This window comes from Macrobrachium rosenbergii, chromosome 49 (assembly GCF_040412425.1).
Source record: "Macrobrachium rosenbergii isolate ZJJX-2024 chromosome 49, ASM4041242v1, whole genome shotgun sequence".
Classification (NCBI taxonomy): domain Eukaryota; kingdom Metazoa; phylum Arthropoda; class Malacostraca; order Decapoda; family Palaemonidae; genus Macrobrachium; species Macrobrachium rosenbergii.
Window position 1 is genome coordinate 26373606 of NC_089789.1, and position 120000 is coordinate 26493605.

The following is a 120000-nucleotide window of genomic DNA, read 5'->3' on the forward strand; positions in this document are numbered from 1 at the left end:
GCAAAATTATCAATAAAATATAAATTGAATCCTCGGCTATCTCACGAGAAAACAGTTGCTCGTTTGATTTTAGTCTTCAATGGCCGATCTCGCTCTACGCCTCCTCGACAAATAAAAAAAAATTAATTTATTTTGTATGCATTGCGAAATATACTTGTGGAATGTAATCTTTCGATATTACATAAGCATATATATATATTTCTTCCTTATTAATTCTTTAGCTCGCTTTAAATTACAAATATAATTTTATTTTGTTTACTGTGGAGCGCAGTACTTGTGCTGATGATTATAATTTTCAGCTCTGTAAAAAGTTTTACTCTGCTCATTCTGATGAGTAAATTGTAGGTTACAACTTACTCATCAAGAAAGTTGTCGAACACGTTAGTGTAAAATCCGTAGAGTTTATCTCCGCTCACCTGCGCGTTTCAAAATGTTTTGAAGTACTGTACCTTTAGAACGATTAATGTGAAGAGGAGAACTTTCCTTGTTTAGGCAAAGAAAGAAAGAGAGAGAGAGAGAGAGAGAGAGAGATCACAAAAAGTGTTGACCTCAAAATTTTGCTAATTGCAAAGTTAAGGTTTCCGGATGTGAATATTTTATGTAGTCATGTACTTGTTGACATTTAGGGGTCATGTTAACCTGGCTTCGTTGCAACGAACGATCATCACCAGGGCACTTCCTTACTCTACCTCAGACTCAAGACACGCACACTCACTCACTCACAAACAATATGCACATACACCCGGGATGGGGGAAATACACTTATCCATTATCCTAAGCCGTGATTTAGTTATATATCATTTAATATCGTATTCACTGCACATTAGGAATAACTTCCATCCGATGGGAATCATACCTGAAAAATGCATCTGGACCGTGGTTGAGAACAGCGGAATCTTCTGATCTTCAAATGTTTAAGTTAGGGACAAATCCATTACTGCTTTCTTGTTTAAGTCCCCTGAGTTCAGTTGTATCGGTTTTATTTTCGTTTCCCTCATATTTATCACCTTTTCCTACAGCTTGCCTCTCTCTCTCTCTCTCTCTCTCTCTCTCTCTCTCTCTCTCTCTGTGCAGCCGGATTTTCCTCTGGAGGCCATTCGGGTTTATAGTCTGTCGATCCTGTCCATCAGGGCTTTTCAGCTGAAGATTTACCTAAAGAAAAAATGAAAGAAAGAAATAGTAGACTTTACCCATTCGTCTTGAATTCTGGCATGACCAGATTTACTTAATTACAATCCCTTGGGCGCACATTAGTCCCATAACATGTGATCCAAAATCAAATTATATTTGTGGCTTGATATTCGTGATTGTCGAAAAAGTCACTCGTGTATAAGGGAATTAGCGACAAAAATTCATATATTTCGAAAGGAAGAAGAAACTTAAGATGAAGAATTAACCCTAATACACCTTTATCTCGGTGCCTCATTTAATCGCCTACCCATACATCCGTTCACCCAGTAGTTCATTCATTTACTTGGTAATCTATTCACTGACTCACCCAAACCTTTACTTACCAGTTTCTTTTCCTGACTACCAAACAGCTCGGCTATTCATTGACACCGGGTTGAACTTTAAGTGACCGTGAAGCTTCGTACGAGAGATACCGTAAACTAAATCTGGACTGGTCTACTTTCAATCCTGAGATATCTCACAAGGGATCAATTATTTACCGATATCTCGGTATTCTTAGGCTAATCAGTACTGGCTGACTACACCCAAAAACAGATAATATTAATTTTAGATTGTTGGGAACTATTTCAATTTTATTAATCATATTGACGTATACTACAACTAATAGATTCACCTGTTTAAACAATAACACGAAAGACAAATTAAAAATAGATCACTACAAATGATACCATCTACTCAAAAATTTTATCAAGTGTAGATGGATTTTCTGCACAATGGTCTCGGACTTTTCAGGAAGTCGCTCTAAGATAGAAGTAAAAAATGCCACGCAGTTTCTTCGGCGCAATCGAGTTTTCCGTACAGCGTATAATAAAAAATAGATTATCTTTCGGTGGTCTCGGTATAATGCTGTATGAGCCGCTGGCCCATGAAACTTTAATCACGGCCCGGTGGTGGCCTGTCCTATATCGTTGCCCGTCGCACGATTATGGCTAAATTTAACCTTAAATAAAATAAAAATTACTGAGGCTAGAGGGCTGCAATTTGGTATGCTTGGTGACTGGAGGGTGGATGATCAACATACCAATTTGCAGCCCTCTAGCCTCGGTAGTTTTTAAGGTCTGACGGAGAACAGAAAAAGTGCGGACGGACAGACAAAGTCATCTCAATAGATTTCTTTTACAGAAAACTAAAAAGGCTGGCAACTAACTTTTAAGGCATTCGAGAAGAAATTGAACACTGACATATTTATCTATTAAAAACAGTTGTTACACAGAGTTATGAACACATAAATGGAGGTACGTCAGCTGGACGAAATTAGGCCGACAGGATAAACCTGGATAATAATATAATGATAATAAAAGCGAAAGTGTTAATGAAAGCTCTAATATTCATTCAGGTTTCTTGTCTTGTCCTTTTTGCATGGAAAGCCTGTGTGACTAAGCCTAGTGTATATATATATATATATATATATATATATATATATATATATATATATATATATATATATATATATATATATATATATATATATATATATATATATTATATATATATATATATAATATATATATATATATATATATATATATATATAATATATATATATATATATATATATATATATATATATATATATATATATATATAATATATAAATAATATGTATAAAGACAAAATCACGAAGGAAGAGAAACAATGGGTGCTGCAAGGCCTTTCGACTTATCGTCCTTTACTTAGCTAAGTAAAGGACGGTAAGTCTAATGGCCTTGCAGCACTCCGTTGTTTCTTTCCTTCGTGGATTTTGTCTTTATTTATATATTCATCACGTTCCATATGTTCGTGATTCAATTATACACACACACACACACACATAAATATATATATATGTATATATATATATTTGTTGTGTTTATGTATTTTTAATTTTTGAGGACTTTATATATATCATATATATATATATGTATTTTTAATTTTTATGACTTTATATATATAAAAACTAAGTCATAAAAAGTGAAAATAGACAGACACCAGTCGCACATTCTTCTACACGCATGTAAAAGAATTCCTCGGTAACATATGTAGTTTACCAGACTTACGACAACATTTGTGACCAGAAAAAATATTCTTGATGAATTTCTTGTTATAATATCTGCCAAAGAGAATGATATACTATTCGACGCTGTTATATTTCCTCCATCTTTTTCCGTGTGATATCCTCTTCTACGTCCTCATAAGTACAATGAACTAAGCAAAGGAAAACATAGTAATTTTTAACTGATCTTTCTAAAGAGGGCATTATTTTCCAACCGTTATCTGATAAGGGTACAAAGGTTTTAGAAGATTTGAGCTGGTTCTTATGTACAGATTCATTGTTACCTGAAGATCCGGTCACGCTGTCCTAATTTACAGTATTCTAAAAAAATAAATTCTAAAGTACTTGGTCTCTCCTCTATTTCTCCGAATATACATCATTAATGTGCGGGCATCATTAGTACTATTATGGCACCATCGAATCTTACCGAACATGGTGTGCGCAAAAGTTATGCCAGTCTCTTCTCGTACCCCACCACCTTTCTTCACCATCTAACCATCCCTCTCTAGGGACTCTGGTTTGGCTCTGACTTCCCACGTCATTTAGTTTGAGGATCCTTCTACAGGATCACCTAAGGATTGCTGCTGTTACCACTCATGCTCCCTTTACGAGTACACGATCAAGTTCGGGCGCCATCCAGACCTGTCTAGGCTGATCGCCAGCACCTGATGAAGTTCACCTATTTTGGTTACAAGATTCCCTTTGACTCTTGACTGTCCATGTCGTCATTCTCATCAAATTCATCGTGCATTTATGTGAATACAATTCTCCGATGCATTTTCCTTGTACAATGACGTTCTTTTTCCTTTTTTCAAAATTTAATTATGATTTATATACATTATTTCCTGGAATTAGTCTATTACACGTTCTTCTGTTCTACATTACGCTTTTGGCTTCAGTGGCGTAATTAATCATTTATTTTTCAGTTAATGTCTTCCATTCGTAATCTGGAAGAATAAGGTATTGATACCCTCTGTTTATATAATACCAGTTCCATATGAGACGATGATAATGTTGATTTAAATGTCATCATCATCATCATGGCAATCTTCATGAACCGAACATGTATTCATGCTTGTCTGAAACAATCCAGTAATTTCCTAATTTGTGATGTTTATGAATTATAATAAAGCGCTGATACATGGCACGAGCAGACTTGCCTTCACATTTCCATCTTTAGGCAGGCGCAGAATGAAAGAGTCATCTCTTTCTATCTCGTTTATATTACTTTGAATTTGTTCAGGAGCTGTACACGTGCCATAAGAATATTGTGAAGGAAAATATCTATATGCTGTGTGTGAGAGAGAGAGAGAGAGAGAGAGAGAGAGAGAGAGAGAGAGAGAGAGAGAGAGAGAGAGAGAATGTGGCAAACGAACGGATCGAGAATGCAGCGAAGATAGGAAAATGTGCCCCAGATTTAGAATATCTTGATGAATTAGCTGATAATTAACTGAATCACAGGTGAAACAGGCCACTGCAGCTGTCAATCATCAGAATGACTGACAGATAAGAAGGTCCACTGAAAATGGGTCTATAACTCATTTTTCAGCCATGTTGCTTTATTTATTGCAGCTTTTATCACCTGTCGGTTTCGGATGAATAATAGTTGCAGTAATCTCTTTCACCTCTGATGTTGTTCATCACCACTCATTTAATTTAATCAACTTATCAAGACATTTCATACTGGAGGTGCATTTGACATCTTCAATGATTCTTGGATCTATTCATTCGACAAGTTTTTTTTAGTTATATAAACCCTACCGTTCCACTTTAAGTTAACAGATTTTCAGATTTTTTACCGGCGGCCTAACTTCGTCAAAGTTCATTCTTCTGCCTTCAATCACGGAACTGAGTGCCTGATAATCAGGTGAGTGTGGTGGGTTGTGACTAGGCGGGAGAAGGGCATAGGCCTTTAACAAACCTCATCCTTACAGTTTTGTTGCTATGGCTACAATTTTCATTGTTTGATCAAGATTCTTATGTACCAGCGGGGTCTGGCTTTTCGAGTTGGTCATCTATCCAAGCACTGAGCAGTAAATGCTGTAATACACGGACTGTTATGAAAAGGTCAGGTTGTGTATCGTTCTTTTGGTTGTCCTTTTTTCACTCGGTCATTTCTAACATGTCAGTTTTCTTCCATGTGAAGTTTAAGCGATATCCTACTAATGCTGCGTTTTGTCTGTCAAGCGTTCTATCCTCTGGACGCTTGAATAAAAAGCAGTTGAACGAGGCTGATGATTATCATTATACTATGAAACTAGCAATAATAATGTTTGCTCTCAACTTACTAAGAATAATCATAGTATATCATTGGATTTAGAGAATAAAGTGTCTTATGTTAGTTTGTTGAACCTGCAGCAGTCGAAAGAATTTGAAGACCTATAATTCATCCAAGGTCTATCTCCAGTGTTTGTAAAGGAGAGGGAAAAACAACTCTTGGTGAAGTTGGGAGCCTTGTCCTTTTGTACACTCTTCCGCTACCTTGTGTCTTGCATCAAAACCTCTGTTACACGATCTATCGTTAGTAAATAACGGCACGTAAAATTCGTGCCATTATTTATCCGAATTTACTTACCTGATAACTCTGACTTCTTGTGAAGTAGACTTGTGTAAGCGGTCCTATTGGTTGAAATTGCTCTAGAAGGCGGGGCCAATAGAACTTCTCTTGCCGTGATTGGTTACCTGTTGACGTCAGAGGAAGGTGTGTCTTGGGCACTATAAAGGTGGTTGTGTTCCAGAAATTAATTGAGTTGTAGTCAGGCTGGCTCGAGTCTCCTACGTTTGTTAGTGTACTTTATTCTTCAACTTTCAAAACCGACAAAGATGTGTGGTAAGTGGCATTTAACAGATAAATTTCTATTTTTTCTAAGCAATGGATAAATTTCGAACAAATCTTAGCATAAGACTTCAGAGGAAAATATATATTTTGTTTCATAAAGTAAGGATCAATACAGGAGAATATAAATTATATACAATCTCCAGTTATTAAATACATAAATGTAATGGTAAACTTACACATTAAGTAAATTGCAATCAACTTTTAGTGTTGACGTGTCAACAAACGATTTATTTTGTATTTTAATATAGTTTCTAGCAGAGACAGAAGTGTGGAAAATATTTTTTTGATAAAGGAAAAAACACAGTACAATGAAATGTTGCGTACAGCAAACAACAAAATACCTAAGGTAACTCTCTAAGAGACATTCTTTTTGCTACATTACTAATTTTTGAAACGTAGAATTATTAGTGAAGCACATCTGTCGTCTGTTTATTTTGGTTTGCGTGCGTCTGTGTGTGACAGTTCTGTGAGTAAAACAACTTTCCTCGGTGACGTGGCTGTCGGTGTTCTGTTGGAGGCTGTTATAACTGGGAATTTGCTCCCACTTTGAAATGTGTGGTGAGTTTCTTCATAAAACCCAATTATTAAATTAAGATACATGTGTGACATCGTGTTGTTTAGGCTGCCGGTAGTCAACTTAGGATCTGTGAAAGAAGTCAAGTTTAATTACCCAAACTTTGATGACCGTACCAGTATAGCTTGTTCATACAGTTTCCTGTAAAACTTGGCTTCAGACTCGTATTTTCTCATGAATTGCATCATCTGGAAAATATATATCGTGATTGATAAATAGGAGTAGGCTAGCTCAGGCCAGTGCAGATAATCCACAACTACCTAACCTAACGTGGGACTCCTAGACCAGAGTAGCCTGGATATTTTATAACATCACAACTATAGTAGTCTTGCATGCTAGTTTGTAGTCGGTTCCTTTACAATTTGCAACATACGTAGCGTGGCCTACGCTGCCATGGACCTTAGGGTAAGTTTTTGAGACATTTTAACCTTTACTGTAGGCTACCGTACTCGAGTCACTGGTATAATTGCAGCCTGTAAGATAAGTCCAGTGTACCATCACTGTTAGCTAACACTTGTTTTTGTCTTTGTCTTGCCAATCAATGTCACTCAAAAAAAAAATAACACGAGGGAAGCTACAGTATATTTCAGTGATGCTGAAATACACAAAGGCAAGAAAAATGTGAAAAATATTTGAACGTCCAGGATGTCACCACAAAGGTAGAAGGAAATTTTCACCCTAAGCATCCCCCTTTCCCCTTCCAAATGGAAGAGGTATCCATTGTTATCTGAAATACATTTATCATACTTTTGCATTGGATGCTGTTTTCAGTAGTATCAGGGAAATTTGGGTATGCCTCCTATGATCCTTTCCTGAAATTAACTCCTAACCTTGTGCAACCTCACATAGCATAGAAAACCATGTGCTCAAGAGAAATATTCATGAGACCAGACCTGTTGTGAGGAGAGGGATGTTGTAATCCACAAGATGAGGCATCACAGTTATTTCTGGAACCAAATTGCAATCCCATAAGTGTTCTGGTGAGGAAGAAATCAGATAAAATTACAGGTTTGATTTTCTTTCTCTAAGTAGATGTGTTTAAGATGCCACTACTAGGGTAGAGGCAAATTGACCTATCCCCCATAAAAAATTTTATTTATAATTTGTACATTCTAATCTTGAATAAGATGCACTGCCCAACTAAGGTTGGAAGGGCTGTGTTACCCTAGGACCACATCCTGGAATTGTACCCTAACCTAACCTTGTATAGAATCTGACGCTCTAAAGTACTAATGCGTCCTAACCTACTTTGACTGGTGGGATGGTTTGTTGTGGTCCTTAAGAGAAAAGTTTATACTTGTGCATCACACCATTAAATTTATAAATTATAGGAAAATTCTAGTTCTCTGTCACCAAAATTGTAAAGTCCTTGAAGTCGTTGTGTAAATGGAGCACAAATGCTAAAAGATGCATCAAAATGTGCAGAAGATGCAAAAAAAGACAGGTATACAGTGAATGGTTGGGTAATATTGAGTCTTGGAATATATCTGGTTTGTTCTCACATTTACAAGGGAACTGTATAGTTGGGGATAGGTAGGCTGTTGTATAGACTGGTATCACACATTCTTCTGAAGTTCAGAAATTAAAAAGTGAATAGTGATCTCAAATTTTTTAGTTTTTACATTTCAACTTTTTGAACTGTAAAAGGAATAGACCTGTGAGCTGTCATGCATTTCTGTTTCAATATTGGGTAATTTTTTTTTTTTTTAAGATTCTTGGAAAGAAAATATAAATTGAAATATTGTTGAAAACACTTTAGTGAGTGCACTGACTTAACCTGAGGCTTCATAAGAAATAATGCAAGGCACTCCAATTGTATGACAAACTCTTATAAGGCATGTCTTGGAACAAATGAATATTTTGTCCTGAAACTGGCAATTGATGTGTAAACAAGAGCTGAAGTTTGGTAACGATCATCAGTATTAATATTGATAGATATGACTTCATTATGGGATAATTCTGTCTCAAAGAGGTTTGTGACCGTAATCAAAATCATTCACTGACTTCATTATTATTATACAAAACTTAGATATTTCAACGAAATATCTCTTACCCATTAATATTCAAAATTCACCTGACAAATGCTAACAGCCTGTAGAAAAATGTAAATATTGTACTAATGACTCAGCAAATTATGGTTGAAAAATTAAGAAATAATACTGAAATAATCAAAGCTACAAAGAAATAAAACCCCACTTCATAAGTATGCATATTGTATGAGTCTTTGAAGCCTTGCAAAAATTAATGGTTAATGTTGCAAGTGCCCATGTATGTGTTGTGTAGAGAAGTATATGTCCTTTACATGTGAAAGATTTTGCTGTTTAATAAAAATCTTATTCACTTTATCCAGGTTAGCACAGTACTCTTTTTTTTTGACATGAAAATTTTATGTTGCCAAGGTAACAAAATATTTTACCATCTTATTTAAGCCCTTCTGTTACAAGATGGTTCTCTTAAACATTCTTCACCATTTGCATGTCTTGTACATTTTTGCCATTGAAAATCCCATCTATTTATATTTTGTATTCTCCAGCCCATGCTGTGGTACCACCAGATGCAAAGGCACTTTTCTGGATAGACTTGTTTTGCCTTTTTCCTTCATGTCACTTTAAGCCTTGGAATTACAGTACAGTACTATGTTAATTTTCAGTCTTATACTGTACTGTATTTTTCAGCCAACTTCCAAATTTAAAACCTAAGATCTCTTCCTCTGATTTAAATGTTAACATCAAGTCATCTGCCTTGTAGCAGCTCCCTGGGGCATCCCTTTCAGCATGCCTTTGTAGCTTCTTCAATTGGTATGATGAGCCATAAAGGAATCTGTATTGATCCTTTGTGGACCCCAACAGTTATCTCATAGTACTCTGGTATTCTTTCCAGTGTCTCCACTCGAGACCTTGTGCTTTAGTGTAGTAAAATCATTATCTTACTGAGAACTGTATTTCTGGTACCTCTTCTTTTTTAAATCTGATCAAATTGCTAGTCTTGGTATTTTTACCAATATCTCTTTATCCTAGATGATAATAATGGTAATGCATTATTTAGAGCAATGGTTTTGTGATATTTCTAGTAAAATTTCCATTTTGATGGTGAAAATTATCAAACAAATTTATGAAATCACCACATTTCTTGGGATGGTCTGAAGTAATGATTCTCTGTCCATGATTGAGCTTCTGGTACATGGAGTGTTTGTGCTCTATTGCCTTAGGTAGTTTCTTCGGGAATCAGTTCTACTTATAGTAGTTGTAACTGGTTTGCCATAGAGCATGGCAATATAGAAATAAAGATTTATCCTTGCACCAGGTGCTTTCTTGGTCAATTCTTTCCTTATGAGTGCCTCTAGGAGCCTTTTGTTGTCATGAAGAAGTAATCTCTGGTAACTCATCATCGATTTCTCTTAATTGAAATTATTCTGTAAAGCTGTAGACTTAAGAAAGGAATGCATGACTCACCCTTATATTATACACAGGTAATCTTCTTGGATAAGACCAAGTGAAGAATGGAAAGTTTCTACGTCTTTATACCTCATATACAGTAGTTCATAGCTCACGTGGCTTTTAAACTGGAATTAAAATGTTCCAATTTTGAAGGTGCGTTTTCATTCAATGAAGTAGCAAGAGCAAGTTTTCCTAGAGGTTATTCTGTAGGTCATTAAATTAGGACGTGATTTTATGCTGTGCCAAAAGCCTGCTTTTAGTTGTAAAATCGTATTCAAATTCGGAATCTGGCGGAATTAGAGGTGTTAGTCAAGCTCGTGTTAGCATGATTTTATATTTTTTATGTATTTTATTTAAGCAACGAGAGATATTAATGGTTTGGTTTCATAGGCTTTAGATTTTCGTAGGTATATTCATAATTTACGTCGTTATCATAACTGTCATAATGATGAAAGTTGACTTTGACTTGGGTGAAAGTCGAACGTTGCTCTCCTCATGGGGTTATTGCCCGTGGCCATCACTTTCTCTCTCTCTCTCTCTCTCTCTCTCTGGTAGGTATAAAGTTTTGTTGGTCCTAGCTGGCGAATCTGTAAAACATGTCTAACGAGTTTTACTGGTTCCTGAAAGTGGCTCACCGTCTGTGGGGTTTGCGGATTTAAAATCAGAACACGATTTAGGAAAATGAAATAGATTGCTGAGTGAGGATGTTCAGTTAATCTGCCTTTTTTTGCAAAACATTCAGATATTCAGGCAATTAATTATATTGTTACTGAGATGCTGTTGGACTGTGTTCCATCTCGAGTAAAGACCCAACCTACGTAGGCTATGGTTAAGAAATGGCAATCATACCTTTTAGAAACACCTTGGCGGTTAGTCTCTCTCTCTCTCTCTGTTAGTTGCTTCTCAGGTTTTCAGTTTTTCCTTTATGTTCATCTGGCCACCTTGAATCGTAAAGTTTCATCAGGACAAGGTTCGGCTGGAGAGATTGAGAACAGTTGGGTGAAAGTGACTATCACGTCCGCTGTAAAAAAAGTTTTTTTTTTTTTTTTTAATTCATCGAGGCCTGTTTGGTTATTGTGTCTTCTTCTCGCATAACTCGCTATTTAGTTTTGGTTGAGAGGCATTACTATCTCCAGTGGACCAACAACCAGGAGTCAAATGTAGTGCTGACGTCTAACTAGGAATCGGTTTTTGCGCCACTGATGCGGAAAACTGAAAATGATTCAAGGAACACCTTATTCTGTAATATTATTTTCATTTAAAGGAAGCTCTTTTTGAAGCCGAAGTTTTCCCATGATGTGCGTTCTTTATCTGTCCTGAAAACGTTGATTGCATTGCTCCTCAAACAAATGCGCCAAACGAAAAATGAAATGATCACATAATACAACCACTGACTGCGTTTCCAAAAGAATATAACTATCGGCTACTTTACCAAAAGAATACAACCAGTGATCGCATTACGAAAAGCATAAGAAATTGAAAACTGTCGTATCGGACACAACAAATTTATGGGATGTAGAAACTAAATTTTAAAATCTTTACTGTAATATTGGAATGAGGCGCGGTAATATCAGTGGGAGTACTTTAGTAATCTGATATAAACATTACGAAATAGGTGTGAAAAGGCCAAGCTTTCAGCAGTGATCCGGTTAAAACATAATCTAGGCTTTGATAAAGGGCTACACACCCAAATTTCTCTCTTCCTTATCGCCACTTTACGGTGGATACATGATAGGAGAATGCCTCTCCCACCTTGCTGTTAAATACAATCTTCGTGAAGCGTTTAATTTTGATTACACTTTCTAATTCTTTTTATTTATTTCTTAATGTATGTTTCTTTTCAGCATCCTGCGTGGATTTGGTGAAATGGTAGCTATATATATATATATATATATATATATATATATATATATATATATATATATATATATAGAGATATATATATAGATATATAGAGAGAGAGAGAGAGAGAGAGAGAGAGAGAGAGAGAGAGAGAGAGAGAGAATATAATTATTCATTTGGGGGATTTAGTTGTAAAATATTTAATATGTTTTCACCTATGGGTACTTAGTTTCGGGTACAGACTGTAGCTTAACCTGATGTTGACTAACAGCATTTACTGTATGCTAATACTTCTCTGGTGGTACGTGATTCACGTCCAAGATACTGTGTATGTATATATATATATGTATGTATATATATATATATATATATATATATATATATATATATATATATATATATATACATATGTATTATGTATATGATGTTATTCCCTGACTTTCATTCTAATCTTGGCAATTACATATGTATCATTTGGAATTTTTACTCCTCCTGTAAACAGAATAAACACCCTTTCGTATCAATATGTACTACTTGATACCTTGCTGTGTGTCGAATAAAGTCTATGGAGGTTTCACGGTAAAAAATGAGCTCAAGCAAGTTATTATTACTATTATATTATTAATGCATTATTAGCCAAGCTACAACCTTTGTTGGATAAGCCGGAATCTTGCAAACCCAAGAGCCCCAGTGGGGAAAGCAGCCCAGTACAGAGAAAGAAATACAGAAGTAAAGAATAAACTATGTAAGAAAGATAAAGAAAAATGAGAATACTTTCACATGATTATGAAGATTAATCTTTAAATTGGTCAGACTTGGAAGAAAACTAGGAAAATTGAAAACCTGTAATTTTATAAGTTCTTGTGGAAAACTAGGAAAATTGAAATCGTGTAATTTTGTAAGTTCTTGTGGTTTCAACAGTCAGAGGATTTTATATAGCAGCTTAAATGAAGAATAAAAAAATAGCGTGACACTCTCCCAATGGTCTTGGAAATCTAATCTAATCTAGGCCAGATTCCTAGATTTACTGCATCTTGGGAATCTATCGCTATGTATTCACACGGTTTTGACATTCTTCTCAATTTTATAAGCCGAGAAGTTGGAAGTCTGATATTCGCATGGGACGGGAGCTTACGTAAAGGTGAAACGTATCTGTTGTCTCAACCAGGGACTGTAGACAATCAACTTTGTTCGCGTGTGTTTGTGTATGCGGGGTTGGGGCGGGGTAGGCGGTTGTTGCGGGTAGGAGGGTGGGAACATGTTTCGTTGAAAAATCAGCCACTTGCAGTTCTTATCGTTTTGGACTTATGACGTAGGACATGACACTAAATCTAGTTTCTGTCCCAAAATGTTAATTTGTCGTGTCCAGAAAGTTGGACCTCATGATGCTTAAACATAAATGCGGCAAGTATACATTGCACTCTCTCTCTCTCTCTCTCTCTCCCTCCCTCCTCTCCTAACCCCAGAAAACCCCTTCTCTAAGCAGGGTTATCACATAACATGTGGAGGAAAGGTGAATAATGGCAAAGTGCTATTTCAGGGTGCATTTTCATTTACTGTTTTGCTCATATTGTTCACCGTCAGATGAAGCTTTCGCGAAAATTTCAGGTTGCAGATAATTCTTCGTATCCTGTCCCCCCCACCCCTCCCCACAACGAAAGAAATGCGCAACAAGATTTTATGTAAGTTCCTGGGTTATCGATGTTGAAACTGGTGTTTGGCGACGTGTAGACATAGTAGCTAACATATAGCATTTCTGCTTCCTTTTTTATCTATACATTTTGGCATGTTTTATTGTCATTGTAATGTAATTTGCTTTTTTATAAGAATTTATATATATATATATATATATATATATATATATATATATATATATTTACTAACAGAACCTCACTGAAACTGGATGATACCTAGCTGAGATGTTTATTCAATAAAAGTAACTTTTATTGAGTAAATATCTCCGTTAGGTACCATCCAACTTCAGTGAGGCCCTGTCAGTAATTGTATGAATGCACAGATAATTGTGTAAGTGATAGAGTTAATATATATATATATATAAAATATATATATATATACAGTATATATATATATACAAATATAATTATATTTATAAGTAAATATATATACGCGCGCACACACAAACACACACACACACACACACACATACACATATATATATATATATATATATGTTACTGTGTTGTGTATAGAGATAAATATCTGGGTGTGAAAAAGTAATTACTTTTTTGTGTACCTCTTACTCTAGTATCAGTTAGGCTAATTACTGGAGAAGGGATAGAACCATACGGTACTTCTTAATGCCAAGGTTGTTTACTGCCTCTCTCTCTCTCTCTCTCTCTCTCTCTCTCTCTCTCTCTCTCTCTCTTCTCTCTCTCATTGTTATTCGGCTGTGTGCTGTATTCATATTTGGCAACGCGTCCTCTAGTGTTTACCCTTTTTTGGGTAGGTATTTGATATTGTGGATTGATATTTGTGTCTCCTCTTTTTCCTTTTCCTGTATATGAGCATATTCAGTTTTTGGTGTACTTCTTGTTTTTTCGGTAATCTAGAGCATTTATTAGCAGAATCATCTGCAAGTACTTTAACAAATGGGCGTGTATGATTTATAATTTGTCTTCGGTTCTACATTACTTTCCTTTCTCTGCCAGCATTTTATGGCTCCGGGGTGCAAGGTTTTCCGTGAGTACTTTATCGAAGCACTGTAGTTTTAATCATTAGTTATGGTCCGCAGAGGAAGCGAGTGCCATTATCCAAGGAAAACGAGTCGGTTGTGTTTGGTGATCACTGACGAGACACGTGACTACTTCTTCTTCTTCTTCTCCAACAGGGAAGAAGTCGAGTCTCTGACGTGGACGCCCTTTCGTGTAGTGAATGTTTTTCTCTAGACACTTGTGGTTAAGCAGACTCGTATTTTGGAGTGTACAATGCTGGCTTGCGACGTGCAGAGGGAATATATATATATATATATATATATATATATATATATATATATATATATATATAGATAGATAGATAGATAGATAGATAGAGAGATAGATAGATAGATAGATAGATTTTTAGATAGATAGAGAGAGAGAGAGAGATTTTTTATCTTTTATATTAGAAAAATACATTTTACAGTTCATTTTACTATTCAACGAGAGAGAGATAGGGCATGTTGCTGACGCGTGTTCAAGGTCACAAAATTAATGAAAAAGTAGGAAGCTTTGGAAGTAGAGTAAGAGGCCTGGTCAGTTGTCTAGTAGGCAGATCATCGTCCGCATTCATTATAGATCAGATAGATATTCTTATCAAGACGACAGTTTAATGTCTTGAAAGCTTTACTAGATTTTATTAAACAGTCCTCAGTTTGTTACCCTGCTAATTTTTTCGTCATTGCTTGCTTGTGCAGAATCCGTATTCAAAGTGAATTTGGTTCTATCTTCTCTCTTTCTTGAATGTCAGTAAAGAGGGAAAAAATCGAAATTAATCAGAGCAAGCTTAAACAAGAAAGGCTCGATTGTGACCAGTCTCATTAAACGAAAAATAACTGCGCAAGTGAATTTGTTATCTGGACCCCGTGGAATCCCTGAGACCGTGGACAACTTCCTCAAGGTGATCCTCTTCCTCAGTTCAAGAGCTTCGTTTTTGCTCTGCATTGTGGAGTTTCTGGTTCTGAGATGATAAGTCAGTTCTGTGAAATTCATACCTTTTGGAGATCTTCATTGGTAGTGGTTAACTTCGTGATCTTGATATAGACTAAACTTTTTTGATAAACTAGACTGACTCTCTCTCTCTCTCTCTCTCTCTCTCTCTCTCTCTCTCTCTCTCTCTCTCTCTCTCTCTCTCCTTGTATGTCTGCCTGTCTAGTGTTGTTCAACCAACCAGTTTCTCCAAGGTCTTTAAACGGTTTCTTCAACCACACCCATCTCATGATAAAGAAACCAGGCGCCTGCCACGTCTGGGGAATGTTTCTAGACTCAAAATCATTTTGATTTCCATATTTATTTTCATTCCCTCATATATACTGAACGGCATTGCAGACCTCTTTATCACTGGTAGCCTATTCTTCATTTTTCGTACTTAAGTCTGAATACAGTAGGTCACATGTTACATAAGCAAGTATATGGAACAGTCTTCAGTAAACTAAGATACTGAAAAATGTTCATGAAAGTGAGATTCCATGATGTGTCCAGCGCTCTTGTACGGAGACAGACAGGTACACAGACAAACGCACACATATTAAGGAAAACTGTAGATAGACAAACGCACGCACAGATATATTAAGAAGAATTGTCGACAGAGAAACGCACACACAGATATATTAAAAAATTGTTTGGGCATTAACTTTATTCTTAAAGGAACTCAAAAAAAGAAAGAATCATTTGCGTATGGCTAGCTCGAAGTGACTACGTCTTTGAATTTAGCCAAAAACATAGCGTCAGTCCAACCTGCAGCGGCCATTTGACAAAGATATTATTATGATAGATCATGTATCGAAAACTGGTTTTATAAAATTTCCACCTATAAAGATAATTATATTCAGTGCAGCTTGAGCTTTTGCACTTTGTAAAATGACTCCTCAGTTAAAGGTTGGCACTTTGTGAGTGTTCGGTTAAAAACAAATTAGTTAAAGGGTTGGGTCTTAAAACCGATGAATAAAATTGAAAGGGGTAGTTATTAAAAAAAAGGTATAAATAGTAGTAGCAAGATAGTCTTCTCTTTCGGAGTCTTAATGATCTTGCGAAATCCGTTATCTTGAATCCACGCGTTGTATTGTTGGATAGCTCCATGGCGCCTACGTCGAGATTGTATTTGTGAAAGTAGAGGATCCGTAGGAGTGTGTGGGGGTTTAGGCCTAGTAATGTCGTCGTTAGTTGCTAGTTGTCTATTCAAAAGCTGCCTCAATAGTGAATGATTACACCTTAGGTTACCGCTCTATGAACAGTATCCGAGCTATGATATATGTAATTCCGTTCTCCTTTTAAATTCCAAATCAATTCTGTGGTCAAGATCTTATTCATTGGACTAGCCACAGCACCGTTTTAGATGCCAGTAAAGCTGCCTCTTGTATGTTTCAGAAGTCACAATTAAAAAAGTTACCTATCTATTCCACAAGCATAATTTTTGAAACGTTAACGTGAGACTTATATGGAATTCCGTTTTGCCTTCGTCGGCTCCACTTTTTAGTTCAGTTCATCGTCGTTTGATTGGGGCTACGGAACTTAAAAGTAATGTCGATCTTGCTCTTTTTCTGTAGCTAGATGTAGGGAAACATTTGGTAGATATTTAGGATTTTTTGGTGTTCAGTGATCATACTTCCACTTTAGTTTTCATACTTTCTTGTCAGTATTCATACTTCGCATAATTTTTATGACTACATCACAACCGTGATCTTGAAAAAACCGGTTCGCCGAGTGGACACGTATGTAGAGGAATCCTCATCTGTTCATTTGTTGCACCTGTTCATATTCTGGTTAGAACAGGTGTAGCAGCAGGTGTCCGTAAAGTTTTATCAATAGACCGGTCTTTAGTGTGTGTGTTTAATGTATTTTGTGGTCGTAAGTTTGTTATACAATATATATATATATATATATATATATATATATATATATATATATATTATATATATATATATATATATATATATATATATATATATATATATATATATGATGTATTTGTATATGATTTTTAGTAATAAAACTCAAGTGATATTGTCAAGGCTTTCATCCTCATCCAACATCATATATATATATATATATATATATATGTATATATATATATATATATATATATATATATATATATATATATATATATATATGATGTATTTGTACTATGATTTTTAGCAATAAAACTCAAGCACCAAAGGCCTCATATTGTCAAGGCTTTCATCCTCATCCAACTAGAATAGCCGTCGTTTGTTAATATATAAACGAATAATATGATAAAAGGACCGGGACCATTAAAAAAACCAAGGAAAGAATGTGTTTGTAACTGAAATCTCTTGAAAGAGGAACCACAAACCAATCTGCTAAATTTATTGCCTGCGGGCCACTGTTACATAGAAATTATTTCACGGCAGATCCACGAGAGTGTAAGGGTATGAAAACTGAACTTGATAATAATAAATCAAAACAACGTGAAAAAGTAGGACACGAAACTTACGCGACAGCAACTAAAATGAAAAAAAGAAAATGGGAGAATTATGATCATATGTTTTGCAGGTGAACTTATCAGTACTCAGGTGTTCTCGACAGCGTTATTATTCCTTCGCAACACAATAAAGTCACAATGCGGATCCTCAACTCCATAATAATGAAGCCGACAAGGCAGCGTGGTCATGATCTATCTGCCTTTTTAGATGATGTCTTTTGCCTTATATTGACTGTTCAGGAGGTGAGGATTCCAAAGACTTATGTCTCCTCCCTTTTCAAGGAACCTTTTACCCAAAGAAGGGATTCTCCAAGAAGTACAAGCCACCTAGTTGTGAGATATTCAGATGTTCTTTTGGGATGAGGCTGTTAGCCCCATGCCCTTCACCACAGTCAAACAGTGACTTAAAAAAAATCCTTAAAATCCAACTGATCCATGGGAAATATCTACGGCATGTTTCCTATGCAGTTTCGAAGTTTCAGTTGCTTTTGTTTCATAGTCTGCTGACTGCAGTATGGACTTCAGTCTGAAATTTCCAAACAGAAGGACGCAATAAAGGCAAGTCTGTTTACGAAACTTGTTACTGAAAACGGAAATGTTTGGTACGACGGAGGGTTAGAGACTGGCATGGGGAGAAGGACGAATCAGAATGTTTTTAGGTGGTCTGACGTTGTGGAGAAAATGGAAGCAGGGGTAACATGAAAAAGCGTAAAATTCGGAAGTGTTTGGGTCTAGATGTTGCGGAAGAAGTGGGGGAACCGAAGGACCCTGGTGCTGGAGGGTCCATACCAGATACAAATTAGTGTGGTGACGCCCTTCTGATGCAGGTTTTGTTGAGGCACAGGAAGAGGATTTTAAAGTTTTCTGCTGAGAGGTTCGTCCTTGATTCAGCGGTTAAAGGATATACCTGGCTGTGAATGTTGTCTTGTTTTTCTCTGAATTCGCTTCCTACTAGCCTAAACTGAACGGCTTATTGATATATATATATATATATATATATATATATATATATATATATATATATATATATATATATATATATATATATCTTTGTATAGATATATATAAATTTATTTATTTTATTATATGCACACGCACACATGTACACACGTGCACACACATATGTATATATATATATATTATATATATATATATATATATATATATATATATATATATATATATATATATATATATATATATATATATATATATATATATATATAATGGTTCTTGGGATTTTGACTTCAACACCTTGGCTACGACGGAAATTTACAGTGTATAATTGCAAAAAAAAAAAAAAATTTTCATAAACCAGAGAGTGAGAGAGCGTGTTTGTGTATCCTTGCGTACGCTCGGTTCGTGACAGGTCTGTTAAGAGATTAAAACCTAGAAGTGAGTCTTCACACTGGAAAGGTTTACAACCTTCCGTTTAATTCGAAGCCAAAGCGCATAATCCTAAATGTTGTGATTGTATGTCCAGAGTATCTGTCAAGGGTAACCAGTCACTTGTTCAGTATCGTCTTCCGGCAAGACCCTGTACGATTTCTAGCCGTCGGTTGACCACAAGAATGCAGCAGAACTTATCCCAATAACCTTTAGTTTGGTCTCCTTGAAAGTTTGTCTTTAATCTTGCCGCCAAAGTGGGTTCATAATCATTAATAATAATCAAATAATAATAATCATACCTACGGTAGTTTAATGGTAACAACTGAGACCGAATCCTTAGCAGTAAAAGATATACTTGGAGGATTATTGTTAAGATAGAGCTATAGCAACCTCATCGCTAAAAAGCTTTCTAAGAATCTGAAGGTTGTCGCCGTCTGGAGTTACCTCCTGAAAGGGTTCAGCTTTTTAGATAATGTTTACAATACTACGTTTCCAAGGTTACCATGTCTCTGAATTACTATTTTACCGCTTATGCCACCTAGTGTTGGTGTGGAGTTAATGCAATTAAAATAACGGACTGTGAAACCAGTGGCTCAGCTTTTTAGAATCTTACACATGGACAAGGGGCCAGGCATAAGCTACAAAAAATTTTTTTATTGCAAATTACATTGCAGTGAACTTTACATTTTGTGCGTAAGTTTTTACAACGTTTGTAGTTCCACCTACTCAAAAACCTTCCAGCCTTCTTTTCGAAAACCTAAGTGGTCATTTTACAATTATTTTTCTCCACGTGTATTTAGAGCAGCCTAAAAACTAGTGGGAGCTGAAGTAGCCTTCAAATTGAAAAAAGTCCAAGCTACTTTGATGATAACCATTGACATGCAGTGCACGCGGAAGATCCATAGCGGGTGAAAGTAACGATTTGAAGATCTGTTTTTGAGACCCATAAAGCTGCATTTTTTCCTGCGGGTCATCTGTTCTCTCATGAATAGGCTCTCGGTGTGGGTACAGTAGATCACAGCCGGATTGCTGGCAACGATGGGGAGCAATACTTGCAAAAATCAAAGTAGGTCGTCAGAAGAACTTGGATAATTTGACCAGGCTGCGTTTTCATATGCCTGGAGATTGGCTCTTTCAACAAGCGCCGTTAATCGATCACTTGAACTTTGGCTCGTACCCTGGTTGCTGTCATTTTTATAGTTTGTTAATGTTTACTTTTCTTTGGTGTAATTCTGAACTCACACTGAAAATATGTTAATCATTTATAAGCTGAAGGGCAGACAGTGCCAAAGTTTTAGTAGCCCTAATTGAACTTTCAGCTAGTGCATCGATATGACTGTTCATTTTTAGTACCCAATTGTTATCATTATTATATTATTATCATTCGAACCACAGAGATCTCTTAACCTCTCGATTTTATAACTTTATGGCATCATGTTAACATTACATTTAACGCATGTATGAGACCATTAGATCATTATCATCGTTATTAAAACGAGGCCGCCGAATCAATTCTAGGCACTCGAAGAGCTTGCTCGAAGGATTTATTTTCAAATGAAAGATGACAACTAGAGCTAGCCAGAGTTAAAGAAGTTGAACAGCCTAAAGATGGGAGAAAACAAAAAGGAACGGAAGGAAAGTAAAAGGCAAAAAGCAGTGCCACTAAAAAAAAATGGCGTACCATCCCTCGTGTGCCACGCAAGAAGCACTGTATGCAATATCCCATTAACGGGACTCCTCTTCTTGCTCCGTTATGTTAACAAGAGCAAGCTCCCATCCAACAACAAAGAGCCATCGGGCTAAAGGTGAACAAAACACGTTCTTGCAAGAGGAAGTCCTTCGAATGGACGGAGCGAAAGGTTCGACTACTTGGCCTTGTTTGGCATTACCATACTCCTGTGTTCCAGGCTGATGTTGGCAGACCTTTTTCCTTGCTGACGTTTGTCATTTTTGTTTTCTTAATTTCCCTGCTGACGTTTATAGAGGTTTTGTGGGAACGGTAGCAGTTGAATGACAAAACCTGCTTGGATGTTTAGGGGCAGTGTTATGAACGTCTGAAGTCTTCCTAAACGCTAGGTTGTATCATCAGTTAACAACGGAATTGATGAGGACAGTACAATAACCTGATAACGTTACACGCTCTCTCTCTCTCTCTGATAAAGAGGGATAATTGCTGACCTGTTTATGCATATTTTCCTTAACACTTGACAGTAGTACTATTAAGTGGAAATCCTTTATCTGAGACCGATATGCAGCAAAAATAACTAGTCTCAAAAATGACACTCAGATTCTTGATAAAGCAAACGAATTCTGATAAACTATGAAAGACTTATCAGATGCTTAAACGACAATATATATATATATATATATATATATATATATATATATATATATAATATATATATATATATATATATATATATATATATATATATATATATATATAATTATATATATATATATATATATATATATATATATATATATATTATATATCCCTATGCTCAGACGTCGATAAATGGAATAAGGCAGTAAAACATAAGAAGAGTAAATCCTTTTAATTGCCGATAAAGTTACTTTCGTCGGAGAGACGAGTTAATTTCAGTGTCGTTTATCTATGAAAACAGTACTTTCAAGTTAACGGTTACATGAAAGGAAGGGAGACTAAGTTTATGTATTCAGGTTAGGCTGTTTTAAGGCAACGAACACTGAACACTGATACACTGATCGTGTAAAATACTGCCGTGTTTATTATTCTTCTTATGGGGTTGATGGATTTTTTCCTTTAGACTTAAGAATTCATCACGTGTTGTGGATCATTTCTTGAAGTTATCAGTAATGATAAGTTTCAGTTGCTCTCTGAATCATTGTGCTCTTCGACCGTGTGTGTTTCTTTGTGAAATCATGTTCTTAATCTTTACAGTTTTATTATATCAAGTGATGCTTTGTTCACTTAAAACACACACTCGCGCGCGCGCGCACACACACGCACACGCGCACACACACACACACACACACACACACACACACACACACACACACACACACACACACACACACACACACACGTCAAGAGAGCAAGCCAAGAGTTGCTTCATAGAAGGGAGATAAAACAAGTGCTAAAATATGGAGTAAAAGTTTAAGTAGAAATAAAATCTGAAGTCAGAACAATTCAAGCAAGACATGAAACATGTTTGTATGTAACTGTGTATGTATGTGAAGGAATGGTGGCTATATGAATATAGAAAGCATAAACAGTGGGATCAACCTTTTTAGTTATATCCTTGGACCTAGTTTATGTCTGTTAATACGTTACCAGTCACTAAAACGAGTTTTTGTTGAAAACACCTTTCGGCGAATCTTTGTTCGTGTTTGTATTAGGTATATAACCCGGTTGTTTTTTTATGCTGCGGAGTATAGTTTTGAAACAACTGTAATTTAGTTTACTATTTGCCACGACTGGTATAACAGCGTTAATGTAGTTTTATACAGATTAATGATAAGATTAATTTGTAATAAGTCCATGCTGAGAGAGAGAGAGAGAGAGAGAGAGAGAGAGAGAGAGAGAGAGAGAGAGAGAGAGATGAAATTGTATCCTGATTCATGTGTCAAGCAGATTGGCATCACTGTAATAATACTCTTGTACTCATGACATTTTCTTTTTGTTTCGCAGGAATCTTCGCTTACTTGAACTATCTGACTCCCAAGAAGAGGGAGGAAATCTTGGAACTTCTTATTCGTGGCCTGGAGAGACTCGAGTACCGCGGCTATGACTCCGCAGGTAAGACTTACCTGAATTACAAAGCCTTTTTTTGTTGTTTTTGGGTTAAGTTGGAGTTGTTCCAGCGCGGGCTCATGCTCGCATGATTTGCCAGTGTAACTGACGTTCCTTTTACCCCTGTTACAGGATATTAATATATTTCTCTCTTCGTAAATGACTACAGTATGAAGGTCGTTTTGCAATTGCATCGTGCTTCTAGTATATCAAGTACATTATGTTACTTGGAATTTCTTCTTCAAGATTTTGTGGCAATTAGTTGTAGAGTTCATAACCTGAGGGTATTCGTTGCATGCAAAAAACTGATATACGGACATGGCATATTATCCCCTTGCATAGTTTAATGGAAATTATTATTGTGTATACGAATATTTATATTACATTTCAACTTTTCGTTTTACTCTATGATTTTGTGGTTTTCCATTTTTTTGTCACAGTCTATTTACTAAGATATACTATTAATTCTTTTGTCATTCCCAATTCCCTTTTACCTAATCTTCAATAGTCAGATGTTACTTGAAAATATGTCTTTCTTTTGTACATTTTCCCCGGTCTTCCTGTTTTCTTGCAAGCGCGGTCCTTCCATGCCATCACAAATATCGCACCAAACACGTTTAAATAATGCTTGCTTGCTCGCTTCTTTCACTTCCAGGTGTAGGTATCGACACCGTAGATGGCGGGGTGACTTTGGTCAAGCAGACGGGCAAGGTCAAGCGCCTCCGAGACAAGATCGAATCCCAGAAGGACTCTCTCGGCTTCGAACAGGAACTCGAGACGCACATTGGCATCGCCCATACCAGGTGGGCAACCCACGGTGTGCCATCGGACATCAACTCTCATCCCCAGAGGTCCAATGAGGCAAATGAGTTCGTCGTCGTCCACAATGGTAAGTTGTCAAGGACGGAAACATACCGTATATGTACACGACTTCACGTGCTTGTGATCCGCGTGCTAGTTTTATTCCCCACTGGGCATGCGCAGGCAAACCTGTAACCGTTCTACCTCCCTCCCCATATCCCGTCGATCCCGACTAAAGTAGTCTCGGCTGAAATAAAAGAATTTCATCTGTTAGTTTTGTGTTTATGGGCCCTTAGGATCATAGGCATAAAGGTTTGTCTTGAAAAAGATATTGTTTTTCATAATGTTGCAGTGCTAAAATAATCTGCAAATTTTGGGGGGGGATAAGTCAAGAGTACTACTAATGTTTTTTTGTTGTGAAATATTTAAACCACCTCAGTTTTTATTTCCAAATCTGGAGATTTATATTTTTGCATTTCGTACATCATTAACGAAAACAAAAGTGCGAATTCCTCAAGATGAAGAGATTTCAGAACTCGGAGAGGGATCACTGATCAGCATCCAGGAAATGCCAGGCTTAACGGTGAAGGGTCTGCGGGTCTGCCTACCTGTTCTTTTCGGGGGGACGATTGGCTGCGGATTAGATTGGGGGGTGGGGAGAAGAGTGGGTAGGAGGGGTTAAAGGTCACCTCGAACTGCTTCCATCTCCAAATACATAACGAGAATGTGATTACGTAGAGAACAGTTATGTTTCCCAAGTGGTTCTTACTGTGAGTCAGGGTGCATAAGTAAACGTCACTTTCATCTCAAATGATTCGCAGCGTTTCAGTCGATGCTCTTCTGTGTCGGTGCCTTTGCGTGTTTAGTGTCAGGGTTATTTGAATTAAACGTTTTGTTTGTAGTGGTAAGTTGCTCTCGTAATTTTAACCCCAAACTAAAACTGCATTGTAATTACTCTTATGACTGTGATTCCGCTACAACCAGAGCTCAGTTTTTATACTCATCTATCTATCTGTCTTTGACCGTGAGGAACTCTGACAAGCAGCATCCCTTACAAAAGAAATGGAACACAGTTAAAACAAACACACTGGCCTTGAGCAAACCACTGTATATATGGATTATTTAGTTTTTTTTTTCTATCCCAAGCGTCGAAGTGTAGTGCGCTAGGTTATGCTTGTTTCCATGTGTCTTTTAGTTTAATTACTACTACTGCTACTACTACTACTACTACTGCTACTACTAATATTATTATATTGTATAATATTTATGTAGAAGGGATAGAAAAAATATGCCCCGAAACTCTGTTCGATTTCTCTCATTTTTCTTTCTCTGTTTTGAAAATGGAGGGGATTAATGATGTTGTAAAGTTGTGAAAACTGCTACAACTGTAAAATTATTGTCATTTCTTCTCAATGTTGTTTATATTCGTCTTCCTGCAGGTATCATCACAAACTACAAAGACGTCAAGCAATTCCTGGTTCAGAAGGGACACAAATTCGAGTCGGACACAGACACCGAGGTCATTGCCAAGTTGATCAAACACATCCACAGTCTTCACCCAACTTATTCCTTCAGGGAATTGGTTGAGCAAGTCATCCAGCAGTTGGTAAGTCTCTCTCTCTCTCTCTCTCTCTCTCTCTCTCTCTCTCTCTCTCTCTCTCTCTCTCTCTCTCTCAACATTTTCCACGGCAATTTATTTTCCCGTACATGACATGAGGATTAATTTATTCTGTTAATCCTGCATGAATATTCATGGGCGTATGGACCGCTGGTCAAGTTCTTTATGAATCACGAGTGCCTTGTACACTACTGATATATATATATATATATATATATATATATATATATATATATATATATATATATATATATATACATATATATATATATATATATATATATATATATATATATATATATATATATACATTGTGCTTGTGTGTGATTAAGAACTAACAATCCGGCTTCAAATCGATTAAAAATCAACAAACAAACAACATTGATACCCCCAGCTTCCCGAAGCCCCACCTGCAGTTGGTAACCGAACAGGCAACCAGAAGTAGTTATGGATCTCTGTCGACCACTTTCACTCTCTCAACTCTTGCTCCAAGCGGGTAGAAACTCCCTTTCACTCCAAATGCGAAGACGCTGGGCCTGAGCAGTTTAGCCTCACGTGTTGTGTATTACCACAGACCAATGTCCCAGACGTTTCCCCGACTCGGTTAAAAGAGTAAATATAAAAATAAAAAGCTATACCACAAGCATCATACAGTTAGTCACACAGTCGCTTAGAATGGAGAAAGTTGTAGCTTTTATTGCCATCGTTTTATTCTCTGAGTTTTAAAAACTGTCACTTAAATCTTTAATGAATCTTTAACAAACAATTTTCCCCTCCCTCTGCATACGCGTACTCTGTCGTATCTTGTCACACTTTTATTTAGTTAAATTTACAGTAGTTTGATAAAAGAAGATAGTCAGACTAACGAGTGTAGGCTAGACAAGGTTGGAGGGCGTTGTGTCTAGGATGCACGCGAGAGTGCCGCCGAGTGATGAAAGCTCATTGATTGAGTCATTTCTGTCGACTGAGGTCGCCACAACTATCGTCATCAACTCGCACAAGACGTAAGTGAATGGTACAAAGTGCCTAAGAGGGTGAGTTGGTGATGACAAGATGCTTATGAACCTTTAGTGGGTTATATGAATTGGCTGCTTTTGTAAAAGCTTATTGCACTAGGATATGCTTTGATTCTACTGTTAAAGGATGAACTCTGCCTGAATACAGCATTTTTTGTCATTGATAACACTGGATTAGAGATTATGTATATATATATATATATATATATATATATATATATATATATATATATATATATATATATATATATATATATATATATTATTATTATTATTCAGAAGATGAGCTCTATTCATATGGAACAAGCCCACAGGAGCGATTGAATACACATATAACTATTTTGTATTCTCAGATATTAGCCACTATTATCATGGAACAAGCCAGAGGAAATTATAATACACATATAATCTGACCTTGTATTCTCAGACCTTAGGTCTAAAAAAATTGATAGATTGTTGAATTTGGAAATTATAATTGGGACAGTGCATCTTATCAGTTATAATTCAAATGTAAGTTATATATATATATAAAAAAATATGATAGATTGTTGAATTTGGTATATATATATTATATGTCATATGGGACATAAGTGTGTATCAGTTATAATTCCTGTGTGTGTGTATATATATATATATATATATATATATATATATATATATATATATATATATATATATATATATATATATATATATATATATATATATATGTGTGTGTGTGTGTGTGTGTATATATATATATATATATATATATATATATATATATATATATATATATATATATATATATATATATATATATATATATATATATATATATATATATGTATATATGTATATATATATATATATATATATATATATATATATATATATATATATATATATATATATGTATATATAAAGGAGTATGAAGATTATGGGATGTTATTTTCAGGGTTTTGATTATATTTTTTCCCCATTTTATTAATATAGGAAGGTGCTTTTGCCTTATGCTTCAAGAGCAAGCATTTCCCTGGCGAGGTTGTAGCAACTCGCCGAGGCTCACCCCTTCTTGTGGGGATCAAGACAAAGACCAAACTTGCTACAGACCACATTCCTGTCCTCTACAGCAAAGGTAAGTCAGTTAATATCCTTGTGAGAATTACTGTATAATATGGTTTTATAATATTGTTTCCTATGCCTCTAACACTTGCAAGGTGAGATTCCTTGAAGTTCATTTTTTTTATTTAGTTTATCAAAGCAATAGGATGAAGTGTTGTCTATTTGCTGCTTTACCGTTCAAGATTTAGTTTTGCTTATTTGAAAACAGCATACTAATCCAAATACAGCTGTAAAACGTTTAAACTGTATTAATCCCTTCTTCTAGATGTTAAAGAAATGACAAATTTATTGGTTAGCAAATATTTTAGAATAAAACTTCATAATTGTTTTATCCATATCAGGTTTTACTGCAGTTCTTAAGTCTGTTTTGCAATTATGGGAATTGTGGAAATTCCAGTTTATAGTAGTTTCACCCTCATTTATTTTTTTTTTTAATTTGGAGGTTTAAGAATTTTGTGCATTCATCTGTTAAGTTCAACTAAATTATTCAGTTATGGTATATAAATCGCAATTTAGAATTTCTCTCATTTAACTGATTGTATTTTGCAGTTGAATCTTGTCCACTACAGTATGAAGCAAATATTTACAGTACATTGTTTTAGTGTAAAAATTGTCTTGCAAAAATACAGAATAAAGATATGATTATGTGACTTATATGTAACTAGAATAAGGATGCTATATTATTGGTTTTGGATTAATTTATGTTTATTAAACATTATGTTAATGACATTAGGATACTGTAATGTTACGGAATACCCCATTGCTTATACTATATTAGTTTTTACACCTGGATCAATGGTTACAGTTATTGTTGTGATTGCACAATGTTTTGGTGTTTTGGCTTTCTTACCTGCAGAAGCACAGACCCCCGGTTACACAGAAAACACATTGATTTTATTTGAAAACCAACTCCAAAGTTTTGCTTCAGTATACTTGCAGTATTTATATACTGTGTAAGTGAAGGGAACAGTCCTCATTTGTATGCGCTAAATTCCATTCCATTAAGCAAAGTGCCTCAGTGCTAAGAACATGTCGACGTTGTGGGTGTTTCATTTAGAATTTGCTGTTAAATGGCACAGAGTAAATCCATGGCTGCTTAAAATATATATATGCTTGTTTTAAAACATCAAATTACAAAGAGCAGGTAGTAGAGACATTTCTGTTTTTAAATAGTAATTTTAATGTTTAGTAAATTTTTTCATAGCAATGTGTACAGCTTAAAATTTTTAGAATTATCAGTCTTATACAAAATGCTGCCTAAAGCATCTATAAGTTGTGTGTGTGTGTGTGTGTGTGTGTGTATGTATGTTTGTGTTTGTAATATATGAATTTTCAGCAGGAAACTATTTTTTGACAGGAGATGGCTCTTAAAACAAGCAAAACAATAGTCACTGTAGCCTTCACTTTTTAACCTCCAAAACAAAAATAGTATTTATAAAGCAAGATGTGTTCTGCAGGGCACCTCGCTCTGTAAATACTACGACCCTTTCACCTCTGTTTTGCAGTCACCACTGCAGTTAACACAATTGGTACCCTTCTCTTCCTCCCAAAACTTTTGAATTATGCTCTTTTCAAAATCCTATCTTCTTTCACCTCAAAATGGTTTGATCCATTTTTTCACAAAATTTATCTGTTGAATTCCTGTCCCTTTCAACCCTCCTTATCTGAAATACAAGTTCTGTTCATGTATTAAACATGAACAGCATCTAACTCTTTTCATGTTGCTGACTTTTAACATCATCACTTTATTTTCATAAAAGAGAGATGGCTTAACATTCACTTCATACATTCCAGCTTTGGCATCCATAGACACCCCTCTTCTCCCACACTTTGCAGAGATCCACCTACCTTTATTGATTCACTTATTCAGTCAATCACTTTTCTCATCTTGCTGTCTTTCATTGCATTTTTCCTCAAGTACATATACAAATCATACCAAGCATTTGATTTACTTTTACATTTAGTTTGGGACAGTTTACAGTAATGTTTGAGAGTAATGTGAAAAAGCTATGTATGACATAAAGAGTTGAATTGTAGAATGGATAAAAAAGGGTAGCAAGATCTCTAGAAAAAGTGGAAAAGATGTATGTTTATGGAAGGAAGTTTCAATTGTGTAGAGGAATTATAGAGCCAATTCTTCATTTTGGAAATGAAGTATGCATGCTGATGGAACCTGTTGGTATGAACTATTTGTGAAGTATGGGAAGAGTCAGAAGATTGAATGAATATGATAAATGACAAAGATGTTTTAAAAACCATAGCATTGGTGAAGAGATGAATTGCAAGAATGGAATATATGATACAGGTGTATTTAAAATGATGTGCAGTGACTACAGGATTTTTCTCAGCTACCCTCTGTCAGGAAAACAGCATTTATGCATATGCAATATGTATATTTGATTATGACAATGTGATAACTTCACAATTAATCAGGTTGTTCACTTTTAAGGTGTTAATACCATAAATTTTGAATTTTCCATACAAGACAAATTTTTGTCTATAGTTTATTAGATGTGTTACAGAGAACTTTTGAGTTGGTTTACTAACTATATGAATGTAACTAACACTTTGGCATTATTTCTCTGCATATTAAGATGTATTCGAGTTCGGAGGGCGTGCACTGGGCACAAGAGATAGAGGCAAGTGTGGATTAGTCACATCTAATTGCATGCTTTTATTCCTGATGTACAGTCTTAGTTTTTATTATATACTCCTTGTCTTTGGTTACCTGTAACAGCTTAGGTGCATTACTGCATGGCTTAATTGTATGCCAGAATGAGCTTGAGATCCTGATATAATTTTGTGCAGTAATATCAGTACAACCATGGTGTTTACTGTTATCAGAAATTTATCTGTCTTTGTTGGAATTTTGGTACCTCCATTTATTTTGAAGTCAAGTAGTTTTTTATCAGTAGTTGAGAAAGCAAATACTGTACATATTATGTAATGTATTGTTTTTCTTCAAAAGTTCTGTCTTCACTTTTGGTATCTTTGTTGTTTAGATGTTAGAAGTGCGGTAGTTACTATTACTGTAGATAGTTTTGGATAAATTTGTACGTAAAATTGTTTTATCCACTTAACAGAATGAATACTGAAGTTTGTTCAGACTGATATTTGTGTCATTAAGAAGGTAGGGTAAGAGGGGGTGGGTTCTCAGTTAGTGGTTTTCAAGTAATTTTTCAGGTGTAAATGCAACACTTTTGTGGACTTATGGGAAGTAAATTGTACTGTATTTATAACTAAAATATTCTTAATGACCTACATTTTGAATAGTAATTTTCCCATTTTTATGTGCAGTGAATGGATCTGACTCATACATTTATTATGAGGTTATTGATGCCAATTTCCTGTAGATAGCAACTGCCTGCATTTTGAAGCACAGCGCAAGAAACAATAATCTTGTTTTAAAGCAGGAAAGGTAATGCAGATGCAGTATAGAAGATTGATGTCACATAAAACTAGTTCTTGATATGATAATTAAAGAATTCCACAAGGGAAACTGATGAAGTACAATATTGTAAAATGTTCACTTTAATCTCATTTTTGGTAGAAGGATGGGCCATACAAATGTAAAAGCCCATAATAAAATATGTATAGATATACATATATTTTTTTAAGTCTGTACAGGGTAGAAGATTAATTTGTTTAGAACAAGTAGAAGATTTATGATAACAGTCAAGCTTGTGGTAGGTTATGCTTATTTAATGGAAAAGTTGATATAGGACAAAGGTGTGTTATTTCTCCAAGTTTGTTTAATATCTGTATGGACGAAGTACTGTAGTAAGAGAAATTAGAGGAGAGAGAGATGATTAGGGGCAGACTTGTGTGGTTGGAAAAGAGGTCAAGAGTGCATGCAATGGGCATTGTGTTATAATGATAGTGTTATTTAGTAACATTGAAGAGAAGCTGCCTAGAACAGTAAAAATAGTGAAATCGTTCGTAAATGGAGAATTTCAAACTGAGCGTTGGCAAGAGTTGTTATGGCCAATGGAATGTCAGTATGCATGGTGGTAAAATGGAAGTGATTGATTTGATGAGGCTCTTGGATGTAAAAAGTGATGGATGAGACCTGTAGTAGGATAAGAGAAAAGCTGAATTAGAGGTCTCTGTTTAAGGCAAGTGAGATCACAGAGGTAGATGCTGTTGAAATGAACAATTTATACATTATATTTGGAGTAGGAAGGGTTGAAAGGGAAAGAAATGAATATACAAAGAATTTGCGATAAAACGGTTAGCATAAGCAAAAACGTAGGCAAGGGATTTGAGGTTGGCAGGTCACATATGAAGATCCAGTAGCCATATATGGGTGAAAGTGTATATAATTGAGAACCTTGGGAGGAAGGAGAGGTAGTAATGGAAGAACCTAAGGATCCTGAAAGCACAGTAGTGCAAAGCATGGTAAAGGCAGGGAAGGGACTTAATGTGCTGCTTAAGAACCGTATGTATAATTATGTAGGTACAGTAAATAGAATGAGGTAATTGCCTCATTTACTCAATACTGTTTATAGTTTTCATTATCATTTATTTTCAGGATTCTTTTTATAGATTCATACATTGCTTATAACCTGAACAGATGGCTATAGTTTCCTATTTCTGAAAGAAGCTGTAGCCTGTAATGCCTGCTGCCTTGTTGAATATGTGATCTTGTTTTTTTATTCATCTCTGACAACCATGGCTGCTTTTAGATCTAGCTATTTTCTAACAAGGACATCCATATGTGCTTTTATTTCTAACTACAGTGTTTTTTTTTTATATTTACCTTCCCATCTCTGATATTTAAGTCATTGAGAAGGGTAGCTTCAACTGTTTACAGTACCTATTTATTGCTTTTTTAATCTTGAAAGTCTAACATTTGAGAGGTCATTGATAGTATTTTATATTGGTTCTGGTGAATCTTGTCTCATTAGATTTATCATACAATACATTTGATAGCCCTCCTGAGTTCGTAGTGAAATAGATGCTCTTGCCAATAATTATCAAAATTATGATAATTTACTTGACCTTTTAGTGTTGATCTTTTTATTTCAGTAATTTAGCTTGATTGGTTAAAAGAAACTTATTTGTTTAATTGTATAACCCACACAGATAAAATTAAGAATTCTTTCAGTGAGAAAGTATCACATTTTATTCTTAGAATAAGAAATTGCTTTAAATCTAAATGAATAAGAATTCCAACCAATAACAAATATTTCCTATGAAGCTATTGAGGACAAGAATCACCTCAGCTCTCAAATGTCTTTTGGCCAGTTTCTCAATCCTGTGACTTCTTTATAGGTTAAAGATTTAGCTTGAAAGCTTGATTGTGATGCTTGATTTATCTAATTTTGTGGTTTGTTTTTCTTGGGTTGTTTGTCCTCCATTCACCTCCATCATTATTTTACCATCTAAGACATGCAAATCTTGACCCTTGTTTTTATTGACAGTTGACGTGAGACTGATTAGTTATTGGACTCTGAAACTGTAATTTGTATTTGTTCAGACTTTTCACTATATGAAAATTGTTGTCAGTGAAGTTCTTTGAAAAATGAAAGACTTAAATTGGAATAAACAACAGAATTAGATTTTGAAAAGTACTCTCTTGTGTAGTCTCCATTACTTCAGGGAACTACTAAACCATTTTTTTTAATTTACCTTCAATCATTTTAGCATAAATTCATTGTACATGTTTAAAGCTATTTATGGGATTTAGGAAGAACTGTTTCAGTGTACTGTACATGCCTGGGTAATGCTGAAGATTTACTGTGAAATTGTTTATGATATAATTTTTTAAGAAATCTGTCAAACTGCTATGAATGTGTGGTTGTGGTAGTTTAGTGGGAACATCTTTCATATTCTTTTACAGTGATGTGGAAATAAGAAGTTTTTTAGCACATTATCTTTCTTTTAGCAGGTGGTTATATGATATTAGACCTTGTTTTTTTCCAGGATTATAATTTTTTCATTTATATTTAGGAATCTGAAGAGGGTACCATGTTGAAAATCTTATAAAGATGGATTCTCCATGTACTGTATACTATACATGTCTCATTTTTCTATTTTGTTTTATCTGTTATGTCTCAGGTTATATTTTCTTTTATGATCTTTGTGTATGAATGGTACAGTATATCCCTTGAGATAATGTGCTGTTTACTCTTTTACTGACCACATTATTATAACATTGCATTAATTATTATTGTATTGCTGTTGTTGTTGTTGCTTGTTATTTATGACTGACTCCATTTTTGAGTGATGTATTAGAAGTTGTATTTATTTTAACACCACTTTTCTTCTCCATTCCGTTCCTGCCCTGCCCTGACCCTCACCATCATTGGCAGACTCCCCCGAGAAGGTGGAACTGAAAGGTAGTTAGTGTTTCTTCTCTGCCACCTCTTTTTCTTTTATCTCCTTTTAGGGTGTAATCATAATCCTATTTCCTCAACCATGGGCATTTGGTTTCTTTTACCTTTTCACCTTGAGCAGTATCCATGATGCTGCCAGTGATTTTTCATTAATACTAATTTGCTTTGTAAGTCGTTGGTATAGTGAATGTATAAGCATTTAACAGCAATGCTTGGGGTCAGATGGTATAGTCAGTACCAAGTAGGGGCTTTCAAGGTTTACTGTTGCTTTCAAAATGAACATTGGGATGTGATTTTAGTGTGCACTACACTTTTCATTCTGCTGGGCTTTGTAGAAGAATTAGGGGGTTAGGTTGCCCTCTCTTTAAGGAATGGTGTTGCAAATCTTGCATCCAAGCCAAAAATAGAAGCCAAGACTTTTTTTAACTATGGAGAAGTTTGGAAAGAAGTTGAAGTATAAAGAAGTTGAAGTATAAATTTCACCACATGTATGTAGCTGAATTGATCCAATAGTAACAAAACTTATCATTTACTTTATTGAAAACAGTTATTCATAAATTACTTCATTCTTAAGCTCTTCTACCCTTCATAGTATTTTTATATATGCATACACAGTTTATTGTAAATAAATTCACCTTTCATTATATGAATTTATTTGAAACTCATATAATGATAGAAATCTGTATTAGATTTAAGTTGTTCAGTTGCTTGTATTAATTGCATTCAACCATTTGTTAAAAGCTGTGGTAATTTTGAAGGTTACACATTCAGGATAGCATGAGCTTCAGGGGAGTGTTGATGTAACCGTCTGTTAGAGGTAAATGATTGTGCCTGTACAGTCAACAATCCTCTTATTTCACACATGCCTAAAACCTTGGCATGTTCAATTAACGATGTGCTCATTACTTTTTTGTTACATAGCAAAGCTTAGGGTAATGTTGGGTGGAACATCCCTTCAAGAGTTAATCTCTTGTCACATTTATTGTGCTAGTCCTCTGCCAGCCTTGTTTCATTGCATAACATGGTGTTGTGAGTACTGTAGTCTTTATCTGCTTTTCCTTGATTTTGTTATGACTCAATGGTCAAGAGACATTGCAGTTCAGTGAATTTTTTATTTCGGTATAATGGGGGTAAAGAGAAACTGTCAAAAAAATTTTTAAGTGTTTTTAACTGTTGTTTACTAAACTTACAATTTAGCTTATATATCAGAAAGTATCCTGTCATGTTTTGATTATTTGTCTTGCAGTTATTAGTAAAAAGCTGCATCTGCTGTGCAAGAGATGCTCATGTTTAGAGCCAAAATTTATTACTACACAGTAACCCCCTCAATTTATCAGGGGCTTTGGGGGTCTGGCCAAGTGGGAAAATCTGATTAATAACAAAGGTCCTGTAATATAGCCTGTACATGAGCATTTAAAATATTTTGTAGCTAACATTAATTTGACATAACTTCTAGCAGAAGCAAAGTTGTAGTATATATATATATATATATATATATATATATATATATATATATATATATATATATATATATATATATATATATATATATATATATATATATATATATATATATATATATATATATATATAATAGCTGAACTCACCCTATAAAGGTAGCTTTGCAGAAAAGCATCATGATCAAATAAGGCCTTTCAGATGTTACCAAGGTTAGTGGCTTGGTAAACTCGTTGGACAATAATAGTATAATGGATATTGAGATAATAATCCTAGTAGTATCCTAGGTGTAATGATGTTATTGGTCCTATACTTGTTACCAATTTGATATTTCCTTGTTGTATATATTACCATACTCATGTGCCAAGGGCAATCGCTTCCCTCAATAGTAATTAAGCCCACTTGAATAGGTTGAAAGGGATTTCTTTTTATACAGTCACATAAAGGCACAAGATCAATTTTGTGATCCATAAACCTTACTGTATACAGTTTTATACTAGGAATGCAATTTTCACTGCACCCTTAATTTGTACTCACCTTTAATGTAGTATAAGTTGGAAATGGTGTTAAATTGTCCTTGGAGTCTCCTTGGTGTCATGGCAAAGTCGCAGTATTAATGACTGCTTTACATGTAAATGCATAACCAACATTTGGTTAGCCATACAGGTCAACAAGGCATCTCTTTGTAAAAAATTATTAGGAGGATGAAGTGGTGACTTATCTGTATTTTGTTGGAGGGTCTAGTGAAGGGTCGTTGTTCTCTTAATTATTCTAAAGAATTGGTATCTTAATTCTTTTATTTGGATATTTCTTCAACAGCTGGCTAATGCCCTTTTGAATAATTGTCAGTTTCAGTGGAGTGTTTCTCTGTTTGGTATTTAGTCATCTAGGTTTCTCTTCAGGATGTAGGATCTTGTTGGGCTATCGAGCTACATAGATTGTTGGCAGGCTGGCATATGTTGGTTTGAAGGAGAAATGTTTCCTGCATTGTATGTGTCAAGTTTCTTCTTCAGGATACATATTAAGGATGATTAATATCCATAGCCATCTTGTGTCAGGGCATGCTTCTGATGGTGGTGGTCGGTGCGTTTCTCGCATGATTACTGATGGCCTCTTCTTGCATCTAGCAGGAGATCCTCCTTGCCAGGTGGATCATCATTCTCTCATTGTAGGAGCTAGGGCATCCACGGACATGGCATTTGTGCTGGTAGAAGACAACTTGCCTTTTGAGATGGCCCTGTAAAGGAGGGGCAGGGTTATTTCTCAGGATTAAATACTTTGTTCTTTTATTTGGGTAATAGCTCACCAAATGAATTTTCTGATGATCACTGGTTATTATTATTATCAATATTATTGAAAATGAGCTTATATTGATAATGGAAAATGCTCAAAAGGCCAGTGACTTGCTGAGCATCCTTCGTCACAATAGAATCGCCATTTATTAAAAAAAAAGGCCATGTTACATGAATATAAACGAACAAAATCATATGAATAACACATAGTACCAACTTTTAGACCCTAGTTGAATGAAAAGCTTCACTTTTCTTGTAAGCTGTAATTCTTCACAATCTAATTACATCATATAAATGCAAAGAAGTTTATTTGTGCCAGTTCTACAAAATTATTTTGAATGGATTACTATCTTTCTTGTTCTATTGTCATGTTGAGAATACTGTACATGTATCCATAATTGCTTTCTGCTCTGTGATTTAGGGAATGACATATGAACCATGTAAAATCAAGTGCTTACCATGGTGCAGAAAGGGCGTAAGTGAAAGGACAATCTTGAATGGTTAATGGCTGTTCTAGATTTCTTAATTTTAGTAGAAACTCTACACTTGCATCATTTGGCCTTTTTAAGAGTCAGTCCTAACTGAACTAAACTACTTGAATATACTGTGTGGAATAGGAAAATTATTTAGAGTTTAGCTTTAGAAAGTGTAATTTTAGCCATTTATACATGTATTTTTCATTTTAAGTGAAGAATACACTCCAAGTTGAAGCATTTTGTTTTCATTGTTTTGTTACTTATATTGAAAATTTTTAGTCTAAATCTGCAGTGGTGTTGCTTTTTCGTAGAGCTTAAAAGATTTGACTACCATGAGAAACTACATTGGTTGTCAGTTTTTACACTGAATAATCTGCATTTGTGTGAAAAAAAATTTTAAAATCTTTCTGAGAGCATCTGATCTGTAACTTGAGAATTGATCATATACCGAGTAGAAGGAAACACCAACATGATAATCTTGCCTTTTGACATACAAAATTCTGCTTATGATGATGGTATTGCTAAAGCATGACATAGAGCTTATTAGTCGTTGTTGTAGTGAGGTCTTATATGTTTGTTATATTTTGCCTAAGGGATGAAGCTTAAATTATGAATGCTCAAGTGCCCTTGAATTTGATAAATATGGCTGGACAAAAATGGTGATTTATGGCAGTGTATGTTTCTTATTGAGAGAAAAATATTATGATGAACTGGTTGATCTTTTAATTTTTATATACAAAGTTTTGAAACTGAAAAGTTATCATTCCATCCAGGTAATATAGTATTTTGTGCATCTGTATTTATCCCCAGGTTAATAAAAGAAATTACTGGTACTGTGCTTTAAAATATGTTAATTATTCCATGATAATTATAAACTGCTATTGGTAAGAGATAACCTTTTTACAGTTCATTTCGCCAAGAGGAGCAATTTTTTGGGATCCCATGAGTGTTCAGGTTATGTATAGCTCTCCTTTTAAAGGAAGCAGCATACATCGTTGTTCTGTTAAAAGTTTTGAATTTAAAGCTTTTATGACTACTGTAGAGTGCTGCACACGGGTGCTGATGATTGAAGGTTGCTAAAAGTATTTTTACTTTTAAAATGATTAGAATAATTTTAAAAATAAAGCAAAATGTCACTCATTCCCTACATGAGGGACAGCAGCTCACATTCCTTGCCAACCTACTGGTGTGCTTTGTCGAACCTTTGTCATGTCCATTTTCTATCTGCATTTTCTCAGTTTTTTCTTTTGCTGCTTTTAAGATAACTTTATTTCTATATGAGAAAAATTCAGGTTGATTTAACTTTATTTGTGAATAATGTAATGATTCAAACTTTCCTCAGTATGCCTTGATTAATTTTGTTGTGGGTTTTGATTCATAGTAAATACTCTATTCTGAATTACCTCATATAATTTTTACAGGTACTGTGTTATATGCTTTTAAAAGCTGGGCTGATTTTTTTTCTTTTTGCTTCTTTCTTGTAGCTTTGTTGTAACTGAGGAAAAATCAGTACTCTTTGTATTATCTTTCTTGTACTGTCTGGTTAAATAAAAGTTGTAATATTGTAGTGTAAATTATAAAAGATACATAACAGTAAACAGTACTGTGAATATTATAATTTTTATATTTTTTGTATAAAGATACACAAATGAACATTTTACCTTTTAATTTTGTAGCTTTCATGTTCTTTTGTTTAAAGAGCGATAAATTGCTGTAAATAAAATATGCTTACAAAAGCAAGTTTGAATAGCTCAAAAAGAGATGTGCAGGACTATTCAAAACCTAATCCATTATGATCCTCTTTACTTCTTCCCAAATCCATACCATCTGCCTCCTTCCACGATCTCTTCCTCCTGCTGCTGTTCCTGATGGTATTTAAGACTTGGAAGGTAATAGATTTAGCCATTTCTCATTTGTTTTTTTTAATGAATTTCTCTTATGTTATTGATATTATTATTTATTGAATCTTTTTGTAGATGAGACCTTGCTGCAATCATAAGTATTGGGTAGGAGAAGTTTCCATTGATTCTACATTTCAGCATTTTACAAAACCACAAATTTTGTTAAGAAATAATTGTCAAATTATGACATATGGTTTTGTAGATTTAATGTAAAACACTCAAGAGCTGAATACTGATAATTTAGTTGTTAGACACCGTAAGGCTGAAAGTTTAATACGCCCACTGTATGACTTTCAGACTATATTGAAGTAATTCTTTATACTGATAAATGAAGATAACAGTTTTAGTTTAAGAGTTAAAGCCATTATAGATTTAATTTGTTCCAACGGGAATACGAACTTACATTTTCATAGATTGTGTACTCAGCGTCATAACACGCCGAGTACTTCATCTATGAAAGTGTAGGTTTGTATCCTAGAAAAAATACAAATTACTTTAAATTTGGTATATTTTTTAACTAATTTTTAATTATGCAAAATGTCATTAATCTGCCATAGACTTGAACATTGCAATTTCTAATTTTAGTATATTATGTCTCCCAAATTCAGCTTATTCAGACCAGTAAGGAATAGAAATTGTCAACACCTCAGGTAGGATGTGAACCATAAAATTGAAAAATCAGTAAATCATTGATGCAGAATACTGTACTGTATAACATAATGCTTGCTAATAACTATATTAGATCATATTAGTTAGAATAATAAAGTGCAACATATTTATATTTCATATTACTATGAGCCTCCACCTTGTCATAACTTTGGAAGGCTCCACACAATTATAAAAACAAGGGAAAGAGTGTTATCAGATATTTTACTTTTCTGGAAGGATCATCAAGCATCCAGCTGAATAATTTTTGATTGGGTACAGAATCTGGTCAACACATATAGTCTGCAATGTACTTTTTAATCAATATACCTTGCTCATGTATTAGTGTTTTTACATTTCTTAATTACTGGTATATTTTTAATTTCTTATACTAGTGTAATTAGATATAGCATCTTTAAACACTGGGATTCTTCTTATTGCTTATTTTCAGTTTCAGTTAATATTTGATATTTACCGCTTTCTGAGTACAGTAATTTATTGTGGAGACAGCCCTTATGTACACTGTAATAAGTTTTTGTGGACGAAAGTCAGCTTTTGGGGGGAGCCATTTTGATTCATATAGGCTTTCTGGAGTCTTTAGATCCAGAATTGCTGCCAAGCTGTCAGCAAAGGTGCTTTGCTAGAGTCTGCAAAAGTAACCCAAGGAAGCAGCTGACTAAGTATAATGGTGAGGAAGGCCAAGGAGCTACTGAAAGTAACTGATACACAACCCTTTTTTTGATGGTTGCTTTAGTTTCAGCCAACCTTGTTTTCTTGTTTTTAGGGTGTTATCTTAGACAAAAGGTTTAAGTGTGTTTAGTTTTCTGCTAATTTGCAGTGATTTGACAACATTTAATGATCATTTTGAGCACAGTTGTATTTAGCAAGTGAGGGAAGCCTTCAACAAAAATTCCTTTAAGAAACTTCAAAATCTTCAGTTTTAAGCTTGATTACAATATAATTTATGAGACAAGATTTCATTAATTTTATTTTATGAGAACATTTATTCTGTGCCAGCCTTATGAGATTTAAGAATTCTAACCTTGCTGTCTAGATAAAATTTTGGAACTAGCTAACTAGCACTGAATATTTTTTCATTTTCAAAACTGTCAGTTTTTAAAGAGCCAATAGTCCAGTGTTTCTTTTTATTCTTTGCGCTTGTTCTAAACCTAAATTCCTTGCTAGTTTTACTTTATTGGAACAGCACATTGCTGTTACTTGATACCTGTTCTGATGTTTGAGGAGTATTCCTTAGATTCAAGGTCCGTTTAAGTTGCTTTTGGGCAAAGGCAGTTTATTTGGAAATTTTAGTGCCAGGGGTTTCTCAGTGACCTAGTAAATGAATAAGAAGAAAGTTAAGGTTTTCCCTGACTTTGTTTTAGACAAATCCAAGGCTCATTTGAAGAGGAGCACAAAAAAAGAAAGTATTGTAAGTAAGCTGATATGCTATGCAGCATCAACTGAAAATATACTTAATTATCTCAGATGCAAGGCAGCTGAATAGAAAATGCATTGTATATAGGATACAGCTAGCCTTGTCCTTAAGCAAACTTAGGTAGAAAGGAGTCAAAGGTGCTTAGGAATGCAACTAAAGGAAGCCATTTTCATGATACTGTACAGCATAATCCTAAGGTAATACAAGTCACTAAGTCCACAAACTATAGATGCCTGTCTGCCTACCAGGATAGCAAGCTTAATGAGGCTAGTGTAACAAGAAACATGCATCACATAGCTTTGTTTGGCTTGTTTAAGGCTGGGTATTACCCTGTCCAAAGCACATACCATTAGTACACTGCTTATAGCTATGACAAGTTTGCATTTTAACACTATAGGAAAATGTAGTAACAAATGCAGTTACTGTACTGTATAATGAAACTGTCAGTAAAAAAGTAATGGCAAGTCAGAATTGTTGACTTTATGCAACTGCCAATGAAAAAGTATAATTTAAGTCATTTATGATAGTTCTAAGTGCATCCCTATTGATACTGTAGTAACTTGAGCACCCATCAGCTGACTCTGAGGTACCTGGATGGATTCCTTTAGAGGAACTCTTTGAAGCCTGCTGCCATTTTATATCTATGGCTTATTTATATTGTCAATTATAATCCGTGGAAGGTATTTTCAAATCTAAATACTTATTCAGAGATGGCTGGTGGTACATTTCCATCAGTCAGCTTGCTCATAGGTGTCTTAGTGGGTTCACTCTTAATAAGAAAGTAAATAGTCAGAAAGCTTGAAGCTTTGTTGTATCATGTTAGAGAAATTTGACGTCGGGAAGATTTCAGTTTTAAATGTTTCCTCCTTGGAGGTTAATTTTTTATGCCAAAAGTTGTGTTGTGAGTCTCAGTCACTCATTTGATGAGTTTTGTACTGTACTGTGTGTGCTGGTTTTTAATCCTTCTCTAGTATTTTTGGGTGTTCTATTTCAAACTTTTAATGAAAAGCTATGAAGATAACTTATATTTAAAATCTACTTTTCAATAATGTACCCCTTTTTTCTTTTCTTTCCAAATCCTGAACCTGTCTTTTTAACAGAACTATCCAAAAAGAAAGGTAATATCCTTTGCTGTTTTATGTTTAACTGTTTATTAATGAGAAATATTACTGATTAATATAATATTGTCAATTATAATCCTTGGAAGGTATTTTCAAATCTAAATGCTTATCCAGAGATGGCTGGTGGTACATTTCCATCAGTCAGCTTGTTCATAGGTGTCCTGGTGGGTTCACTCTTAATAAGAAAGTAAATAGTCAGAAAGCTGGAAGCTTTGTTGTATCTTGTTAGAGAAATTTGACGTTGGGAAGATTTCAGTTTTACATGTTTCCTCCTTGGAGGCTAATATCTTATGCCAAAAGTTGTGTTGTGAGTCTCAGTCACTCATTTGATGAGTTTTGTACTGTACTGTGTGTGCTGGTTTTTAATCCTTCTCTAGTATTTTTGGGTGTTCTATTTCAAACTTTTAATGAAAAACTATGAAGATAACTTATATTTAAATTCTACTTTTCAATAATGTACACCTTTTTTCTTTTCTTTCCAAATCCTGAACCTGTCTTTTTAACAGAATTATCCAAAAAGAAAGGTAATATCCTTTGCTGTTTTATGTTTTAACTGTTTATTAATGAGAAATATTACTAATTAATATAATATTGTCAATTATAATCCGTGGAAGGTATTTTCAAATCTAAATGCTTATCCAGAGATGGCTGGTGGTACATTTCCATCAGTCAGCTTGCTCATAGGTGTCCTGGTGGGTTCACTCTTAATAAGAAAGTAAATAGTCAGAAAGCTGGAAGCTTTGTTGTATCTTGTTAGAGAAATTTGACGTTGGGAAGATTTCAGTTTTAAATGTTTCCTCCTTGGAGGTTAATTTGTTATGCCAAAAGTTGTGTTGTGAGTCTCAGTCACTCATTTGATGAGTTTTGTACTGTACTGTGTGTGCTGGTTTTTAATCCTTCTCTAGTATTTTTTGGTGTTCTGTTTCAAACTTTTAATGAAAAACTATGAAGATAACTTATATTTAAAATCTACTTTTCAGTAATGTACACCTTTTTTCTTTTCTTTCCAAATCCTGAACCTGTCTTTTTAACAGAACTATCCAAAAAGAAAGGTAATATCCTTTGCTGTTTTATGTTTAACTGTTTATTAATGAGAAATATTACTAATTAATATAATACAGTGTTAATTATGATACTTATGCAGTATAAATATTTCAGTTTGCAATGTGGAAAGCATTGTATTATCAACAATAATTTTAGTGTTCATAGTTGGTCTTTTGTGCCATTACACAACTGCTTGTTATGTGACTCTAAGATGTCCTTAAAGATTTAAGATAAATACTCAATTTAAATTGTAAATATTGTTTATATTAGTGATCCGCTTTTTCTGTTGGTAGACAGGACAGAACTTGAAGTCAATATGTTACGGTTTTGGTTATTGCTTCAACATGCAGCTGTAAAATACTGCTTGGAAAAAATATACAGATATCATACTTAGCTGAATATGGACCACACCTTGTAAATGACACATGACATTGGCTAAATGGTGACATAGATAAAATTTTGTTGACTGTTAATTACTGTATTAGGGATACATGAATAGGTTATCATTTATCACAAAACTTTGCATGATAAAGAATTTTGGTTTGGTTGCTCTGGAATTATAGATTAGAATTTTTCTCCTAGTGTAAAATATGTTCTCATTCCATAAATCATTCATTTGACCCTCATTTCAATTTATAAGATTATTGGTGATAAATCTCATGAACAAACTAGTTTGTAAGACTTTTTTGGGAGTGTTTTAGCATGTTTCTGTAATACTGTATACAGTAATTTGTTTGGTTATTAATTTTTTGTAGCTGACTTGAGTTTTTATAAGTACAGCTTTTAGAAATAGCGTCCAAGAATGACTTGCTTCTTTGCCCAAGACATTTGGAGTTCTACAGTCATCAGCAGTTGGAATGCAAGCATGCTTTTCTGACATTTTCTACTGTAACACCAAACATGACATGGACAACGTCGAACATTCAGATGTTGTACTTCTAGTGAATGTTTAGTATGATGCAAATGAATGAACTAACCTAATTTGATTATATTTTCCACCCTTTTTGTTTTCGTTATGGCTGGGCTTCCGTCTCCGGTCATCTGCCGCATGACCCCCAACCCCACTATACTGTACCTCTGTCCCTATATACCCCAACAGACACCCAGTCAGGTAAAGTGTGCACATTGTAATCTTGTTTATAATCTTCACTTAAAACTGTATTGTAGTCAGTATATTTTGTAGATATTGCATTTTTGTAACCTTTTCCCTTTTATTTTCCTAACCGTTTGTAGAATATTTGTTTCCCATAAGTCTTCATAAATAGAAAACTTACCTTGAACCTTTTATTGCAATTTTAAGTCATTTGCTCCTAAGTTCATTCAGTTTATTCTCAAAGTAAGAGGCAATTATTTTTGTGTTTTTTAAGAAGGGAATACTGATAGAAAATATTTTTTTTTACTTTGTCTACACAGATCATCGTCCACATGGCCACGAAATTCCATCACACGGTCTTGCACGATCACAGTCCACCTCAGAATTTCTTCCACAAGGAGATAACAAAGAAGTAGAATATTTCTTTGCTTCTGATGCATCTGCAATCATTGAGCATACTGACAGAGTCATATATCTTCTTGTAAGTGTACAGTAGTATCAAAATTTTTTTGTTTAAATGCTAAAGAAATTTTTACCTTAGTTATTATGTTGTTCTTTGATGTTAATGATGAAAATGCTATAGTACAATTTTAATACTTGCAGCAAATTGCACTTTTATAGTGATTGATTGATTATGAAATTTGGGTCTTGAAGACCAATCGCCGGAACCCATCAGAATGATTCAGCGCCGGCACTTTTATATTGTTGAATGTTTTTGACAATTTACTGGGGAATAAAGGAAAGAGAAATGCAAACTCTGCATTCAGCACTTTTATATTGTTGAATGCAGAGTTTGCATTTCTCTTTCCTTTGTTCCCCAGTAAATTGTCAAAAACTTTTATACTGTATTACCTTCCTATTTGATTGATTGATTGCCTATGAAATTTATGTCTTGAAGACCAAGCTTCGGAACCCATCAGGATTATTCAGCACTGACCTTCCTATTTGTAGATTTTCTTTATATTTAGGTATTTATTATTTTCCATTGTATTATACTGTATGTTACTTTGCCATTTGTGGAATTAGTGTGGTGGTAGGTTTTCTTTGTACAGTATTTAGGTAGTTCTTCATTTTCCATGTTGTAATAGACAGTTTTTAACTGTAGGACTAAGTTTGTCTTGTTAGTTTTCATAGTTCAGAGAACTGCTGGTGAGATTTACTCCAGAGTGGAGGCATATCTCATGTGCAGAAACTTCCACAACATCAGCTGTTATCAGCAGTGCACCAATCACACTATTATAAATCTTGTACCATTAATCTGAGTTCTGCACTCACACTTCTTGCTTAATAAATTTTTTTCATCCCAATCCCTCCTAGCTACTTTTTCCCTTGTCTCCAGAACTTGGGACTTTTACACACAGTTCCCCAACCTACCATCCTCCTTTCTCTTTATGTAACTAAACCAATACTAAACACAATGCTTCTTGCCTGTTGACCTTACCAAGTTTGTTGTATCTACACATTTTTCATCTTTTAAACCCTTGTTACCATAGTGGACTTTTACCTGTATCATTTACTAGCTACATAAGACGTTCATACTTCACTTAAAAAAAAGGTGAATTGGCTTGGCTGTCCTATCACACATCAGACTTTTTCTTCATCATGCACTTTTCCTCTCTTCCAGACTTTTTGCAGACATCCTGTTACTGTCTTTGCTCTACCTATTATGTAATTGATCTCATATCCTACCATCATCACTTACATCTACTCCAAAATAATTTTATGAATCAATCACTTCAATTTTTCCATGCTCAATGCGGACATTCCTTGTTTCGTCTTGCTGTCTACCATTTAACCTCTTGATAAAGATCACTTTCATCTTTCTCTGTTCAAATACTTTGAATCCTGTCTCCAGTCTCTTCAGTTTCATTTTATTACCAAAAATTAGCACTAGGATTTGCAAACATCAGAAGCTCTGTACTCTATTCACACCCCATTTTCATATCACACGAATTTTCAGCAACATCATTAGATGAATCATGTTGTGTTTATGCTCTCTATCTAGCTTAGACCAGGCAGTTGGATGACCATAGATCATACCAGTGTCTTAGGTGACTGTTTGTGATTTCCAGTTAGAAGGGTATAGAGTGTAGCAGCTGAAATGCTCTGGAATCATTTTTGCCCTTCTAATTAAATATTAAATAAATATTGAAAAATGATTTGCCTACTATCCAAATAAAAGTATGAAAAATTTCAAAGCTATTCCAGTATGTCACAAAAATAGATTGAATATTTCTTCTTCCAGGATGATGATGTAGCAAGTGTCGATAATGAGGGCATTTTGAAGATCCACAGACTGAAAAGATCTCTTGAAGACTCTCATGCTCGTGAAATTACTACATTGAAGATGGAAATCCAACAGATTATGAAGGGCAACTTCTCCTCATTCATGCAGAAAGAAATATTTGAGCAGCCTGAGTCCGTTGTGAACACCATGAGAGGAAGAATTAATTTCGACAGTGAAACTGTGGTGCTTGGTGGAATCAAGGTACTGTATATACCATTGAAAGTGGTTCTGATAGGATATTTTAAAGTTAACTACCCATCTTATCTGTTACTTTAGATATGTTTGGTAAGTTATTCTACAGTAGAAGTGACTGGGTCCAGAGAAAAAATAAGAGATGGTCACTGCCACACTCATATTTTAACTCCTGAATTGGAGATGATTCTGTGCAAAAGAATTCTTCAGTACTGTACTGCACACCCCATTTTCCTCTGTCTTGCAGGTACTCCCACACTTAATGGATATTAAAGCTCAACCATTCCAGTACCTCTTTCAGATCACTCATTACCATTTTCTATGTTTTCTTCTCTTCCCTCTTAATTCCCTCCTAACATTGAGTCATATAAATTCTTTTTATCAATTTAACATCTTCCAGATTTCTACATTATCAAGTCATCTTAAAGCACACTGATTCATTCTTTCATTTATTCTAAACTTTTTACAATTAATTTGTATCTACACAATGTACAGTGTTATTCTACATATACTCTGGAAAGAATCTCAGTAACCTCAACTTTTTTTTATTTTGTATTCAGCCACCACTCTTCTATGAAGGAGAGTTTGCTCAAAATACCTTCATACTTTTAAGCTTTTCCATTTGTCTTTTGTACTCGTACTACTGTCCCCCAGTTTTCTCCCAGTTACTGTAAAAATCAGCTGCTTCCATTCTTCCTCCATCCATATTAAACGGTAATTGCTCTTATGCCTGATTTCCATTTATCCTCAAACCCTTACTTGTGCTGATGTTTATTCAGCTCCCTCCTCATATAAATACCATTTATTATTTCACAAATAAGGCATTTCTCCTAATATAGGGTTGCTTCTATAATAACAAAAAAGTAATCACTGACAGATCATCCTTTAAAAGCTGCATAATAGTTCCAACAGTTCCACTGATTTGGTGCTTCTTAGTTCCCAGGCTCTTCCATTTTAACACTTCTTCCAACTTATTCAACAAACATCTTATGTCTTTTATCCCTTATTTCTACTGAAACTTCATAATTACTGTAGTTTACAAATTACTCATATGTTCAAAAGATCTAACTTTACTTACACTGCATAAATTTTACATACAACCTCAATTTTTTCTTTTAATTAATTTGAACATCCAAATTTTATTTCTTTGGAGGATAGTTTTCTCAACAAACCATCCATATACTATACAGTATTCTGTTTGCTTTTACAGACAATCTTCTATTCTTTTCAGCCTTCAATGGGGTTTTCATTGTTTTTTATGCTTTACCTATTCTTTGACTTGCCTCTTCTTTCATCATAACATTTCTGTTGTATATTTGTTCCCAGAAACCTGTATGAATGACTACTTTCATTCTTATTCAATCATACAAACATTCATTGAAATAAATAAGTAATATCACAAAATTTCATTACTGCAAAGAAAACATTGATCAAAATTTTGGTATTCCCTCAGGATTACATTAGTGAAATTCGTCGCTGCAGACGCCTCCTACTTATTGCTTGTGGAACATCCTACCATTCTGCAATTGCCACTCGTCAGTTACTAGAAGAACTAACAGAACTCCCAGTCATGGTAGATTTAGCATCTGATTTCTTGGATCGCAACACTCCTATATTTAGAGATGATGTTTGCTTCTTCATATCACAGTCAGGAGAAACAGCTGATACGTTAATGGCTTTGAGGTAAGTGACAGAATTCATTGTTATTGTTATTAGTTTTTATATTACTTGTGAGATTCTCTGAGTCCTAGGGTTGGTACAGTAATTCAGAACCTCAGTGTACAAGTACCAGTACTTTATATACTTATGCTTTTTGCAGAAGGCAAAATCAAGAGAACGTGTAAATTTACAACACATACGGAATATATTTGCCTTCTGAAATTAACAATGTCTCTTACACTAATTGTTTTGTCTGTGTAGGTACTGCAAGCAACGTGGGGCACTTATTGTTGGCATCACTAACACAGTAGGATCTTCAATTTGTCGTGAGTCACACTGTGGTGTTCACATCAATGCTGGACCTGAAATTGGTGTTGCCTCAACCAAGGCTTATACTTCTCAGATGATTTCACTTGTGATGTTTGCACTTATGGTATCAGAAGATAGAATATCAGCTCAGCCTCGTCGCTCAGAAATAATTCAAGGACTCCGACACCTCCCAGACCAAATTAAAGAAGTAAGTAGTGTATTGCTTTTCTCTCAGATACTCTTTCATTACTGTAGGGATTAAATAGTCTCTGCTCTCATTTTCTAAATTTTGAATTTCCTACAAAAGTTGAAATTATAGTTCAGTTGGCTGGAAAATTTTAAATAATACTATACCAGTAACAAAGCTTCTGTACAGCAAACCTGTATTTATATCTCAGTGCTGGGCAACTGAAAATCAAGCAAGTTCTTATAAAAGTAACCTTTAAAAAGACATATCCCACTAGGAGTCTATTGCTTCATATGCAATATTGTTTACTTTTAGCCATGGTTACATTGCAAGCAGGAATGTGGGTCAGTACTCCTTAGTCTTGTGTGTCTCCTTATTGTCATTCTTCCTCAGGTCCAAGAACTGTATAGATTTATTTTGTGGTGTAATCACCAATATGTGAACAGTTTATAATTACATATGTCAGTTGCTGGCTGAACACAAGGAATTAAATTATTTGTTAAATGTAATGTGATACATTTACCAAAGGACATTCATTTGAAGTTCATAGTAAAAATGTTGGATTTGTTTTTAGTACCGTACAATTATCATTGTTCAAATGTTGTCAAGTTAAAACCAGCTTAATTTCACTTTGTGTATAAGGTTTAGATAATTATTAGAAAATATACTCTTCTCAAGTTTTGGGGTTTTATCACTGTGTAATGTAGAAAAAAAATTATTTTATATTAGTAAGCCCTTGTTAAACTGGTCAAGACAAGTTTGATCAGTAAATATGTATTTTTAAGGTAACAATTTCCTGTGACTGAATGTGTTACATTATGGATATTTCCCCCAATAGGTACTTGATCTAGATAGTAAGATACAAGAAATCAGCAAAGAAGTATTTGAGAAGAAGTCTCTACTAGTTCTGGGTCGTGGATATAATTATGCCACGTGCCTTGAAGGTGCCTTGGTAAGGCGTTTTATTTAAGAGTTTGATCACTATCATTAGTTTATACTATATTTTATTGAGATAAATATATTATGTGTTTTGGCCTCTTCTTAAAGTTTTAATTGATATATATGTTTCTCAGATTCTTTGTAATTAACATAAACCTGATCGCATAAAGTAAGTGCATAACTTTTTTACAGAAAATCAAAGAAATCACATACATGCACAGCGAAGGTATTTTAGCTGGAGAGCTTAAGCATGGACCCCTGGCTCTTGTGGATAAAGGCATGCCAATCATCATGATATGTACACGAGATAGTGTCTTTGTGGTAAGTCTCTTGAGAAAACAAGGTTCAATTAGATTTCAGATGCAAAGATTTAAAAATCCTTTTATTATGTCTTTTATGTTTTATTGCAGTATTATATTCTTTTGCTGTATGTAAAGATGTTTTTCTTCCTTTTAACTGTAAAGATGTTTAAAATGATATATGTTTTGTATATTAATTTTTTGTCGACTGAAGTTTGTAATATTTTCTGATATTACGTAAATTTTGGGCTTGTAGATTAAAGTTTTGTTAAGCTGAAGTAGAACTTTTAAACAACTTGAGATCTAAAATGTGCAGCTTTTTTTTTTTGCTACTTTTATGTGGCATTTTTCACTCTGTCAATGTGATATGATGAAAATTGTGATTTACGGTAGTATTTTTGTACATTTGCTTTGTTATCTATTTAAGGAAAAAATGGTGTTTTCATAGTATAAAAAATCACTGCAGTATGTTCCAACTTACTTGTGCTGGACAAATAACCACTTTAATAAAGGGGAGACAGGGTAGTAAACTTATTTGAGAAACTAGCCCCAACCTCCATCTTGTGAATCAGAATCATCTTTTAGTGATTTGCAGTCAGTGCATATTGAACCAAAATTTGAGACTTTATAAGGTAATGTTTTACTTATTTGAATCAAGAAATTTGCTTTAAAAATTAAAATTGTTATGCATTCAGGAGAATTAAATTAAATATTACAGTCTTATCATAGTAAAATCTCTTGAGAATATTTCAGTACAGGATGATAAACCTAATTTTTGTTGAATTTATGCACTATAAGTGCAAGGTATTGACTCAGCTGCATTTTCTTTCAGAAATGCATGAATGCCCTTCAGCAAGTAACTGCCCGCGAAGGTCGACCTATTCTTATCTGCCACAAAGGTGATCAAGAACCCCAAAAGCATGGCTCCCGAGTTCTGGAAGTTCCAAAAACTGTTGACTGTTTACAAGGAATCCTCACAGTTATTCCCCTGCAGCTAATATCTTACCATATAGCAGTACTGAAAGGATGCAATGTTGACTGTCCTCGTAATCTTGCAAAGTCTGTTACTGTGGAGTGAAATTAGTTTTGTTATTATGTCGATATTTTACACCGAAGTTACAGTTAATTGATGTGAAATGCCTCTCTTCCTTCTTGAATGTGTCCGTGTATATGTGGTACTTAAAATTTCCTACCTGGTTAAGGTTGTATATTTTACTTTTTGATTGGGTGCTACTGTATGGTGGTGATTTAGTGTTTTGAGTCTTGAGAATTTTCATATGCACGGTTTTAGTCATTTGCCAGATTGTAGGCAAAAGTTAGGTGATTTTATATCCATGTTTTGTCATTGTTTATTAAGTTCTTTAAAGATTTACAGCACTGTTCCTTCTTTTTTTGTGAAAAATTGTCATTATTACTTCATTTTGACTGATCCTTCAAATGCTGACATTTCACCAACTTTCATATGAAGCTGAAGCCTTTTAAACAAATTGTGTTAGTTCATACAGTAATTCTGGTTTAAACCTTGGATGCTTTGTCATATGTTTGCTTCGAGTACTAAAAATCTATGAAAGCTAGCATTTTTTGTACTTTTTCTCATTTGCCCTCTTAAGTATGAAGGAATGCCATGTTCCTCACATTGGAATTGTATTTTTATATATTTAGACATTGGAGGATGTTACTTGTACACTCTCTTTTAGAAATCTCATTTTTATGGAGAACATTTGATATGTTTTTAGAGGCATTTTTGTTTGAAATATATTCTGTCATACTTCTCTTAAGCAAACAAAAATTAGTACTTGGGATTTTAAAGTTTCATTTATGTAATTGCAGCCCACAGTCCCTAACACATTCCTGCATGACCAGGGCAAATACAGTATCAGTGAGTACTCACTGTGGACATGACTGGTTTGTCAATGGAAGAACAATTTACCACCTTTTTTTGTTTTATCTTGGTGTATCATATAGTTCTTTTCTTAGAAGTCTGCTATACTATGGAAGCAAAATTTAGATTATAAAGGGATTTCAAAGGTTTTGAAGTATAAAATGATCATTTTTGAAATAAGAGTTCAATTGTTTATTGATTAATTCTGTTTTATAGTTGTTCAGAAAAGTTTAGCATGAATATGTTGATAACATATGATAGTCCTATTCTTTTCTATTTAATTGATATGGAGACTTTTCTTAATTTCTGCAAAACATGTATATATTAAAGCCTGGAATCTGGTATGTAGGTTTCAATGCCGCTAAGAGTCGTAATGTGCAATAGTAGTTATCTTTTCTGACATTCCTGTTAATGTTTGTAAAAACAAACAATAAGTGCTGTGATAGGCTCAGGGGAAACCTAAACGCTATATTTGGCAGTAGTACCAAGTTTCTTTTCGTCTCTATTACCTTTGTAATTGTAATGAAAAATATTTTTTATCTTTCTTCCAGAAAAGTGTGGAAGTTGTTTGAAAAAATAAAAATCTGTAAATGAAATTGTAGATTTAATAAACACCTGAATTATGAATCAGTTGGCATGGTGTTTTAGAATGAAGTGTCTTCATTAAGTGCTTTTCCTTTGCTTTCATTTGAGTAGCATGCATATTACTTGTAATTAATATCCTTTTCCATGTGTAGATAGAAAGAATGGGTGTTGAGTTGCTGGCTGAATATGAGCAAGAAGCTCAGTAATTAATAGCTAAAACCTTATTTGGTAGAACCCCCACATTGTTGTTAATTTAAATTGTTTCTCAAGTTTACAGTTAAGACAGTATATTTTCATGTAACCACCTAATAACCCCTACAGAGGGGTAGTGCTTACAGTGTACTGGGAGTGTCTTTGCACATTCATTTGCCATAGCTGCAATTACTTTCAGCCTTGTAGTTTTCATCTGTTATCTAGCTCCTGTAACTGTACTAGTTCCATTTTCAAGAACAAATCCCTCAGGTACTAATTAGCCAAATGGTTCCAGCACCAGATTATCACACCAGACATTCATAAATCAAGAACTAATCTCTAAGATGAGTCCTATGAGAGGCTAGCGATGTCACTCAGTTGCCTCAAATAAAACTACGGTGGTACCTTGGTACTTGGACAGCTCTCAACTCTTACAATTTGTTTTTTCTATATTTTTGTCTGACTAAAAAGTCAGTCTGCCTTTAAACATTTTGCTCAGCTTTTGGATCAACAAAGACAATGGTCTTGAACACGTATGGGATTAGGCTCATCATGTGTCTGTGATTCCCAGCTGAAACAATGGGCAATTTACCTGTACTCTTGTTCAGTGGAAAGCTCTGTTAGACTGTTTCTATTTTTTCTTTTTTTGGTGAGACTAGTACAAGTAAGTCATCATGGGGCTGAGGCTAGAGATGGTAGCAAACCAAAAACACAAGTACCTATGGGTAGAAAAACAACAAAGTTAAAAAGAAACTCATAGTAACAACTGAAAGTGATGCCCACTTCACTTATCTGACCAAGGAGTTTTGTATGCCCAAAACTACAATTTCTTCAATATTTCAACATAAAGAGGTCATCAAAGGAACTAATGTTGCTAAGGGAGTGAAGTCTATTACAAAACTAAATAGTTGGCAATATTGTTTCCAAGGCCATCACTTATGAAAGGGGAAGACAACTACAGTACATGCTGATCTCTCAAAAATCACCCCTGAAATGAGTGCTGATACAGTTAAGAGTGATCTGAGAAATCTAAGGAGGGGTAGCAAACACAGTGTACTGAGTCATGGGGAGGTTGCCAGTTCTAACAAAGATGCTGCTGAGAAATATATTAAGAGTTTAAGGACTTTATAGAAGTAGAGGGTTTTATTCCCAAACAAAGGTTCAGATGTGAATGACAGGCTTGTTTTGAGGAAAAAAAAAAATCAAACAGGATCTATACCACTTGAGAGGAGAAGTCATTGCCAGGATACAAGTCAGTGAAGGACAACTCACTTTTTCTCTCTGGGAATGTAAATGGGGATTTAAAACTGAAACCTTTGCTTGTTTACTAGTAAGAGACTGAGGTTTTTTTTGGGAAAATATTGAAGAGTAAGTTAAATGTGATGTGGAGGGGTGACGAAGTATGGATCACCAGGCAATTTTTGTGTGCAAATGAAGTGGTTGGCCAGTGTCAAGAAATACTTCTGGGAGAAACATATTTCTCTGAAGGCCCTTCTTGTGCTGGGCAGTGCTCCTGATATCCTACAGGCAGGCTACTCATATAAGAACAGAGTATTTAAGTAGACACTTGTTATCTGATAGCCATCACAACTATTGAAAACAACACGTGATGTCTTTGTCATTCAAAATACTATCTCCTACCATTCCTTCTCTTTTGTATTTACCATAATCACATGTTTCCCTGCGGGTCATCTGTTTCTCTTCCATATGTTTTGAAGAATATTACTCAAAGAATTTGTTTATCTCATTGTGATCATACCTCAAAATAAAAGGGAAAAAATAAACTATCCTCCCATTTAAAAGACAGTGTTCAATACTGATTCACTCTTAATTTGGTTCCCAGACATTAAGCTGGGATAATACTTCAATCAGGATGGAACTGACAGCACTTTACAGTAGTTTTCCTCTACTTTCATTATATTTTTCAAATAATTTTTTTGCTGTGTTTATTGCTCCTACTGACAAGAATCCAGCCACAAAGTTGTGCAAGTATACATTCTTACTTTCTATGAGTGTTTCTTTTGGGGTTTATATAAACAGATATGTACTGTAAGGCTATATTCACAAAAACATATTCGATAAAGTATATTTCTTCAATACAGACAGTCCTTACTCAGGAGTAATGGCTATCACTCCTGAAACAATAACAGCATTGTTAAAGCAATAACATGCTTTGCAGTCTCACCATAAAAGTTACCTGTTTTATAGAGGTTATACATATCTTCGTTCAACAAGGTCCTATTCTGGGCCTCCCAATTATGCTGTCTGATAAAGTGATGGACACTCTTGAAGTTACACAGTATCTGTAAGGAGGAAAAAGCAGTGGCATAGGCATTCAGCAAATATCTGCGGCACTTTTCTGAACTACATTTCAACTCCTGACAAACGGTAGATGTGAGAAAATTTCAAATAAATTTAGGATGAAATTTACAAAACTACTACATACAAAGACAGAATAAAGTACAGTTATTAACGACGTTGTTGCTTCACACGTTAGTTGAGAAGATTTAGCTCAGACTTTTAATGTTAGTCCTATTTACAGCAGTTCAAGACAAAAAAAATGAAAATTGTGAAATCAGTATTTTTTCCTGAAACACTAGTCAGACTGGCGATGGACCGATGAAGGCTGAATAGATCACCACTTACTCTTCATTAGTAGTCACATCCACAGCCATGAGTCTGAAGATCTCCAGCGTGTCATTTATAGCTGGTCGTCGAAATACTGGAAGGTTATATGCAATGCTCACGTTTAAGCTACCAATATCCATTGTAATGGGAATGGTGATCATATTTACCAGGAGCTTATTGCGAAGAACATTTGTGCCATATCTGAAGTTACAGAAAAAAAGGAAGCTTTTAGACTTACAATGTCTGATCATGTGATGGGATGTCATCAACTTTGAAACAGATAAGAAAATCGAGAGGGTATTTTTTTTTTTAGAAAGTCACGTAGTAGTAGGTTACTACTTTTGGTTGAAAGGTTAGATGATGCCAGTGTGTCAGATAAAAGTAAAAATCAAATTAACAATGTAAGACTGCGGACTGACTGATACAGACCAGAAGGCATTAAAAATGAGGAAGCAAGATTTCATGACAAAAAATATTTCAGCGAACTAAGGGATAAACTCAGTAAAGGAATTCTATGCTAGAATTAACATTTTAATTAATCATGAAAATCAACAGATTTTGTTGAGGCAAGCCCTGGTAACCTTGGTATGGATATTGGATTGGGATGAATCACCATCCTGTTTACTACACTGTTTCCATACAGTATACTATAGGGTATGAATCACCATCCTGTTTACTACACTGTTTCCATGCAGTATACTATAGAACTCTCTAAGCATTATTTTTTTTTCAGAAATTCAAAAAAGCTAACTTACTAGCTTCAGTTTCTTAGTCATAACATTTAATTTGAATTCTTAGTAAAATAAAGCACCCTCTTTTCTCTTTCAATTCTCTCATCTTACAAACACTATAAATCTTTTACATTACCAACTAGCAATACATCAGCTGGAAACCTCATTTGCTCCTCACTCCGTTTCTAGTCTATTTTCTTATCTCAGAATCTGGCACCTTTTACCCAACTACCCTTGTAACTCCATCCATACAAATACTGAGTAATACTGATGACATGGTCTGACTAAGAATTACTCTTGTAGTACCAAACCAGTCCACTCTCCACCCTACATTATGGCAACACATTTTTTCTTTTTTAACGAAAGCTTCTACTCTTTTGTAACCTATTATCTTCCACAATATTCATCTTAAAAAGCTACCTGCCTCTACCTATCATATCACGACTTATTTTGGTCCACGTCTAACACATGCACATATTTACTATTATTCTCTAACTTCTCACTCAAAATTATCATAAACATTTGATCCATGAACTCGCTTTCTTATCTAAACGTGCCCTTCTCTTCTTTTATCAGCCTTTTGGTACTTGCATTACTTCCTCAGTTAAAACTATTCCATACACTTTCTCAGTCACATTAAATAATGATATGTCCCTATAATTCTTGCACTTACTCGCTCTAGTCCAGTTAAACAAAAGAACAGTCACTCCATTCATACCATACACATGCTGGTTACCATCTTAACACAATATTTTCCTTGTAATCTCTCTATCTCATGTTGCCTTTCTATTCTCCAACCTTTCAAGGTCATACTTTCGTAAGGAGGATTATTTTCAAATAATGTAATTAGTTCTACTCTCGTAGTATTCAATTATTTTATCTTCTAAAAAAAAACTTAAATATTTTCTCCACCAACTCAGAACTTCCATTCTAATCCATTCAAATCCAACTCTAAACTCTAATGTATTTTACCAGCTTTGGTGTTAGTGTGAATCATAAGTTAGAGATATAGCATGTACCTGGACTTAAGATACAATTGGGAACCGACAGCTTCTAATTTAGACCTGAAACAACTTGAGATTTTGTATGATGTTAGTAACAGTGAACAAGATTTCTTAACAGTCCAAGTCGATAAAATGCGACATTTTTTTTTACTTTCTTTGTAACTGAGGAAGATTGCATTTAAGTTAAAATAACACTCTTTCAATTAGTCACCTCAAGTGCATTTGCTGCTCATTTTTAAACATTATAAAATGACTAGAAAGTTGTCTGAAATGTCATAAATATAACTTGATTACCATATGATCTGTAACCATCCATTAGCAATGTCATGAAATGTTGCCAGTAATGGTTTACCTGGAATTAAGACCCCTGCAGTCAGATTGCACCTGGCTACAGTATCCTGAATTATGGGATCACTGAGGATAAAATTATATAACTTACCTAAGTAGGGTAATTTTCTGCTGGTTTTGTGTGGGTAAAAGGAAATGAATTTCAACATCGCCCTTAGCATGTCCATCTCCTCTGGACTGTACGTAAGCTCCAATCTTGATGTGTTTCGACAGGAAAGGATATTGACCCTGTTTTGAAACATCAAAGGTAAATATAGGAAAGATGAACATACACACATACATAAATGTATGCACAGAAGTTTCTTGTATAGGGTTTCATCATAATTCATAACTTGAAGTGTAAATGTAGTATAATGACTTCTGTTGTTTTTGGTGTATACATACATACATACATACATACATACATATATATATATATATATATATACATACATATATATATACATATATATATATATATATATATATATATATATATATATATATATATATATATATATATACAGTATATATATATATATATATATATATATATATATATATATATATATATATATATATATATATATATATATATATATATATATATATATATATATATATATATATATATCTAAATGTAATGATGGAAATCCTTCTTTTGAATTAATGACAATACCCTTCATAATTGGTGGACTGGAAAAACGAATTGGTTTTCATCTTATCAATAAGTTGACTTAACCACTCGAAATTGAGATTGTCTATGATCGAGTGTGCGTACGTAAGTGCGTAAGTTCAACCAAGTGCGTAGTTGCGTAAGCTCAACTCGCATTGTTCAAGACGTGTTTGGCGACTTCAGAGGGGAAAGGGATGTAGTTCCCCTTATTTTCATTTGAAAAGCCATATTTCTCCCTTGTAAAAGGGAACCAGTCTAGGGCATTCGTATTACAGAAACCAGTATAAGTACCTATGTAAGAACCAGTTCTAAAAGCTATGGAAGGAACATTTGGATTAAGTTGTTTACACCATGTAACCTACTAAGAAGCATTAAACAACCAGCAAGAGAGTCGGCGTTTCCCTCAACCCTAACTACAAAATGAAGATTACCGTCTACGACGTCAGTACCAGTCCAAGCTAAGAGTAATCTGGGGTTTATTGACCTAGGCCGGTGTGTTGCACTTGTTTGGCCTATGCTCAGGATTGAGTCATTATGTATAGGCTAGTCTGAGTTAATTGTCCTAAAATGAATGGTAGCCTCCGAATGTAAGCCAGGACAATTGACATATCAAGCCACGAGTAGTATAAATAATTATGACATAAGGTGAAGTAAATATGACATTGGTGGCAGTGGTGGGATGTATTTATCTATTATAGATTCATATATCCACCCCAACGTCCTAAAGTTGGCCACAAAGCCATTAGGCCTGTATTTATTTTCAGGTGTGGTGGCCTAACCTATTGTGATTAGACTTATGTCACCCTAGCCTAAGGTACTATTAGCCTATTGTATTGTAGCTTATGTTGACTTTTTACTTGTAGTCCTGTATAACATAGCCTACAAAATGGAGGGTGATGTAGAAAGAGAAGATTTCTATGATAATTTGTTGTCGGTCATGGATACTCAGAGCTCTCAAATACAACAATTGTGTGATCAGCTCATTGACATGAAAAGGGAAATGGCTAATTTATCAAATTCTACACCTGTCACTTCCACGCCATTCAGTTCTAACAGAGCTAATGGTGCAGACATTGACCCATTGATTACAGTAGACAGAGCAGACATATCAGTGACACCACATAACCCAGCTTCAATAGTGACACACAATTTATCAAGTAATACACAGCCAGTTATGTCCAGTAATCCATCCCAGGGCAGTAACACAGTCGACAACCCTATTATTCCAGTCAATCATCATTCAAAGGGATTTGTCTTAAAACCTAAGGATATTATGATGTTGAAGTTGTCAGAATTACAGGGTGTTGGGACTGATAGCAGACTAGCTAGATTTTTAGTCAATAGAGTTCTGTGTTTCTGCAGATGTTGATAGAATCCAAGAGCACTTACCAGAGTGGAACAAGAAATTGCAACATTATTAACTGCTGAAATGGGTAAAAGGGGGAAATAACATATCTTGGAGTCAGTTTAAGGACATACTGAATCACCACTTTGCTTGTTCAACTAACATTACGCAGGCTTGGCAGGAAATTGAGATTGAACGTTACAGCATAGATGAAGCACCTAGAGCATTTGTTAACAGAATGAAATGTAAATTATCTGCCTTTGAAATGAAATTTCCTAAGTATTCCCTTCCCAAAGCTGACAGTCTTGTGAAAAAGAAATTGTATAGAGGACTTAGTAGTACATCCCAAGAAAGACTCAAGGATTTCCTTGATGATAGGATTCCCTTAGAGAGATTCACTGAATTTGTTGAGTATGAGTATCATCTAGCTACAATAAGTGGAGATGTTACCCAACGTAGAGTTCTTCCTGTTAATAATTCCAATTCCCAACCACAGCCTGTAGTAAATAGTAATGCACATAACCCAACAGATTTGCAAGATCTGAGGAAGCAGATTAGTGATTTGTCTAACAAATTAAAGAAGTTTAGTAAGAATAAGGAAAACAATCAGTATTGTGCTTACTGTAAGGTCAGAGATCACAAACTTTCAATGTCCACGTAACCCTCCAAGAGGTGTTTGTTTTGATTGTCACAAACAAATTGTAAACAGAGGTTCAGCAAAGTGTCCAGAACCTGTTAGGAATGAATGACTAGACTCAAGTGTCAGGTCTCCTTCTATCCATTTGATGATAAACAATGTAATGTGTTGTGCCTTAATTGATACTGGTAGTGAAGTATGTTTAGCACAAAAGAAACTCATAGAAACTTTAGGTTTACATTGTAATCAAATGAGAAATATCCCACAACTTACTGGAGTTACTCAACATGTTCTCCCTGTTCTTGGTACAGTGCATTTGGATGTTCACATTGGTTCCAGGGTGGTTACCCATTTATTTTCTGTTGTGCCTGATGGTTATCTGGACACAGACTTATTGTTAGGAGCCGATTTGATTAGGTCTGCACCAATGACATGGGATGATGCACATAAAATCATTATTTGGGATAGATTTATTTATCCAGTAAGATATCTGAAACCTAGGCCTTCTAATAAAAGGGTCAGACAGGTTACAGTACTTCAACCTAATGAACCTCATAAAGCTCAGGTTAGACTTAAAAAGAAACTTATTCTACATCAGTATACAGCTGGTATTTACCCCTTACCTGTAAATGAACCTCCTAACACATTGTTAGAATTTGTACCTGCAATTAAGGAGTGTCAAACTCAGTCTGCACTGTGCCTTAAAGTTAATGATGCTCAGGAAGTCTTTTTGCCACTTGTCAATAATACTAAAGCAAGGATGACAATGAAGGTTGGAACTTTATTAGGGTATTATAGGACAATTAGTGAAGAAGACATTGATCAACCAGTTCCAAAATGCAGGAAAACTAGAATTCAGAATTATTTAGTTCCTCCAGGTGTTGATGTATATTAAGTCAGGCAATACTAGAGAAGAAAACCTTAAGTATTTGTTTTCTCAGCAAGATAATTCCCATCTTACTACTGATCAACAGACAGAATTAAGTGACATGTTGGTTGCAAATCACTCAGTGTTCATTCTGAAGAGAAAGAATTAGGGATGTTTAAGGGGATCGGCCGCTAAAAACCAATAATCTTTAAAAAATTCGATTTGCTGAAAAAATCTATGGCTTATATATAGGGTTCAAGAATGTGTCCACGAAATATTATGCTAAAATTTGCTGATTTCTCTAGTTATGGCCTAAAATGTAACAATAACTATATACCCATAAAACAAGTAGCGCAAATGATTTAGTCTGGTGTAGTTTTTGCGATATATATTACGAAAACTTCCTTTGAAATGAAATGTATAATGTCAATAATATCCAGGCACCTTTTAGTTATTCCTAGCCATGACAACGACTCATACCATGACGTCGACTGTCTCCTTGCCTATAAATTTGAAGATAGAAGGACACGTTTTCATGCTCGTTAGCCTTGACTGAACTCTGTATTTTCTGCGGTGTTTTTGTTTTTTCACCGTGAAAAGGTCCAAGAGTTCACTTCATTTCTAGAATGCGGAAAAGCAAAGTGGAAAAGTCCAGGCGAGAAGTAGAAGAAAGAGTTCAAGAAATTAGTGCCATAGGGGAATGGAGCGACGTTCTTGAGAGAGAGAGCTGTCGCCCATCAAAGCGGCGCAGGCAGCGATTCTGCTGACCAGAGACCAACCACCCAAACGCCTTGTTTATTTGTTGTCACTGAAAGGGTAAAGATATTTTAGAAAAAGAAAGCTTAGTAGCTCGGAGGCTGATATTATAGACGATCCTGAAAATAAAATGATCATAATAAGTGAAGCAAGACTTGATGAATTCCTTGAATCACGAATCCCTGATTGTGAATGAAAAGTAATTCCCAGGATCCATTTGGCAAGGGATGGATTCCTAGAGACACTAATAAAAAGTGTAGGCAACTATGATACCCTAGAGTAATACCTTGCAACAAGATCAGACAGGGGACCAGGAACCTAAAATTTATAAGAATGTGTCTTAGGCTTAAAATAATCAATTAATATTCTTATTTATAATCATTTTGCATTAATTAATACCCAAAAATAAAAATTAAAACCATAGAATTAATTGTAACACAGTCTTTGAAGTCCCTTTTACTTTTTTATGTAACTAAAACTTTGAAGGCCTGTTTCTCAAAACATAAGTTTTCACCTTCAAAATGTATCTCCTCCCTTAGTATTGGACCAATCTAAATGAAATTTCATATATAATATGACTAAACATGGTAAATTAAAAAAAAGCCAGTGAATTTTTAATATTTTGAGTTTCTGATTTTTGGCAATTTTTTTCTGTAATTTTTCAAAAGTTTCAAAAAAAATAAAACTCATATCTCAAAAATAATTGAAAAATAAAAATCCCCGTTTATATCCATATGTGTTTTATAAGTTTCAAATCTCATCCCTTAAAACCAAAAAGCAAAGGAGGAATGCATTTTGAAAATGTTTTTGGCAAGAAAATTCCCATCTTCACAAAACCAAAGGTCACTGAACAAAAATTTTTCACCAGAAGTTCCACACAATATCCTTTAACAAACCCCTATTATCAACAACCTTCTTAAAAAAAGAAAACCGCCGATCCTTAAAGATGTCCAAGCTCATATTGCTGTAAGTGATCCCCAGCCAGTTAGGTCTCCCATATATCGATACCTGAAAAAGCCAAAACCCTTATTTCCACCATGTTAGAAGATATGGAAGAAAGAGGAATAATAGAAGCCTCAAGCGTGGCATGGCTAAGCCCAATTGTACTTGTTAGGAAACCTGATCATACTCAAAGAATGTGCCTTGATTACCATAGAGTCAACACACACCTCCAGGTTGACATTCACCCTTTACCTAGATTAGAAGAAATGGTAGAAACAGCTGCAGGAAACCATTATTATGCGTCCTTAGATATGAAAGATGCATATTATCAAGTGGAATTAGATGAAGAGAGTAGAGATTTAACAACTTTTAGTGATGGAGTTTCACTTTATAGATTCAAGCGCCTACCTTTTGGATTAAGCTGCAGTCCAGCTATATTTTCACGTATCATGTCTAATATCTTGGCTCCTCCTATTAAGAAAGGGTGGGTTAAGAATTACTTAGATGATATTGTTGTTTGGGCTCCCAGTTTTCCAATCCTGTTGAAAAGATTAGAGCAACTATTCAAACTTTTCAGTGAGACAGGAGTGAAGTTAAACCTTAAGAAATGTCAGATAGGCCAAAAGGAAATCAAGTTCTTAGGTCACATAATTTCAAAGGATGGTTGTCGACCCTGTCCAGACAATATCAGTGCCATCAAAAAAATGAAACCCCCTACTAATGTTAAGGAAACTAGGAGATTTCTAGGAATGTGTGGGTTTTACAGGAAGCACATTAAGGATTATGCTAAAATTGCTGTTCCCTTGACTAATCTCTTAAAGGAGAAAGAACCCTTTCTGTGGACAAAAGATTGTCAATCCAGCTTTGAACAGATGAAACAAGCATTAATCACTGCTCCAGTACTAGTAAAGGCTCAGATGACTAAACCTTTTGAATTATTCACTGATGCTAGTTTAGATCACGTGGGAGCTGTTTTGATGCAGAGACAAGATGATCAGTTAAAACCTATTGGAAATTTCTCTAAGAAACTGAAGCCAGTTGAACAACGTTACAGTACCACGGACAGAGAAGCACTTGCTATTGTCTTAGCATGCCGTAGATTCCATCATTTCCTTTGGGGTATTCCATTTACCATTCACACAGATCATCAGCCTCTAGTTTCGGTCTTCAAGAGAAAGACAAAGTCACCTAGAATGAGCAGATGGGTAGTTGAGATGCAGGATTACCGTTTCAAGGTAGAGTATAGGCCAGGTAAAAATAATCAGGTGGCAGATCAACTAAGTAGACCAGTCAGAGCAGTCTTTCATCAGAGTAGGGACAATTATTTTGGTCTGAGCAAAGATGAGTTCAAAGGAAAACAGTTAGAGGAACCAAAGTGGGCTGAACTAATAACTTTTCTAGAAGGTGGTAAATTACCACGTAAGAAGTTCCCTAGGGCTTTGATTAATCAATTCCTGTTGTATGAAGGATTGCTGTATCTCAGCGCAGATAAAATTGATAACTCAATTCAGTTGAGATTAGTAGTTCCTAAGGATTTAACAAAGGCAGCTTTGAAGTATGGTCATGAATCAGTGTCAGGTCACCTAGGTATACGCAAAACAATTGATGCTATTGAAAACCTGTTCTATTGGCCTTCATTGCGAACTGATGTTACCAAATATGTGAGTGAGTGTGTTATGTGCCAAAAACATAAAGCCAGTAGTTCGTTACAACAGCAGTTCCAAGAATTGCCTCCTGTAACTAAGCCTTTAGAGTGAATAATCAGTCTTGATTTAACTGATATGTTATCTGATGCAAATGGTTATAGATATGTATTGACTGTTATTGATCATTACAGCCGGTTTGTGAAGTTCTATCCATTGCGAAGTAAGTGTACAGAGGAAGTAAGCAAAAACTTCCTTGTCTATTTGAATGACTTTGGTGTATCTATGACAGTCATTCTTGATAATGGTGCTGAATTCACCTCAAACCAATTTAGACAATTATGCCAAGAACATAAGATAAATACTGGTTATATTACCCCGTATCATCCACAAGGAAACAGTGTAAGTGAAAGGATGCATAGAACCATGAAAACAGTACTGAATGTAATGTGTAAAGGACATCCTTATCAATGGCCTAAGTACTTAGGTGAAACGCAGCGAGTGCTCAATTCTGCTGTTCATACCACTCTTGGTGAACAACCTCACTATGTATTTTTCTCTTGTAGAGCACCCAGACAAGTGACTAGTGTGTTACCCACAATTACTGATGATGTAGAAGACTCTGCCATTGCAAAGGCGCATGAAATAATACAGAAAACTCATAGAGAGATGGCCAGCAAGTATCGTGCAATAGCCAATCAAAAGAGGAAAAATGAGAAAGTGGATGAAAACACTCTTGTATGGGTTAAAAATGAAAATGTGATTCCTAGCACTAGTAAGAAACTAAACCCCAGGTGGTGTGGTCCATATGTAGTAACCAAAGTGTTTAGAGATGGTGCGAAATATGAGTTGAAAAACATGTTTGACCAAACCATCATTGAACGTGCTGCTGACAAGGTGAAACCCTTTATAGGACAAGAACAGTGGTTAGCAAAAATGCGGGAAATGGACGATATCACTCCTGATGTAGTGAATGAAAGAGTGCAAACCAGAGGTGCTAGTAGTATTGTTCCTCCCTCTAGGTTAATCGAAGAAATGTGAAATCATTGTATTTTTTTTTATATAATGCATTGTGTATTTTTGTACTGTCTGTGAGGAGTATTTTTGTATTTGCATGCTTTAAACAATTTTTATATATAACCATTATATTAATTTCCAAATATATTCTTGTACATTGTATTCGTAGATCATAGATCTGATAATGACACTGCTTGTTTTGTGTACAGGGAACTTGTACTCAGTTGAGTTTTGTATGAAGAGCAACCCGTCCAAAAGCTTTACAGACTCTGGTTGAGTTGTTCAAGTTATGTGACTGATGTGTAAGTTAGTCATTAGGATGCTTTAAGAGGTATATTATCTTCAAAGGAAAGTTTTTCCTGCTTATGGTTGTTGAGTGAATGAACCTGCATGACGATGTAAGCGAGTGTTGTGAGAAAAATGATCATAAGTGATTGTACCCCTAATGAGGAGTGACTAGATCTTAACTGAATTTAAGATCACTCTTACATAAGCGTTTAGCTTGGTAAAGTTATTAGGATGGTTAGGTAGAAACGTGCCTTAAGGGTGGCGTCCCACAACTTGCTCTGTATGTCTGTTAGCAGACCTTATTACTGATTAAACGTTGCAGTTTATATCTCTGGTTGAGATGGTTGAGAGATAGAAAGTATTCACTGTTTGCAAGAAGGGTATCGTTATTGTTAGATTTATAGTCTACCCCACATTTTGTAATTTAAGGGATTGATTGTCCTTGATAAATGAAAACCAATTTCCGTAGGGGTAAAGTGATGTAATGATGGAAATCCTTCTTTTGAATTTATGACAATACCCTTCATAATTGATGGACTAGAAAAACGAATTGGTTTTCATCTTATCAATAAGTTGACTTAACCACTCGAAATTGAGATTGTCTATGATCGAGTGTGCGTACGTATGTGCGTAAGTTCAACCAAGTGCGTAATTGCGTAAGCTCAACTCGCACTGTTCAAGACGTGTGTTGCACTTGTTTGGCCTATGCTCAGGATTGAGTCATTATGTATAGGCTAGTTTGAGTTAATTGTCCTAAAATGAATGGTAACCTCCGAATGTAAGCCAGGACAATTGACATATCAAGCCACGAGTAGTATAAATAAGTATGACATAAGGTGAAGTAAATATGACATATACACACACACACACACACACACACACACACAGGCAGTCCCCGGCTATCGGCGGGGGTCCATTCCTGACGATGTGACGATAATTGAAAATCAGCAATAATAACACCAATCCCCGGTTATTGGTGCCGATATCCGGTTATCAGTGCCAATAACCGGGGATCGGCTCTGCTGATAAGTGGGGACTGGCACCAATAACCGGAGATCATGCATATTGGCCCCGAAAACCCAGTTATCGCTGTCGGTACACAAGCACCGAAAACCAGATTGCCGATAACTGGGGGACTGCCCTATATATACTGTGTGTGTATGTGTGTGTATATATATATATATATATATATATATATATATATATATATATATATATATATATATATATATATATATATATATATATATATATATATATATAATATATATAATATATATATATATATATATATATATATATATATATATATATATATATATATATATATATATATATATATATATATATATATATATATATATATATATATATATATATATATATATATATATATATATATATATATATATATATATATATATATATATATATATATACATACACATATATATACTGTATATATATATATATGTATATGTATATATATATATATGTATATACAGTATATGTACACTCAAAATGCTTTTTTGCAACAGCTTATAAAACATCTTTGGCAACTCAGTACCTGCAGTTTCCCTTAAATAGGGCTTTTTCTGATAATGTTGATTGTAGTCATACTTTACTTGATTAAAGGATGTTACTACAATACTTCAGAGGTCATCGCTGTTCTTATGTTTTAATATTTTCATCTCCAACTGCCATCACAATCATTGTTTTATCTCCTTCATATGTGTGAACTTTGTAGACATGGGCCTAAGACTATTATAAGTTGAACTATTAGTCTTATTAGCACCAACAAATACGACTTTTGTAAAGATTTGCTTGCACATTATCATTAATCAAATTTTTGAATGACTAATCCTATGTATATTGTGTGAAACTTAATATAAAATACACTGAACTAGACTAACAGATTTCAACTAATTAGAATATAATTGCACATTATATATATGATATTATAAATATATATATATATATATATATATATATATATTATATATATATATATATATATATATATTATATGAAATATGTATATATATATATATAAAATATATATATATATATAGATATATATATATATTTGTATATATATATATATATATATATATATATATATATATATATATATATATATATATATATATATATATATATATATATATATTATATATATGTACATATATATATATATATATATATTATATACAGTATATATATATATATATATATATATATATATATATATATATATATATATATATATATATATATATATATATATATATATATATATATATATATATATATATATAATGCCATTATCATGTGTAATTTCTCATTTCTTTCATTGCTACTTAGGCCTATCATTTTGATGCCTCTTATGAAGTTAACTGAATATACAGTATATACAATGCCTATTTTTGTATTTCTTATTATCTAAGTTTCTAAAGAATTAAAATTAGCAAGAAGTTCAACATTAATTTAGTTAATGTTAAATGCCAGCAGTGAAGAAGACTACCATGCTCATCAGTGGAGAATGTCTCCTCCTCATCGGAAAAGATGACTCTTATAGAAATCATCGGCCACTGGATTTTATTGTAACGCAAACCCTTTGTGTTTCCCTGATATGAAGTGTTTCTTGGCAGGAATATGATGAAATAATATCTTGGTCTCATGTAGCCTGTTACGGATGGTTTGAGCAGCAACTTGAAGGGAGAGCGTAATGTTCTCCCTTTATAGCAACACCGGTTGTCAGGGGAGTTAAGCGGAGCTCCTACAATGATCATCCTTAACAGTAATGCAACCGTGGGGTCGTCCTCCATTTTTTACAATAAATTTATTATATTTTCTCGTTCTCTCTGTTTTTGTATCGCTCTATACATAGTTGTTTTATTTACGCTAAGCTGCCAAGCAATATCTACCATAGAAACATTAGTCTCATGCAAGTTCATGATCGATGATCTGTGAGATAATGTGGTGCAGCCGAGTCTGTTACACATCTTATCGGTGCAAGTGGAGAGACAGTTTAGTTTAACTTTCCTGCCCAAATGTGGAGTCACACGATAATACTGTATACAACATTATGAGATTTTTTCTTTTTTGTTTTTGACAACGATTGTGGTAGAATTCTTTCTTTCTTTATTTATATAATTTCACTGATGACTATTCAATATTATTTTATTAGTCAGAGGAATTTATTTCTTGTGATAAAAATTCATTTCTCGCTATAATGTGGTTCGGATTCCACAATAAGCTGTAGGTCCCGTTGCTAAGTTGGTTCTTAGCCGCGTAAAATAAGTCATCCTTTGGGCCAGCCCTAGGAGAGCTGTTAATCAGCTCAGTGGTCTGGTAAAACTAAGGTATACTTTTTTTTTTTTTATTAGTCAATAAGCTTTTATCTGGATTCGAAACATAGTTTCATCTTTGACTCGACTCTTTTGCCCAATCATCTGAAGTGAAATTTTTCAAAATTTTTCGTCATTTTTCGTAATATGAATTTTTCACTCATCATTCTTTCATATATTGTTAACCGTATGATTAATAACCGAAACTGAATAAGAAAATTACATTTCCTTGTATATATCAAAAGAACAAATTATTGTTAGGTGAACGAAAACTTCTGGAACATGTTGCAAATCATTTTTGAGTGACTGTACAGGCAGTCCCCGGTTATCGGCGGGGTTCTGTTCCCGACAGCATGACGATAACCGAAAATTGCTGACAACTAAAAATCGGTGATAATACAGTGAACCCCCCGTATTCCCGGGGAATGCGTCCCCACGGCGCTGATCCTGAGGTTTTGGTGGCGCTGATCCCCGGTTATCGGCGCCGATAACTGAGGATTGGCGCTACAGTAAACCCCCCGTATTCGCGTTCTCATGATTCGCGGACTCACGCATTCGCAGGTTTCTCTGTGGAACATATCTAGCCATTATTCGCTGAAAATTCGCCCATTCGCGGTATTTTTCACTGAGAAATATTCACTAATTACTGTATTTTCATAAAACTTTCATGAATAAATGCACTTTTTGTGATAAAACTTAAAATACTCAGGTATATGCATTTTTACAGTGTTTTTCTGTGTTTAAACTATCAAAATAGGCAGTTCTAAGTGTTTTAAGAGGGGGATTTTAAGTATTCGCGGGCTTTAGCTATTTGCCGGGCGGGGGCGGGCCACGATCCCCTGTGAATACGGGGGGTTCACTGTACACACACACATATATATATACAAATATATATTTCCTTTAACAGAGGGTGGCTCCCAAAGAAAGACACGACATTGACCAGTGCCATTTTCACACTTAAACTACTAAAACAAGAACCCCATGTACAGATAACCTCAACAGCACTAACCAAATCATACCCCTACATAGAAGGCTCACCAGCAGCTAATGAAACCTTCCTACAGAAGCTACACCAATCACCTCTGCCTTCCACACGCTTACTTCCTGGATGGTGAGGCCCATCCTTTTCATTACTTCTTTAGCCCCAACTATTCATTCCTTTCTATATCTTCTTTTGATCCTTGGAGTGCTCCACTTCCTCATAGATACGACAGAGCATGAAAGAAATTACTATAAAACTGGACTGGAATTGTTATGTGGGTAGAATGAATACAGAAATATGATTCAATGTAGAATGTAAGAGTAAAAAAAGTGGCAGAGATTTGAATTTTTTGAGATTTCAAAGAAACGTCCTCTGGAAAAAGAATACAAGTGATGAATAGAGGCTATGGATGTCTCAGCCATAACTACGGTAATCTGACAATTTCCAGCGTTGATGAATACAGGTATGTAAACGTCAGCTGGTGGAAATAAATAAAGTAATCTATCTTCCTTTTGACAGGCCAAAAAAATGTGTATAATATCCCTGGTACTAAATGTTTCTTTTATGTGAACAATTCCAAGTTGCAAAATAGTTGCAATACAGAGGCTAAGTAATAGGGATTTAAAAGGATCTAACCTGAGTGTCCAAGAAGAGCGCCAGAGGGCCGTGATGTCTTGCTGCAGAAGTGAAAGTAGCAGGATATCCGAATGCTGTTCTAAAGTTTCCTAGACACGCACCCGTCTTCCCACAATAGAAAAAAAAAATCACGGTTAAAAAATATTTGCTTTGGTGTCACACATTTACTGGCAAGTACCGATGGCAAAAAATTCTACACCGATGGCAAAAAATTCTACATCTGAAAATATATTCATTTGTAATTCCCCACAGATACGAAAATGTTACACTTATAATGAAATCAATTAGAGAAAATATATTACCTTGAAAGTACATGAAATCAATTAGAGAAAATATATTACCTTGAAAGTACATGAAATCAATTAGAGAAAATATATTACCTTGAAAGTACTGTAGTCAGGACAGGAAAATGCTTGGGCGATCTGGTCACCATTTATAGTGTCCAGAAAGTATTCAACTGACCGAGTGTGGTGGCATATTCTGAGTTTGTCTAAAAATAAGTTTGCTTAAATTATTGTCTTTCAGTTGTCCTTGTTATTGTATGTCTTCAAAACTTTGCAGAAAATACAGTTAATGAAATGATTTGTTAATTTTTTTTAGAAAATTCTTCTTGGTAAGAAAATCATATCTAATAACAATCACCATCAGCAATTTAGCAATTTACTGTTTTGTTTATTTTTCTTATAATAATGAGCTCAAATTTAGTGAATTATTCAATCAATTCTTTATACAGTACACTTAACTGCCAAAAAACTGTTGCCATGTGTTTGACTTTCAATATATTGAATAATGAAGAGTAAAATATTTTGAGAGAGAGAGAGAGAGAGAGAGAGAGAGAAGAGAGAGAGAGAGAGAGAGAGAGAGAGAGAGAGAGAGAGAGAGAGAGAGAGAGAGAGAGAGAGAGAGAGAGAGAGAGAGAGAGAGAGAGAGAGAGAGAGAGAGAGAGAGAGAGAGAGAGAGAGAGAGAGAGAGAGAGAGAGAGAGAGAGTCAAATAGCTCATATTTCCACAACAGTATCCAAGTCTGTTCGGACCACTTCCCCCAAAATATCAAAGTACAACTCACACACGGAAAATATCTTCAATATTTCAGGGCACTGAAAATAGAGTACTCAAGTACACAGGTCCTATGCCACTTGCGTGGTAAACTCACCTCCAAAAATGATATCCGCAAAGGCGTCTATAAAAAACGGCGGGCACCCTGGCTGCCTTCCGCCTCCATTGACATAAAAATTTTGATGCGCAGTTGGAATTCTATACCCCAGGTGTCCTCTGCTCAAGCAGCCAGAGTTTGTGTGAATGATATCAACGAAGTCGGCATCGCTGGCATCCAGGACTTCCTTGTCACTGACGCATTCATAGGAGGGCCCAGCTGGGTCAAGACCTGCCAATCATCGCTTTAAGAAACATCAATGATAATAGCAACATCAAAATTAAACACTGATAAAAAATATATTATTCCAACATTCATGGATATGCAAACTAGTTTTTATGTTTTCAAAAGTGTTACTTAAATCTAACTCTAAAGAGTTTAGCTTTTACATCAAACGTACTTCAAGAATTATATAAACAAAATAAATTTCTTGATGAATCTCAACAATTCTTTTTCCCAACTCAAGTTAGTTTTTTCTTGAAAGAAAAGCAGTTTTAAACAAATTCTAGATACTGTATAAACAATATAAATCTTGTTTAAAATTTCCATTTCTTCTTAACAAACCACACAATTCTTGATTTTTTTTCTAAATCAAAGCCAGATATGAACAGTTCATGCATTCCAAGAAATGAAGGTTGATCACCAACCTGTAATTCTGGCAAGTCCAGGAAACCGATTGCCAGCAACCCCAGAGACGTGAGCTCCCATGCTGAACCCGATAAGGTGGATCTGAGCACCCGTAAAGCTTGGGTAAGTCTTCTAAAAACCAAAATAGAAAAAAGGAAAAAGTAAGAAAGCAAAAGAAAATCATGAACTGCAAACAAGCATCTGTTATTGTAAATGTGGTAAATTGGTCATTATTCATAATTACTGTACTGATAAGTACTCCTGGTTAGTTCCAAACTGGGTAAAAGTGATACACACTCACACTGGGTAACCATGTAACATGATCAGTAAGAATTTACCTGTATACTGAAATTCACCATATTCACTAAGCGTGCTGTTATCTATACACACATTCCCATAATCACCATATAAAAAATAGCAATGTTTATTCATACATCTATTTTTTGTCTGTGACATCATGATCATTAACGTTTATGGTCGCCTTTACCCAGCCCCAGGCCAGCCTCTCTCACCACTGGCCCCTTTTTTGGTAAACAAAATAAATGCATCAGAAACCTGAATGGACCTTGGCCCAAGTCTCCAAAAGGTATGTACAGTAATGTCCTTAAGGTCGGGACTTTGTCTCCATACCTTCTTACCATCAAGTTTTTTTTCCTTATGTTTGGCACATTTGCCATGAAAAATTATAGTTTATCTAATTTACCTTTGCAGGTCATATCCCTTCATGCAGCTTTCATACTTTCCATAACTTCTCTCCAAGAGAAATGATTTCTAGATTTGATGTAGGAAAAAATGAAGAACAATAATACAAAACTAAAGTAAACAAAAATAATATACAACTTAACTAACAGTACAAGGGGAGCTTTAGGTACTGGAAAAGGCTGAAAAGAGTTTTATGAAGTACAATAACTATATCCTAAGGTTCCAGATTTGTACCATTTCTTATAGAACTGATTTATTGTTGAATCACTGAAACAATGAGCCCTAACAAAAATATCTGTCAATATTTGGAACTTCCCACCATTCTCAGTTAAGCCACAAAGCTTGGAATTTCACATCACGTATTCATAAGAGGCTATTTGCTCATTCTGTATAATTGGTATAAATGTCAGTGGACTAAATGTGGGTGAACTTATTTACACATTAAGACTCTACCATCAATTAACTTACAAATATTTATAAGAAACCTTATTGTAATCTGTACCTTATGGAGAGAGAGAGAGAGAGAGAGAGAGAGAGAGAGAGAGAGAGAGAGAGAGAGAGAGAGAGAGAGAGAGAGAGAGAGAATTTCAATTATATCGTATCAATAGTAGCACAATTGCCACAGAGAGAGAGAGAGAGAGAGAGAGAGAGAGAGAGAGAGAGAGAGAGAGAGAGAGAGAGAGAGAGATCAAGAGTAGATCGCACAATAGTAGCACAATTGCCACAGAGAGAAAGACCAACCTTTAAGAAGTGCAAAAAATTGGAAAGTTGAATTCCTGTAAATCTGGAGAATTTGACAGACATGGCATAAGTAGACCTTGAGAGGCTTTCCCAGTCTAGTATGATAACGTTCATATTTGCCTGAAAAAAAAAAAATAGGAATACAAAATAAAAATGACATATTTATGATAAAATAGTTTTATATATACTTGCCAAATAATTACATTGCTACTAGTTTCACTCGCTTGGCAGCTAAAAATTTTGAAGTTCGTGGGTCGCGCTATTTTGTTTGGCTAGGTGACTAACCCCGCCCACTTTCAGGGTACGAGAGGAACACTAGCAAAAGGATTCAATTTGCTGATGTCATAATGTTCATGTGAGAGGAGGCGGGAGAGTTCCAATCACGTAATTACTTGGTAAGTAAATAGTATATAAAACTTTATATTATCATAAAAACATCATAATTATATAAGCAACTTACCAAGCAATTACATTGCTGATTCCCACATTGACAGGAGATGGTATGCATGAACAAATCTACCCCAAAACATTATTAATGGTAATGAATTTGAGAATAGAAAAGATTGCTAGCATTAAAAATGCCTGTTGTTTCCTTACCTGATAAGGGAGCTGCTGCAGGAAGGTACTGCCTCTATTGGCGCTCTACTTATCGTATAGTGGTGCAGCAGTATAGCCGAGGCTTGCCTAACATAGTAGGCAAGCCTTGGCTATACCTAACACCTTAAAAACCACTGCCCAACCAAGAAGGACTGGAGGGCACTTCGTTACACTGTAACCCCAGGCTCCCTTAAAAACTCAACAACAAATCATGGCGAAGAAAGGAAGGAATGCTTCCTACACTTCTTCCCCCAACACCACGCCAGCCACCGAAAATGGACCCAATGTACTGCACATTATATAATTATCGTAAACTGTTTCAATTTCCTTCAAGTAATGTGCTGCAAAGACTGACTTACATTTCCAAAAAGCTGCTTGCAATATAGTGGAGACACAAATTATGCTTGAATGCCAACGAAGTGGCTACAGCTCTAATTTCATGAGCCTTCACTTTACACAATGGAAAAACCTCATCTTCAATCGAAGAATGGGCTTCCGAGATGAGGTCTCTAAGAAAGAATGCCAGGGCATTCTTCAAAAGTGGCTGAGAAGGATTCTTAACAGAACAGCACAAAGCATTTGAAGGGCCATGAATCTTCTTTGTTCTGTGAAGATAAAACCTTAGAGCTCCACACGACACAATACTCTCGCTTCCTTATTTGGGCCTATAATTTCAGACAAACTTTTAATTGCATGGGAACGAGGTCACAGAATGGAAATGGACTCGTTCTTGGCTAGAAATCGCAAAGATAAGGAACAGACAGCATTCACTTGGGAGAAGCCCACTCTTTTGTCTATTACATGGACCTCACTGATTCGTTTTGCGGTCGCTAAAGCAACTAGAAAAAGGGTCTTTCTTGCTAGATCTCTTAGGGAAATCGAATGCATAGGCTCAAATTGGGGTCCAGACAACCATTTAAGAACCACATTCAGGTTCCATGGCACTACTGCTACCTCCTTCTGTCTCGTGGTGTCAAACGATCTAATTAGATCTGATAAATCCTGGTTAGAGGAAAGGTCCACTCCCCTGTGTCTGAAGACAGAGCTTAACATGGCCCTATAACCCTTGATCGTCAAGGATGGCAGGTTTCTAATGGTCTTAAGATATAGCAGAAAATCTTGCTATTTCAGCTATAAATGTCTGAGAAGATAACACTGAGCTTTCTGCACCAGTCTCTAAAAATTGTCCACTTAGCCTCTGTCAGAGCCAGAGTAGACAACCCCTGATGAAAGCGCCAGAAATGGGGTTGTTTTGGCAGATGAGGTTTCTGAGGTAACAGCCTCGGAAAGTCTGCGAGGAGGTCAAGAAGGTCCAGGAACCATTCCTTTGTCAGCCAAAATGTAGTAATTAGGATCAATGACAGATTCTGATTAGTCTAGAATTCGTTGATCACCTGTCTTACCATACTGAAAGGGGGGAAAGCATAAAGGTGACTGTTTGACCAGTCCTGAAGCACGGCGCTGGTTGCCCATGCTAAAGGATCCAGGACTGGCGAGCAAAACAGGGGGAGACAATGGTTTCTGGAAGTCGTGAACAGGTCTATGAACGGAGTCCCCCACAACTTCCATAGATCCAAACAAACCTGAGGATCCAGAGTCAACTCCATGGGTAACACTTGTTTCCGGCAGCTTAATTCGTCTGCCAGAACATTGAGCTTCCCTTGAATGAAGCGCGTAAGAAGCTTGACCTGAAATTGTTCTCCCCAAAACTGAAGATCCCTTGCCGTCTCGTAAAGGGAGAAAGTGTGTGTTCCCCCTAGGTTTTTGATATATGACAGGGCAGTTGTAATGTCGGAGTGCACTGTGACCGTTTTGTTGCACACTTCTTCCTTGAAAAATTGTAATCCCAGATGAACTGCCTTCAATTCCTTGACATTTATATGCCAACCTTTTTGTTCCAGGGACCATGTCCCTGAAATTTCCTTGCTCCCCAACCTAGGTTCTATGCATCTGAGAAGTCTATCTTGGGGTTCAACAGAAGGGGGAATTTCCCTTGAGACAACCTTCCTTTTAAGCCCCACCAACGCAGGTCCTATTTTATTTCAGGAGTCACCTGGAAAACGAACGAGTCTGTGTATTTTTTCCTGTTCCAGCTGATTCTTAAGAAGAATTGGAGCAGTCTCATATGAAGCCTGCAAGAAGGACAAACTGTTCTATGGACGATAACGTCCCCAAAAGGCTCATCCATTCGTTGGCGGAGCACTCATCCAGAAGAAGAAATCTGCTTACTGTCCTAAGGCAAGACTCTATTCTCTTCGGGGAGGGAAAACCTGAAAACTCTGAGTGTCTATTATCATCCCTAACTAAAGAATCCGTTCTGACAGAATCAACTTAGACTTCTGAAAGTTGATCATCAATCCCAGCTCTTGGGCTAGGAGAAGAGTCTTTTGAAGGTTCTCCAAACATTTTTCCTTCGATTGGGCCCGAAGAAGCCAATCATTGAAATAAGGGGAGATCTTGATTTCCCATCAGATGGAGCCATTTTGCTAGGGGAGCCGAAAACTCTGGGAAACACTATGGCGCTGTTGATAACCCTAAACATAGAGCGTGGAACTGGAACACAAACCTCAGAAACTTTCTTGATTCCTGATATATTGGGACATGGAAGTGAGTGTCCTGCATATCTATTGATGTCATCCAGTCTCCCTGGCAAATGGATGACAAGGCAGTTTGATTTATTGAATTTTGTCTTTTGTATGAAGACATTCAATGCACTGACGTCCAGGATGGGCCTCCAGCCCCCTGAAGGTTTGGGCACAACAAAAAGACTATTGTAGAACCCTGGGGAGTCCATGTTCTCTACTAATTCTATCGCCCCCTTCTTGAGAAGGGACGACACTTCTCCTGAGAGGGCCACAGACTTCTTCGAGCCTTTAGCTTAAGCTAACAAGGTTATTGAAGAGCTGACTAAAGGTGGCTTTTCTTTGAAGGAGATAGTATAACCTTCCCTCAATACATTGACACTCCAGGGCTCTGGCCCCCTCTCTCTCCACTTCTCCTAGAAGAGGAGGAGCCTGGGTCCTATTGAAGTTTGGAGGACAAAATTCTCACTTGCAAGAGACAGAATAGGTTGAGGACCTCTTAATGGCTCTGGAGACGAACCTGCTGAAAGAGAGAGAGATCTAGAAAAAGATCTCTGTCTGCGGCCACGAAAGGGCTGAGCCTGCAGCAGGGAAACTGTCCTGGAGGCATGAGTGGGCATCTCTTTAGGCTACCTAGAGGATTGGGCAAGATCTTGCATACTCTTCTTCTGAAGATCTGAAGAAATCTCCAGAACTGTAGCCTGCGGGAACAGGTGATGACGATCCAGCGGGGAAAACACAAGGGCCGACTTCTGTAATGGAGTCACTCCCTTAGAGGTGTAGGAACACCACAGTTCTCTCTTTTTAACGACTCCCATCCTGTACAGAGAAGCTAACTCCTGGGAACCATCCCTGATCCCTTTCTCAACACAAGAGAGGACCCCCAGCCAATCGGAGGCACTATCTTTAGGAATAACAGCTCACGGGCTAGAGAGCCCACTGCCCAATCAAGAAAACTCAAAAGTCCAAACACCTTCAACAAGGTTTTGGGAAGATGTGAGAGTTCTGTCAAACTGAACATAAATCTTTGCTGACACAAAGGCAGATCTACGTGAGGAATCAATCAGCCGGGAGAAGTACCCCTGGGAGGAGGCAGAAACTCCCAGAGAAGGAGCTTCCCCGGTGGCATAAGAGAGCTGTCTCCTCTTAGACAATCTAGGAGGGAAGCTGAAGATGGCTCTTACTTGTTCCCTTTCTCTGCTAGCCATCCCTCAATATCACTGAAGGATTTCTTAGCAGAAGAAGAAAGTACTAACTTGGGCAGTCTCAAAGAATCAGAAGTCCATGACTCCATAAGAAAAGCAGACACGGGCAAAGGAGCTGCATGCGAAAAGAAACTTGGGAAGGTAGTAAGAAGATACCTTAGCAGTGATGCATAAGCTGAAGGACGAGCATCTTGAGCAATAACCTCTTCTTCCTCGTCTGAGGATATAAGAGACAAAGCTAAGTCCATAGGTTGGGGGGTCAACGGAGCCTTCTTTAACAGGCTCAAAATACTGTTGAGCTTGCTCTGAATTGGGTCTACCATGGAAGGCGCTTGCTTGCTGGAAGAAGGTAAAGCCTGAAGTGTGGGAGACTGAGGCACAAAATAATGTCCAACTGCTTGAGAAAAACTAACAGCAGTAGGAGTCAAAGCATCGGCGGCAGAAGAATGACGAACGGAGGAGAGAGGGCGCTCTGGTGTCAACAGAAGTTGGGGCGCCAAAGGAAGCTCAGGCACCAGTAGGCGCTTTGTTTTAGCTGGCGATCCATGAATCACTGGGTGGACAGGCAAAGCAGGCGCTCGGGCGCTCTATGATGCTCGAGAGAAGATGGGGCTCTGACACAGCAGGATGAGATGGAGCCAACAAGTGTTGAGATGATTTTGGGGGCTCGGATGAAACCAGGCACTGGGCAGTCAAGGGAGCTTCCGACACTGCAGGACGCTTGGGAGCCAGAGGAGTCTGGGGTGCATTAAGATGCCCAGGAGGATTTTTAGATGAAGGGCAATTACAAGAAGCAGGACGCTTGGAAGCCACACTCTCTCTACCAAAGGAGGAACAGAAGGAAAACGCTCCAGATGGTCCCAGTGACTGCAAGACGGAAGAGAACTCTGAACAGGCTCTTTGAATTTCTTACATGGTACTGGAGGAGAACGTGACACATCACCAGCACGCCTTTTCAAAGGGTGTGATTCGTCCGCAAAACACCACTGGCGCCTGAGAGAAGAATCATCAGAGCTAGATGAAAGACGATGCACATCTAAGGATATGCCTTTCCAGTGGCACTTGGCTGCAACCTGGGATTCAACAACAGGTCCAACCGAGGGGGCAACTACCCGCGGGAAGATCCCACCGACCTCCCTTAGGCTACCAGTTTGACTCCTTCCAGGTTTAGGGGAGTGTGACATTGACCTTTTCCTAAAAGAACTGGCGGGATGGGCAGCCACCTCCTCCACCAACACATCACTAACACTAGGCGCAATTGGGGGCTCCACCGACATGGCACTGGCACTAAGTGCTACTGGGCACTCCAAATCACTCTTATTGTCCGTAAGGACCTTAACCAATGGGGCTAACTGATTCTACAATCACCTTGAACCTTTTATCAATCTTACACTCGAGACTGGCAATGGGGTTGGGTTCATAAGCGAGAGAACCTGGTAAAGGAGCGGGTTGCACAGAAGGAGAACCAAGTACGGGATCAACAGCAATAATAGGAACGTCAATCTCGATGTTAGCATTATCAATATCATGATCAACAGGAGATTCCTGACTAGTTAAAGACTTACTAATCCATCTAGCTGTCACTTTCCTCTTTTTATCTCTAGCAAGTTTATTTAAATGAGATCTTAGTCTTCCACTTCTTACCGTCCCAGTCTATACTGTACATTCATTACACCATAAGTCTACTGAACAAAGTTGTCCCCTACAAATCCTAAAGCTAGTCAAACTTGAGTCTGACATTTGGCAAACAAGCCAACTACAGTCACAATAGGTAAACAAGGTATATGTCAAATTAATCAAAGTCACAATAAAGGAAAAAAAAGTCTAACTACCTAATAATGCCGAAAGGCTATTAAAGCAAGAATACCTCACCAAGAACGATGAGAAATCAACAGGAAAGACAAATTCCAAAATCAGAGCTGCTACTAAAAGCTGGTGTACAGCCATTAGCCGGTAGAAACAAACTGAATCCTTTTGCTAGTTGTTCCTCTCTTACCCCGAAAGTGGGGGGGGGTTAGTCACAGAGCCAAACATAACAGCGCAACCCGCAAATTTCAAAATTTTTAGCTGTCAAGTGAGTGAAACTAGCGGCAATGTATCGCTTGGTAAGTTACTTATAAAAAAATTTCCTTATACACATATATATATATACAAACATTAAGCTACAAATTTCATTTCATGTCAAATTCACTCTCTCTCAGAATAAACACCGAAGGGGAATTTATAAGTCACAAGCAATCTGTCACCAGGTGGACTCAAACCATCGAATGGTGTGGGAACCACTACTTGTCAGTTATGCTATCACTGGGCTATCATGATAGGTTCAAGTTGATATGGGCTCTGTCATACTTATGCCTGTCGAATTCAGGTTTTTGTATTTACAGTCGATTTCAGCCTGCCTCCACCATGATCGCCAATTGGTATGTTTGAAACGTAACTATTTACGAATTTTTGTCATATATACCTTGACATTTTTTTATACTCACAAGCATTAAGCTACAAATATCGTTTAATATCAAATGGGATACTAAACGATATTCATAGCTTAATGTTTGTGAGAATAAAAATGTCACTGTATGTGACAAAGAAAAAATATAAATACGTACGTCTGTACATATATTTTGTTAATGTATTATTCATAATTTATGTAAAACTGATACTCTCTAAATTGAATCATTAATTCATCTTAAATTTTGATCACGAGATTCAATACCTTTCTGAGGAGTTCATTTTTCATGGGGTAGACCCATAGGTCTGAGACCCCTTCTATCCAGCCATGCGTGATAACTGTCAAGGGTAAATTCGGATCAAAATTCGAACTGTAGAGGCTCTCGCTGTCACCCAGCTTTATGAGGATCCCTTCGTCTCCCGGCGACGCCCTGGAACACTTACTTGGTTACTAAACTAGCTGAAGCAGTAAATATTCATGGTTAGCAAATTACTGTTTCCCAATCAGCAGTCACGAATTCATATTTCACCTTTATAAGAGGATTATATTAGCCTTAGGAGAGCAAGGTAACAGGGTATCTTTCTCTTTACATGCAGGACTTTACAGGTTTCACCAATTTTTATCCGAGTTGCTTTAATTTTCTAAGCAAGAAAAATATATATCACATCATAAGAAGAGTACCATGGCCTCATTTGCTTACCTTGTGTACAACAGAAACTTAATTTCATGATTTCGGGAAAATAAAGGTTTATCGAGCCAAAAGAAAATATTCGGGATGTTTTGACACGCACAGTTCCCAACCTCACTGACTGCAAGGGTAATTAGAGGTATTCATTAATTGTAGAAAGGAATAACAAGTTTAATAGTCATCAATTGATCCTTCTCACACAAATCTATTAATTACTGCAGATGCATCAACTTTAATGTCTGGTAATGTTTTTGAGCAACTTTCAGTTTATGCCACATTACGTTACCTTCACTGCTGAAATGCAGTGAGAATTATCATGATTATGACATAACGTCCAGAAAAAAAATCACAGAAAAAAGATCACTGAGGAAAGCTCAATAAAGTGATAAGAAAGTACATCAGTGTATGGCAATTGACTAAAACATTGAAGAAATGGAAAGATTTTTTATTAATATACAGTATATGGTAAACCAGAAATCTTAAGAGGTACAAAAATCTAAAGTGAATTTAGCAACAGAAGGGGGCACATGATATGCTCAGAGAAACTCGCAGGTTTGCACTGATCATGCCTAAAAGGTATCGTACCTGGTGGGATGAATAGATGACGCCGCTTACGCGATGATCCTATTTTTCCACCAAGCAGGAGCAAGCATATAAAACGCAACAAATGCATCCTAGCCAGGGCTCTGCAAGAACATCATTGTCAGTAGCATTATAAGAAAAAAACTTGCATGCAATGGATAAAAAGTATATTACCCTAATAAATACAGTAGTACCTATGAAATACTATAATCAATGTCTTTAACATATGTCAACTTTAGAGTAAAAGTTAACATTCCAAAATTGAATCTTATTCTAAAGTGCACAACAGTAAAATAGCTTTTTTTTTCCATTGATCAAAAGAATATATATTGTTTTTGTTTCCTTGCCACTGATTTGTTACATAACACTTACACAGCAACAGAAACATTAGGAGGATGGAATCTGATATGAAAGAAGAATGCCTGCTTACAGGGTTCTTAAAAACAATGAGCAGTTTGTGAAGTAAAACCATGTCATTATCAATATTATCATTACCAGCCAAGCTACAACCATAGTTGGAAAAGTACCTTGCTAGAAGCCCAGGGTCTCCAATAAAGTAGCCAAGTATGTAAAAAGAGTTACAGAAGTAAAGAATAAACTATACAGATGAATAAGATAAATAATGAGAAAAACGGTAACTTAAGAAATAACTCACGTGAACCTACCTATTAAAAAAAAATCTTTGTATCAAGTTGAAGTAGTTCAAATGACTCGACTACTATTCAGGATTTGGAAAGTCCCTGCATAAATTGGTCACAACTGGGACTAAACATCTAGAACACTGTGGGGCATTAAACCTCAGAAGAAAATCAAGGATGCTAGCATTAACTGCATATTTAGTATTATAAGGTGGAAGGTGTATCTGGGAAGATTTGAATGTACAGGATGACCAGAATTATGGAAAATTTATAAAGCAGCCTGCATAGTAAGATGATCGAAAGAAGGATCCAGAAACTGATGCTATGATCTGGATAAGAAATTTTACAATACTGTACTCAAGGTTTCATCCAACAATTTGAGATGCGACTCACCTGCAAAAGACCAAACAATGGAACAATATTCAGACATAACAAAAAATAATTCTGGAGGGGAGACAGGTCTCCAAAAGTCCTGAAAGATTCGGGATACCAATTTTTTGTATAAAAGGAGATAGACTGGGTACATTCCTCCAAGCAAAACTGCAGTCAAGAATGACACCTGGAATTTTCATGGTTCCTTGAGGGCAGAGTGACTGAAAAGCTTGGGGTGGGGATGGGGGCAGGGACTCATTGTCTTAGATATACAAGGGCTTAACTTTATGTCGATTATTTGCAACAGTCAATTATTTTAGCAAGATCTTTCATTATGCATAAAACATTTACAATACTGTATACTGAAAATTCTATTTTCAGAATATATAAAAATAATTCAAAGGGTGACACAGGCTTTGAATAATATCTGAAATATATATTTCCTGTCATAATTTTGGATTTATTTTGACAGTATCATGCAAGAAAGCAGGAATATTTAGGATTTCTTTTAAACCATTAGTGACAGAATTAGTTTCCTAATCATTGGAGTTCGAGTGTTAGCAAATTCCATCATATTCCCTACGCTCTTTTCTAACTTTACAACTTAGTATTTACATTCTTGAACATTTTGCTTGTAGTTAGGGCTCTAAGGGGAACTTTCTCTAGTAAAGGAGAATCAACATGTAATCTGCACCTTGCCAATTCTTCTGGATTTCAGGATGAGTAAGCTATGGTTAGTGTATAACTTGGCATTATGATTAGGGTTAGTATCACATTTCTTGAATTTATAGTAGGCTTCAAAAATTTAAGAGGTGACTCTAACGAGCCTGTTGAGCTCAGAGTATTTCTGAATGTCGAACAAAGGTTCACACAGGTTCTACATTGACAATGAAAGAAACGGATACTTGAGGAAGTTGAACATGTTGCTTACAAGTATCTGAAAGACAGCTTAAGTTACTTTCAGGCCAGAGTTGTTGTTTGATGAGTTCAGAGAGAGAGAGAGAGAGAGAGAGAGAGAGAGAGAGAGAGAGAGAGAGAGAGAGAGAGAGAGAGAGAGAGAGAGAGAGAGAGAGAGAGACCCAAAAAGCTCATATCAATTTCACAACAGTATCCAAGTCTGTCAGAGAGAGAGAGAGAGAGAGAGAGAGAGAGAGAGAGAGAGAGAGAGAGAGAGAGAGAGAGAGAGAGAGAGAGAGAGAGAGAGCACAATGAATGGCTCGGAACTTGTTTACATTTCGATGCACTACTTTAACCCTCACAGGACTGACTTTCTTTTCAACATATCATTCCTTTTGGGATTTGACATTTAACCTAATGTCTGAATAATGTCTCTATAGTGATCAAACAGATCTACAATAGGGGGGCAGTAGTTGTTTAGTTGTTTGAAGTTTCATCTATAATATAAGGAATGTCAAAAAATTCCTCTTTCAGCAAAGTGAGGGCTATTGCATAATTATCATCACTGTTAGACAGGTGGGAAGACTTTGAATGCGCAAACAGATAGAAAACTATAAAAATATACAAGTTTGTTGGGATCAGATAATGTTCCGCAAGTTGTTAAATTGTATCAAAAAGTTTCTGAACTCTTAATTTGTTAAGTGATTTGCCATCAAATTCCTTGTGGGTCAGTTTATCAACTTGACGGCCATTACAGGCCTGCTCAGGCTAACATTTGTTTGAGATCGTGTTTGTGAACTGTTGAATTGTTGGTCTAGCTCAGCTAACAACCAAATCCGTCCGCAAAGGTAAGTGGTTCAACCTCAACCCAACCACGTGACCCCACGCGACCCAACCGCATTCATTCTAGCACAGAATTCAAACTGTTAACGCAGCCTCTTCCCATCCATCTCACGACCAATTTGCCGCTGCAAATCCGGTCACTATTACTGATTTGGTTATATTATGTGATGATGAAAGTGAATTGCGTTTGTTTCTGATGAAAAGTGGCCTTTTAGGCGATTTTAGTGGTCTGTGTGAAGTGTAAGGAAGGAACAGTTAGTCTTGTGAAAAATTTCGTCCCCTGTAACCCCTGTGGCAAGGGTGCGCAGCGCAAAATTACCACTTGCCAGAACATACGTGCTTGCCAAGAATCTTTCAAAATGTGCAAAAAATTACCACTAAAATTTTGGGATAAATATTAGTTTCCGTCTCGTCGCCATTTCTGTTGTGTCCCTCTGCCAATTTTCTTGTCAGAGCTTACCGCCACCTACTGGTAGGTTCTGACTAGAAAATTGGCCGAAGATAAGGTTGCCCAGGTAAACTGTAGCCACTCCCTATCTAGAACTAGATCATGATAATCCACCTATCAAGTTATTTCGCTAAATTTACTATGATCATCTTCATCAACATCATGACTCACGAACAGATCCAAAATTTTTTCATCTACTACCTTAATCTCCTGAAGATATTCTTGAATTGATTGGCCGCAGCACAAAAGGCTGATTTTCAAATCATCTTCTAAAAGGGCATCAAGTTTCCCCAAGGAAACAGTTGTGCATGATTTATAACCTGCCCGCTTTTTGGTAAGGGGAGTAAGAAGATCGGAAAATGTAGTCATTTTGACCAAAACTAACTCTAAAAACGCATTATTAAAACTTACATAACAAGAACAACTTAAACCCATGCAAAAATGAATATTTAGGCCTGTGACAAAATTAAAACTTGTGAAGGTCAAAACAAACATGGGTAGCCTATACTAGATACGAAGCTGATTGAATAGGTTGGGTTAGGTTACGCTAATTTAATATGGAAAATGTTGAATTAACAGGCCAGGCTAGGCTGGGCTAAGCTAAGCTAAGCTATGCTAGGCTAGGCTAATCGAAATTGCGAATGCTGAATGAGTAGGCCTAGCTAAGGTAGGATAATTTAAATGTCGAATGCCGAAAGAAAAGTACGAAAATTATCGTTAGACATAATTACTATTTATATTTGAATTGATGTTAAGAGACATCTAATTTTTTGCAATGGCAGAACGTAACTGGTTAGGTAACTGAAGAATTCGAGATTCTGGGGAACGTGTACTTTGGCTACAGGCTACTCTGATAATAGTTAAGGATAAGTAGGTTCTTCCAACAATTTCTGTAAACCACCGACCTTTGCTTTGCTGTTATTTCCAGAAGCTTCCAGCATGGTGTTCCAGAATTTGTGGTCTTAATATCCAGTAATTTAACCAGCTGGTGACTGGTCACTGGACAAAGTAACTTGTACTTGGAGTGTGTTGAACAGATTTCCATAGCGACCTTCTTCAGGAGGTTGAGTGGGTAGAGTTCAAATTCACGAGGTTTGAGTGGGTAGGGTTCAAATTCACGAGGTTGAGTGGGTAGGGTTCAAATTCACTGCTTCCATGGGTGTGTGTTTTTTAGTTTTCTTTCCTATTTTCAATTTCTTCTTTTGACAGACCTGCACAGATGTATATTTGCTAAAAAATGAGCAGTTTGTCTACTGTACACACAGAACCAGGGATTGTATACAAAACCTCAAAGGAATAGTGTAGCGTAGTGTACCGTCAACCGCATTGGTATTTGGTGGAGTGAGCGCTTAGGAACCAGGAACCAGGCACGGGCTCTTGCTCTTCAGCAGCCACTTTTTGATAAATCTGAAAAAAATGAGCAGTTTATCCGCTTACAAAAGGAGAGATTTACGATTCTTTCAAAATTCCATGGGTCCGTATCCCCTAAGACACATTTTTGTGTATTTACGTCCCCTCTTTATTCCCTTTGTTTTTTTTTTTTTACAATCCCTGCTTCTGTAAGCAAAACTGTTCATTTTTTCACTGTTTTCCATGATTCAATAAATATTTGATAAATCCGTGTGCTGATCTTGACTTGGTTATTTTTCGGAAGACTCCAGCCACCTCCCACATTATAATTTTTATATTTCTTGGGTAAAACATCTCAATAGGTAACCTGAGCAAATGCTTAACAAGAAAAAAAAGTAATCAAATTACAGTTTGTAACACAATACGGCCCCAACTCCCCTCCGTAGCTAATAAGGCAATATTATAACCAGTAAACACTCCCAGGTTGGGTTTTTGGGTTCTTTTAGTGCCCTGTCATTTCCTAGCCATTTTCGCATGAAAAACCCTAAATGGTTTTTCATGCAAAAATGGCTGCCTGGAGTCTTCCGAGAAATTACCCTTGACTTTATGTAATGCAGTGAATTTGGACCTATAATCTGTAGAATTACCGTTGCGGATTGTTAGAGGTAAGAAGCGCTGTTGCCGAGATAAGCTGAGTTGTTGCCGCTTGTAAGTCTAAGCAAGGATTCGGTTGCTTTTCGCGATCAGAAGGGCGAGTTATATTGTAGTTCATGTTTTGTTGTAAGCGGCTCCTCTAGAAATTCCCATCACACCAAGGGCACAATGTATTACAGAACATTGGAAGAACAACTAAGAGAAAAGGATTACTATGTGAAGAATAAAATTAATCAATTTATAATGTTAGCAAACATAAAATATCAATGAGGATAAAGAATCTTTAAGGGACTGAGGCAAGAAATGTAAATTTGATAATAAACGAGTGCGTAAATTCCCACAAGCCTATTAGCCTATTGCTTTAAGCAGTTCGCTGGATGTGACGTCATCAGAACTTAACGATAACGAAAAAATGTCGCTCAATATTTACCTTAATTTATTAAGCCGCCATGGTGACTGAAACATATTTGTTTAAATATTTATATTTTTATATGACATGAAAAAAAAATTATTTATAGTATGTAAAAATAAGGACACTAAAACCATTTTTTATTCATTTTCAAAGCCTGAAGTCATTGCTAATACTATCATCATCATGCTCATGAAAATCTCTGCTACTGTCATCAATACTGAGTCAGGGGTGTCTGATATTTTATATAGGTAGCCTACCAGTAGGCATATCACAAGTGATAGGTCACTATTCAGTGGCCGAAGGCAACCCAAAGCCTGACCTTGAGCACATTAGACAATGGGTGACATTCTGGGACATATTTTTTTGAAACAAAAGCGCTCCTTATATGTCCGAAAATATGTTTAACTTTATATAAACATTTACAAAGTATAGGAAAGCCACGAGTAAAGCCTAGTGGTCAAATTTATCGAATGGTGCCAGAATATACGCAATAAAACCGTAACGATGAAGAACGAGAAGCTGCCTTGAAGCAGGTAAAGGAGTCAGTGAAACCAATGGAATGTAATCAACGAGAGGTTTCACGAAAAAATTACCGTGTGTTTTCTTCGAGGGATTCTCACCGTAAATTGAATTTTTTTCAAAGTTTTGATGTACGGTTGTTTACGAGTTTATTAGGTTTTTGGGTCATATTAAAAACAGAAGAATTCCACTTTTTTGGGATGTTTTTTGTCATTTGTAATTAAGAAAAAAAATTGCTGGCGTGAGGAGTATTTTCTTTACTCTTGACGAGTCATTCTATTTCCTTGTACGTTTTTTCTCCACTGGGTAAAAATCAACTCTTCATTTACGTCAGTTCCAGAAGTATTTTTTTTTATAATAGGTAATATTGCTTTATCTACTCGATACCAATTTGATATTTCAGTTTTATTGGACATTATTATATTCGTCATCAATCTAATAATAAAATATTTTTGTTAATATCTGTTCACGAATTATTTCCACAGAAAAAATATTTTGGCTCTTTGTGAAAATGAATTATTGTCCTTGATTTTCTATTAAGTGGCTGACATTGCTGAAAGAGTCACGAAATTCATATTTTTATTTAATTTTGATTCTTCTATATTTTTTATTTATTTTGAAATCCGTTTTTATTTAGGGAACATCAAAAGAATTTTTCATTTACTGCAGGTAAAATGTTTTGCTTTTTTAAAGAATATTCTGCTCTTTTGTTACCTCCATATTTATATTTTGCAGTATTTATTGTGATTTCGAGCAATAGTCACTTCTGGCACCTAATTGAATGTCCACCATACATATACATACACATATGTATATATATACTGTATATATATACATATATATATAGAGACACACACACACATATATATATATATATATATATATATATATATATATATATATATATATATATATATATATGTGTGTGTGTGTGTGTGTGTGTGTGTGTGTGTGTGTGTGTGTGTACGGATGGTGGACATTCAATTAGGTGCCAGAAGTGACTCCATTCCCAAAAAGCTAATACTGTTTATCATAAATTTTGCATATGTCAGATAGTACTACATGCAATGGATGATATAAGTAATTGAAGATGAAACTAATCAGGTCAAGGAGAGTAACTGGGAAAAAAATTGTTGGTGGACCTGTATTTTTTTCATCACTCAAAATAAACAAGCAATAAAATGAAACATGCTAAAAAGACCACTGAATTACAAAACAATATTTCATAGAACTGAAAGACCTTATAAGAGAGACGAAAAAGAGAGTTCAGTGAATTTATTGTCAGAGATTGATATATAAATCAAAATTTGCAAACAAGAAAACCAGTGAAATTCAGGAGGTTAAAACAATAGCGTTTAACGTTCGAAAATAGTGTGTGATGATAAGCAAGGTTTTTAACTTGTCAGGAGAAAGCATCCAGGAAACAAAGATATAATGGGAAAAATTGCTTATTCTAGTTGTGTGTGTATATATATGTATGTATATATATATATATATATATATATATATATATATATATATATATATATATATAATATGATTCTATAAGATATGGAATATGATATATATATATAACTGATTCTCGAAGATATGGAAGGTGATGAATGCCTCTCTCTCTCTCTCTCTCTCTCTCTCTCTCTCTCTCTCTCTCTCTCTCTCTCTATCTATATATATATATATATATATATATATATATATATATATATATATATATATAATAATATACACAGAGAATACAGTAAATTAAGAGCCACTTCTCAAGTCGCGGATAAACGCTGAAAGTACTGTAATATCACCAGAGCACTTCATTCTTGAATTTTTAAAGCCACTCACTCACCTGGACTGCTCAGAAGTCACTCCTGAGGCCAAACTGGACTTACTTGAAATAATATTTTTGAAACTACACAGCCGGCCTAAGTCAGCCAGAACTATGAACGACTGGACGCTCTTGAAGCTAAGAAGTCGAGCTGTACCGCATCCCGCGTGTCGTTCTCGAGAAGCTCCGAGACTAGCCTACTCTCCGCACGACCAGGTGCTCTCGCCCAGTCTGCCAGAATGAAAACAAGTGTTGCAGACGTAAGCTGAAGGCAAGCGACCTTGTTGCCAGATACTTGGGGAATTTATTATCTGAAACACTGCTTGGTTCCTTATTGGCAGCCTTTATATTTAGTTAACATTTATTTTCCTCTCACGAAGCCCGTTCATTTTCACGACAATTCACCTACCATTCCATTTCTTTCAAATTATCAGAAAATGTTGCTTAGAGGCTTCATGGTTAGTTAACGGTACCCTGCGGACAAAAAGTCTTATACTTGGATACTATGGAAAAAATCAAGTCCAGCATAATGACTAAATGCCATAAATTCCGTATATACTGTGCTCGCTGCCCAGGTGGCGTAATGAGGTGAATTTTATCCAGGCTTAGAGATTGGACACTTCGTAATGCTCCAGTTTTACCAAATCTCACACAGAAATATTTATTTTCAGATCTAAATATCACATACACATACAGTGTACACACACCTCTCTCTCTCTCTCTCTCTCTCTCTATATATATATATATATATATATATATATATATATATATATAGAGAGAGAGAGAGAGAAACAGAGAGAGAGAGAGAGAGAGAGAGAGAGAGAGAGAAAGGGAAAAGCCATATACAGTATACTATAAAAATAAACGGTGTTTTTTCATAAAAACTATTTACAAACTAAGGAAAGTAGGAGCATAATATGTTCCGTGCTTTCAAGCACACGGAATTTATCATGCCTCTGCTATCCTAAGTTTGCAAATATTTCTTATGAAAAACAAACGTTTAAGGCGCAACAAACTGACTCTCACGAAAGTCACAAACGAAGGTGGGATCCAAGTACTTTGATAGTACCTAGGGATATACCATGCAGGCTGCACATCTTTGCATAACAGATGTTTTTAATGAAATCCCCACATAATGGTGGCTCAGCTGATAGTGGTGAAGTATTTTATGACCTGTGAGACTTGTTGGTAACCCTTTGTTTTATATATATATATATTATATATATATATATATATATATATATATATATATATATATATATATATATATATATATATATATATATATATGTTTGTATACGTATAAATAGAATATTTCAATATATATCGTTATTACGAAATATCCATGCAAATTTATCATGTGCTGTATTTTAAACTTCAATGAAAGACAAGTAAAAGGAGGAAGTAGGGAATTAAAATAATACTTGGAAAATTGGCGATTTCAAGGATATCCATTCGGTCTTGTTCGAAGAAGCAAGACACTACTAAGACTTTAGAGTCCTTGGCAAATGACAACATCGTCCGAGTGCGGACGCTCTGGACATTTGAACCTTCGGACCTTAGGCTGTAAGTTCTGTAACGTCGTTCTGGGCGGTAGACGTTTAACAAGAGAAAGTAATCCTTTTTTCCTCAGGAGTGGCGTATTCAATTCCTCCTTAATCCTGTTTTCCTCAGGAGTGGCGTCAGGAGTGTTATTGGTCCCGTTATTCAATTTATCCTTAAACTACTTGGCGCTAATCCTGTTTTTCCTCAGGAGTGGCGTATTCAGTTCCTTTGTTCCTCAATCTTGCTGCGTTTTAGTCTCTCAAATCTTTGGCGTATTGTAATTCCTCCTTTTATCCATAATATCGTGGTTACATGTTTTATTTAGGTCCCAGTTAAAGTTTTACCAGGGTGTTTTTGGTACTAGGACCCTGTTTAAGCTCACGCATGACTAAACTTTAGCAACAGGTTGTAGCTTCTGCCAATTATGTTTTAGAATTTTTAATTTCGGTGGTTTGTCACTTTTTTGCAATTTATAAAAACCCCACCCTTCTGCCCTGCAAGGTAAAACTGGTACTTGACTATATTATTGCTAAAGTATTGTAATTTGTCTTTCAGGTGTTAGGACTTTAGAATTTTCTTGCTGGATAGGTATCGTTTTAAATCTCTTACAAACTCTTTGGCAGTCCCAATGTTTGATGAAATTAAGAATGTTTATACCATTAAATGGCAATATTCAGCATTAAAACCAAAATGTACAGGTCTGGTTCACATGTTTTAAAAATGGATTTATGGTTAGGTTAACCTAAGTCAAGATTTAGACCAAGTTACAACTTAAATTTTCAGCTCTTTCAAAGCTTTGTCTTTTCCAACCAGGTGTTTTTGGTACGAGTTTGAGTTCCTGTTCTAACAAGAATTTCAAAAATTTTTTGTCGGTTTGTAACAAATGATAGACACTTGAAGACTCTTTAGCAACAGCTATGGTAAATTACAGTTTAGAGCTGACGGGCATTTTCTTCTGCAAAAGTATGTTTTAAGTAATTTTTTGCTAATTTCCTTTTCAATTTGTCATATATTTATTTTTTTAAAGTGCAATTTTTAAAACATTTGTAAATATACTGTTCTTGAACAACCTTCATTAATCCTTAGAAACCACCCTTAAAGGGATGGAGGTGCCCAGTGCAGGGGTGGGGAGCCTCTCATATAATGCATAGTAGGTCCCGGTACAATGACCTACTAAGGTGCAATTGGTTCAAATTGCCCTGGTTTTGGCTCAGAGGAGGGAGGTTCCGAGGGTGACCCACCATACTAATCACTTTTCTTTCAGGTGTTAGTATAGACTTAATCTATTGCTTAGTTTTCTTGTAAGTGGATAGGTATCAGGTGTTTAAATGAGAAAAGTTGAAACTCCTGTAAGACTTCCCTCCTACCCCATATCAGTTAATTATGACAAATCCCAGTAATTTTGTAAGGTTTGATGAAATTAAGAATGTTTATACCATTAAATGGCAATATTCAGCATTAAAAACCAAATTTATGTACAGGTCTGGTGTCATGGTATGTTTTACTTTAGAATTTTAACTTCCTGAAAATGGATTAAGTTTATGGTTAGGTTAACCTAAGTCAAGTTTTGTTTTTCGCCAGTATTAACTGAAATACAACAATAAATTGTTTCGAACCCATTCCCAACTCCCTAAGTGATTTCTCAAAGCGCTTTCATAACGACCGGCTACAGAACTTGAGCGATTTACCTTTCATAACCAGAGAATTTCTGGTCATAGGGGTTATAGGAAGATCCTTCAGTATACCAGTCATTTACGATAATAAGACTTGCTTACCCAATAGCTAATTTCTTGAAAATCGGCAAAACCTTGGAAAATTTGCTCCAGACAGATTGTCCAGATCTGTTTGGATTTCTGCTGTTGTCTAGATTTGTTTGGATTTCTGCTGTTAGCACATGAAATTAGTTTTATGAAGTTTTAGTAACTCGTAGCTAGTAACTTTCAGCTCGTGTTAACAGACAGCATGAAAGCAATTTTTTTGCTTTAAGTATGGAAATTTTAAGTCATGAATTTTTTTGCATGGCATAACTGGAATATGTTTGAATGGGGTGTATGTTGGTTAGTTGTGATACTATTAGGTTACTCATAGCATAAGCAGTGTATGATGCTATCCGCTAACACTGAATACAGGCAGTGAGTTAGTTACTCCTTGAACTCTAAGCAGCAAGTTTTGCTCTCTGGACACTAAGCAACGAGTTTTGTTCTCTGGACACTAAGCAACGAGTTTTGCTCTCTGGACACTAAGCAACGAGTTTTGCTCTCTGGACTGGACACTGGAACTAAGCAACGAGTTTTGCTCACTGGACACTAAGCAACGAGTTTTGCTCTCTGGACACTAAGCAACGAGTTTTGCTCTCTGGACACAAAGTTTTGCTCTCTGGACACTAAGCAACGAGTTTTGCTCTCTGGACACTAAGCAACGAGTTTTGCTCTCTGGACACTAAGCAGCGAGTTTTGCTCTCTGGACACTAAGCAACGAGTTTTGCTCTCTGGACACTAAGCAGCGAGTTTTGCTCTCTGGACACTAAGCAACGAGTTTTGCTCTCTGGACACTAAGCACGAATTTTGCTCAGTTTTGCTCACTGGACACTAAGCAACGAGTTTTGCTCTGGACTGGAGTTTTGCACTCTAAGCAACGAGTTTTGCTCTCTGGACTCTAAAGCAACGAGTTTTGCTCTCTGGACTCTAAGCAACGAGTTTTGCTCTCTGGACTCTAAGCAACGAGTTTTGCTCTCTGGACTCTAAGCAACGAGTTTTGCTCTGGACTCTTAAGCAACGAGTTTTGCTCTCTGAAAGCAACGAGTTTTGCAAGAATTTTGCTCTCTGGACTCTAAGAATTTTGCTCTCTGGATAGAGTTTTATACTCAAGAATACTGAATATAGTTTTGCGATGTTACTCAGAATACTAACAATAGCTTTGTGATGCATCCATGAGTGTGGGCAATAAATTTATTTTCCATGATCCCTGTCAAATACATGTTAGGCAGTTCCTCATTGGACGGGTTGGTATCGTTCTTGGCTAGCACTCTGCTGGGCCAGCGTTCGACTCCCTGACCGGCCAATAAAGAATTAAAGGAATGTATTTCTGGTGATAGAAATTAATTTCTCGCTATGTGGTTCGGATTCCACAATAAGCTGTAGGTCCCGTTGCTAGGTAACCAATTGGTTCTTAGCCACGCTAAATAAATCTAATCCTTCGGGCCAGCCCTAGGAGAGCTGTTAATCAGCTCAGTGGTCTGGTTAAACTAAGGTATACTTAACGTGTTAAGGCCTGTCCACACTAGGAAACATTGTTTTGAAACAAAGTTTGCAAACTGTTTGAAAACAGTTTCTTGGAAACTGTTTGTAAACAGTTTGGAAACCGTTTCCTAACAGCTTGGAAACTGCAAACAATGTTTCCTGTCCAGACCTCAGTTGTCATCAGGATGCCTGCTGGTGCAGTAACCTCTGTATTTTAATTGGCAGTTTTAATGCATGTATGTATATATTTCAGAAAATATGGCCGCTTTAACATTGTCAGGTACAGAGATGTGATGGAAGAATTTTTGGTTGAGAGATGGTACTGTCGTGAAGCCGTCACTTGCAGAATCGTTGTATTCAGCAAATAGTTGATCATCTCAGCAGTTAATGTGATGAACACGCGATATTGGCCGAGTCATATGACCGAGTTGCTATGTGGGTACATGAGTTCGTATGTTACAGAATCTCGATTTTGTATCTAATTCTGCCCAAAAATTAGTTCGATCGTTCATTAGCGGAACTAGAGCGAGATCGTGAAGACATTATCTTTGAGTGTGGAAAGCTCTTAGAATTGGCAGAATAAGGTACAGTTCAGACTCTTCGTTTTTCTATGTGAAGTGTGAACTTATGTTTTTTTTACCATGTTTCAAGACATTTTTGAACTTGTGTGGGAAGTGGATGTAGCATTTTACCATTTCAATATTCTATTTTATTGTGTTCTATATTTACTCATGCATTTTAGACTTTTCATTACTATGTTTTGCACTTGCATATTTTTGGGAGAGTATTATTTTGTGCTTAATTTTTTCGACAGATGTCATGGTTGTGGTGGTTGTGGTGGTTGTGGTGATGACTTTGTGGGCAATGATATGATGTAGTCATGGTGGTGTGATTATAGAGACATACAATGCATACCTTGCAAAGTATATCATCTCTGTGTGGATTGACATTTTGAGACTTGACTTAATAATACTTAAGGTGGAGTATGTGAGAAGATTTTGACTTTACAGGTCATTAGCCATGATTAGACTTTTGAGTTAGAGTTGAATTTCATTTTTTTGCTTGACGATTTCATTTATGATGCATTTTAATCTTTGCTTTGTTTATTCATTACTTGTTGGGTTGCTTTAAATAACAAATCTATTTTTGTAGGAAAGATTGAGTTTTCCTTATACGAACCATTTCATTTCTTTAATGTCGAGTGCGAGAACGAAAGAGATCTTTGTGACATTCGAGAGAGAGAGAGAGAGAGAGAGAGAGAGAGAGAGAGAGAGAGAGGGGGGAAAGCCGCGAGAGAGAGAGAGAGAGAGAGAACAGGGCTGAACCCTCCATCGCCTTCTGAAGACAGACCAATCGGCATGCTATGTGATGTTCCTACACTGAATATTTTGTCTGTTTCCAAATGGTGTTACATATGTACATATACAACATTACATATGTATAAGTATGAATGTTTAAGTGTATATATGTAATTATATATACACATACACACACACACACACACACACACATATATATATATATATATATATATATATATATATATATATATATATTATATATATATATATATATATACATACATATATACATATATATATATATATATATATATATATATACACATAGAAACACTAAATATTCTGGATAAACAAATATACATACATACATACATTTCATACATACATACATACATTATACATTTATATATACTGTACCTATACACACTGAAACCTTTCCAAATGTTTTCCATTCTGGATGGGAAACAAACTGTTTGTAAAAACTGTTTGTAAACTTTTTCAAACTGTTTGTAAACTGTTTCAGACAGTTTCCAAACTGTTTGCAAACCTTGTTTCCAGACAGTTTCCAAACTGTTTGTAAACTGTTTCCAAACAGTTTGCAAACTTTGTTTCCAAACAATGTTTCCTAGTGTGGACAGGCCTTTAGGCTATCCGTGAACACTTGAGTAAATTGTACTCTCGGCATAACGATTATGATACGGTTCATGATCACTAGGCAGACACACATTCATACTATCCTTGAATAAGGGCAGTGCTTTGTGGGACTGGTCATAACATAAGCAGGAACTGTGATGCTTCCTTGAACAGCGCGTTGTGGAACTGTTCATCAGGCGCGGACTAGCAGTACTTGGGGCCCGAGGCTACTTCAGGTCAGGGGCCTTTTTAACAGACACACATTTATTATATTTTGTTTTAGTACATGTTTCAATATGAACAGTAGTAGTTAGTGTCATGTTTCGGCAGGTTCTGCGTTTAATTTATATTGAAACAATTGATCTATTATGCTGTATCATACTGTATTAAAAAAGAGGTACAGTAATTCCATTACAAAGTTGAGCAACAGAAAAACAATGGAAATATTAGATTGAACAGTTCATATATTTGATTGTATAATTTACATATGAGACGAGTATTGCCGATGTCGTAGGTAAGTAGTTACAGAAAATCGATGGCATCACTTACATTTTATAAACTCTCGTCTCATGTTTCCATGAAAATACTAATATTTATTGTATATATCTCCATAGCAAATTCACAGGCCAGGGTTGCCAAGTCTCGTGAATGTACTATTGCCAGTTATTTTATTGATTTATTTTTTAATCATCGCCTCATCGGGGGCCCCTCAGTACCCGGGGCCTGAGGCTGCAGCCTCATTAGCCTCAATGTAAATCCGCACCTGCTGTTCATGAACACAAGCATTGAGTTTGGGATGCTATCCATAATCAAGGCAAGAATTTCCAAAGGTATCCATCAATAAGACTTTGAGTATGTGAAATACGCATTAACATAGTGAGGTTGTGAAGATATATATTATGAGTTGGATGCAATTGTTTGTACCCATTCAGTGAATACAATGCTGTAATGTGAATGCAATGCTGTAATGAACATCAGTGCTCGCCAAGCTATCCATGGCAATCAGGTGTTTGGTCGTATTTGCTATATACAGTAGCACCTGAGATGTTTAAAATATCAGGCAGTTAATGAATGTACTAATATAAATGTTTTTAAATACAGTACACTAAGGTAGCTGTTTTTTCTTATTGATTAGTGGCAAAACTGGTCTATGATGTAATCATTTCCTCCCTAAGAAGAGCTTACTTTACGCAACTTCGTTGCTTTATTTTCTAGTTCAGCGGTTTCTTTAACTTTACCTGAATTCTTGAAAGATCGAAGGTATATTTTTGAGAATACGGCTTTGATCATATGTGGGTTTACGGGTTATCTTAATTTTGATTTTGGCGATTTTCACAATAGTACATTTTCTAGGTAATATACAAATTTGGTTTGAGTGATTTCTACGTATAGTGAATTTTTTTTTTTTTTAACTAAATGGCGCCAGAAGCAGAGCAACTTAAGTATGTTTGTTATACCGTCTCAATGCATAATTATGGTATAAAATGTACGAGATAATCTTATTCCAGATGGTTTTCAGTGGGTAACCTTTTTTGGGCATTGATTGGAGAAACTTAATCCATGGCTTTTATAAGCTAATTATCCTTAAAGTAAAAGATATCGTACATATTTCAAGAAATATTAGAGTTAACGTTCTCTTGACGGAGTTGCCGAGTAATTTCCGTAAGAATATTTTCTGCTGCCGTTTTTCTGTTACAGGTCGCAACTTGCTGGAGGAACCAGAATTCAAGAAAATGTGCAGTCACGGGGCGGATTTGCTAACCTTGTGTTAGGCTGATATTTCTAGGGATCCAAGATGTCGACAAGACAGATGTAGGCTTCTGTTCATTTAATTTCTAGATTTTCCATCCTGCGCTTTTCATTAAAATCCTCATGGGTTTGTTAGCTAAGTTCCTCGGATATTCTGCATTCGTAAACCTACCATTTGCCTGTGTATTATAATTTTTTTGTTTTTAATGAATAAATAATGGGTCTTTAGTTTTCTGTTCTTGACTACTTCCTTGATATTTTTATAGGGGACAACAAAAGTGGAATCTGGCTTATCATCCATATAATTACAGCTGTTGATGGTAAAAACTTAATTTAGAAATATACCAGACTGTTTAATAGTTTTCACGTGTAAGTGAATACTCTTGTGAAAGGCCTACATCAAATTTTAAACGTAAGCAAATTAATGTGAGCCACCCCCATCGAATTGTTGAAAATTCCATTTGTTCAACACTTAATAGTGGAAATGTGGTTTGGGTATTGGTTGTGACGGCTCAAATACCCTTAGCTAATTTATGGGACAACGAGCTGAAATCTAATTCCACACTAATGAATAAACGTACAGTACTGAGAGTGCAGTTAAGTGTTGAGAGCAAAAAAAAAAAAAAAAAACGTAATTTTATGAATAAACGTACAGTACTGAGAGTGCCGTTAAGTGTTGGGAGCAAAAAAAAAATGTAAATTACGTAATTTTACTGCATCAGAACAGTGTGTAATTGGAAGGTAAAACTACAAAAAAAATGTAAATTACGTAATTTTACTGCTTCAGAACAGTGTGTAATTGGAAGGTAAAACTAAATTTAAAATTTTTTATGGAGCTAGTACGAGGAAATTTCTATTCATTGGTATGAGAATTTGATAATGTGATGTTCCGCTACGCTTCCATGGACAAAGGCCTAAGGTACGTGGCTAAATATAGGATTTAATGCAGGTAAAAAAAATGTAATACATGAAAAAATTCTGAAATATTGAAAGTTAAGGTAAGTGGTTAAATATAGGATTTAACGCAGGTGAAGAGATTTTAGTTCTAGATTATAAAAAAAAATCTGGAATACTGAAGTTAGGATCAAATTAGGTATTGCGCGATGTTTTCAATGGGGGGGGGGGAGAGTAGAGGTCGTTTGACAAACAAATCTGGTTGAGCACACAAAGCTTATGAGATGAAAAGTTTTTTTTTACCAAAAACATGTAATTTGTTTTAAATTGATTTAACGGTTTCCGTTTAATAGGTCACTTCGATTCTGAATAACCTCCTAAGTCCCAGCGCTTTGCTCTTTGCCTGAATTTCATATTCCATTCAAGTCACTAGTATAGGGCAATGATCATTTATTTTCACAGCTATCCATAAAACCCCCGTAGAGTGGTAGTGCCGTCAGTGCACCTCATGCGTTGCACTGCAGGCATTACTTACGGCTCTTTGCAGCGTCCTTTCGTCCCCTAGATATAACCCCTTTCATTCCTTTTACTGTTCCTCCGTTCGTATTCTCTCATATATTTCTTTCCAACCTTTTCTACCAATTGTTTCATAGTGCAACTGCGAGGTTTTTCTGTTACACATCTCAAACCTTTCTGCTCTCAATTTTCCCTTTCAGCCGTGAAAGACCTCATAGGTCGCAGCACTTGGCCCTATGCTTAAATATTCTATTCTCTTCTATCCATGAAACCAATTTAAAGACTAATAATTCTCAGGACTGGTTGTTTAGGATGGTAACTATTAACGGATACTATTGGCTTAGTGAGTTTGTGAATTCGACACCGAATAGGAGATAAATGAGCAAAATAGTCGAACTTAGCAATCAAAGACGTTTGGGGGATTTTAACATGACTGCCGTGAGATATGGATTGCTTCATGAGGTTTCATATGAAATGGTATTTGTGTTAATGGGTCTCTTTAATTGCTATCGTTTCTGCTTATTACGGAAATGAAAATTGTGAGCTACTGAAGGAATTTGTAAATTAGTGAATGTAGTAAAATACAGGTTATAAAAATCTTAATGGTACATAGGCTCCGTATTTTACATATGAATTCTCAATACGGTTTTTAATAAACTGGTTGCTCTAGAACAGAATGGTTGAGATAAAATGTTATCTCTTAAATACGTTTAGTTATTTGTAAAGAAACGAATCTGAGAAACTGGTACTAGGCACGAACAATAAGCATTATAGTGAAAGAAGTAACTAAAGTTATGGAGGTTACTTACCAGGAAGATTATCTTAGTTTATTTGGAAAAAGGTAAACGTCGCTAAGGGTTTCTTTACGAAGACACATCTCGGGATGCCCTTAAGTCTGTTTTTACGCAAATCGTGCCGTCGTTTAATATGGGTCGTGCTATAAAGGCCAATAGATTTGCTAATCGAGTTTCATCGTATCTGAACGTTCTTTAAGGGGGCGGGGGGAAGTCGGAAGGGAAAGGAGGAGTTGAGGAATTGGAATATAGAATTTAGGCCAAAAGCCAAGGGCTGGGACCTATGAGGTCATTCAGCTCTGAAAGGGCAACTGACAGTAAGGTGGCTTATGTAACATGAGGAAAACCTTGCAGCTACACTGTGAAACAATTGTTAAAGAGGGTAGAAAGTCAGATGGTAGAGAGAGAAGAGCCGAATGGACGCTGCAAAGAACCTTAAGTAATGCCTACAGTGCACCACGTGAGGTGCACTAACGGCACTACCCACTTACGGGAGAGCTGAGGAATTACTTAAGCTGAGGATGGCAGACTCATTAAAGAGCTGCCTAGGCCGAGGATGATAGACCAGAAGTTAGGGCGAGGAAGTGAGGCGCGAAAACAAATTGCTTAGGCCGAGGAATAACATCAAGTAGTATAAACCTTTCGGGGCCCCGTTGCAACCCCTTTCATTCCTTTCACTGTACCTCTGTTCATATTCTCTTCTTCATCTTAATTTCCACCCTCCCAACAATTGTTTCATTGTACAACACCGACGATTTCCTCCTGTTACAACTTTCAAACATTACTGATTGTCAATTTCCGCTTCACCGCTGAATGACCTCGTAGGTGCCAAGGTTTGGCCTTTGGCCTGAATTCTACATTCCAGTTCCTATTCAACAAGAATATATAGTTACAAATGAGTGAACAGCATTATACGTGCTTGTGCATGACACTTGGGAATGACGGTTTGTGTTTATAGTTAAGGGAATGAAAACCTAATGGTAGGGAGCCTTGTGACCTCATGGCATCTAGGCCCAGTAGGGAGGCAGTCCTGTCAGTGCACCTCACGTGGTTCACTGTAGGCATTACTTGAGGTTCTTTGAAGCGTCCCTTCGACCCTTAGCTGCAGTCTCTCTCATTTCTTTTACTGTACCTCCGTTCATATTCAATTTGGCTTTCCACCCACTCTAAAAATTGTTTCCTAGTGCAACTGCGAGGTTTCCCTCCTGTTACACCTTTGAAACCGTCTTACTGTCAATTTCTCTTTCAGCGTTGAATGACCTCATAGGTCCCAGGGCTTGGCCTTTGGCCTAAATTCTGTTATCCTATCTATGGCATTTAAGGCGGTATTTAAGGCCTTGTCCATACGATCTGTTATCGCCCGGCTGCGTTGGTCCTTCAACCGGCTCCATCCCCCTTGGCATAATTGTTATGTCCACACTTGTTTGTAGGTGGATTGAATTGTCGTCTTGTTGGGCAGTAGCAAATGATTGGTAGCCAGGTACATGCACACACACACACACACACACACACACACATATATATATATATATATATATATATATATATATATATATATATATATATATATATATAATATATAATAGCCGCGTGCATGGTATTAATCGTTGATGTGTACAACATCATGAACAGAACGCATAAAATTTTAGTCTCTGTAAACAATGTTGTATAAAATAGGTATTGGGAAGCCTTGTGAATAAATACGATTCATATATATATATAAATATGTATATATATATATATATATATATATATATATATATATATATATATATATGTGTGTGTGTGTGTGTGTGTGTGTGTGTGTGTGTGTGGGTATTTATGCATTAACATGCATAAATGACATGTGTATGTCTGTGTATGTAAAAGAATATATATATATATATATATATATATATATATATATATATATATATATATATATATATATATATATATATATATATATATATGCGTGTATGTACAGTACATATACTCATTACGTATTTTTATTGTAACTGGCAGCATCGTCGCTTCGTGTCAGGCTTTACAGCACGGGGAACTACCGGTGAGTTTGCTCAACTACCGGTGTTGGAAGTTCGCAGGTTTTTCCCTACTTTTTGCACGATGCCACAAAAGACAGATGTGGAGGTAAGGGGGATGCAAAGGAAGGGGTACGGCGTAGGCTTTACTCCTCAACCTGATAAATTATTAATATTCTCACACTTTATATAAAAGTTATTCACTCTGTGTGTGTGTGCGATGAAAATATCACCGCCAGGCGCCAAGGAAATCATACAAGATCCATGAAATTTTGATCTTAGGTAAGAAAAAGACAAAGGGGCTTTACCGTGTCTTTCTTTTATCCAAAAAAGAGGCCAAGTTACCGTATTTATCAGACACAATGAGGCTTTTATAACTCCAAACGAAAAGACAAATACGCTACAACCAATGGGCTTTATACTTCACACTCTTGACTGAACTTTCCTTTGCTGTTTATTGTCGAAGACTGGATGAAATACTTTCATCCTTTTCCCACAAGATTAATTATTATGACTTTTAAGAAATCAAATTCGTCTCTGAGAAGGGAACATGTATAAATTGGATTTATCTTGAACCATGTAATTGAAACTTGACTGCAAATGTCACGAGGTTAAGAATGGAACATCCAGTTTTAAAACCACATATATTTTTACAAGTATGTACAGGAAAACAAAAGGGGAATGCTGTGAGTGACAAACAGGTGGGATTCCTTTGCGAGGTATTTAAAATATTACTAAGGGGGCATGCAGGGTCTGACAACTGTTAATAGAAGTGACATTTATCCTTGTTCACGCCCATGCCAGATGGTGTGACGATTGTTGGCGTTTTAAGCATATTTTAGTTCTGGATGATGATGTTGCAGCTCTGCAACGGACATGAAGTATTTCTTGAATAAATTACATTCGCACCAGCGACGAACATCACGGGAAGACCTAGAGTCTAGGGGGCTGACCTCGATGTTAGGTCTAGTCAGACTGCTAGACTGGAGAGCAATAGATTCCCAAACCAGAATGGCGAATGGAATTCTGTGGTCCGACACCCATTACCCCTGCATCGTCTCCACACCTGCTGAACACAAAGAGGGAGATGTGATTTCCAGGATAAATATTCGTCTTAAAAACGTCTGTTGTGTCAAGAAAGGCAAGGGATCTAAAGACAATTTGCATCCACTTAATGGAATGGGCTGAGGGAAAGACTTCTACTTCAAGAAATCACATTTGAGAATCAAACTAGATGCTCCAGGAGCAGATCTCCCTGAGAATGTATGGGGTCTTCTGGACGCGTGAACTTGTCCAGATCAATAAACAGGCAAATCCATAAATGGTACAAATAGTGAGTTTCATTACTTTTGTTGCGACTTAAAGGGGTCCTACTAGAGATCGGCAGGGGACGTTGTAGAGGGTGTTATGAGGTTTTGGCGGCGTGTGCAGGGCCACTTATGGTTGCTAGAGTGTTTGTGGCAATGTTTTTTTTATCTTGGATTTTGAAGCAGTCATTTGGGGGCTGATGTAGTGCTGTCAGTTTGTTTAATATGTTCCTGCTGAGTGAGCCAGAATTTTGGCGAGTAGTTGGACCGTGTTGGAGAAGTTTCAGTTTCCGATGTCTGCTGTTGCTGAAAGAACTTTTGAATAGGCAGAGTTAAAAGTGGAAGAACAAATGGGGCAAGACATTGGTGCTTTGCCTCACTCTCTGTATCTTTTATCTACATCTTCCTCCTTTGTCATGAAGTTACTCTCTCTAACCAGCTCTCTCCTCCTTATCCCTTCCATTTGATATTAGTTGCCTCGGAACAATCACTTGTGGCAAAGGTAAGAACTATGAGAATAAGGACAGAGTGTGCACAAAGGGATGAAATAACATTAAAGGGAGAAAGGATTGTTGAGGTTTAATCTCCAAATATTTAGAAGAATGACATCAAGTACGGGCTAACTTGAGATGGAATTTAGTGGAAGCCTGAAAAGGGCTGTTCAAACAAACACTATTCAAACATAGGCTGGCGGAATGGTACTTAAAACCAAATAAACTGAAATTGCATCCAGAACTAAGATTATATATATCATTCTAGTGTAATCTGTACTGATATAAAGACCTGAAACATGTTATGACAATGAAATTATATGTAAAATGTTTTGTCGATTTGAGAATAAACCTTGAAGATGAATATTAGGAGTCAGATGGAAGGATAGAATTAGAAATGATACCATAAGGAAATTAGGGAAGTTCCGTGTGTAGATGAGATAGTGATGACTGGGAAAGGGAGATGACTGAGACATGTCCTTCGCATGACCGTAGAGAGAGAATAGTGTGCATGGTAGTGTCACTGGGGCTTCTCTACGAATCAAAGGCGTTGGAAGAGAACCACGAGACGGCAGACTAGAGACGAGTGAAGTTTTGTGGAGGTAAAAGCGCGGGAAAGACATGAACCGCCGAAGCTCGAGGAGGCTCTTTGTACTGCAGTGTGTTGGAGGCGATGAAGATAATGATAATGATGATACTATATATATATAGCCTCGGAACATTCCAATGAAACCTTCTCTCTCTGCCCGAGACAAACTTAGAGTAGCCCTCTAACCTTCCTCGTATGGTTGATCGCCACAAAAGCAGGTCAAACATTTTGTCGATTCAAATAATACCAGGTCCATCATGCTTACGTAGGTAATCCCGATCAAAGCGATGCTCTTGTTTTTGCACTTACATATAAGATCCCTGGATTTGCAAGCGTTTGGTTCATGGTCCTCTTGCTCCATGACAGTTCATGAATGTCTACGGGTAAGCTCCCGAACTTTGTGGTTTAATGTACATGCTTCTTCAAACATTCCTTTATAAGAAACAGAGTTAGTTTAATTATTCACACAATTAGATTATCTTTAATTTTAGTGCTACGTGTTTATTCCAATACACCTCACCAGTAGAACAATCAAGTTCTGCAATTATTACCCTTCTTGTTAAGAGAAAAACTTCTGAGGACTTGCTGGAAATGACTCGTGATTTTCTTTGTGTCATGCCGCTTACAAGGCGGGAATTAGAGTCTTCAGAACTTAGAATTTAAAGTCTAAACTCTAAAGCAGTGGTACTTAACCTTTTTATTACCACGCCCCCTCCAAGAGCTGGTCCTTCCCTCCACGACCCCCATGCATCTATGAGTAAAACTCCCTCCCACATTTAAAGGAAAATAAAAAAAAAGGGAAAGAGAAAGGGTGTTTTTATTCTTAAGCCCAACGAGTCTAACTAGAGTAGTAGACTATAGGAAACTAACGTTACAAGGCGATACTTTTGCATTTTTTCATTCTTTTGTTGAGAGAATAAAAAGTATAATTATTCTCTTGTTAAGAGAATACAAATTATAATTAGAGAATTATTAAATTTTTCCCTAGAGCTCCCCCCCAGAAATTTCTGACGCCCCCTATGTGGGACCGCCCCCCGGGTTGAGAACCACTGCTCTAAAGCATTCATTAGGTAAACACAGGCTCAACTCTTTGTTATAGTACTCCTAATACAAAAGATTTAAATGGTATATGGGATCACTGCAAAGAAAACCACGAATCATTTGTTGCGAATCTAGAATTTCCAAGAGATGTATTGGAAATGGAAACAACGTTTCTTAAAAAGCTCTTTAAGTTCTTTTATTCAAAAGAATTAAATACACTACAACGAAAGTGGCACTTGCCACGAGTTTAGAGCCACATAAATAATTCTAACAATTATTAAAGAGAAATTAAATTAATTGCCATAAATGTGGAGGTCATCCTTTGTCCATCAAGCCTCTTAGAAGAAACCGCTCTGAAAAGGAATAAGCTGAAGTCAGGATATGCAAATGACATAGCACTAGTTTGGAATCATTTCACATGGCTACCGCTACGTAATGTTGACTGACAAAATTGACACTTTCTAGACTATTTCATACCTGAATATTGAAGAATAAAGGAGTGGGGCTGCCTCCTCTTGGCAAACCTTCTGGCGACGCGTGGTAGCCGAAGACGGCCCGGAAGTTATTTTGGCAGGCGCCAGTCTGGTTGAGGAAGGGTCAGACAAAAATGATTATCACGGTGCAGTCAGGAATGGAAGATCGTACATAACGTTCACAGACATGCAAATGTGTTGAAGACTTGCGTATATTTTTAGTATCTATTTACCTACCTATATATCTGCAGACATGCGTACACACACGTATATAAACACACACGCAAATATATATATATATATATATATATATTTTTATATATTTACCTATATATATATATACATATATATAAACACACACATATAATATATATATATATATATATATATATATATATATGTGTGTGTGTGTGTGTGTGTGTGTGTGTGTGTATGTGTGTGTGTTTGTCCTTGTTTGTTTTGACATGAAACATACGGGTACAATGGAGAGGCAGTTATGAAGTATGGTTATGGATGATGAGTAGCTGAGGACAATTAAAAGCTTTCACGATGAAAATGACGCCTGGTTTTGTGTAGAAGTGGGTCTTGAGACGAGACGGTAGTATACCTCCAAGGCTGTTCAGTATCTTTATGTGTGGAGTGACGCGATAAGTCAGAGAGAGGATGGAAGGTAAAAATGGTGCAGAGAATTGGGATAGGAAGATGAGTCATAATATGAGATGGAATGATTGGAAATAGTGATTAAAAACTGAAGAAATTCTAGAAAGAGGGGTTAGATTTGTCTGAAAAAAAAGGAGAAAGAGGGAGCAAATGAAAAAGAAAGGCTTTGAGGGTAAACAAAAACCAGGAATATGGTGCGATGGATATTAACATGGATGACTGAAGAATAGAATCAGTTGATTTGGATTAGTATCTGTAAATAATTATAACTGATGATGGCAGATTGAGAGAAAAAGTGAGTTCCCTGGGTTTGATCCCGATGTGAGCCAGAAATTTATATGTATATTAATATATATCGACAATAAGCCATTTCCCATAATATAGGTTGGGGAGGAAATAGATAAAATCAAGACAATAGTGTCTGCCATATACCTAAATTACAAGCTGATTCAAGGATAATATTCTCTCTCTCTCTCTCTCTCTCTCTCTCTCTCTCTCTCTCTCTCTCTCTCTCTCTCTCTCTCTCTCTCTCTCATATAATAGAGCACACTGATTGTATCTAAATGAGATTTTTTAACAATGACGACACTGAAATTGAGCACACGAATCAGCTCAGACCATCTGGGAACACTAGCAGGTGAGTAAAGGGAGCTTGCAGGAAGCGATAGTATCACCTGGTAGGTCTTATAGTCCTGGCAGAGGAATCCATAGACGGGAGACCCAGCGTGGATGGAATCGATGTAGTGCTTGATTGCGCGAGTGTGGTGGCAGATGTTTGGCCAACCTGAAAATGAAAAAAACATTTTTATTTTTCGCTTGACACTGTTGATTGTTTTTACAGTTCGTTTCTTGAACGATAAAATTCAGTGCCATACGAAGTGAAAAACCGTCTTGGTTTTTCCTCTGCGTACACATATTGTGTACGGAGGTGCTGATAAATTTTGGATTTTTTAATAATCAGTACTATGAAATTGTACATGTTTATATTCCTTAAAAGTATCCTGCTGACTGAACTTCTAGTATTTTTTATTTATTTGTTACAAAATATTATTTATGTTACAAAAAGTTAATATGAAAATGATGACATTGGCGCATTAACGAGTCATTACTTTTTCAAGAAAAACTCAAAAAAGGTAATTAAAAGCATCACAATTCAAGAAACTCAGTAACAAAGTAAATCAAAAGAGGCTTAAGATATTATCACATTTTAAATCTTGGCCGCTCTTAAACCTAATATGATAGAACGGAAATCAGTTATCACTTGGAAAGAACATTAGATAGCAGCCTATTAACAACAACGCTTCATGGCGTAAATAGCTTTCTATGAGCAATAAACAATGGCCATTGTGCTGTGCCTTTGATCATATCAATTTCTTTCGGTGGAAAGAGGACTTAAACCACTCACGTAAGAGAAGAGAATCGAAAATGAATTCTCCAATGAGGGGTCGGCAGCCGGGCTGTTCTCCACCGCCGTTGACGTAGAAGTCCAGATGACCGTGAGGAGTCGTGTATCCAATGTGGCCTGTCACTGCGCACCCTGAATTCGTGTGGACGTTGTCTACGAACATGGCATCGCTGGGATCCAAACGCAGGCTGTCAGTTACACACTCGAAATTGGGACCAGCTGGGTCAAGCCCTGAATAGGGGAAGAAAATGAAGAATGTAAAGCTAAAATAACCTAAAGCTAAAATAACCCAAAAATAAACTTCAAAAAAGACATCAGAAATACTAAAGTAGAGCGGGAAAGGGAAGAGGAATGTAAGTACGTCATAGGCTGCGAATTGGCAATGCAACCTGTTGTTGATCCTTAGATGTATGATAAGCTGCGGAAATCTCAGCAAGTGACATAATTCACCCACCTGTGATTCTGGCGATGCCTGGGAACAGGTGCCCAGCAACTCCGGAGACGTGGGCGCCCATACTGAATCCGATGAGGTGAACTTGGTTGCCAGTGAACCCTGGATAGGATCTCTGGAAAAGGGTGCATTAAACGACAACGTTCATCAGAGAGAGAGAGAGAGAACATAAATATTGTTTTGTAATACTTATGTCGTTTTGTCTTGCAGTGGACGAAAGAGACAGATTAAAGTCTTTTACCAACAGTTACTAGTATCAGTGTTTCCTTATGAGATAAAAAAAACGTTTAATAGAGAACTAATACTTCTGGACATTTAGGAAATAGCTTTTGCAGAGGCGAAGTTTAGAATTAACAGATAAGAATTAAACTTTTCTCCAGAAGAGTAGGCTAACACTTGAATAGGGTTCAAAATCTGTTTGGAGTAAGAGATTCAAGCTTTTATACAGTACAGGTTCGCCGCTATCTTTAAATTTCATATCCAGGATATCGGTGAAACTCGTGTCCAAAAATACCAGGGAATCGGAAAATGAAGAGTCATTTCATAATCACAGACGTTGCATTTTGCTGGTAGTTGGTTTAGAGTGAGCTGTCCTTACCCCAGTATGGTCCCTTCTCAAAAGGCGGCTGGAGTAAGGGACCTGCTGTGGACCTGTTTTCTACACACCAACAGAGTCGTTGCTTTTGCATTTATAATATGTACAAACCTGTATAAAGGTGAGAAACTCTGCCAGTCTCCTCCCAACAAGAGCCGTGTGGAGGGCTGCTGTGGTATAGTCAAGCCTCGAAAAATTCGACCAGTCAACCAGGAGGATGTTCATGGGCGCCTGTAACAACATTAGCAGCATTAATCGTTTTCCGCTCGAATTCCAGTCGTTATGTTTTGATAAAGAAACATTCCGTTTAAATATAACTGATGCGGGTTCGGGGATCCTGCTACCCGTCATCATGACTGTCTGCAAATATACTTTCTTCAAGAGCAAAGGCCAGTGGACAGAGCAATCTAATGCCCTTTTCTAGCCCAAACCTGGCAATAGGATGAGTCTTAACCACAAAGAAAAAGATTGATCTACCTGTTGAAAGAGGAAAGGTTACAAGAGTCAGAGAAAACTGAAGCAGACAGAGAAGTAGCGTGGAAGCAGGGGAAAGAAATGGTCAATGGCAAGTTGATCTACCCAGTATTTAATTTCTTTCTGTTTCTTTACTTCCAGGTACTATTTCAGTCTTGATCAACCAGGGGACTGTCTCTCTGTTCTACCTTAGTTTAGTTACGCTAAGCCCTCTCTCATTCTAGACAGGAATGCACTCAGGCTGACGTAAATTCGAACCTTAGCTTGCAGAGCTTTTCTTAAATCGTGAATCCAGTCTGTCTCGGTGGTGCTTTCCGTCCAGCCATGCGTTATGACTGTCAGGGGAAGATTAGCGTTGAACCCTGCTTCATTTAGGACTCTTGTTTCACCGACCGATATTGGCACCCCTGCTGTTCCAGCCGGCGAACTGGAGGGGAATATAATAATAATAATAATAATAATAATAATAATAATAATAATAATAATAATAATAATAATAATAATAATAATAGTAATAATAATAATAATAATAATAATAATAATAATAATAATAATAATAAAAATAATAATAAAGTGCCTCTCCATCTTAAAAATCTTAAGTTGGAGAAGCTTTGTAAAATGAGTGAAATCTCCTGAAGACCAGAGTAATATATATATATATATATATATATATATATATATATATATATATATATATATATATATATATATATATATAATATATATATATTTGTATAATCTCATAGTATCATTACTAAAATTAATTTTTAAAAACGAATAGCGCATATTCATTCTTACGTTATATAAATAGATGGTTAACACTTCATACATGGGAAAAATGAATATTTTTTTGCACTCGCTTTGTAACAAGGAACAGTTGACATTTATTCTTACAATGTAGAACAGGGCAATTGGCACTTCTTATGATAAAAAAAGAGACAGTAAAACTTTGTCATGGTGCAAAAATGGACAGCCAACATTTCTTGACAGCTGTGATTTTACAAAAATGGACTTTTGACATTTTCAATGTGTAAAAATTTGATGATTAGCTTTTGTTTTGGTGTAAAAACAGACAGTTTCCTGTTAAACTCTAGCGCTGCAAGAAAGGACAGTTTACTTTCTTGACAGTGCAAAGACGATCATTTGAAAAATGCAACATTTCTTACGGTGTAAAAAGAGTAAAAGTGATGCCAAATTTGGGCAGCTGTAGAAAGCTTCTTGTCCCTCCAGGAAGTCCGGGCAGAACCTGACACTCACAGAAACCAACGTCCTCAACTGTTCAGAGATAGAGAGAATCTTCAGTGACTAGATAATAATTTCAGCTAACACATTTTCTGTCATAAACGACTCTATTGTCACTAAAATTCATAAGATCTGTAAAAACTGCTCTTTTCTTGAGCGTGCAAATCACCTCTTTGGCTTTCTCCAATTTTTTTTCTTCCAAGAGGCCTTGACTAGGAACTTTTCATATAGTATTCCTTGGTGTTTTATTTCTTTTGCAGCCTGTCCTCAAGAAAGAAGACTTAGTCCCCTGAAAAGTCATTTTTATGTCTTATGCTGCAAATGGGATCTTTAAAAACTCTCATTACTCATCTCAGCTGTCCAACTCCTCTAACTTTGCTTTGCTCTAATTTTCCCTTCTCATTTAAAATCAGAGCCTTCGGATAAGCCCAGTAGAATAAAAAAAAATGCAACTCAGTTGTACCGTTAAATACTTTATAGTACTACAACGACAGCTACAGTTACTACTAATGATAATTATAAAATGCAGCGTTTCCATTTATATTCATCTATTTCTGCTTGTAACAGTAAACAGTAACCTATCCTAATTCAACTTAATTTAAACTAACTTAACCTAAATTTACCTTAATAGACTGTAATATCAGAGGGTAAAATGATCTGGGGTTGGCATTACATCCAGCCTTTGGTTTACGATAATTGCATCATGATACATTTTCTTGGGACATATTTGTCAAGTTAACACTAAAATAAGCACGACGTGATTTATATTCTACCAATACCAGAAAACATTAAGTGAAAACTTCGAATCTAAATAGAAACAAATAGGGAAAGTTTTTATTACTAATTTTATGACCCAGATGCACTCAACAAACTCTTAGTCTTTTAGTGTGACAAGGTTGATTAAATATTCGATTTCTGTGGAAAGGAACTAAAACAGGAAATGTTAGGATAGAAATAGGGAATGCACAAATAGATGTGGGATAAGCACGAATCAAAATAGGAAATGCATGAATAATAAAATGGCAAATGTGGAAAAAAAGTTAAGTATATCTTAGTTTAACCAGACCACTGAGCTGATTAACAGCTCTCCTAGGGCTGGCCCGAAGGATTAGACCTATTTTACGTGGCTAAGAACCAACTAGTTACCTAGCAACGGGACCTACAGCTTATTGAGGAATCCGAACCACATTATAGCGAGAGACAAATGTGGAAAAAGAAATAATGAAAACATGAATTAAGCAGAAAGAACACGAATCAAAATGGGAAATGCGGGAACCTAAAAGAAATGTGCATCAGTTAAAAGAGAATCGAGTCTCGTGACTTGCAGTTAGCTCTGGAAAGGAAAACTGTACCTTATATGACTTAATTCTTTAAACGCACGGCTTTCTGGACGTTATTTCCTGCCTAAACGCTAATCACTAAAATGATTTCGTTCACTCACTTGGCGGAATCCTCTTGGCGAACAGCCGCTGAGGCTCGACGATCCTCCAGAACACCATCAAAATGCAAATCAGCGGCAGGCGCCCCATTCTGATTTCACCTTCTGCAGGAGAGTAAAAAAATATATGTTTCAGGAAAATGACCCTTATGGCGTTACTTTCATACTGACCTTGATGTTTAGGGTTTGTTCCTAAAGAGGAAATTTGCCTTTTCGCTCCGCCAGAGTTGTTTCAGGTCAGCTATTATTGATAACAGGTAAAAAAAATGGTTACATGTTCTAGAGTTAACTTAGTTGGTTTGTTACTTTCATGTTAATTCCGTTCATCGTATTTTTGATATTTTAGTTTTGCTCGAAAAGAGGAACTTATATACTCTTTTTGCTTATTTGTTTTAGCCTGCAATCGAAAAAAAAACAAGGGTTTATGTTAAATCTTTCAGAATTAATGGGGTACTTTTCTCAGTTTATGAAACTCTCGTTTAGTGGAATTTTATGCTTTGCACAAGAGGACAAAGGTGCCACTTTCTGAAAACCTGTAGCTTATGAGGACAATGAGTGGTTACAAGTAAGACTGCTTAGATCCCATTCGACATCACTTAAAAAAAACTTATTTGGAAATTTTGATTTTCTCTGCGTCCGTTTTTTTAGTTCTGATTTTGAGAGGAGAAGATACCCATTGAATCATTTAGACTTGTTTCGTATTTAAATTAAATAGTGTGTGTGTGTGTTTTTTTTTTTTTTTGCAAGTGGATCAGGTATGGAAGTAAGAGTGAATGAAAGAACCTGCAGTCAGTAAAACAGCCCAAAGCTATCCTTAAAAAAGGCAAAAACAAACAGGGTCATGTTTTTTTTTCCTTGGGCCTTGTTGAGAAGGGAAAGGAAAACGTCCTCGATGCCACCGCCCAGCGCCAGGTCGAATGTGAGGTTAAAATCTACTTCACGTTTTGTGTCCGATGTTGCAAAACGTAGACTCGTAACCAATTAAGATCTATTTGTTTCCCCCTTTTCCTCTTTTTTTCCTCATTGTTTCCTTTTATAAAGTACCAGAGAACAATAAAGTATCAAACTGGTAAATTATCCAATTAACAATGAATGAGAAGTAAAAGAAAAAAGAAATAAAAGAAGCATTATGAGCGTTCACATATGAGTGAATATTTAGTTCTCTCATATTTAATCATTTTACAATTTATCTTTTGACGCTCCCATCATTACCTTTTGTAAATATATAGCGTAAAAGTAATCATAAGTGTATCCAAGATTTATCGTATTAAGGCTATATGAACCTAAAGTTCCACTTGTACTTTGTTGTACTATCTATGACAATTTTAAGACCGACATCCACGGGGTTAACTGGTCTTTTGGTCGCGGGGCAGTAGCTTGCGTGGGCGAGCTTTCAGGACCTGATTTCTAAAAGGCCTGGAGAGCTTCATGTCGGATTTAAAACTTTTAAGCCTCTAATATTTCAGCCACTTTATGTGTAATGTTAGGTTAAGTAAGTTTAGGCTACATCACGTTTAAGTAACTGTATTTAATATAGGGTGGGAGAGCTATGACTTGTAGCCAAAACGGCTTCAGCAAATCGATTCTTAAAACACGATATTTTTCTTCGCTAACAACTATTTGAGTTTCTGTTTGATAAAATGCAATATTGCGAATTTTTTTTGACGCTATTTTGCGGTCAATGTCAAAACAGTGTATGATAAACTTGCTGACACATGACATAATGTAGAAAATAAAAATTTAAGAAGTCATCTGCTATTAAGCTCTATTGTTTTACAGTAACCGAGACACATCAGCGCAGTTCCCAGTGCAACTTTACCAAGCCCTACCCCATCCCCATCCCCCATCTCCGACCACCCCCCACCCCACCCAACAACAGGTACCGGGCTCATCATTTTCCCAACATCAGGCCTTTCCCATGATGTCTGGAACGCCCGTTACGGTCATAACTTTATTGACGATATAAAAAGGTCATTATCTAATTTTACCATAAAATCGTGCTTGCATGCTTGAAAATGATACTCATTCAGTGTCAAAGTCTCCCTAAAAGTGATCATTCTTCGGTGATTTAGTTTCCCAGAAAATGATAGTCATCTGGTCTTCAAGTTTCGCTGGAAAGGATAATTATCCAGTATCCAAGTTTCTCAAAATTATATTTATCCGATATTTAAATTCTTCTGAAATTGATAATTATCCATTGGTAAAGTTTTTTCAGAAAGCAATTATACGGTGTTCAACCTTCCCTGAAAATAATGATTTTCCAGTGTCCAAGTTTTTCTGAAAAATAATAATTGTCCCTTGGCCAAGTTTTTCAGAAAACAATAATGATCCTCTGTCCAAATTTTCTGGAAATAATAATGATCCAGTGTGCATTGTAAATAATAATAATGATATTATTTTATGATTATTTTAAAAAGATATCCAGTTTCCTTGAATCGAAATACTCGGTGAATACTACATGCATAACCACACAGTGAAATCGCTTGTAAATGATCGTGTTTTTTAGACATGGAGAATGATAAAAATACGTATTGAAATCTTGTTTTCGAGGAAATTGGTCATTAGCAAATATATCAGTGAAAAATATTAATCTCATCTGTTTTTTTTTTATTTTACAGGTAATACGTATGGTAAATGATAATAAAATCTGATGCACTCTAGAAAAAAACAAGACACTGAACTCGTATGATTATTTTCAAGCACAATGCGCAGTGATATTGCATAATGGCGTTATTATTCTGTGGCCTTTGGCGAAAGCAACATTGCCGATGCAACAAGGTCAGTAGCTAATGGCTACATCACGACAACTTGTCAACGGCAAAAACCATTGCTTGGAGAGTCCTTGGCGACACGACACGGCGAGCGGCCATGAGTATATATTATTAAATAAAGGTTGCATTTGAGTCGAATTCTAGCTAATCGTGATAAAAACGACACCTATTAAGAAGAAATGGATTTCGGACCCATTCTGGTAAAATGGTTCGTGACGCATTGTTTTCGGTCAATAATTCGTAAAAAAGTCTGCACTTCAAAATGAAGCAGAGATGACAGTCGCAAAACACGTCCCATGAAAACATTATGGAAAGGATAAACACAAATATACCCAAGTCTTAGTTATAACGCCCTGAGTTACATTTTTTTTTTTATAATCTACTGCAGTACAAAAGCATTTTTAGTTTAAGGTCCCAATGCAGTTTTCGTCATTTTTATTTAGCCTTGGTCATCCCTGGTCAAGGAAGGGTATTCAGGAGGTAGCATATACTCACGCATTTCCTGCACTCACTATCAGTTTGCGGTTTATTATTTCTCCATAATTCAAACTGAAGAACAACGCGCACACACGCTTATTATATATATATATATATATATATATATATATATATATATATATATATATATATATATATATATATATATATGTATGTATATATATAGTGTGTGTACACATAAATAAATAAATAAATAAATAAATATATATATATATATATATATATATATATATATATATATATATATATATATATATATATATATATATATATATATATATATATATTCAGTCGACGACTCTCCTGAGATACTCAAGTCATCATACATGTCAGGTTACTGACCCTTTTAATTTTGACCAGAAAAAATCATCAGCAAACCTTTAGAAGGCAGATAGAACCAGACGAAAGCAGTATCAAGCAGTTGCATGTGGGTGCAAGTGAAAGTCGAAACGCTCCTGCCCACCGGGCAAGTTTACAAGTGTTACTTAAGAAAATGAGTTCCCGTCTCATGATGACTCTTGGGGTCACGGCTCGAAAAGGTTTGGGTCAAGAAATCGTCAGATCAATTACGTGCAGCAACGGATACACGTCATATTTTCTTCCTGGAATTTTCTAATTACTTTATGTCACCGTAGCATCACGTTCAGTAAAAGTTACTCAGTGCGGGAGTCACGTGAAATCTGAAGCATCTTGGGTTGGTCAGTGTTATATGGGTGTCTTTTGGTGGACACTGTGGTTGCAATAGACTACTTTCCTTTAATGGACATTTTTTATAAGTTCTCTTGTAACCACAATGACCAAGGTGGATTTTATTGCCGTCTTCATTCCAGTAACCTCAACCTTTCCTCTCATGCTTATGGTCATTTTGGGGATAATTCAAGTCTCATTTTTTTCTAGGATACTCACTGGATAATATACATAAATTCTTACATTTTCTGAAGGCAAATGCCAGTTGGGGGTGCTTGCCGATGCCCTTTTTTTAGCGTAGGTCCAAAGAAGACCCGAAAAGAAAGGAGGAAGACATCTTGGGGAGTGGGGTGACACTCAAGAACGAAAGAAGCCAAGGACTTGAGTTGAAGGATGTCAGGAACAGTAGAAGCTGAAAGAATTCTGAAGCTGAGCAACCGGAGGAACGAATCAGTCATTCAAACTTTCGAGGTGACTAATATGCACATCTTATGAGAAAATACCAACAGTTAAATAACTCGTTAAATATCATTTCTTTGCATCCCTCACCAGCAACCGCGTTTTCTGATAAACCTGAACCGCCGGGAGACCCAACTTTAAATAAGATTGCAAATTGTGATGTGGTTGGTCGAAATGCAAATGTAAGCAATGCAAATAATACACTTACTTGAATGTAAATAAAGGCTTGCAAGCACTTGAGTTTGTTAGTTTTTAGCGCAAATATTAATCACAAATAAAATTAAAATTATTATGAAAATAGCCCATTTAGAAAAGTGGATGGTTATGGACGTTACTTCATATAGAATTAACCATTAATAATATCATCAGAATTGTGCAAGAGTAACGCGGAATTTGCATCAGAACTTTACAACAAAATAAGAAAATTTCATATGATAAAACCCAAGGTTAAACTCAGTAAGACCAAAAATTCAGTCATTCGAACCTTTTTTTTTTATCTTTTAAGCAAACAATTCAAACGAATTAAAATGACTCGGGTCGCCAGTAGCCGCTGGGACCAGTATCGGCCTCAATTTTTTAGCTACAGAGTCTGGTAACCAGTGTCCAGAACAATAAATACTGGCCCTCCGCTTCAATTAGGATGCAGATCTAAAAAGCCGGATATTCCTCTCCAGCCAATGGGCTATTTCATATCAAGGCTCATGGCTCAAGTCAGGCTGCCTTGTCGTGAAATAATAGAGCTTTTCAGTCTACACAGGAATATTATTCGCACTGAGTTCTCTCTCTCTCTCTCTCTCTCTCTCTCTCTCTCTCTCTCTCTCTGAAAATTAGCAGTGTCATCAAAAGTATTGGCAAACTTCTTTTTGAGCTGATATAAATATGAAATTATTCGTAGTTGCTGTATCTATCAGTGATAGATTAGCAAGTTTTCCTGAAAGAAACAATTGAAACAGTGTCCCTGCCTCACCCCATTAAGAAGGAATGTCCCCAGTTATCATGACAACGCAACTTTGAACCTTGTTTTCAAAGCAGGGACCGTTGGACCGTGACATTCAGTGTCTCTTTTTAGAACGAACCCGGAGACAACAAGAAAAAGGAAAAATAGGCAACGAGCCTTGTACTCCGTGTAATGTTTCAATCAGGAAACATCATACAAACTGCTTTTACGCGTCACTCTGGAAAGTAACATAATTTGGTAGATGCGCACTACCGTTATGGTAATGTTTCGCGAATAATACAATATCCGAGTCATGGAAAGCATCCCGCTGTAATCTGAGACTAATTTTTGAGGTCTGACCTTGACCATAGATCCTTTATTGCGTGTGTCCACCGCTTCCTATTCATTTGACATATTTATAGCTGACTAATATAAAATTCGAGATCTTGGCCCTGACTTTAACTTTTAACCTTTAAAGTTCCAATTGGTAAGATTATTATGGCATTGCCATTATAATCAGTCAGCGCGGAAGGCCTGTGACAAGTCTGTAGCCGGTTCAGATGTTTGTTAAATCCTCGAAAAACTTTGTTGTTTATATTGTTTTGGGTTCCATGGCTAATATATTAGCCAAATTTCACCAAGATCTGCCTACTTGTTTTTGAGATATCATACCAACCTCTCTCTCTCTCTCTCTCTCTCTCTCTCTCTCTCTCTCTCTCTCTCTCTCTCTCACACACACACACGCGCGCGCGCTAAGCAATACCACCGTCCTTCCAACCTCGTTGTTAGAGGCACAAATGATAAGCCAAAGCTAAAAAAAAAAAAAAAGACAATAGCAAAAGCAAATTTGAAATTTAAAGGCATATTTATGTCTCTCTGTGCCAAGTTCTGATCAGATTGACTACAAAATATTCTCCTCAGCCATGCAACCGTAGATCTGGTAAGAACTTGCATGCTATAAATGGCCTGAAGGTGAGTATACGAATGGCCTTGGATTTCCTGTCTAATATCCTGCTTCGATTGCGAAAGGTGTGGACACACTGCTGGCAAAAAGACGTTTAAAACTGGCTTTAGATAATTGTAGGATACAGAATTGTTCTAAAAACAACGCTCATACTATGCTAGCGATCTCAAGATTTTTAGCAGATATGGGCTACAAGTATCGAATTTTAGCTGTCAAGAAATCTGGAACTTTCATAAGTTTACCTTTAGCAATAGAGAACAATGATCTTTTGCGGAAATCGAAAATTGTTAATTTGCACTTAAAATAAATATAGTTATCAACAGAAAATGCACTGTAACAGCTAGGCATAAGGAAGCCGTTGCATTGCACTGCAAGTCACCATAATCTTTGTTTACACCTGGAAATTAAAAGGAAAGAAGTGCAACAGACAAACTGGAACGTACTTTGCGCGCCAAGATTACCTTCATAGATTGTAGTTCATGGTTTTGCGAACTGTTTGCTTTGCCTAAGAAAAAATAAATGAATACCAAACCCAGCATTTCTGAGGGTCATAAAGACTCGAGCTGGTTTCATAAAAGTTGTGGTGTTTCTCAGCTCTTGGCGATTACGTG

The 120000-nt window shown here is 36.0% G+C and overlaps 3 protein-coding genes across 29 annotated transcripts in view; 1 reads left to right on the forward strand and 2 right to left on the reverse strand.

The window, feature by feature from the left end:
• Nucleotides 1-5924: 5924 nt before the first annotated feature.
• On the forward strand, nucleotides 5925-52930 carry LOC136832195 (glutamine--fructose-6-phosphate aminotransferase [isomerizing] 2-like). Of its 17 annotated transcripts, none has more exons than XM_067092979.1 (16): nucleotides 5925-6053; nucleotides 23137-23244; nucleotides 23894-24127; nucleotides 25479-25645; nucleotides 27649-27790; nucleotides 30372-30416; nucleotides 34092-34118; nucleotides 42423-42440; nucleotides 44587-44598; nucleotides 44901-45061; nucleotides 46826-47068; nucleotides 48513-48742; nucleotides 48980-49235; nucleotides 50053-50166; nucleotides 50346-50474; nucleotides 51285-52930. In XM_067092979.1, the coding sequence occupies exons 1-16, from the start codon at nucleotides 6047-6049 to the stop codon at nucleotides 51528-51530; spliced, it is 2139 nt and encodes a 712-aa protein (XP_066949080.1). In that variant the 5' UTR covers nucleotides 5925-6046; the 3' UTR covers nucleotides 51531-52930. The 17 variants fall into 17 exon arrangements, with proteins under 17 accessions (XP_066949080.1, XP_066949083.1, XP_066949082.1 ...); XM_067092982.1 differs by lacking the exon at nucleotides 30372-30416 and adding an exon at nucleotides 43478-43495; XM_067092980.1 differs by lacking the exon at nucleotides 5925-6053 and adding an exon at nucleotides 6485-6620.
• Nucleotides 52931-53694: 764 nt separating this feature from the next.
• Nucleotides 53695-87623, reverse strand: LOC136832196 (endothelial lipase-like). Of its 4 annotated transcripts, XM_067092998.1 has the most exons (13): nucleotides 86370-86675; nucleotides 82270-82370; nucleotides 81697-81805; nucleotides 81261-81426; nucleotides 74164-74283; nucleotides 72741-72852; nucleotides 72094-72324; nucleotides 71322-71431; nucleotides 70942-71046; nucleotides 57914-58050; nucleotides 55758-55940; nucleotides 55309-55414; nucleotides 53695-53830 (listed from the first exon to the last, which is right to left on the reverse strand). In XM_067092998.1, exons 1-12 carry the CDS (start codon nucleotides 86507-86509, stop codon nucleotides 55339-55341), a joined length of 1590 nt encoding a protein of 529 aa, XP_066949099.1. In that variant the 5' UTR covers nucleotides 86510-86675; the 3' UTR covers nucleotides 53695-53830; nucleotides 55309-55338. The 4 variants fall into 4 exon arrangements, with proteins under 4 accessions (XP_066949099.1, XP_066949101.1, XP_066949098.1 ...); XM_067093000.1 differs by lacking the exons at nucleotides 53695-53830; nucleotides 86370-86675 and adding an exon at nucleotides 87462-87623 and having other exon boundaries at nucleotides 55155-55414; XM_067092997.1 differs by lacking the exon at nucleotides 53695-53830 and having other exon boundaries at nucleotides 55155-55414; nucleotides 86370-86934.
• Nucleotides 87624-103537: 15914 nt separating this feature from the next.
• The window catches only part of LOC136832197 (endothelial lipase-like), a 38003-nt gene continuing 21540 nt past the window's right edge, over nucleotides 103538-120000 (reverse strand). For 6 of the 8 annotated variants that reach the window (XM_067093007.1, XM_067093002.1, XM_067093003.1 and 3 more), the window contains exons 2-10: nucleotides 113077-113178; nucleotides 111560-111668; nucleotides 110652-110820; nucleotides 110031-110150; nucleotides 109328-109439; nucleotides 108874-109104; nucleotides 108143-108252; nucleotides 106813-106917; nucleotides 103538-103973 (exon numbers count right to left, since the gene is read on the reverse strand). In XM_067093007.1, the coding sequence (XP_066949108.1) occupies nucleotides 103878-103973; nucleotides 106813-106917; nucleotides 108143-108252; nucleotides 108874-109104; nucleotides 109328-109439; nucleotides 110031-110150; nucleotides 110652-110820; nucleotides 111560-111668; nucleotides 113077-113164 (1140 nt within the window). In that variant the 5' untranslated portion in view covers nucleotides 113165-113178 and the 3' untranslated portion in view covers nucleotides 103538-103877. Of the gene's footprint in view, nucleotides 106689-106812; nucleotides 106918-108142; nucleotides 108253-108873; nucleotides 109105-109327; nucleotides 109440-110030; nucleotides 110151-110651; nucleotides 110821-111559; nucleotides 111669-113076; nucleotides 113179-120000 lie in introns of all 8 variants that reach the window. The other 2 variants (XM_067093008.1, XM_067093009.1) reach the window with 1 other exon arrangement.

Coding starts and splice junctions, on each gene's coding strand:
- LOC136832196 (XM_067092998.1), bottom strand. CDS start 86,509: ATGGAAATCTGTTCAACACACTCCAAGTACAAGTTACTTTGTCCAGTG. Junction 58,051..70,941: donor CGCTCTTCTTGGACACTCAG/GTTAGATCCTTT, acceptor GTTTCAAAACAG/GGTCAATATCCTTTCCTGTC. Junction 55,941..57,913: donor CAGAAAATTACCCTACTTAG/GTAAGTTATATA, acceptor CTGTAACTTCAG/ATATGGCACAAATGTTCTTC.
- LOC136832195 (XM_067092979.1), top strand. Junction 27,791..30,371: donor TCCTGTCCTCTACAGCAAAG/GTAAGTCAGTTA, acceptor CTGCATATTAAG/ATGTATTCGAGTTCGGAGGG. Junction 30,417..34,091: donor ACTGGGCACAAGAGATAGAG/GCAAGTGTGGAT, acceptor CATCATTGGCAG/ACTCCCCCGAGAAGGTGGAA.